Below are 122,495 nucleotides of genomic sequence, written 5' to 3' on the forward strand. Positions count from 1 at the left end.
TTCTTTGTAGTGGGTTTTTCTTACATTACACCAATTCTTACATTAGACTCAAACTGTGCACCGCGACACCCTGGTGCGCCAACAATCTTCGCCAGAGGCACCATGGAGCTGCGGTCGGCAACGCCTATATAACGCAACAAGTGTCTGACATAGTTGTTAGATCGGTTACTGCTGCTACAATCGCAGGTTATCGAGATTTAAGTGAGTTTGAACGTGGTGTTATAGTCGGCGTACGAGAGATGGGACATAGCATCGCCGAGGTAGCGATGAAATTTGGATTTTCATGTACGACCATTTCACGAGTGTACCGTGAATATCGGGATTCCGGTAAAAAATTAAATCTACGACATCGCTGCGGCCGGAAAAAGATCATACAAGAACGGGACCAACGACGACTGACGAGAATCATTAAACGTGACAGACGTGCAACCCTTCCGGAAATTGCTGCAGATTTCAATGCTGGGCCATCAACAAGTGTCAGCGTGCGAACCATTCAACCAAACATCATCGATATGGGCTTTCGGAGCCGAAGGCCCACTCGTGTACCCTTGATGACTGCACGACGCAAAGCTTTACGCCTCGCCTAGGCCCGACAACACCGATATCGGACTGTTGAGGACTGGAAACACGTTGCCTGGTCTGACGAGTCTCGGTTTCAATTGCTTCGAGCTGATGGACGTGTACGGGTATGGAGACAACCTCATGAATCCATGGACCCTACATGTCAATAGGGGACTGTTCAAGTTGGTGGAGGCTCTGTTATGGTATGGGGCGTGTGCAGTTGGCGTGATATGGGACCCCTGATACGTCTAGATACGACTCTGACAGGTACGTAAGCATCCTGTCTGATCACCTGCACCCATTCATGTCCATTGTGCATTCCGACGGACTTGGACAATTTCAGCAGGACAATGCGACACCCCACACGTCCAGAATTGCTACAAAGTGGCTCCAGGAACACTCTTCTGACTTTAGATACTTCCGCTGGCCACCTAAATCCCCAGACATGAACATTATTGAACATATCTGGGATGCCTTGCAACGTGCTGTTCAGATGAGATCTCCAACCCCTTTTACGCCTACGAATTTATGAACAGCCCTGCAGGATTCATGGTGTCAATTACCTCCAGCACTACTTCAGACATTAGTCGAGTCCATGCCACGTCGTGTTGCGGCACTTCTGCGTGCTCGCGGGGGCCCTACACGATATTAGGCATGTGTACAAGTTTTTTTGGCTCTTCAGTGTATATACGGGGTGGTAAAACTATCGACTGGCCGATAATTACACACATGATTCCTTGTGAAAAACTAATGTCAAAAGTGTTTTCCGTTTTAGGATCGTCAGAATATTAAATGTATTATAACATTTTAAACTTTTGTGACGTATCATTTTTATAACGGACTGTCTTCTTTCATGATTGGCACTTTTCCTCTTCGTGAGGATTAATGTTATAACCTTGTTATTACGTAATTACGTAATAAATTCGATCACTATATAGGCAAATTGATCACCAGATTTGTAAAGTGTTTTGCGAAATGACTTTTTTTGACCCACCACATTACATTATAAAGTATGCAGAACAAAAATTATGCACAATCGTCCCAAGCACCAGGGCTGGTACCCTTGTAGGAGCCATGATGGCTCCAAATACTCGAGGTCGTACGCATTGCCCTAGCAAGTTTATTTGTTGAAGGAAGCCCTGACCAGGACCGTCTCAACAGCATTATACCCCCATCCCGGGACAGGGCCGCAACTAGAATTTTAGCCACCCGGAGCAAACATGATTTTGATGCCCCCCTGAACATTGAAATTCAATAATTTTGCGAGAGTGTTCATTGTTCTAACCTAAAACTGCTGCCCGTTAAATTTTTCAGCCCGGGGCAGTTGCCTCCTCCCACTTTGCCAAATCTGGCCCTGCCCCGGGCGAAAGGGGTTTCGTGGGGTATTTTTTGGCCTCCACTTGATTAGAAACACCCGATTACCAATTTACATTCTGAATGCCGAAAATTTTGACCAAATCTCTCACGAGCCCCTTCCGTATATTTTTTTTCATTACAAAATTGGTGAATTACTAATAAATGATGAAAATTCTCTCATTTTCATGATGATTTACGTACCGAAAAAAATCATTTCAAAATTGGCTTAAACTGAAAAAAAGAAATAATTTCAAACTAATAAAATGTTTTCAATTATTTTGGCCCTCTGATTAACCGGGTTCCCGTTGGCCCATTGTACGCCGAATTAAGCCGTTGTTAATTACCGGAGTTGTTCGCCCGTGGGCTTCGTAGAGAGTTCTGGTTTTTCTCACAATGTTTGATAGGTTGAATACCCCTGGGTTTAAACAGTTGAAATTTCTTTTCACATATAAAACGGTAAAATTAATTTTTACAGTTCAGTTCGAGGATTGAGTCTTCAATGGAATCGCAAGGAACCGAGATTTTTTCCCGTTGAGCACAGGTTTCCGCTTAATAAAAGTTCAATTGATATAACGTGTGAAATTATGTGACAATCTCTGAGGCAATTGAAATAACATATAAAAATAAATTGATTGAAAATAAATAATTTAAAAATAGATGATAAAATTAATTATATTTAAAATAATTGAATGTAAATGAATAATCAGTCTACAATTACTAAATAATGTATTTCAGTTCTGGCAGCACCTCTATAAAGTTCCGACCTACACTGTGTTCTAAAATAACGACATTTGCGTTCTTTTTAACTTGCTCAAAAATTTTCGATCAGGTGTCATTGTCTGTCGTGTCAGGTTCAGGTTGTACATTATCGTCAATGTTTATGTAATCTTCAGCATCAGAATCTTAACTAGGAATTTTGTAAGGGAAAGAGCAACATGGTCTCTTGCTGCCCCTACCACTGTAACATTTGGGGGGAACACCTACATTTTGGGGGGAAAGACCAAATTTCTTTCCTTTTTGTTGTGCTGTAAAAAATAAAAGTAATGGAGAAATCGCCCTCGGACACCAAATTTTTCTACTAACGAGAGCAAAGGTGTTTTCCTGTGTTGCGGGTAGTATTATAGGAATTGAAGGTGTCTTCTGATGAGGGTAAGATTTTGAGCCAGAGGCTTTTCATGCCCCTTTTTTCCCGACTTGTATTAAAAACGCAGAATCGAATCGCCAATAGTCCGCCAATACAGTATTTCGAGAAAAAAAACAAAAAACATTTAAGTAAAAAAATGAATAAATTAAAAACTATGATTAGCTGACCATTTTAAATAGGGAACCTGCACTTGGGCCTCGTTCCTACTTGTCACACGAGGAAAAACAAAAATGTTCTCATTCGAGAAAACCTATGCACTTTAGCGCCCCCGATTTATAGGCCAGTCTCCCGACTCGCCAGACTTTCCTATTAGTTCAAACAGGGGCAGCTCGGTGGCACTGGATATGCTCTAAAAGGACGTCAAATCTTTAGGACCACCTGGGGACCTACGACGCCTACTATAACATTGCTCGGGTAATACTACACCTCACAATTCGCCTACGCCTGGAAATGGGCACACAAGCAAAGCGTTGGTGCTTCACTCTGAACAACCCCTATGCACAGAACCACCCGGGGGTTTGGCTTGACGATTGCGAGAGTTTCATGTGCCAGGTAGAGCAAGATGAGTCCGGTACCTTTCATTATCAAGGATATGCTATTTTCAATAGAAAAAAAGACTAAGCCAGCTTAAAACTATGCATACCGGGTGTCTCTAGAAAGTGATGCGTCGAACATTGAAAGATAACGTTTCTTACTGCTCCAAGGAAGAAACTAGCGTATCACCAGTTTACACACTGGGTGTTCCTGAAAAGTATAACACTATGATCGGAATACAGCAACGTATGCACTCCGGGTACACTCTCAACGATATATATGATAAACTCTTTAGCGTAAGCGCTAGATTTCATACTTTCTTTCAAAGATATCCAATGCTATATGAAATCCCCACAGACTTCCAGACCGCCTGTCTGGTATTCTGGGAACCCCCAGTTGGGAAATCAGCACAAGCAGCACTCAACTATCCTGACGCCCATCATGAGATGAGAGATGACTGGAAAAAACACTCAGAAAAACTACTTGGCCCGGGGGCCTATGATGCTCTTAAGACGGCCCTTCCCCAGGGCCATAGCGTACTTTCTCGGGGGCAGTCTTTTCTTGGTTTCTCCTTGAAATGGTTATGCTCAGAAAAAGGAGGAGTTACAAGTCCCTCCCCCCCCCATTCGGCTCGTTGCACCGCCCAAGTTGCCTCAGATTAGTTACGGGCCTCCCAACTTGGGAGTCCCAAGTTGCAGGGCCTGGTGCTTTAGCTGGTGTTTGCCTGTCCCTTCTGTTTCTTAGTACTGGGTCTGAAAGGGATAATTTCGAATGAAGTTCATGAGTTTTATAAATATGAAAGAAATCATACAGAAATATCCCTTTAATTTAACCACTTTTATTATCATCTTAGCCCGTGCGTACACTACACGAATTTTACCATAAAACTCAATTATAAAATAAGCATGAAGAAGATAGATCCTTTGTGATGAGTACCCTGCATAAATGTGTGACGTTTTCCTTTTTTAATGTTTTTAAATACATCTCTTGATTAAATCAAACTCGTTGGGTTTTTATGCTTGTTTACAAGTTAAATAGCAGTAATCCCATTCTAGGAAGAAAGCTTCTCCGACTTCTTTGCCACTTAATATCCAACCCAATCACCACACCAAGAGTCTGATTATATGGTAGAATGAATCTGTCCGTATTTTACAGGACAGTGATGACTATAGTTCGTTTCAGGTTAACTTTGCAGTGAAGAGGAAGCTACGAGGGAACCGCATCACTCGTTGCTATGACAACGAAAGCCTGTTAACCTATGTATCGATGCGCGGCCTCGGTAAGGTATGGCTGATTCTCGCCAATCTCGCAGAAAAAAATATTTTTTACGTATAAAGTAATGCTTGTAGAAAAAGTTGCAGTCAGTTAGTAACAATTAGCTAATGAAAAAAAAACCCCATCATCGATACTTTCAGAAATTAAAGTGCAGTTTTTGAAAAAAAAAAAATCTTTTTTTTTTTTTAATTGAAAAGTATCTTAGTAACTCCTATTAACCCGGTTTTCACGTTTGAATTTGGGAATAGCCCCAAATAATAATAATAAAAATGATAAGGAAAAATTTAGAATTCTTTTACTCACTTTTCTTGCCGAAATTTCCGTCGCTCACCCACCCGAACGCATATACGTCGATGCCACTTGTTACCACTACAGTTTTAGTCATTTTTTACGGATTCCCATTCTATGGAATCCTCACTTGAAGTTGTAGAACTATCGGATTCTCTATTAATTATTAATTGTTGCTCCAACATGTGTTCTATCAGGCCATCTGCAATCCGAAATTCTTTCCTTTTCAATAACGTGCTTTATGCATTATTGCCAAAAAGAACGGAGAACGTTTTAGCGTGTTGCTATCTCTGGTGAAAAGAAAGATACAACTGTCACAGAAGGGAAAAATACACTGCAAGCCTAAACCATTGTGGGTCTCTCTTTCTCTTGCTTATTTATATTTATCTGGAGAGACACCGAAGGGGCATCTGGAAGAACAGCCTCTGCTGTGGGGGAGAAGATGGCGTGTTGGTGTGGGTGCAAAAGAGACATTACTTATGTCAACACCCTCCAGCTATCGGCTATTGGAATTCAGAAACCACCCCTATCCTACGAACACGGCAAGAAATAGATAATTTTAAAAAAGGGGGAGGGGCGCCTGGAACCGTAACCTACACCCATAAAGAGAGCCTCTCACAACGGTATCGGCGCTGTCGTGAAAGAGGGACACTTCCTGTAATCTATGAGTGAATATCTGAATTCGTTGGAGGCTATTTTTGAGAGAAAAAAAACTGAATATTCGTCTGGGTGTGTAGGCCTATAACTACATCAAAACTGAATGAAAAATTGTATCTATTGGTAAATTCAACAAAATGACGATATAATATATATATAATTGTGCAACCAAAAAAAAAAAGCACGACAGTGATATTGGCGGGGAAAATTTCTTGGAAATCGCGCCAAAGTGTTCTTGAGCTCGCCATGGATTTTTGATAATGGTAACCAATATTTTTTCTAATTTAAAAATTTTAAACGAATATACATTGGTTCAAAACGGTATTTTTTCAGTATCTTTTTCGAAAGCATAAAAAAAATTGAAATATTCTATATAAATGATCGTCAGAAACCTCCGATGTATGGGAACTATATTTTGCGACGAAGGAATACACTCTCTACCTTTCTCTTCACTGCAAAGTTCACCTGAAACAAACTATAGCAAAAAATGCCTCCTCTGACACATCACTCTGGATTCGCGCCTGGGGGGCGCTGCCTACTGTTTTTGCACCGGGCGCCACCAAGTCTAAGAACGACCCTGTGCTGAGCTAATGCGCCACGCTAGGAAAATACAAATGCGTAGCGTGATTACGTAACACATTTCCGAACGCGAAATGATCCAGTTCGGTTCTCGCGGAGCAAAATGCCTACTCCTAGAAAAGCCTGCCTTTTTAGGGATGAATGCTCGTTACGGTATCCCGGAAGCGTCTCTCATGGAATCTCTCGTATGTGGACAGCCTGTCCCTCCCCATTTTTTGCTTTGTTAATTACCACAACTGATTTGAGAAACAAATTCGCTTTTCCCCACTGGACTTCAGTTTTTAGTACATTGACTAAGGCGCGACAGCGAAAAGATACGCTTGTCGTCGTCCCCTACTCCAGTGGAACTGAAAATGTTCTCTTTTGACTTGAATAGACTTGAAAGTCTAATCTTGAAAGTCCTTGGGGGGGGGGGGAAGATGATAATTCATTTATACATATATGCATTAGATCAGTCGACTTCACCTTTGACGCCCCCCCCCCCGTATCTCCGCCCATGGTTGTCATGGGAATAAAACGCGTCAAAAAGGGACGGAGTGAGAAAGCAGCGGCATTTTGCGGTTTCTCGGAATTTTCGTAGTGAGATAATGAGGCTTTTTGGATCACGTGATATTTTCCTTTTTCTTGAGAGACATGCAAAGTTACCAATATGGCGACTTCCTGTGCGACTCATTAAAAAAACATAGAAATGAATCGTTTCTTTCCTTTTTAATAGGAGCTAGATATTTCGAAATTTTTTTTTTAACTTCAGGTTAAAAAACGATCTGCCCGTTTTTCCTTCAAAAAAAGCTTGATTAAAGCTGCGGAATTTTTTCAATGTAATTTACATGGGCCCATGATTAATTTCAAAACATCCTAAACTATATGGATTGATGCAATTGGATAATATAAGACAAAACGGAGACATTCTCATTTTCGCGCTTGAGAAGATAGGACCCCTGACAGGACCCCCCCCCCCCCCGTGTCGTACGACGGTGTAAATAAATTGTAAATTATGTATATACTTAATGGTGATGGGAATCTAAATTTTGTAATTAAGCTTTGTAGATACCCTATACGAATATTTATATTTTGAATTATTAGAACCATATATTAAATGCATTGTATAACAAGCAATACAAGAAATGTATTGCTTGTCTTCACCTGTCTGGTGAATGAATATGCCAGCTGGCATATTCATTCACCAGACAGGTGCTCAAAAAACCTGGGCCCTTAGAAGAACCCGTTTTTGAAAATAAGAATCACAACTTGGGCAAGTTAACCCCCCTCCCCTCGCAACGGAGGCAATTAAAGCAAAAGAATGATCACGCACATACAGCCAAAGGTCTATACTATCCACGCAGTTCGATGAATTAAACAATCTGAACCCTGGTATCCCCCGCAAGGGGGCGCTAGTTTTCACCAGGAAAACAATCATATATATAATTAATCTGCATAACAGTTATGGCTACTCGCATTACTCGCTGCGCAGATGGCGACGAAATGATGAAGGGGGTATGGACCACTACCACAGTGGCTTCCGGTACCCCAATTGAAATGTCATCTCAATGTCAATTAAAAAGTTGAAATCAATGTTATTGCATGGATATCTACCTCAAAAGTGCGTCTGGCTCATTATTTTATATTTAATTTTTTTGGCTTCGTATCTCTAAGTGAACTCAATATTTCGAAAATGAAAAATTAAATTAACTTTTTAAAATTATTGATGTGGCGGAAACCCCCACTGAATTTCCGCATTTCTGCGCTAAAATCGGCAATTTTAACATTGATCTCTATGGGGATCTCCACAAATAATCAGTCTTTCGATGAATCTTGTATTGACAAGTGGAGAGGACGTTTCTATATGCAACATCTAGTGTTGTTCCTCAGAGTGATGTTGCGGATGATTACGACGTCTATTCGAAAAGCCTCAATGGATGAACTCCTTAATACATATGAAGGCGTCTTAATTGGAAGTAAACAAAAGGGAGGGATAAAATAGGAATAGGAGAGAATAGGGGTAAAAAAGGACGATTGCGGCGAAAGTAGGAAAATAGGAAATTTTAAAAAAAAAAGTAGGAAAAACAGGAGCGATGGGAGGTCTATACCCTGTATGAAGTACCAAAAATTTATCACATGGCCAAAACTAATATTGCTTTAGATTCTTGCTTAAAACCAGTGTGATAGACTATTATTTTTCTGAGAATCCTTTCAATTAACACAGCATACATTAAAAACTTGCGGCTGAATCCTGGACACAGCCGACCCCAATTTTTCAAATGGAAAAAATAAGGAAGAGAAAAACTTACTAGAAAATAGCGTAATTTGATAACTAGTTTTACACACAACCACATGTAATATGTGAGCCCTCTTTTTTTTATTAGACTTTTATAATACCATTCTTTGTTCGAAAGAATTGTAGACCAAATTTAAAAATAGAAAAACTCAAGTTTGTATAATAGATACAACAAACTTTTATATAAAACTTCAATATACATATGATCCAAAGTTTAACTGATATTTCAAACAGCAATAACAAAATAAAGAACAAAAAGAAAAAAAAAACATTATCTCAGTTCAAATGAAATTTCTTTCACAAAATTGTTGACTTGTCACACATGGACTTGTACCAACAATTACACGCACCTCTTCACAACTGGGTACAAAGCAAAGGCACGTTCAAGGCACCTATTGAGCTGGCTTGGCAACTTGATCAGCTGCTATATCATGGAATAGAAGAACAATCCTGAAGGGGTAAAAAGGGCCAAATAATTTTAAAAAATATGAATTTCTGTGAAAATGTGAACAAGAAAAGTATTGAAGAAGCACATTATATTGTGCTACTTTTCTGAGTGAATTAAACAAAAAGATTACAAATACACAAAAATAAGGTTTAACAATGCAAAAAACACAAATGTTTGAATTTCCTCAACACGAAATGATATCCTCACAAATGGGAAATTGACAATAACTAAATTGTTGTTCTTGTTACAATAACTTTGGGTTGTCGAGTGGAACAGAAGTTTGCAATATTCTTTTCCATGGTTTTAATTTTTTTTTCTTTCCTACCTTAACAAAAAAAAAACATAGGCTATGGACATGCACACACACATAAAAGAGAGAGATTAAAACAAAATGTAAGATATTTAATTCAAAAAATTTAAATATGGAAGGAAGGCATTTCATATTTATAAAAATAACCACAGAAATTTAGCATTGTGAGGAAAACATGGATTGAAAATTTCACTCAACTTTTTGCTCACTCTTAGTACCAAGCATCTTCACTCCGAAGATGATTACACAGCCCAACACGTATTTTGGTGCCAGAGTTTTTTCATCTGATTTTATACAAATACAATGCTTCAACAGGCAAAATGCCCAACAAGCTGAGAAAAAGATGCCCATAACAAATATGGATGTCATATATTTCAAAAATACAGCAACCCAATTAAAAACACAATCACAAAAATAATAAACAATATAAACACATGATAAAATATTATACAATGCCCATAAAATGTATTTATGGTTGTCTTATTCTAAGTATGGATAGCTTCTCGATTTATCCCATCATGTCTATTGTATTTCTTTTTAAATGTGTCAATTTTGACAAACAATGAAGTGGCGGCCAAAGGAAGAGCGTTAGCGTTACCTGTCAAGAGTGTTAGTGCTACCTGTTGGCAACTGCGTGAAACGTGAGATTTCCCTCTTTCCACCTATACATTATTCGGTCAAAACAGATTAAAAGCTAAAGTTATGATTTGTTTAAATTGGATGATTCTTTTTGAAACACCCTGTACAGTGAAAAAAAAATTCAGTTGAAAAATTCAAGGCACAAAACAAACTTTTTTTTTTTGTAAGGCTGTATTATGAATGATGACTCCCAATAATTGTTTATAATCTTATAATGATTCATCTTCCAAAATGATTACCCATGACTGCCTAACATGTAAAAGGCTAAGCATCTCTAAGCCTGAAAAGCTAAATCTTTTCCTTCTGAAACAAACAAGGCTCAAGCTCTATCGCCTATAGTCAATTTCAGCCATTGCTCCAAAGAGGGGAGGGGCCATGACATATTTTTTATATTAAAACTAAGATAAAATTCACATATATAATAAATCACATGCATGAAATCTCAAATTTGATGCAAAATATATACAATGTCCCTACTGGAGCAAGGTTCAGTCTATTAAGAGGAAATTCAATAAAACTAGGAAATAAGACTTGACTAGATGAGGTAATGCCCCTGGGTTCTGAACTTTGGGGAGCTAATTAGATGTAAAGCTAAAAACAGCTAATTATATGTAAAAAGATTGCTGTTTTAACACTCCCTTCAGCTCAATGGTGTGTCTTATGAAGAAGGTTGAAATTTGTGCAAAATTAATTGCATATGAATGGTATATTGAATATTGTGAAAGGTACTTTCCATCAGTAAGAATACGCGGGATCGACTGTTGGAGGGGCACAAAAGGTTGAGGGGGGCACTACTTACACTAATGTGATTTAAGAATTAGACAAATAAATTATAAGAAAATAGTGTTTCATAAAGCCAATAGAGACTGTGTTTTTGTTAATACACACTAAGCTATAAAAACATAAAAATGTCATTAACACTAGAGCCCCATGGCACTTTCAGTATACCTAGAACCGCGGACTGGGTCAAATTGACTCACACTGTGAAAAAATGGTATTTCATAGCGAAAACAGGAATTTATTTTTGATTCCTGGAGTTTTTCCCTACTCTTATTCAATGTTGTTTAATTGCATATTCATCATGGAAAATATTTGTTTATGAATATAAAATGAGCATCAAAATTAGCTAAAAAATGATGTAATTCAGTAAATATAAGATTTAGTATACATTATTTACTCTACTCAGTCCAAAAACATTTTTCAGTTATCCTATAATATGACAAAGATGTAAAATAAGCACGTCTAATTAAGTATGAGAAAGTATATAATATGATACTGTCAAATAAGTATTCATTTCTTACAGATAAGTAGAATTTATGATGAGCAGTTGGGCAATTTTTTTTTCCCTTATTCTTGCACATTCATCGTATGTTGAAGTTGCACAGCCCATGCAAAAATTAAGTTTTGCTTCCACATTTTTATGTTACCTAACATCAGACTTGTTTATTTTTATTTATTACTCTTATTATTATTTTGATCGCTCATGAACAGTTACATGATCAAGAGCGCACGAACATTTCCTTTTGCGCAAGGGCAACACCTATGATGAACGCAGCTTTTCAATAAGATTTTAGAGGAACTGCTTTCGAAAAATAGTTCTGGCCTTCTGTACTGCTTTACACAAAATAAAGGAATTTTTTTATAGTGAGATTCAGGATGTTGTAGAAAACGTCTGCGATGCCACCTTCACCGAATATTTTATGGGCATTTGATTGCTAAAACTACGATCGTTACACTTTTGAATTGTAGTGTGAAATAGTAGTTTCTGTGTGTATGTGGAAGCTTTTTGGGGCTACTACTGCCAGTATCGACTGCCAGATGAAGCGTGCTGAATAATGAAAAGCTTATATCGTTCTTTCCTTGATAAATAGTCATTGTGGCATTATTAATCCATACAACTGTTGTTTCACTATATTTATTGCTCTTTGATTTCGTCTCACCGTCTCTACTAAGCTCATATTTTTTTGGCTTATAGCATTTGAGCCAGCTTCAGCGTAGTGAAAAAAAGTGTCGGTTGAGGCATTTCTGTCCTTGCTCTCTAATGGCTTGATCAATTACATCACTGTGTGCTCTGAAAGAGAGAGATTCGTTGGACGCTGATACTTCCCAAAATTTGGAAATCCATTCAAAACGTATTTGGTGCAAACGTGTGACATCGTTTGCCTACAGAAATTTCAACTACATGTTTTTTCTAGAGTTAAACTTTTACACTCCCAAAATCTCCATTGAGTCCGTCAGAATTCCAGGTATTCAAGTTTACAAAGGAAAAAAATATTTAGATCTGCTTGCCCTTCCTCCATTGAAAAAGAAATAATCTGCTCTACAATGAATTGGCTTTGACCTTGAAAGACCTTTATTCTCCATAATCCTCCTTTAGAAATACTTTTTAGAAAGGGTAAAGGGTCCACTGCCAAGAAAATCCTACACCCCCTTTTTCCTATAGAATACTAGTACGTTGGGTCAAAATGATCCGAACCGCAGTTCTAGGTATAAGTGCTTATAACTCCAAAACACGAAATGCCTGTAAGTTTTTGAGATAAATGAAAATGAAGTTTGATTTGGATCAAATTGACTCACTCAGCGGTTCTAGTGTTAATAACATCAAGTAAAGAACACGATTTTTTAAAGCTGATTTAGGACAAAATATAAGACCGGAAAAAGAGCCAGATAAGAGGTTAATTTTTATTTTTTTGTAATAAAAAATAGAGTGTGTGTGAGGCTCTCACCTATCTTCCGGAATTCCTAATGATTCAGATATAAATGGATAGAGTTTGGAAGCATAGAGAGGATTTTTCTCTGGCGAGAAAACAGCAATAGACCAAATCTGGAAAAAACAGGTTGGGTCTGTAGTTCCTCCTCGAGCCATCTTTTTCCCAGGCTCGACCACGACTGTGATACGCTGTAATACGATTGACCATAGAATACATATTATATTAAAATGAGTTAATTTCAGAGGAACATAAAAAATGAAAAAAAAAATCAATTACCACCATGTAAAATATAAACCAAGATTATGAAAATTACAAAAAAAAAAAAAATTCATTTCACAGTAAAACTAAAAAGAAGCACAATCACAAAACAGTTGCTGTAGCTACAACAAAACTTGTATATACAATAATACCCCAAAGTTAAACGATACATGACGCTGACAAAAATCATGCACGTCAAATCTATCAAGTTGGGGGATATGCAAATAGTCATGGAAGGAGTTGTGATCTCCTCCCTGTCTTCCATATTTTGAAGTGAAAATAGCAAAGGCTGAAATTTATGGTTACGTATCGTGTTGAAGGTATGCCTGATCTCAGCAAAAGAGAGTTTTTCAAATGGGTGACAGGCTCTCGAATTTGTGCCTGAAAATTAGAAAACAACAAAAAAAAAACTTCAGACCTCTCCTTCCAGCACTGAAAGTTCATCTCCACCCATGAGAATACCATCGAACTTGGTTAATTTAAGCACTGATATTATATTTCAATAAACAATGTTTTCTGAAGTTTACTCAACAAATTAAGTGATAAATTATTTTGATAAGATGTTCTGTCATCAAGGATGGCATAGAGTAGCCATCTTCAACATGTCGCTTACAAGCACTGTTGCACTCCTTGAAGCAGCAAGAATGCTTAATGTTTGCATCCGATTTTATACTCGGGCATGCCTGAAAAATTGTAATTTTGATTGCAATTCATACAGAGTGTTTAATTGTCATGTCCGATTTTGTGCTCGCAAGCACTTGAGCAATGCTTCAATTAAGCACCCTGTAAAAATTGCATTCAAAAATTACAATCATGCAGATTTTAGGAAAGCACATTTCAATGTTGCTGTAAGGATGCTCTTCAATTGATGATAGACAAAGCTTGAGACTCAAGAAATTTGAAGGCTCTTGACATAGACAGGGCTTGACAAATCACTAAAGAATCAAGGCATCAGAAGAAATTTTCAGGAACCAAAATTTTTTCAAAGAAAAAACAAGTTCAAAATAATATTTCTTTAGACTTTTCCAGCATATAGCTTCCATGTTAGAAATAGAAGGCTTTTTCTCAGCCCCCATATATCAAGGAAACTGATATTTTCTGTATTTTATGCCAAGGAGAACTACGAAAGAAAAGTCATCTGGTCTTCATCAGGACTCGAACCTACGCCCTCTTGCACACCGGGCAAGCATGCTACTATCTACAACACTGGAGACAAGCCCTGCCTTCATTATTTCATGCACTTTGGAATGAGAAAAAGCCATATATCTCGTGCCCCACCTGGGCCGTACTGAAGTTAAGAGAGGCTACTAATGCCTTTATTTCAGCACCTCATGCCCAGCAAGTGAAATAAGGAAGCTAGGGTCGTGTCTCCAGTGGTGTAGATGGTAGCACGTTTCCCGGTATGCAAGATGGCCTGAGTTCAAGTTCCGACGGAGACTATATATGACTTTTCTTTTCGAGTTCACCTCGACGTAAAATCCAGAAAATATCTGTTCCCCTTCCATGTTGATAAATATGCTGATATGAATTCCAAAAATTTTGTGTTGTTCTGACTCCAATTTAGTAACTCCATATAGGAAATTGCCAATCTCAATTTCCTAGTCACCATGGCAACCAATCACCTTGGATTTTTTCAGCCCTGGAAATAGAGAAGGGCCTGACAAATCGAAAAAATTTTAGGTGCCGGCCAAGTTTCTCACGTGCCAAAAATGATTTAATCTCAAGAAAAATGCTCAATCATGCTTTTCATCTTTTTCAAGACTTCATATCCTTCCTAAATGTTAAAAGAGACACTGTCACGAAACCAAATTTTGTGCTGTTCATACTCCAATTTAACAGTCACATTCAGAAAATTTTAGGCGCCAAAACCGATTTTATAATGACCATGGTGCCTGCGATTTATCCAGCAATGACACAGAGTATTAAACACTGCCTTTAATTTTTGTCTGAAGGCACAATAAGAGTATAGTGTTTCAAAATATACAGCAGGTGCAATAACTTCAAGAGAGCAATAGGTCATAAAAACTACCTCAATTGGCTTTGACAAAATTCCAGCCAGAAGTTCGGACAGTTTTATTTCAAATTTATCAGGAATAGCACTGCTGGGAACATTAGTATGAAAAACACACAAAGGCATCTTGATGCAAGTTACCCTCTGTAACATGAAAAAAAACTAAATTAGTTACAATGCATGAAAATAGCAACCAAATCTTGCTGTCAACTAGCAAGCCTCAAGAGCAGGGCCGTCATTTCAACTTTTTTCTGGGGGAAGGGGGGGCAAAGAACATGTACTCAATGTATGTGTGTATGTATATACACATACCATTTCTAGTGTATTTTTTACAGTCGGGGGCATGGGGTTTATAAATTTAGATGGGCTCTGTAACAGCAGGGTATCAAGGTATGACTAACTGCATTATGCAGTTGGGGAATCTATGCTGGGGAAAAACTTACCTTTGGATAATTACTTATTGATAAAATAATAGAGACCTCTCTCTCTCTCTCTTTGTTTATATAACTTATTTCTTACAAAGAAAATCACGAGAGTTGAGATTCATATCAATAACTTAACCCAGCAGAATATGAAACCAAATTTTTCAAAAACCATGATGTATGCTGCATATCACAGAGCATTTTCCATCAGCTGAGGGCTCATTGCAGAACAATGTAAAACATTGTTTTGTGAGCGAGCACATGCAACTGTCATCTCAACATACTCATGCAAACTTCATTTCTTCAGTAGATACATTAAATTATTAATTATTATATCTTCATGGTGCTCATGGCATTATCTTTATGGTGCTGTTGAAAAACACATTTTGATTGATAATTATCTATTCAATGAAGAAAATAAATCGGGGTATTGTAAGCATCTCCATGCTTGTTTCTGAGTGATTTTAAAAATATCTCAAAAGTTTGCCTAAAAAGCAGCTTCTGGATCCTAAAAATATAATGCGATTGTTAAAGGCCATTTCAGCATTCCTAAAATAGTTCAAACAAAAGAATTCTTGAAAATGACGAAGGAAGTAACACAGTAATTTTCAGTGATCCACAAAGCTGAATGTTTTGCATTGTTCTGCAATGAGCCCTCAGCTGACTAAAAATATTCATAATAGTGTTTCCTACACTTTTCTCAGAATTCTTCCAGATTGTCTGCAACTTACATTGCAGTTTTTGGCATATTCTGCTTTGGGGCAGTGACAGAAAGTGATGGAGTCAGAGAAAAGAGATGAAAGCAATTTAAATGAAGAAAATTTTAAATAGATGCCTTATCAATCTGAAAATATAGAAATCATTTCTGTATAGGCCTACTAATAATATCACGGAAACAAACATTATTCGACAAGTGTCTCAGAGTCCGAGATTTTACTGAGTTTACGATGCTGAGTAAAGTAGAAAATCTGTTTTTAAAATGATACATTTCTCAAAACATTAGAAGTTGACAAAAATTTTAGTTAACAAATTTACATCACAGCATTTTCAAAAAATTAAATACAGTAAAAGTCCATTATAACGACAGTTAACAATCATGAGGAAAAACTGTTATAACAGAGTACTAATTATAAGCGAATTTATATATTTTTTGCTGTCTCAGAGGTAGAAAGTTGTAGAAAGTTGCTGTTCATCTGCATCAAATGTCTTTTAGATCATTTCGCTCTAATACTAATGAATAGAACTGTAGTGAAAATGATTTTTTTGGTGTGGGAGGGTTTCACAACTGTTAATTCTCTAAGACATTTTTGCATTGAACTTTGTATTACTAAAAATTAAGTTTACCAACTGAGCAATTAAAAGTCTCAACTATTATATCACTGTTCACTATTGGCTGTAGCAACTCGCCAACATTCCCTCACTAATCCGAAAGTTTTTCTAGCATGATTTTTCAGTCTTTGGAAAAAAACTTTAAACTGCAAGTTCTAGTCCTGTGGTATCTTAGTCACTAGGAAAGACAAAAAAAAAAATAAATAAAATCATCACATATCCCATGTATATACTGGGAAGCCCAAAAACAAGCAAAGGGAGGGGGGGGGGGGGGAGGTTGAATAAATTTGTCTTTTCAGTGTCCATTCTTTGTTGGAAGTCCCGAGAGTAATTTTCATGAGGATCATGTGCCATGAAAAAAGTGATTGTTAAATTCTTGACAAAAGAGAAGGAAAAATAACATTTTAGGGAATTCATGAGACGCTTACTTATTTTCAATATTACTATTAGACAAACACTAGCAAATACCTCGTTATAACGAGATTCTCATTTATAAGCTGAAACTGTTACAATGCACTTTCACTATAATCTTCCATATCTATAGGTATTTGCTACTTGTATCATTTGTTTCGTATTTTTTTTTCACTTGCTTACTGTTAAATGTAGGCGTTCCGTGTTTTTCTTGATAGGGTGGTGTCCCCGTCCTGTGGTGGGTTCTCTCTCGTGTCCGCGGTGGAGGTTCATAGGGGTGGTCGGGCGTCTCCCTTCGTGGGACATGTTGGGACGCTGTAGACCATGCCGGTGGGGACTTGTCGCGGGTGTCGGGCTGAGGGGGTCATGCTGTCCTGGCTTTGTCGAGCGGTGATGTGCCCTGGGATTGGGGGTTCGGGTGTGGTTGTGCTGCTTGGAGTGTTGGCGGGATGTTGGTTCGAACCGGGTATGCTTTCCCGGCTGGCTTGCCAGTTTGAGTTTTTCCGCCACGCCCAGGATCTCACGATCAATGAGCTCATATCGCAAAAGCGACAGAGCCTGGGCGTGCTCGGTTCTATACTATACTGTTAAATGACATCACCCCCCCCCTTCCCCATAGAGAGGGTGCTGGTCCTTATATGCTTTTGTATTACTGCAGCGCTTCAATGATTTTAAATGTTGTTTCATTTCCAATCTCGATATCATATCTAGTCTTAGGATGTTTTATTTTTAATTTCGATCACTTATGTTTTGTTTGTTATTGTTTTTATCATATTTTTTTCAATTCAGCTGCTGTAGTATAATCCCTTTTCGGCGACGATGTGTTGGCGATTTTTTTTTGTTTGGCAAGAAAGACGTTAAAAAGCATGACTACGTTTCACTCTTGGAAACTTCTAATCATGCTTTCTGACGTTTCTCTCGCCAAAGGAAAAAAAATTGCAAAAGGGGTTAGTATTTAGCTTTTCCAAAAAAAATTCAAGATAATTTACAGCAGGTACGCACATGCAAAAAATTATTTATCATCGCCAAATTCTCATAAGATCCCTGTTTGAGTTGGGCGGCCTACATTTATACATAAAATTAAAAAATATATATATCAATCATATACACATCAATCAATTAAGGCTGTAAAAATTGATGAATTGAGATTTTATTTCACGCAATGAATTATCGCAAATATATAAATTTTGATGAGAATAAATGAAACAATGAATAGAAGAAATATTATCAATTCATCTCTGCATATCTTTTGTGTGTGGGATAACTCTTATTTAACTTCAAATAAAATCTCATTGAGGACATTGTTAAAATTGAAAATGAATAAATAAATAATGAAATCGCATTAACTTTGGAGCTAAAAAACAATTTTTTCAAAGAAACTATTAAAACTCTTACTCAACAAATATTTGTGGGATTTGATTGACGGAATTCGTCCGCTTCTAAGGTTAAAGGAAGAACGAAATTAAGTTAGATAGATTCCCTTTATTGCTTCCATACTACAGAAATAAATCAAAATTAAATAGTAGCAAAATAAAACATTGAAATTTTTTATTATTAAAACTAAAAATATCAATCAAAGAATTTTTTATAATTATAATATTTGAATTTTATTGAATTAAATGGAGAATGGTTGAATTAGGATATATAAAAAAAACCTTTCTGATTCCGGTAGTTCAGGCCGTACTGATGTACGAATGACAACGTGCTCCTCGTGTTTTTGCTCCAGCGCATTTTTTTTCCCCCGCAGTGTTTTGGAGCGTTTGTTTTTAACATTTAAAACATGGGAAAACACGTTAAGAAAGGAAAACAGCGGAAAGATAAATTTTACAAACTTGCCAAAGAAACAGGTAAACAATTCTCTCATCATTTACTCCCTACACCGGGGGCTCAAACTTTTACCACTCGCGGTGCCCCACACTCTAATCAGCGCCCGACCGCGGCTCCCCAGAACAGTTTAACAAAAAATCTCTTCAAAAAAAAAACAAAAAAACCTTTGTTGGGCCGCAGGGTGCCCCTGACAAAGGGGCATGTAATTGTTGACATTGTGAAGATCTGGCAAGGTGCGTTATTTGATTTTCAGCAGATTTGTTTCAGTCACGTCACTAGCCCATATATTTTGAAAAGAATGAAACAAATTATTCTCATCTGTATTACAATTGGCAAGATGTGATTTCGCTTTTACATATTTTGTCAATGCGGCTCACAGATGGCTGATGGGTACGCTTTACTTGCTGATCCACCACCCTACACAGTAAACAGATGACTCTTCACCCCTGAATATAAGTATAGTAATTAAAAATGAATCAATTGCCGTGAAGGCTTCGCCATGGCGGAGATAGATTTGAAGTCTGGGGGGCACAATGATGATGATGATGCCAATTCATATATACATTAGATCAGTCAACTCCATGCCCCCTCTCCATATCTCCGTTCGGGCCCTCCGGAAATGACTGAACACTTAATAAAAACCTTTGCATACAAGTGGAAAACAAAATAAATCGAAGATGTAAGAGGAGAAAAATAAATTGAAGATGAAAGAAGAAAAATAAATTGAAGATGAAAGAAGAAAAATAAATTGAAGATGAAAGAAGAAAAATAAATTGAAGATGAAAGAAGAAAAATAAATTGAAGATGAAAGAAGAAGAAAATACTATAGTTATGACTGGGATTTGAACCATTAACATTCGTATTGCCAGTTTTGAACTTTACTGACTAGGTTAACAGTGGATTCTAATTTAATTTACCTATTCTTTTTCTTTTGTTACTAATGCGCATGCAGTCTCAGAAAGGACGTCACCTTCCGTTCTGTCATACACTGAATAAACGCCCAGCTCCCTGCATGTATCTACAGTGAATGAACAAAACATTTTTTGGCTAGATAAGGGATCAAGGTTAAAAATATAACATTCTAACCGTTTATTATAAAATAAATGAAAATGTGATTTCTTGGAATATAAAACCATAACTCTCGTCTAAATAATACAAATTCCCTCCTGATATATAAGTGAATATTCTCCAGAATAAAAATGAAACCCAGCCTTTCTTTTAAATAATACAGGGCAAAATACAATCTCTGGATTAAAAAAAAAATTGTGGGACCAAAGCTATAGTGGCTTGTACGCAAAAAATTCATAGAAATGTGAATGTATAACCTGAGAGGGAACAGCTGTCGTATTTTCTGCCACTTGGCAATTTTTGGAGACTTTTTTTTGGCACCATACGTGTCAGACAGCCTGACTAAAAGTGGCCAAGATGGTCAGAACGGGCACCAAAAAAAATCGCAGCATGAAAAAAAAAACAAAAAAAAAAAACTAACAATAATAACAAATAACAACTGTAAAAAATAAATGCTGATTTCTGGGTTAAAACTAAATACTCTCCGATTTTTGGGTTATAAAAATACTCTCAAATCTGTTCCTTTCAGGGGGGAATTACCCTCATATATACAAACATCTATGTAAAGCCTATAGTCATCTAAACAGATAATTGAACTACAGATATTTTGTAATTTTCCCATTTTATATCCCTAATTATTTCCAAAAAGGCATTGAAAATATCAATGTCTTTCCCTTCGCATGACAGCCGGAACAAAAAAAAATCCAAATGAAATTTGAAGTTTCCCTGTGCCGATTATCTTCCGGCAGGGAGGCCTTGACGTGTCGCCAGGCACTCTCAACAGTGTTTGTATGACATCCTGTGATGGAGTCAACAAACACAATGCTGTGGTTCACTTTCAGATGGTTGTAACCTTTATCTCCTTGATGATGATAAGCTTTCCAACAATCTCAATAAATCGTTGTACGCGTCTCTATCCATGTCTCGATGACCCCTATGAGAGTATCATGAACAGCTACTAGAAACATCTTTGCTGAGCCCCTCTCTATGCCACCAAAAACTCATTGCCCCTCCACTGTGACCTTTATTGTATTTCCTCTTCTTAAACTTTGATTCATCTATCTGTACTATCTTTTCTGTGCCGCATATCTTTTCCGACTTGAGCTCAATATGATTCAGAATCATTTCATGAATGAATTGCCGCCAGTCGGCCAAAGTGTGAGATGAAAAAAAGTACTTCTCTGCTATCCTATTGGAGCTTTCACCTCGCACAATGGAATAGGTTAGCAGCCTAATCTCATGAAGATTCAACTTGCTGCAAGTAAACCACGACCCATACCTAACTGACTTCTGTGTTCTACAACTCCTAACTGCGCATTCTTAAACGAAACCATCGGAAAGTTTTTTTCTGGACAACCCTCATGGCACAGTTGCATTTACTGCAAAGCATTTCGAACTTAATGAGCCATGATTCTCTCTTAAGAAAGAAAAGGGGCTTATTTCAGCACAGGTAAAACAAATAAAAAACGATGTTGCCCACTCCCTCTTTCCCCAAGGTTGCCCTGCTATTAGGAAGTGTAAGATCGAGGTCCTTCGAAATTTTTGGGCCTTTTTCTGAATAACCCAATATGTGTAATATTACCTTTGTGATATGAACTATTTTTATTTTGTTACTCTTTATTGGGGGGAATAATTAAAAATGTTTTCCCTGTCAAAACTGACATTTACGTCATACAGCTCGTGGGCCGAAAAAAAGAAAGCAAAAAGTTTGTATTTATTTTATATTGTCTCACTAAAATACTCATTTATATTCATAATTATTTTTTTACTTCAAAATATAGGATTCCGTTCCAGAGCTTCATTCAAGCTCCTTCAGCTGAATAGAAAATTTGAGTTTTTACAAAAGTCTCGTGTCTTGGTTGATCTTTGTGCTGCACCAGGAGGATGGCTACAAGTTGCACAACAGTCTATGCCAGTTTCAGCAATCATTATTGGTAAGGTTTTGCTTACATTTCTTCAAGTCATTGCATTAACATAAGCTTAGCTGCTGGTGAGCTACTGATTTATTCTTTATGTGTAGTCGTTTTATGTAACTGAATTTAATAAGATCATCTGACGTGTTATGGCATAGCCAATAATTCTTGCGGTTGGAGGAGTATACTCCTAGTTAATCAGAGTTCCACTGTAATAGGAATCAAAGAAGAACAAATAAGTAAATTGTTTGCATTGATATAAAACAATGCAAGATCTGAAATCATATATTATGATTCTGGAATCTCATATTACAATTCTGGATTCATAATTCCAGGCTCAAGAAGATAGTCATTTGGTTCAAAATATATGGATAAGGGGATTTTGGTGGTTAAATGAATTTTTATTGGATATTGGTTATAACAAATATTTTTTGCAGCATGACTGTTATTTTTGCCTGTCTTGGTTATGTTTGGAATTTATTATGGGCAAAACATCGTTGAAAGTCTTTACAGTTTTTTGAGCATGTATAAAGTGAATTTGTGGTTTTTAACCCTCCAGCCACTGATGGTTTTTGAATTTTTCTGTACAAAATCATGGGGTAGTTTTATCCACCATATGAATATAGAAAAATATAATGACATACTCTGCAAATTTTATAGAATATATGAAACGTGCCTGTGGCCAGAGGGTTAAAATATGATTTATCTGTCTTTTGTATTTACGTGTACTTATATATATCATATCTCCAGTTATTTATAATTGCAGTCCTTCCAGGAAATATTCTCGAATATTCTTCTAAAGATTATTCTCAAGAATTTTACATCTAATCATATATAAATTCATTCGTCATCTTATGAAGGCTATTAATTTTAAACAAAATAAAAATAAAGCAAAAGCTGATTCATATCTTTCTATTTTAGGTGTGGATTTGGTTTCCATCAAGCCTATACCGAATGTAATCACTTTTCAAGAAGATATCACAACTGACAAATGCAGACTGGTAAATTACTTTAGAGACACCACAATTTATAGGATTAAATCATTTCTGCAAGTTACTCATGAAAATCTTTATCGTGAATCACTGTCAAATTTTCCCATTGAAAATAATTACCTTTTTTTTTTTTCTCCCCTTCAGCTTGTCTGAAGTGCCTGAGCTTTTTGCTTTGTAGTTTATCATGATTCCTTAAAATTATTTCTAGTGTACAGTGTAAAGTTATTTCTAATGTTTACATGTCATTAAATATTAACTTTACATGCACCTTATAAACATTCCTTTGCTAAATTTTCAATGAATCAGTGCATGTTAAAATGTGTTTTCTGTGTTGCATGCGTGGCCCAACATAGTTATGTTATCACAGTTGTGCGTGTTTTGTGTTCGCTGGTGCTGCTGTTTGTCTTCCATGTCTTGAAGTGGACATGGTAAATGCTTTAATTTTCATGCTATGTGAGTATCATGTTGAAAGCCTGTCTGCTCTGGAAATCAGTGTTGCTGTAGTCTTGGGAATAATTTCCATAAAAGAATGGAGAAAAAGAACTCTTCTGTATAGAAAACATAAAAATCTGAATTCTTACCTCTCAGCATTTTCAGTCAACTGAAGGCTTGTTGCATGACGATGCAAAATATTCTGCTTTAAGGCAATGGACCCTGAATTATCTGATACTTCCTGGACTAAAAGTATGGTGGGATAAACTTTTTAAGTATGTAATTATATGAAACTAAGTTTTGATATCAAAAATAAATGGCTACATTAGCATCAGTAATATATTAGTAAGATTAATACACGTTTTTAAGGGAAAAAAATCAGTTATTGCATTATTCGTGTGTCAGATAATTGAGATTTTTTTTGTACAACAGGGCTTGGTGAATTAGAGGTTGCCTTGTCACCTGAAAGTTTCTATGTGTGATTACCAAATTTGAGTCTGAAGACAAAGCAAAGTTTTTGGAATGTATGCAATATATAACCACGGAAAGATGGCTTATGACCTTCATCACTAAAAGGGAGGGTTCTTCAGTAGGGATAAAGGGGGAGGGGGATACACTATCCGGCAGAAACCCTGGAAGATATGTTTTTTCCTTTCTCCATTCTTCCCTACAGAAGAACGAACCCTCTTTTCTTGATGAAGGTCATAAGCCATCTTTCCATGGTCCAGAAGACAATGAATGAATGTGAGATGCACGAGTGATCCCTAATTATATATATTCCCCCCCCCCCCCGCACAATATTTCAATTTTGTATATTTTCATCAAATCCACCCAGGAACGAGTGAACTCAACCCAATAAAACTGATGCTGGCTTCTAGTTCACAAGTTATCAAACCCATTTGCTTACCAATAAGGTGTTGAGCGAGATGACTCGCTCCAATGGATACAGTCGAATTCCGTTATAACGAACTCCAAGAGATCAGAGAAATCATTTCGTTATAAAGGAATTCCGGGTTTTTGCATTTTGTTACAATGTTAACTTAATTGGGGAATCAGAAAAGCTTTTGCTAAAACAAGATTTTTGCTATAACAGTATTCGTTAAAACGGGATTCTCAATTCTCATTTTTTTTTGTATCCTGTGTATATAATATGACAAGTGTAAAATAACAGATGAGATGATATGGGCGTCCCCCCCCCCCCAATTGCTTTTAAAATATACCTCCATCCTAATATGTATACATTCCAGGGGTCTGTCCAGCCGGAATTTGGGTCCGGAAAACGGACCCTTCACAAAATTCCGGGGCTAAAAAACGGACCCTTCACAAAATTCTGGGGCTAAAAAACGGACCCTTCACAAAATTCCGGGGCTAAAAAAAAGGATGTTTCACAAAATTTGGAGGATAATAAACGGATCCATCACAAAATTCCAGAAAACGAACCCTTCATGAAAATTACGTCGTAAAAAACGAACTTTTGCGACTGCTGTGCGACAAAATTCTTATCAGTTATGACCCTAGTTGTAATAGAAAGCCATTGATCTTTTTTTTTAAGCATGTATTGTTGGCCCAACACCACCACCCCTTCCCCCATAGATGAGTAATCTTATCTATAGAAGTTGTTGGTTGGATACCGGAAAACATGACCTTGAAAAGGCGATCGGAGAAAGAGCGTGACCTTGAGAGGGCTTTCCTTGTTTCTAGTCTTCTGGTTAGGACATCCCGCTGGTTGACCACGGATTGACCGCGTCCGATATTTTATCGCGCAACCTATGCCATTATACAAACGCTTTAGCCCCGCACTTCTCCTCAAATGGTCTTTGAATCACAACAACAATCATCAACAATTGTAGAATTGGATTTTTTGTGCACGTTTTTTTTCCTGTATTGCGCTTTCATTTTTGAAAATTTAATATGAAGCGTGGTCGACCACCAACAGGTGGAAATTCAAGGAATAGTGATTACTACATTAAAAAAATACGGCCAACTGACGTTAGGGGATGCAGCTCCATAACATCGTTTTTTAAACGAGGATCTGAAAACGTCACCAAAAAGACGTCAGATACAGATAATTCCAATTGTGCTAACCCGGAAAAAATTACTGAAACATTGCTTCCTTCATCGGTTTCGAACCACGCTGTCGAAACCTTGGAAACGGCGCGATACATTACCGATTTATCGGAGGCGCCTAAAGACATTACCGATTTATCAGAAGCGCTGAAAGACATTTCGGATTCTTCGAAAGACATTGCCGATTCGTCGGAAGACAATTCCGTTTCTTCGAAAGACATTACCGATTCGTCGAAAGCGGTGGAAGACATTGCTGATTTATCGGAAGCGCTGAAAGATGCTACGAATTCGTCGGTAGAGCCGGATTTTAAGAAAATTTCATCTACAGAAGCTAGAAAAATGGGTCTAAAAGTACCGAATTTGTTGAACATCGCACGTTTTGAGAAGCTTCACAGTTGGCTATGTTACAGCATTTCTGCATCTGGCTTTCTTTGCAAAATATGTTCTACATTTTTTGATAAGGGACCCTGGATTGACCAAGGGGGTGCAATTTGATGATCACCCAACACGATGTGTCAACAAGCATATATATAGCCAGAAACACAAACAAGCTGTGAGTGCATCAAAAACTAGGAAAATGATAATAAAAATGAAATAAAATAGGAAAATGAGGTTGCTGTTTAATTAGTATTACTTTCACTGCTATTTTGAACGTTTTCACAAAAATAAGGTACATTTTCACAAAAATAAGGTACATTTTCACAAAAACAGGACCCTGTGCAAAAAGTCTGGACAGACCCCTGCATTCATCCATCTTAACTAAACCCAGAAACTTTTCATCTATTCCCAACCCCATCTCATCTGTAATCACCACTAACTTTGTTAATTGCAACAGTATCCGATTGTCCGGGAAAATATGCTGTAAAAATCGTGAATGCTATGTTTTTTTTTTCTTGTTTTTTTTTTACACAAAATATAGTGTTCCGGATTCTGCCACGAAGCTGGGCTAGAAGAGATCTCGGCAACAGGATAAGTGTAGTGGCAAAGTTCTAGCGTTCATTCCCTCGTTAGACAATAAGCTTGTTCTAAAAAACTTGGGGCCATGCTGTAATTTCCATCTGAGAAATATATTTTCCATCACTGGAAGTTTTCTATAACTTGAATTGTTAAACTGTACATATGTACCTCATATGAAAAACCCTCCTGTGTAAAACCTTAGGCCTCCCTCGCAAGGAGAAACTTCTATCTCAAGTAGCCTGGAGTTTAGAACTCTGGGCGACTAAACGACTTGAATTGCCTATTCCCCCTCACACAGCACTATTAAAAAACATCTCAAAGCCTGGAAAACTGAGTAAAAACGACAATTTTAGTTCACCTTATCAGGGTTTAAGCTATGGTCTCATTTTTTGCAAAATGTGAAAGAAAATCATAGAATGCGAAAGAAGTAGTAGCCACTTTCGCAAAAATGCGTACAGGAGGTACAAAATGAGTAGACATCCAATCATCAATCATTACATTAGCATTATAGCATTTTGCTAAAGCTCCCCCCCCCCCCATTTTCGCTTTCTTGAAAAAGAAATTTTTTATCCCACTTATCGTTCTTCTATCTCTTTCTTCAACTTCTTATCTTTCTGTACTTTATGAAGCAAAATAGAAAAAAATCAAATTTTTAGCGATTCTAGCAGCAATGAAGGTGATATTATTACTCGCGTAGGTTTTCTTGTTAAAATAAACCAATATCCTGAACCAACATCCTCCTCTGAGGGGTGCACATGGTTGAATCGGCTGGATACTGAGTCTTCTGGTATAAATGCGACTTCAGTACCCCCACCCCCAGGAACAGAGCCTTATTCCTCATTAGCATTCCTGTATGAAGTTTCTAATAAATTGGCTCATGGCGTAGGGTATTGTATGTATATGTTTGGCCCTAAATCCGAGACTACACCAGCAGCTGCTACTCATACAAAACTGATTTTGTGGTGTGGCTAGACAAAATCAAACCTTTACTGTGCTACCCACACCTCAAAATCGGTTTTTGCGTGGATGCGGCTTAATATATTTCTATGATGACAGATTTCTTGTTCAAGAAGTATTTTAGAACCGACCGGGAAATATTTGATTTGAATTAATTTCAGCATATTCTTTCAATTTATTATTTATAGACAATAAAGAGGCACTTAAAAACATGGAAAGCAGATGTAGTGCTCCATGATGGTGCTCCAAATGTTGGTAGAAGCTGGACTCATGATGCTTTCGCTCAAGGCAAGTAACATTAAATATAAATGCATGTGATACATATGATTTAGTACTATGATAGATATTTGTAATATTGCAAACATAGTATTTATTTGAGGGTTTTTAACAGTTGGTTGATGTGAAGATGTATTTAGGAAAAAGAAAATTCAACTGCCCTTGCGAGGAATAGAACCCACGTCCTCTCACTTGGCAGGTGAGCGCCCTAGACCAGTGTTTCTCAACCTGAGGACAAGTAAAATGTGTGAAACAATTCGACGGACCAGAAACTTACAACATGATGGTGTCCTGCTATTTATGGGACACTCAGAATGGTCAGATTTTTGACTGTTCCGACTATTTTATACACTTGTACTGTTTTTTTTTTCAGCAAAGCCTATTTCAATTTATGATGCTTATTAAACTCATGATTGATAATTTCATAGCTTATAAATCATATTATGATAGTTATGGCTACATTTAAATTAACAGTGATTTCTAGTAGTCTTTCATTTAAAAAGCATTTGTAATTTTTTGCAACTATTGCTGATTTTGAGACTTATGGCAACATTTTTGGTGACAATCGACGATGCCCTGTATTATACCGTATTTAAGATCCTAGCTTCCGATATTTTACTTTATTAAGTATGGCCAACAATTCATGACAGATGTTTTTTAAAAAACATATCTTTTTGTTTACTCTGATTTGCAGCAGCCTTTTATTTCTGCAAATTTTGCAATATTTAGCAAATTTGTCGTAAATTGCATTGTTTGACTGTATCAATATATATATTGTACTGTATCATGTGTATATATTGTTTGCATGTGTATATATTGTTTGTAATTTGTGTTAATTGCATTTTTAATGGGGTTGCTGTATTTTTGAAACATATGACAACCATATTTTTATGGGCATCTTTTTATAAGCCACCTCGTTGGGCATTTTGCCTGTTGTGGCGTTGTATTTGAATTCTAGGCCAGTGATCTGGAGGCCAATTTTCTTCGCAAAATTTTCATTTAGTATAAATTCAATTAAAAAAATCAATTCAATACGTATAAAGGATCTTGCTCGTAGATGAGGGTCGAAAACTCTGGGTAAGACAGGGGAGCCACGAGAAAAAAATATGGTTCAAAGGGGGCCACGGGCAAAAAAAGGTTAAGAAACACTGCACTAGACTACAAAGGTGAACTTTGGCCTGAGTTAGGTCCGCTGTCCATGTACGATTCTATTCAGTGCACACGAGTTCCAAGGAAAGATCGAGATATTCGTTGCCTTTGTAGCCTAGTGGTCTATGGTGCACACTCAGGAAATGAAAGGACACAGGTTCGATTCCCAGCAAGGGCATTTGAATTTCCTCTTTCCTAAATACATCTTCACATCAGCCAGCTGTTAGAAGCCTTCGTATGGATAGTGGAGAGTGACATCATCCTCAGATAGTATTTATTAGCTTTAAAATTATGAATGATGCAAAATCGAGACTATAATAAAAAATCTCTCACGGGGAAATGATCAGCATACATAGTCTTTTTTTCTTGACAATCTGTAATGGTAATAAATACCAGCAGTTACAGTCAGATCCCGATATATAACAAACATTTAATAATTTTTTTTAAAGTTCCTGTGCATATATTTACATTATACTCAATCCGGATATGATGATTTTCTTCATTCAAAAAATAAAATGTTTGTTTTTTATCCGATTTTTTAAATTGTGGGTTTGACAGTATTTTGAATGTTATAAGTGTTAAACCATCTTCATGGTAAAAATTTTTTTCCTTAAAACATCATTGATGTAAAATTGTGTTTAATTTTAATTCTGTATGTGTGCATGCAAGTTCACAAAGAATAACAACATTGTTGACAAGTCAACACTAATGGAGGGCTGTTAAGACATTGAAATACCATTAAAACAGTTGAGGTTTTGTCCTTGTTAGTTTTTTTCTCTCTTAGAAAAAATATTGTTGAATGAAGAGCTCACAAGATGGCAAAATACTGGTCTTTATGTATCTCATTCTATTACTAGGGATTTTTATTGAATTCAAGTTTTTTTGAATTAAGTATGCCCACATTTTTATGGAGATAATATTTATTTGTAACCATGCAATTTGAGCAGCTATGCAAGAATAATTTATGATTTTGAGGTTTTTTCCTAACTTTTTGTTTTCTTAGTGCTTTGTATATCACAGTTTTGTAATTAAAAACATTGTGTGCTGTATAATTCCATTATTCTTAGTCCTTAAAATTTTTATTCCTTTGAATTTATGTGTTTTTTGTTTTCCAGCTCATCTTACTTTAAGTGCATTGAAGTTGGCTACAGAAATACTTATGCCAAATGGATGGTTTATCACCAAAGTTTTCAGGTCAAAAGATTACAATGCTCTACTTTGGGTTTTCGGAAAACTTTTTAAAAAAGTATGATTTTTTTAATTGAAAAAGCATGATTATATTGATTTGTCTTGAATTTTGATTTGTGTAAAATTCTATAACTTTATTTCTGATCAATATCAAGTATAAATAAAAATATGCTATATAGCAGACCCTTAATTTAACTGATAACCCTTCGTTCTTATTAGTCGGAAAATATTATTTTTTTTAGCACAAGAACATGCTGCAACTTTTAGAGCTATTAGTGGTAAAAACAAAATAAACTACATTAGTGGAATCACAGCTAGTGTTATCATTTGGCTATTGTTATCACTTTCTCAATGTACTGATCAGATGTATATTATAACATAAGAAAAAGTTTGTTTATCATATTTATATAATTAAGATTTTTGTTTATATCATTTTTTTTGTCACCCAAAGTTTTTCAGTCACATTTCAAAGCTAAAGGTGAATCAGACATATCTGAGCCCATAATGTTTTAACCAGACAAAAGTAGCCACTATAATCCATGTAAATGTAACGCTTATTTTGCAATGATCTTCCTGTAGTGTAGGCGAATGTAAAGTAAAAAAATATCCCATTTCCTCCAGTGCTATGTCTTTTCCTTTCAGTTGATCAGATTCACAGTTCCCCAGTGGAAAGACTTTCTTCAGGAATACACAGAATGTATCATGCATAAAAAAAATCTTTATCCACCTTTAACAGTTCTTCTTTCAAATCTTCACTAAAAAAATGATTCAGCGGCACACTTGAACATTTTTGAGAGCCGGTTTTGTGTAAAAAAATTAGAGCTGACATTTTTTTAAACAAATGAAATGTAACATATGGTCATCTTATTTGCTTCTCAGTTTGTTTCCAATTATCATCAATCTGTTATTGTTATCAGAAACCCTGAAGCCTGAATTAGTCACATAAGTGGCAGGCACTATATTTACACCATTTTTTTGATGTATTAAACTTTTTTTATTGTCAGTTTTCTTTTTATTGATGTCTTACTTAGTAGGTAGGTCTTGGTAATCATGTTTATTACAGTTATCACAACCAGACAGTCAGAAATGGAAAAGCTTATTCATTTTGAGTTCTCCAGATACAAAGTAAAGTCACAATTACAAAACATTTGTGTAACCAAGAAATTACATAAGTTTCTACATTCACTGCACCATCGAAAGTGATAAAATTTTAAATACTTACCTTGCAATACTTGCAATACCCTTAATCCTGAGCATCCAAATGTATCATGACACACTAGTTGGGCGTCTCACAGCCCTATTACTGTGTTCAATTAAGTTTGGTGTCAAAATATCTCTCGAACCCATAGGATGCTATATCACACCATTTGGGTGCTACTGATCTGTACCCATGGTCCAATGCCAATTTCCCCAAAATATTTTCCTGCTCTCTTTATGAGCGCTTGGAAATCTGGTCTCAAAATCTCTTTGAAATTGTTTTTCCTGATGTACAGTCGGACACCATTATAGTACCCCCCTGTCGCACCAAACCTGCTAAGCTCCAGAAATTTTCAATGAAAAATCCTCTATTTCTAGGCCTTACATGTATTAAACTGTGATTCGGTATAACACCAAACTATAGAACCAGAATTATGCATAATAAGTTGTAGCGTTAAATCAGGGTTTGACTGTATATCTTGTAAAAAATTTTTATCAACTGATTTCATGGTTTTCATCTCCATCCATCAGACCCATTACTCACAATCTTGGAGCTTGTTTTTTCTTGCTGTTGATATTCTTTTTTGATATTCCTCTCCTGACTTCAATGATAAAACACCCATAAACCTTAAAGAATCCTCCTCAGGAATGACTGAAATGACTAAATTTATAAAAGGAATGTCTAAAGTGAGTAAAAGCAATCCTCATGTTTGCCCATACAGGATCTGAAAAGGGTTACAGCTGCAAAATGGTGTGTGGTGGGCTATTAATACCATATAAATTCTGAAGTTCTCAGACTACTTTTGTTTTTTCTTAGTGATGTTAGGTGAGAATATTTTCGTAGAACAAGAATTATGAAATTTTTTTTTTACCAATTTTGTTTATATCATGAAGTACAATTCAGATTTCCTTGCCTGAAACATTTCAAACAAAACAATTTTTGGCATAATCATAATGACAAGATTTAGTTAGAGAATATTCTCTTTCATAGTAAGAGGTTTCAAGTTTCAAAAAAAAATTTGATTGACAAAGGAAGCTATTAAAAAGAAAATCACCTTCATTCTAAGAAGATACAGAACTGTTCTTTTCTTCAATGTGATTAAAATTTCTTAATCACATTCTTTCTTAAATTTTGTATCACTTGTATTTCTTTGCGAGTTGTGCAATTCAGAGCCATGTTGGTCTCTTTTTTTTTTTTGCATTTGAAGTTTAATATTATGGGCTACAAACTTCACTTATCCCCATCTTCTCGACCAAGAATAGTTTCGAGCATTTTCTCTGGAAGGATCACTAGGGGTATTACAAATTACTGGAGAATATTCTTATTGAAAATAGTTAGGATTATTCTTGTTATTTATAATAGTAGTCAAAAAAATATCCTTGAATATTCTCCTCAATGAGAATATTCTCAAGTTATTTATAAAGGTTATTTATTATAATATGCAGGGTGATTCGAAACTTAATGTACAAACTTTTAGGGGAGGTAGGAAACGCAAAAACAAAACAGAATCACATAGGAATGTATGACTGGAAACCCCAACCTGATCAGCTGAAGGATAAACAAAGTCAATAATGGGTGGAAAAACTCTTTATTTAGCAATACTTTAAATGAGGACAATACGTGTACATGTTAAGTTTCACAAGTGCTAAAAGTTCTTACCATCCACAGTTATGAATTTTTTTTTTTGTGATACTGTTTTGTTTTTGTGTTTTCTACCTCCCTTAAAAGTTTGTATGTTGAGTTTTGAATCACTCTGTATATTATTATGAATATTCTTGAGAATATTTTCTGAAAGGACTGTTATAAATAACTGGGAACTATTCGCATCAACAGAGGTGCAAGAGCTGCACCAAACTGCGTCGAAACTGTTCTCTTGCTACATGGTGCACCAAGGCGCCGAATCCCTGCTCATTTGCGGTTCACGGAAGTACCTCTAATGCACTTAGTTCATTAGCAGTACTAATACCCGGAATTTAGGAAAAAGAAGCATGAAAATTTTGTTCACGGGGCGCGTTCTTTCAAGGAAAGAGAGTAAGAGGTTGAGAAAGGTTGAGGTTGAGAGAGTAAGAGGTTGAAAGAGAGAGAGAGGTAATATGGAAGGGGTTATAAGGAAAAAGATATGGAAGGGGTTATAAGGAAAAAGATATGGAAGGGAAAACTTCTTTTTCACTTCCCACCATCTACTACAATCGCATCATCTCGTGACCCTGGAAAGTAGTTGTAATACTTTGAAATAGTCCAATAACGGTCATGTACCATTATTGTGGTATAACCCGCGGTCTATCAAGTCCCTGAATGAATATGCCGAATTTTCCGATTTTTGGAGAGCGTTTTTTCTCCTGCTGGTTATATACTGAAAATAACTAATTTTTCCGCTACCAACCTGCGTTCAAAGATAGTGTATCTGCGCCGTAAATTTGCTTTATTTCCCATAAGATTGCACACGTGCCTTTGCGAAGAATCGAAAAGGGGGATTGGTTTACTCGTTTAAATTACCGAAATTTTTCGGAGATCGTTGGGAAAAAACGGGATCTGTAAAAACTCCAGCTAAAATATCCATAGGTTTGTCATATAGCCACTATGCGGTCGTGTGGTTATCGTTTGCGGTTGCCGATCATGACAATTTCACATCGCGAAAATCCAGATTTGGCGAACAGGGGCGGTTCGAGGAAAAAATCTTTACCCATGCAGAACCTATTTTTTTGGTCGACAAAGCTTTTCCCACCCTTTCAACTCCATTTTGGCACCCCTCCTAGAGCGGCACCCAATATGGCTGCACGGTCTGCCCCTGCATTGGTGGGGGAGGAGCATGCTCTTAACAATAGTCAAAAGAAGGAGTTTGCACTAGGAGCATGTGCTTATTTTGCATAACTTCTGTGAGATACCTTTTTTATATTAATGTCCTACCTTTCCAAAACATGTTGGAGAGAATGAAATGTTCGCACCCTCTTCTTGCTTTTCGCACTCCCTCTCGTGCATTACTGGGATGGTACATTACTCCCTCACGTATTGCTTGGATGTTGTTTAACATTGTATCACCAACAGAACTATTAATTATGTGCAATGAATGGATTGCACTGCAATGCAATGCAAAGAATTACAAGAAGTGAAATCAGTTCAGAGAATAGATAGATATTGGGTGGACATATTCAAACTTTGTAACCTTGAAAGAAGCTCAAAGTTCAAAATTTTGACAGTTTCAGTGAAGGCTTTTTTTATCTTTAGCACATGGTAACGCAGACAGTGAAAGAGAGTTCATTGTTAACAAAAGTCTGAACAGTGAAAAAATCTGTCCATCCAATGCTTTAAAAGAATAAGACACATAGAATCTTATGTTCAAGGGCATGAAAAATTCGAAAAAAATTGCTATTAAGATACTGAACTTTTGAAAACGACTCTTGATTCATATAGAAAATATTGTAACAGGCTTCAGGCTGAGAAAACATTTTTAATTTATTAACATGCTATTATGTTGAGAAATTGTTTAAGTAAATAAGGTATTTATATTTTTCATGTTTTTTTCCCATTTCGCTTTTAAATTTAATCATTTTAAATTCTGTGAGAAGCTAACTTTTTTTCACGGAAACCCTTATTATATTCTGCATGGACTTTTTTTTGCTATATCATAATGAATAAGATTTTGGTGTTCAAGCAGCAGAAATTCTTGCTGCCTAGATTTTCAGTATACTTTTTATTCATCATTTCAGTAATTCATGTTTTAGTAGTGACAGATAAGATACTTCAGAAAAAATTTAAATGGACTTTAATTTGTGAAGGAAATTTATTTAGAATTATTTATTTCAACCATTTTTGGCAAAACTATGGGCATTTCACAGAAAATGCAGATACAGTTAGTTTTTAGTTCTGCTCCATTTTCAAAATTTCTGCTCCAAAATGGATGAGGGGCACTTGCACCCCTGCATCAAGAATAATAAGAATATTTGCAAGTATTTATAGAAATTATTTATATTTTAATATAATATTGATAATACACTGAAGAGCCAAAAAAACTGGTACAGGCATGCGTATGCAAATAAAGAGACATGGAACCAATCAGAGTACAGGGCTGTGGTCGGCAACGCCTATATAACACAACAAGTGTCTGGCATAGTTATTAGATCGGTTACTGCTGCTACAATGGCAGGTTATCAAGATTTAAGTGAACGTAGTGTTATAGTCGGTGCACGAGAGATGGGATATAGCATCTCCGAGGTAGCGATGAAATTTGGATTTTCACGTACGCCCATTTCACGAGTGTACCGTGAATATCGGGAATCCTGTAAAAAATTAAATCTACGACATCGCTGCGGCCGGAAAAAGATCATGCAAGAACGGGACCAACGACGACTGACGAGAATCATTAAACGTGACAGACGTGCAACCCTTCCGGAAATTGCTGCAGATTTCAATGCTGGGCCATCAACAAGTGTCAGCGTGCGAACCATTCAACCAAACATCATCGATATGGGCTTTCGGAGCCGAAGGCCCACTCGTGTACCCTTGATGACTGCACGACGCAAAGCTTTACGCCTCGCCTAGGCCCGACAACACCGATATCGGACTGTTGAGGACTGGAAACACGTTGCCTGGTCTGACGAGTCTCGGTTTCAATTGCTTCGAGCTGATGGACGTGTACGGGTATGGAGACAACCTCATGAATCCATGGACCCTACATGTCAATAGGGGACTGTTCAAGTTGGTGGAGGCTCTGTTATGGTATGGGGCGTGTGCAGTTGGCGTGATATGGGACCCCTGATACGTCTAGATACGACTCTGACAGGTACGTAAGCATCCTGTCTGATCACCTGCACCCATTCATGTCCATTGTGCATTCCGACGGACTTGGACAATTTCAGCAGGACAATGCGACACCCCACACGTCCAGCATTGCTACAAAGTGGCTCCAGGAACACTCTTCTGACTTTAGACACTTCCGCTAGCCACCTAAATCCCCAGACATGAACATTATTGAACATATCTGGGATGCCTTGCAACGTGCTGTTCAGAATTGATCTCCACCCCCTCTTACTCCTACGGATTTATGGACAGCCCTGCAGGATTCATGGTGTCAATTACCTCCAGCACTACTTCAGACATTAGTCGAGTCCATGCCACGTCGTGTTGCTGCACTTCTGCGTGCTCGTGGGGGCCCTACACGATATTAGGCAGGTGTACCAGTTTTTTTGGCTCTTCAGTTTATTCTCTGGAAGGACTACTATTATAAATTACTAAAGAATATTCATATCGAAAATAATAAAAATTATTCTCAAGTTATTTATAATAGTCCTTCCAGAGAATATTCTCTTTGGTAAGAATATTCTCAGGTTATTTATAGAGATTATTTATTGTAATATATATTATAAATATTGAGACTATTCTCTGAAAGAGTAATACTATTATAAATAACTGGGGAACATTCTCATCAGGAATAATATGAATATTCTCAAGTTATTTATAATGGTAGTCGTTCCAAAGAATATTTTTGAATATTCCCCTAAAGATTATGCTCAAGAATTTTACATCTGTATTTTTCCTATAGAATTCGCTTGTTCATATAAAATCTTTGCAACTTCGAGAAAATATTTTTTATATCTAATTTTATACCTGTTGTCTTTCAGATTTGTATAATAGGTGTATAGTACTTCATGCACCTCATAAACCTTCCTCTGATAAATGATAAAAGTCTAAAAACAACATTATTTCTTGTTTTTATAGGTGCATGTGACCAAACCTCAAGCATCAAGAAACGAATCTGCTGAGATTTTTGTAATCTGTGAAGGCTATATAGCACCAGACAAAATTGACCCAAAATTTCTAGACTCAGCTCATCTATTTCAAGACGTTGAAGCTAAAGCAGATAGTAAGAAACTGCTCTTACAGAACCCCCTTAAGAAGAAGAAAGCAGAGGGTTATGAGGCTGGAGATAAATCTGTTTACTCAAAGTTGAAAGCATCAGAGTTTATCTTCAGTGAAAACTATGTGGAACTTCTAGCTAATTGTACAGAGGTGAAAAATTAGTCATTTTTCATTCCTTAATAACAGCCACCTCGTTGGGCATTTTGCCTGTTGTGGCGTTGTATTTGTATTTGTTAAAGCATCAAAAGAAACAGTTTAAAATATTTTGCACATTAAAAAGTCAAAAGTGCCCAAATAATTCCTTCCCGAAATTTTTTTACTCTTTATTTTTAACAGTAAAACTGCTCTTATCACAATGAGTTTAATATGCTCTGTTTCTATTTTTTTTTTTTTTTTATATTGCAAGTTATCAGATAGCATTTCAGCAATGATTGGGTGCCATTCAAGTATTATATCAGTAGATTTTTAGCTGTTTTTGCCTCCTTCCTTTTCCAGCAAAGCTCTTCATGATCCCCCCCCCCCCTGCCCTCACACACAGATGATCAAATATTTATTTTTGATGCAAAATATATTTTTAGAAAAATTAAATATCATACAAAAATACCTTTATATGTTATTATAATCAATTTCTTTTAATTTCAATGCTGTTCGAAGGCTAAGAACTCAAAATTTCTTTTTAAAAAATTCATTGAGGCCCACCCCCCCATAAGTCTTTTGTGCCTTCTTGATCCTGCGTACGTCTTTGATTGGGATTGCCCTTCGAGAATATACATGGGGTGGCATAACAAAAATAGACAATGCCCCTTCCCATCACCATGCACACCACCAGCGAACCACACTCCACCTGTTTGAAGAGTATGTAACGCACTGAGTGGACACAAAACCGTTTGCCCAATCTCTCTCCTCCCCCCATGAGTGAGACAGAACATGGTGGGGAGCATCTGTTTAGATCGTGAGGTCTTCTGAGGACTTATCAATAGTTTAGGTGCCCATAAACTAGGGAAAGGTTTTTCACATTCCTAGTAAAGATGCCATCAAGAATATTTCTTATTTTTATAAAGGGTGATTGATGATGTGAACATCAGTCAAACCCCCCCCCCCTTCCCATTGAAAGTCAGTAAATCTGCTCCCTCCCCACATTGGGCCCCTTATTCAAGGCTCATCATCTATTTTAAATGGGAGCTGTTTAATGATTAAATGTTGGAAAGAATGGCTTTTGTGTATGTTTGCTCATGGTGATTCGAAGTTATTGTAGTTTGGCCTTTTAATGGCCAATATTTCCGATTGGTAACATAAGTTTGATTTAAAAAAAAACAAACTTTTTTTTTTGAAAGCACTTGAATTTTTCTTTTCCCTGAAGATGAGATTCATAAAATAAAATTATCATTCATTTCAGCACTTATGCCATAAATTCATTTATTTTCTTAAAATCACTCATTTTCAAAGAGAAAAAAATATTTTGTTTTTTATTTGATGGACAGAAGAAAGTTTTGAATATGTGTAGGTAATTTTTTCTCAAGAATTTCTAACATTTGTTACAATATTTATTCTCACTTTTTTCCCTTAGATAATTTTTGATGATGACGATATCAGAGATCATAGAACTACTAATGCTGATATTAAAGAGTATTGTATGGATATTAAAGTTCTTGGAAAACGTGAAATAAAGTGAGTAGTAGTTATTAATTTTCTTTAGAGCTTAATGTAAAAATGTTTCTAATTAAAGTGCATGCCACTTGAAGTCATTACTTTAGAACCCGAGGTTTTTGGTAGCAATAACCAATTGATAACTATATCCAAAAAATGCAGATGCTAATAAGATGATCATCTTTCCTATTTGTGTGAAAACCGGTCAGCTCTGGTTCTTTTTAACTCACAACACAATAAAAACGTATATCTTTTCCTGAACTTCTAATTAATTTATACTGCTATGAGGCTTTCAGAGACTGAGCAAATTGCATTATTAGTGATTCCACTAAGCATTGTTTACTGTGATATAAATTTATTTTATTCATCACATCATTAGTACTGTTAAGGAATCAGGTTAGGCAGGTAAAATTCTCAGGTAACCAGGTTCAAATCCTGGCAAGCTGAAATTACTTCCAACTCCACGTTATTTATGGGCAGAATTTTTCAGCCAGCTCGTTGAAATTTTGCCTGTTGTGTCGCCTTTGTATTTTTATTAATTTATGTATTCAGTTGAAATTCTATAATGATATATAATGATATTATACTTTGGTTTGAGAGTTGTCTGCCAGCTTTTGAAATTCTTGGAGTTGTGACTAGAAACAAATTTTTGAATTTATTATTTTTCAGTACTTATTTCCTTATATTTTTATTCATTTTCATATTATAGGGCGCTTCTGAAATGGAGAGCAAAATTACATGATTCAATCAAGAAAGTAGAGGAAATGGAAAATACTACTCAGTAATTAGATGATACTTTCATTAGTCATTTTTTTTATGGATGAAATACAATTATATACAGTTTTGTGTACAAATACAATTATATATATATATATATATATATATATATATATATATATGTTTATTATTTTTTTCGGTAAAAGCAGGCTGGTTTTTGGTAATGGGTAAGTTGGTAAAAGTGCAAAAAAAACTCTTGCAAATGTTTTCATTTTGGGACTTTCACCAAGTCAAAACCTGTTTTTAATAAACACAGACCTGCCAACTCTCCGGATTTTGGCAGAAAATTAGATTTTATGCGAGCTTTCACGTTGTCATGATGTCAATGACTGCCTCGTCGTTAGGGAAAACACCCATAGAGGACAGCCGTGGTCATTTCCATCGAGCAGCCGTAAAAAAAAGTCTTTGTGATCACATTTAAGCAACTGGCAAAGACGTGACTTTGTTTACATAGCATTTATCGGCATTCATTTATCATGGGGAAGCCCTTGGTTGCCGAAATTCCTATATAATTGTTATTGTATTCCATTAACAGCCGCGCGGTAAACACAAATTTTTTTGTTAGCAGCTTTGTATTTTGAAGTTTCTTAATTGTTTTCTCCAATTAAATATGTCTTCAGAAATAAAATATAAAACTTTAAGCTGTATAAAGCTCTTAAGAGTTCATATATCCAAGATTATCAATCACTGATAGCATCCACGGAAGGAAACACTTATGTTTTATGAACAGTATGTAGATGTGATTTCTCTATTCTGCATGGAAAGACTGACGTGGAATTATATTCTGCTCGGGGGGGGGGGGGGGGAGGCAGTGCAGAACCTGCCTTGGGGGGGGGAAGAAGGGAACTTTTTCTTAACTGATTAAAAAAAAAATTTTTGTGAATTTTTTTTTTTGATCGAGTCTATGAGTACTGCGTAGGAGGGGGGTATCCCCCTTCGGGAGAATTTCTGGATTCTAAAAGTTGGCACGTCTGTAAACCAATCAACCATCATAACTTAAGTTCCTGTTGTTTATTAATTATAACTATTTCATAATTGAAGTTACTTAATAATTATAATTATTAATTAAATTAACCACCAGGAACTTATTAATGTTCTTGACCCCAAATCAAAATATGCCAAAATCGGTGATATACATCATAGAACAATCAGTGCTACTGCAAAACAATCTGGAAGAATTTTAAGAAAAGTGTGGAAAACACTATTATGGTGATTTTCGCTGCAGAACATTTCCAGTCAGCCAAGGACTTGTTGCAGAACAATGCAAAACATTCTGCTTTAGGGGTTGCTGGAACAGAGTATTCAGTAATTATCATTAATTAATTAATTTCAGGATTTTCAGCAACCTGAGAATCAGGGAAAATGTAAAATATTTTACGCAAAAGTCAGGGAAATATAGAAATATTTGAAAGTCAGTGAAAAGTTCTGTGAAGGAACTCGGAAAACAAAAATTTCGGAAGGTTAAGATTTTGAAATATAACTTTATATTTATTTCTATGGGGGTTTTGGTCAGGGAAATTATGAAGCAGTTTTTGCTGGGAATCCAGAATTTACTTCAAACAGTATGAACTTTTAATTTATCATAATTATTAATTACTGCCAGGAACTAACAAGTTCATTAGGTTAATTGTTCATAAATTATAATTACCAAATATTTATAGTTGGTGATTAATAAGCATCAGGAACTAAGTTCATGATGGTGAATTAATTCATTTAATTGTGGCATTTATTGTTTGGAGTAAATTATATCATTAGTTAATTATAATTATTAATTACTTAATTAGCATCAGGTTCAGGTCTCTTAGAGACCTATGGGTATCCATAGGAACCCTCAGGTTTTTTTTTTAAAATTCAAACAAATTTCTATTCATTTGAACTATCTTTTGCCTTTTTTCTTATAAGTATGTTTGTGATACTGTTTGTGAAATTTGTAATGTATAGATTTTAGATGTGCTTTTTCCAATATATGTGTAGGTTTAGAGTACATGTTATGGTAAATGTGATAAATCTGGAGAGAGAGACTATGTGAAATTCTTTTTCTCTAATAGGGTTGTTAATAAATGGAATAGCTTTACCTCAGGGGTAGTAAATTGTAACACAATTGACACGTTCAAAAAGAAATACGATAAACATGTTGGGGTGAATCGAGAAGCTATCCATACTTTGAATAAGACAAACATAAATATTTTTTATGGGCATTTTATAATATTTTATCATCTATATATAGTATATATGTGTATATATAGTTTTCATAATTACATTTTTAATTGGGTTGCTGTATTTTAAAAATATATGACATCCATATTTGTTATATGCATTTTTTTCTAAGCCACCTCATTGGGCATTTTGCCTGTTGTGGTCTTGTATTTGTATTAAATCACTGGCCTGCTCATGTATTGTGAATATATCATATTTTTTATACAGAAAACTAGCTGAGTGAAGAGATAGTCAACCCTTGGTGTATGAACATAATTCTTTCCTGAAATCTGTTCTTAAACTGAATTGTTCACAAACTGAAAGAATTTTTCCCCATAGGAATTGGTGTCAAATGAATTAATCCGTTCTTGAAACTCAAAGATTTCTAGCGTGAACTTTTACAACAGCCCTTGTGCAACTCAACCAATCATTATCATCAAACCAATACTGAAAAAATTACCATAATTCGAAAGAGATGAAATGCAAGCTGAATAAAAACAATGCAAACAGTAGGGCAAAGTCTAGTTTCGTGAATATGTATCATCTAATCTCAGTGACAAAGCCCTCAAAATCCTAGTTTGCAATGCTACCTGGCCATAAAATATACTCCAAGCCAAATTGATGATTCTCTGTATGACACTCGCTGCTAAGCTTTGTAAATAAGAATTATGCAATGTAGGATGATAAAATAATGTGTCCAGAAGTTACTGACTATTAATTCTGTGTCAGATATCATTGTAAAACATATTCGAGAAGGTTTTTTTCTCCCGAGCTTTGCAAAGTTTGAAACAATGCAGGAGCCATATTTGATGATGAGAATTTTATTCTGATGAAATATGATTCTTCAACCAAATTCGGTTGAAAATTATAATCTCTCACTTCTGAAATAAGTTTCCTTCAGGATTCTTGCCATTTTGCATGTCTGTAAACCAAGATTAGTTCATAAACTGAATTGCTCACAAACCGAGGGTTAACTGTATTGATGTTTAGGAAAGGATCCTAAACATCTCTGCCCTCACGGGGACTCGAACCCAGGTCTCTTGTTTTTTCACATTTACTAGTGAATATGTATCATTTCCCCAGTCTGTTTTGATAAATTTGACAAGTCATCAATAATTACTTAAATGTGCTTATTATTGTTATTATGCATAAACTTAGGTCTAGGACAGGGGTTCTCAAATTTTTTCACCCATGGCACCCCTTTCCCTAACCAACACTAATCCATAGCTCCCCAGAGCAGTTTAATAAAGAGTTTCTTCGAGAAACCTTTGAATCCTTGAGAAACCTGATAAAGAGGTTGGCAGCACATACACAGTTAAGAACCTGTGGTCTAGGGTGATCAATTCAATCAGTAATGCTGGTTATGTTATACATTAGAATCTCAACTATCCAGCCTCCATACTATCTGGCCTAGTCAAAAATTAATGCATAATAATTCTCCATGATAAGTTATGATGTACAAAGTCCTTATTTTTCCTCAACTGCAACCCGCTCTTTTCTTCATTAAGCAGGGTCCTCAACCACCACATTACCTGATTCCAAGCTGCACAAAAATTGGTTTTGAGGCATAGTCACCCAAAATCGACCATAAAAATCTCCTGCGCTGTGATAGCCACACCTCAAAACTAGTTTGCATATGTCAGAGCAGCTTGGGAAGGGCGGGTTCACACTGGACTTATATGACAAGCAATGTAATGAAATCATCATGGATTGAATAAGAAAAAGAACCCAGTATTGATTTCTTGTTCAAAAACCCTAAAATTTTTAAGAAACTGAAAAATCAGGAATCATTACCTCTACGTTATACATGTGAAAAGAAAACATAGATGAATTCAGAAATATTTAAAACCTGTTTCCGAAATGAATTTGTACCAACTATAGAAAAATATTTGAAAGACCACAATTTGACGAGAAATGCTGTGCTGCTACTTGACAATGCACCTTTCCATCCTGTGACTGACAAACTCAAAGCCGGAGACATTAAAGCTTTATTTTTATTTCCCAATATGATGGCTGTTAATCAGCTGATGGATCAGGGTGGCCTTCAAATGCTAAAGAAAAAGTATCGTCTCTGATAAAGGTTAAATTAAAGTGATATTTCAATATATTTACTAAACTTACCAACATCATTCTAGGAGATATATATCATCACTTGCAAAAGTGATGAGTGTAATGAAATTTAATTTAATGAATGTAATGAAATGCAAAGCAGCAAATTTCTATATTTCACCAGAATGTTGCAAATCCTGGTAAACAATATAGGGATTCTGTGATTGCGCATGTAACAGAAGTAGATGATAATTTTGTTGCAATTATCAGCTAATAAAAATCTAGAATGTCTTGACACGTGTGTCACTATTCATGTTTAATTTCAGAGTCCCTTCTGAAAATGCAAGTGGAGATGCGGAGGAAATTGAGATAGAAAATGCGATAGCTGAAGCTAAAGAGCTAGAGTTTACGAAATACAAAGAGCTGAAAAAGAAGAAAAAGAAATTATTGAAAGAAAGAAGAAAAATCAGAGAAAGAATGGATTTGAAAATGATCATCCAAGATGATGAACCCATCATTGATGAGGATAGAGAGCTGTTCTCTATCAAAAAGGTCATCAACAAACAGGTGAGTGTTAATTATTTGAATGAATTAGTAACAGTCTCTTTTCTCTCCAGTACACAATGTCAAAATTGTAAAAGTGCAAAAATGGTTTGAACTTGATAAGTTCATTGTAAATGAAGCATTTTTTAAGGGAAAAATGATGAAATTATTAGTTGTGATATTTCGTATAATGATAAAGAAATTTTTAAAAGTTATACTGAACACATTGTTTTCAAACAAATAAAAAAAAAATCCCTTAAATGATTGTGCAGTCTAGTTTATAGGGATGTTCAGTGTATACGATTTGTGCATTCCAGAGACATACAAGACATGTTGCATCCTTTATTCATGAATTTTGGGGGTTAAATCCTGCCTTTCCTGCAAAGTTGATTCAAAGAGCGGCTTCAAACAATCCTGAACCAATGTTTTATTTTGATTTACTAACCAACCAGGTCCTGGTACCTATCAATTTTTCAGTGAGGTGTACCAGAGCCTCTTCGTCAACTGAAGAATGATCAGTGAACTGAACCATCTGAATTCCTCTTTCATTTTTCTACTTTGGCCACACCACTAAGCATAGATGTTTTCTGTGGGGATCTAGTGGTTCAAAACTTGCTTTGCAATCATTGGCCTTAAATTGAAACACTTTTTATAAGCCTTCTAACACATTTGTGGTTTTCAGCTTTTTCAAATTCTCATAACTGGTTGAAAAATACATTCACGTAGCTGCCAAGTCTCCCAGATTTTCCGGGAGGCTTTCGAATTTCTACTCAATCTTCTGGACTCCCAAAAAATTCTTATAGCTCCCAAATTTTGCCTGTGATTGTACAAAATCCCTACATTTGGGGAAAAATATTCCCCAAGAATTTACCCGAAAAAAGAACTGCTGCTTCCTGAGCATTGTATCGCCATTTCGTCAAATCAAAAAAGAAATTTCATTTGTGGGGAGAAAAAATAATTAGCCAATCAGCAAGCATCAATCCGGCCTTTCGAAATCCAAAATTGGTATGATCGTGTGTTCTGCTTTATACATGTGTCTCATTTCTGGCCCAACGGAGATTTTTTGGTTAGCGAGATATGATTTTTGAGATGTAATTTAATCCAAGGACTTTAACCTACTGGTTGGCCATGATTGGCGATGGTTTGCACTGTGTCATGGTTTTTGCGAAAATATCCCTAAATTTTCCCTTTCACTAATGAAAAATCCATAAAATATTTTATAAGATCCCTTTTATATTTATTTTTGTACGGAATTTGGATCCACGCAAAAGCCTCTCGAATTCCCCAAAGTTGGCAGCTATGCATTCAAATAGAACATTTTGAAACCTTAAGTCTTAACATCTTGTAAAAGAAAAATTATTGAACTCCACCACAATTATGACTGAATCAAACACAGCACTTCGCATGACATGATAGTCTTGAGTTACACTTTACCTACACTACACTGTGATTTTTTGCTTAAAAATGGTAGCTCTGTTTCATCACCCAATGATGTGATACCAAGGCCTGGGTTATTGTTGTTTTAAGTAAATTAAATTCATCCTTTTTATCTTTACAATGGAGATATTGAATAGCCTAAATAAAATGAAATTGTTCGTATTTTGAAGTATTTGTGTTTTTGTAACACTTGCTGAATGAAGACTGAACTGATATGTGTGATAAACCTTTAAGCTTAAGTATCTAAGCCTGAGTAATTTGTTAAATGTGTTTCTATTTCTTCATAATCATCACTAGAGTCTATGCACAGAAATACTGAGTCATTCATCTGAAACTTTATGAGATCAAACTTTTTCTTTTCTGATGACCATCATTTTTTGTTTGCCGAGAGCACAAACTTGAAGTGACTAACTCCATTTCTCTACTGAAATCTAAAACATGATTACAACACAATGTTTTATGGTACTGGTCAATGAAACCCTTCCCATGACACCGTTTTTACTTTTTATTGCTTCCTTCATTCAAAAAGGAATAGGTTCTTGTCCCCCCTCACTTTTTTGTTTGTCTCTGAAGAAGAGCTTAAGGTCAAATCTTAGAAAATAAAATATCCCAATTTTTTATTTCAGGCAATGATAGACAATAAGAATAAGTTGAGGATAGTGTGAAAACTATTTGTCTTATCAAGGTTTATTATTTATTTAACAGGAGTTTGACTTTCCGTCAGATTTTTCATCAATAATAGTAGTTAAATCAAGGAATTTTTTTGGTTTCAGTTTGAGACTGTATTTGCTTGTTAATGTTAAAAATCATGGTTGGGGGGTGTTCCTACTGATACAGGAATGTATATTTCCTACCATTTAGACAGTTTTAGGATGAAAAGTATACAAATATAAATTCTGAGTGATGAAAACAATTTTGTGAATTTTGAAAACTTATTTATGACTTTTTCTTTTGCTTATAGCAATTAATGAAATTGGAAGATAGCAATACAGTGTTGAAAGAAGACGATGAAAACAATATGGATGCAGAGGAATTCCCACAATTCCGTGGAAGCTATGTGACTTATAACAGGGAGGAAGAGAATGAGCGTTTGGTGCATGCGAAAGATGTAGAGCTACCAAAAGAATCATCAGACAGTGAAGACGAAGATATGGAATTCGAAACTGTCCAAAAGTGAGTCAGATTATCTAACAGTAAAAATATTTATAAAAATAATAATAAGCATTCTGTATGGTAACAGCTAATATAGATATTGATTTTTGTCATTTCAAATTATGGGTAACTTGGTTTGCGAGTGTTTTGAAGGACGAGCAAAAATTTTGAATAAAATTTGACTCAAACTAGCAGTTTCTCTTAATATGAATAATTATTTATTAATATGAATCATTTGTATACCAAAAACTTCTTATGAAAGAGGGCTCATCTATATTAGTGTGGTCTTATGCGTCACATGAACATGACTGTCTTAACAAGTTCAGGGGACGAGTCCAAGCATTATTCTAGACCGCTTTTATTGTTTTCATGAAAAACCAAATGAACAAAAACATTTTATGTAACTTTCATACTCATAAAACTTTCAATAATTGTGGCCCCTGTTTGACTAAGGACTTCTTCTTGGGTCCATTTGTTAAGGCATTACTGACTATGGGAATGCCATTCTTATCACAAGTCCATGAAAGACTGTCTCATCCTCTTGTTGGGTGTTAATACAAGTGAAAATTCCTAAATGAAGCACAGCTTTTTTTTGTACCATTTGAAAAAAAAATCCATGTGCCTTCAATACAAAATGTAAAGTAACATACGAAATTTTAATTTGTCTGCACTCTCTATCTTTGTAAAGAATCGTGGTTGGTGTGATTGATTCATTCAATGAATCCTTTCAGTTTCCATTATTTCCTATAGGTAAGTTCATATATGAGTGTTTCTGATTACGAGCATGTTCATTGGACAAATTATGCTCATAAACCGGAGTTTCACTGTATGCAGTTTTCTTTTTTTTACAGACGTGTTATAATTTTTATTGTAATTTGATGAACAGCAGCTCTCAATTATTTTTTAAATTCATTTTCTGTTAACAGGTTTAAGCATGAAAAACAGATTAGATAAACTCAGATAAACAGTAGATAACTTAGTAGATAAACTTAGATAAACAGTAGATAACTTAGTAGATAAACTTAGATAAACAGTAGATAACTTAGTAGATAAACTTAGATAAACAGTAGGTAACTTAGTAGATAAACTTAGATAAACAGTAGATAACTTAGTAGATAAACAGTAGATAACTTAGTAGATAAACTTAGATAAACAGTAGATAACTTGATAGATAAACTGTAGCACAGGACTTTGCTTAGGCAACACCTTAGAGCTTGAATTGTAAAGAAATGTTTTCTTTCCTGAATACTCCCGAAGTTTGATGTGGGAGATTGAGTTTTTTTTTCCCCCAGTGATGTGTAACCCAAAGATTTAACTTTTCTTTCTTCATAATTGTTACATCTATTTATGATCATCTCTATCCTGATTTAACTAATGAAACTGATGGTCTTATCTGATTTGTTTAATCAAGGTTCAACTGTACTCATAACAAACGTCTGTTAAAAAGAAGCTTAATTTGGAACAGTCAATTGAATTTGTTTCTCTTTTTATGCATATTAATTATACAAAACTTCGTACATTAAAAATATTTAATATTTGTATTGAAAATCTATAAACTTGCTACTGTTTTTGTGTTCAGTTGAAGTAACTACTACTGAAAGTAACAAGATATTTTTCAGATATGTTAATTTGAATTAATTACAAATTTTTATATTACGTATTTGACGTGTAATTTTTTCTCCTATTTGTTCAGTCGTGGCAGTGATGAAGACGAGCTCTCTGACCTCAGTGAAGAAGACAATGAACCAAAAAATCCATTGCTGTTGGGCTTAGCCAGCAGCGATGAAATCGTGAATGATGCTGTGTCAAGATGGTTTGACAAGAAGGATTTGAAAGATATAGATGATGAAGATGACTTGGATCTGGAGCTCTTAACTGAAAAAATGGAGCAAAAAACAACAGGTAAAATATTTTCTGAAATTAAATAAGACGATCCAAAAGAACTATTTTTATTTTTGATAGTTTGTTTCAGTTTTTTTGTAATGAAGCTTCTTCAGCTGTGGTAGAGTAATTTGCTTCTGTAAAAAGAAAACAGTGTCACGAAAAAGTGAAGTGTTTTCCTTCCCCCCCCCCCCCCCCAACTGATTCTGTAGATGGAATTACATACCGGTTGTGGGCTGTTGCTAGAGCTTTTATGATTCAGTTTTTTGGTTTAAAGGAAAAGAAAGTTGCTGTTGGAGGCAAAATTTTATAGAATATTGCAAAATAGAAATCACACTACTCAGAACTCGCCAATTTCCATTCTAAAAAAAAATATTTTAATTTATATGAAAGATAAACATTTGTCATTAAAGCGCAGTCTGTATTTTTATGCCATATTTATTTTTTTCAATTTGAAATATTGATGATTGTAGATTTAACTAAGCTATTAGAAGGATGTAAAAAATTTAAAACATTTAAATATTGAATTCAGTTATGTTAAATAATAATTAAAAACTAGAACCAGCTTTTCTGTTGAGTAGAATCATGTGAAACTCCATTTCTATCTCTAGAAAGGTATAATTTGTATAAAAGTTGACAAAAAATGTATTTTACATGTAAAAAGTATATATTTTTCATTTCATATTGTTTTGTATTTGGTACTTAGCAACACAATTTACATCAGTTGAACCTGAATCTGTAAAATTGAAGAGCATATTGAAAACTACTGAAAAAAAGGAAGAGTCTGCATCAGAAAAGGAATCGGGTGAGCACACGTTTTATTCAGTGTTTAATTTTTCACTTAAGGATTGTGCCTGATGATCCATTTCAAAACTACGAGGGAACTATAATACTCTTCGATTTTTTTGAATGAATTTAAGACTTATTTGGTGTATTAATAAGTTCATGTTATTGGAATTGAACATCATGTAATATAATTTCAATTGTGTGTATTTAAATGGATTGGATCATAGAGTAGGTTCTTAGTTTTGTTAGCATCTATCAAAATTTCAGAATGAGAACGTCAAAAATTTTGAATTCTTTTATTTATTATATATAGTCAAACTCTGATATGATGAATTGTGATTTAACAAATTCCTCGATTTAAAAATTGTTTTTTCTGAAATTTTGACTAATAAAGGTTGAACTCCCATTTAATGAATAAAAACCTTGATTAACAAATTTTTTCGAACTATCCTCAATTTTTTTTTATTTCCCGTCATCTGAAGATTTGACTTCCCATAATTTGACATTAAGCTCTTCTCTAGAGATAAACAAAAAAAAGGGAGGTGATAGGAATCTGCTTCTTTTTTGAGTAAAGAAGACAAAGTCATTTAAAATGTGCTTGAAGAAAGTTTCAGCGGCCAATCGGTGTACACCAATAAAACATTGTGCTGTCCACATGTTTAGATTTTACCAAAAAAATAGTACTTGAAATTTGCTGTGACTTGACAAGAAAAGAATGATGGGTCATTCGAAGAGAAAGTGTTTTTTGGTTAGCAAAAAAATTATAATTTCTATAAAATTTGATAAAAAAATTTTAAACTTACCAAACAAACTTCTATCAAGTATTTTTTCATACATCCTGACTATTCCGTAGTTTATATGCTACTACTACTAAACGAAACATGCACCTCATCCATATTCCTCTGTGGAACTTCTAATGAATTGGTAGGTATGTTGGAATGTGTGTGTGCATGTAGTGAACCTTCTGTGAAGTTTGTTTCTGTGTAATGTTTGTAATCTGTAGTGCTGCCATCTGCCATTAATTTGTCTAACTATGCATGAAGTATAATGGTATATCGTTCCAGGGGTGGGATCACTGCTCCAAAATTAACATGTTGTGCCATCCTGCTGCAATAATGTATTTTCGTAATTTTCTGGCTAAATAGCAAATTTTGCTTCAGTATGCCCGTAATTTTGGAAAGGACAGGAAATTTTTTTTTTCCTGCTTGCCATGGAAAGGATTCTGAAAAGAGCATGTTTTATTCCACTGATGGGCCAGATATAGGCCAGAGTTCTACCCATATCACCTTCCCCCAAATCCCGCTCCCATTTATGTTTTCTGACCTCTAAGTAAAAGTGAGTACTCAATGAATGTTTATTATATGCTGATCTGTGCATTTTAAAAATTTCTTACAGAATTGGTAATTCAAGAATAAAAATATTAGACACATTTTAAGTTTTTTAGGATAAATTTTATAGTGTCTATCTTGATTGCGGGAAACAAAATTATATACGCTGTACAGTATGAACACATACCGTACGCTTTTAAAATGAACAGAACTTTAACATGAAACGTAAGTTGAATTCTTCACAACTATTTAAACTTATTTCACTCTTCATTGATAAATGATAACACAAATGTCTCAAAGGGTATGCCTAAAATGAAAGAATAAAAACACACAGTTTTTAGATTTTTAAAAGTCCTTGTTGTAGAGGATTGAGGACTTTTCTCCCTCTTAACTCTCTTTGGCGACGTAATGGCCCTGCCACTTATGCTCTAACCGTCTCAAAAATCGGTCCAGTTTTGTGGTGTCTTAGTAATGGGAGATTTTAATGATAGATTTTGCATAGCCACATCCCAAAACCGGTTTTTGTGCAGCTTGGAATCACTGAGAATTATTATGTATTACTTTTAACTAGGCCGGATAGTCGAGAATCTACTGTACTTTTCTCTGATTCGTTGAGCATCATTATACGAGTTTCACTGTATTTTTTAGAATGAAATTTATTAATTTAGCCAAAGCCATCTCAGTATTTTTTCCCTAAAGCCAATTAGAAATACAAGTATTAATTAACAGATAGTAATTAATTATTGAATTGTATTAAAGAAAAAATTTATAATCATGGTTTCGATATTTAGAATCAGTGAATTCATTTATCGGAACCATTTTTGTAATTTTTTGAATTGACCACTGTTTTTTTCACCAAATGATTCACTGGGGTTTTTTTTCAGATGACCAAGGTGAAGACGCTGTTCCAAAAGAATTGCAGAGTATGTTTCTTCCATTCTTTCGATATTACTGATTATATTGAACTAAATTGCATATATTTATTCATCTGTTGTTAGGGGTTATTAATTACGCAATGATTTTAGCAATGTTTAAATTTGTTTTATTTTATTTGCAGAAAAAAAGAAAAAGAGAGTCAAGCTGGACCCAGAAGGTTTATCTCTCGGTACTATGATGATAAAGTCAAAAAAGTGTAAACGTGACATAATGGATGATGCATATAACAGGTTACTATAATTTTCTTCCACACCCGATGTTTATCAATATGTTCGGCCATCCTGCCAATTCTTCATGCCAATTCTTGATGTTGATTTTTTTTTTCAGGTATGCTAACAATGATGAAAATCTTCCTCGTTGGTTTGTTGAAGACGAGCAAAAACATAATAAGAAGCAGCTTCCTGTTACTGCTGTATGTCAAAACTTTTTTTCTTTATTTGAAAATAACAGTTATAGAGAGGTTTCACCAAAAGTGTCTGAAAGGACTAAAATTTCTACAGCAGTTTCTTTTAAAATATGAAAAATTATCAGCAAAAGAGAATTATGCTATATTGTTGAGCTGCCCAAAAAAATGTATTAGGCTCAATATGAATGTTTGAATATTCATAAGGTACCCAATCAAGAAGTCCTTGCACCAATAAAACAAAAATCCAATCCAGAAATCCCAATTAAAAAAATTATTGAAATTTAAACCTCTGTTTATTAAAGCAAAAAAAAAAAACTTGCCCCTATGAAAATTGAGTAAGCTTCACTGACTCTTCACACACATTTGAAGCCTTGATGTGTTTTTTTTTAAATTTTGACTTACTGTTTTACCATGTAAGGAATGGCAAAAATCTGGGATTTCAATCACAGTTACTTTGGCAAACTTCAGATAAATTTTTATCCATAATATTCTGTTTGTGTATTTTCCTAACGTTCATTTTTGGAGGACAGGTTCAACCATCACAAAACATTTCTGCTTTCTTCACTGATGATTTTTTATATTTTACTTGAATTTCAACACGAACCGTAGAATTTATTTATCATTTCAGATATTTTTTGGTGAATACCCTTTTTTATTTATTCGCCAATATTCATTCTTTATTTGTATAATATGATTCTTTGATTTCTTCAACTTCAGGAAATGATAAGAGAATACAGACAACAGCTTAAAGAGATTAATGCCAGGCCAGTAAGAAAAGTTATAGAAGCAAAAGCAAGGAAAAAAAGAAGGGTAATAATCCTTTGTAAAGTATTCAAATATTAACGGTTTTACATTGCAGATCAAGAGCATCCAAATTGAAATTTTTATGAACAAGTAATAATGATGGTAATTCACTATTCTAACACTTTTTTTTTTCTCTCTAGGCTCTGAGAAGAATGGAGAAAGCTAGAAAACGTGCTGAAGCAGTCACTGAAAATTTGGATATGAGTGAGAAAGAAAAAGTAGCACAGTTGAAAAGGTGTGGTTGTTTTTTTTTTAAATTTGTTTGTGCATGTTATTTTATTTATGTAAATTTTTCCCATGATATGGTATCATATCTGTCATTTATTAATAACTTCCTTTTTAAAAAATTACCTTCATAATTATTCCATTTATTAGTGTAACATTTAACAAATCTGATAGAAAATGCCAATTGTTTCATGAAGTATAACATACTACTCACTGTTTTCTATCAGAAAATTTGGTTTTCAACTGTTTTAAAGTTTACAGACTCTCAATCTTTCAATCATTATATTTTTGTGCTGTTATTATTAGTTATACAGTCCAGCCCACTAACAATGAAATTGGATATCACAAAGTATCCATTACAATGAATTATTTTCTGTTCCAAATCACTTGCAATACCAAAATAATGTTTAAAATATTGCTTATAATGAATTTTCATATTCATAATTATCGAATGTAACGTTTTCAGCAAGAATGTCTTTTTCATAAGATTTAGTTCCATAAAATTTTCTTTTAAGAAACAATAAATGTGAAGCACTACCCTATTGTTCTGAGAAAAGCTTTGTGTACGTTAATAGTCTGATAAAGAATCACTTCATTCTGTTAGACCTATCTATAACTAAATAGCAATTTCCCAGCTATAATGTTGCTTCCATTCACTACCAGAATCGTTCAGATGAAGAAGGGATCAGAATAACCACAATTTTGTGAACCCTGAGACTCCCCAGAGTAGTCTGATAAAGAATCACTTCGAAGCACTGAGCTGGCACACATAAGTTGGTAATGTCCCTACCCTAGGAGCAGCAACACACATTTTGAAAACCACTGACTTGAGTAAACGAGTCAAACAATTTTTTATTCAAACCTGTTTGAATGTTGTTAATATTTGTGATTAAGATTAATAATTTCCCCCCCCCCCCAGCAAAATTTCGTCAGCTCTGTTCCCCCATCTCCTGCTGCATATTGGGATCAGACACATTGCATATGCAAGAGGAGGCATAGGGGACTGACCCCCTCCCCCAAGACTATCAAAAATTTATTTTTCATGCAAAAAAAATATTTCCCAAAAAATAAAATGTTGAAAGAAACACCTTTATATTCAATTTCAATGCTGTTTGTAGGCTAATAACTCAAAATTGCTCTAAGAAATTCATTGTGCCCCCTCCAAAGATTGATCCTGCATACTCCCATGATTGGAGGGATTGCCCTTTGAGAATATACATAGCGAATCTGACCACCACTTTCTAACACTCTGTAGTGAACTTTGCTATGACTGCACAGAGATCATTTTTCACATAACTAATTGAACAGTGAACACAATGTATTTTTAGTTTGTGTTTCAAGCGTTGGGCATTAATTAATGGATGTGGTAAAAATTAAAGAGCTCTCGTCTCAATCATGGTTTCACTAAATTCCAAGAGGTATTAATCAATGTCAAGATGGTTGTTTGAAAACAACCATTTCAGTAATTCCATCCTATATAGCTATCGGTGCAATTTGATGGAATCATTGTGCGGATGTGTCTGGTCTTAGGAATAGTAAAAAAATACACAAGTTAAAGATGTGATTAAGAATATTTGATATTTTCATAAGGGGTAATTGATAATGTCATCATAAAACTTCCCCCACCCATCAAAAAAAGTGAGCAGAGAGCTCTGCTGTCGTAATACTTGAATGCCCCCCCCCCCATATGAGCTTGTATGCCTGGAATAAAATATTGTGAAACATTATTTTTCTATCATTTAAAATACTTGAAACTTTTTTTTTCTGCAGCATATATAAGAAAGCTTTGCCTAAGAAAGACACAAAGGTGACATATGTAGTTGCTAAGAAAGGTACAGCAAGGAGACCAAAACATCGGCCAGAAGGACGTTACAAGATTGTAGATAAACGCATGAAGAAAGACAACCGCAGGAAGAAGGAGGAGATGAAAACGCAAAAGAGACCAAATAAGCATGCAAAAGTGAATAAGAAAAAGAAATGATTGAAGAAACGATCACAGTCTTCTTTTGCAATAAAGAGTTCTTGTAAATACTATGAATAAAATCAGTTTTTCATCCAGTTGCCACGCTTGATATTAATTTCCATTAAGTAATTTTTTTTCCAGTTTATGACTTGGAAAAAATATACAGTATATACTCATGTATAAGGCAAGTTTTTTTTGTTCCAAAATTAGGGGAGGTGTCTGCGTTTGTATGGGTCAGTCAAGGCTGTAGCATGTCTTCTTTGGGCCCCGGGGCAGACATTTCCTTGGGAGAGACCCCCTTAAAAGGGAAAAAAATTATGCAAGATTGTACATTATTTGTGAGCCCCCTCCCCATTTGGCTCAGGCCCTGAGGTCAGATATGAAGATAAAACGACCTGTACATTGTAGTTGGTTTATATATGAGTATGTGGCACTGCTTGTCTTGTGTAATTTTTCATGTCGCCCACTAGCTCGGCATTATCTAGTGTCGTCTTGTATTGAGTTCAGTTTCGCTCAAACTGTTGACCGAACATGTACTAAAAATCTCTTTTGTCTATTAAATAACTTGAAAAGGAGTCATGGCTTAGTATGTTTCCAAAATTATGAGACATCCACAAGCACTCGCATCACCATAATTACATTCGATATGTGTCAGGGCTGAAGCCTCCAAATTTGAGACAGTTTATGAAATGGCACACTAGGTGGAGTGTTATCTGATATAATCATCAATCACTCATTTCTCTCATACACAAGAAAGATTCCCAGGGCTCCTACTTATTTTACCAAATTGTATCAACAAAATTTTATTTTAATTGAGAAGGGAATCAATATATTGCCAAATAACACATAGTTTTTATTGCAATTAAGAATTCTGTTAAAGCAGAAATTATATTTTGCAGATTATTTAGGGGGGTGGGATGTATGTGGAGCATTTGATTTATTAATTTTTCATTTGCTTAGTTTGAGGGATCAACAAGCACAGTAGTCGTTAAAAACTTCTGTCTGGATGGAAAAAATAATTTGCATTCACTACTGCATGGTCTTGGACAGTAACTAACATTAATCATTCGACCAGAATAGAATTTATAGCCGATTCCCATCCTTTTGGGGACGACTGTCAGCATATGAACTGGCCAAGAAGGCCTGGGAAGAGTGGAAAATGAAGAAATTATTTGAATTTTTTCATCAGGCTAGTACAAATTTGAGCCAAGGTGAGCCACAGCCAAAACTTTCCACATCCGGAAGCAGGTGCACATTTACAACAGTTCAACAGTCACCAATCAGTTTTTCATAACTAATTTCCGCAGGTGGTAAAAAACACTGCATAGGGGGAGTCGCAGGGAAAAAACCTCAATCGAATTGTACAGTTCAACAATCATTAGATGGTGAAATCAGCAATAAAAATGCAGAGAGATATTTTACATCAATACAAAACAGTTCTGTTCAGTAAGTGCTCATACAAAAGTTGAAATGAAAATAGGTTATAGTAATATTATCTATTACCAATATGAAAAATAAGTAAGAGGATTGAATAAAAGCCAAAATTCAAGTGAAATTCTATTCACAATATGTACATCAGAATTTGATTTTAGAGCAGGTTCCAATCCAGGTGGGAAATTTGTATGGCCTGAATATCATATTCAACAATGTCTCGTAAATGCTGATATTCTATCAAACTGTTCACCATTGATTTTTTTGATGTAGTCAAAAATGTTAATTTCTCTAATATACAATGGTGCTTTGGTAAACCTTCTGAGGATTTTGTTCTGCACACAGTCTGAAGATTTCTTATATTCATTTTACATGAATGTGACCACGCAGGAGACGCATATAACATAGTTGGTATAAGAATGGTTTTGAATAAAATTTTGTTTTTGAGGGAAAGTTTAGCCTGGAGAAATGTGATCTTGTTTAGCATTCCAGAGACTGTGTTTGTTTTATTTTTGACGTATGTGATGTGAATGAAAGGTTTTTGTTTAAAATGCACCCCGAGTATTTAACCTGTCCGACAGGTCTTTAGGTGTTATTACCAAACAGAAGTGGTTGTCTTGGTAATTTTCGTCATTTTGTGAACCAGACAAAATTACATTTGTTGTAATTTAGTTCTACAGCTGATTCATCACACCATGCTTTGATATAGTCAATAGTTTCTTGCAGGTTCTCCAACGCTTGTGTGGCTTTTCTACTACTACACAGTACTGCACAATCATCAGCGAATAATGCAATGGTTCCATTTTGTGGACTAGGGATATCATTTATATACAGTAAGAACAATTGTGCCCCCAAGACACTGCCCTGAGGGACTGAGGCTTGTATGGGTTTAATAGCTGAAAAATTGTCCTGTATTCTAACTTGGAAGGTTCTTCCCAAGAGATAATTGTAGAAGAAGATGATGAAGTGAGGTGGAAAATTTATATCAATTAATTTTGACAACAGTGTGGCGATCAAAAACTTTGGAAATATTTAAGAAAGCTGATGCCACTAAGTCAAAATGATTGAATGCCTCAGTGATGAATTCTGTAACCCTAACAAGCTGAGTTACACATGAGTGTTCAGACCTAAAGCCGTGCTGTTCAGGTCTGATAATGTTGTTTTCATACATATATTGTGTTAATCTAGGAGCAATAACTCGCTCAAAGACCTTACTGAGAACGCTAATTGGCCTGAAATTTTGAGCAATTAAGGGATCAGTGTCAGCTTTATGAATTGCTTTGATGATTGATCTTTTCCAAGGTGTAGGGAAATGATTGTTTTGAATTGCTGCATTAAAAATGTTGTTGACAGAGTTCAAAATATTAACTGGGAGACATTTTAGTGCTCTATTGCTCATGCCGTCGATCCCAGCTGCTTTTTTGATATCCAGTTTGTTTATAATGTCACGAATTTCATTTGTGGATGTGAGATCCATATGAGTATTTGTTATGCTGGCATGATGATGTAAATAATATGCAACCTTTCGTCTGATTCTTCGTGAGGAAGTTATAGGTTGATTTGTATTATGAGAGATATGTCTTTCATGTCCTTCGGCAAAGGAATCAGCTATTTCCTGATCTGTAAAGACCAGGTCACCTGAATGGTTTTCTGTTTTGTTCATTCTGGTGTCTTTTGGTTTGCATATTCTCCATGCATGCCATAGATGTCCATTTTCAGCTGCTACGTTACTTATGAAGTCTGAAAATCTTTCATTAACATGAGCAGCTACTTCCTTTTTTATTTCCCTCTGAAGTCTGTTTATAATATAATTTTATTATTATTATATATTAATATATATTTTATTATATTATTTTAATATATTTTATTATATTATTTTAATATATTTTATTATATTATTTTAATATATTTTATTATATTATTTTAATATATTTTATTATATTATTTTAATATATTTTATATGTTACCTCTAAAAGTTTGCCACCGTTTTCTCACCCTATTTTTATAACGAATCTTATCAAGGATATCTTTTGGGAGACCAAAATTTTTGTTTATTGCTTTTTCAGTAGTTACCTCATTAATTGTATTTTTAATGAGTGTAGTAATATGTTCAACTGCTTGATCTATATCGTTTGCACTAGGATCATTTAGTTCTAATGTAGGTAGGTTTTCCAGTATATTTGTGTATTTAACCCAGTCGACTTGTTTCAAAATTTGTTTTTTCCTGGGTATTAAGAAGTCTATGGTAACAAAAAGTGGGTTGTGTGGTAAGTAAAGTATAGGTTTTACATGCATTTGAATGTCATGTAAAAAATTTTTTGCAATGCCAAAATCTATGACATCCGGTAGACCAATATTTTGTGGTGGATGGTGTGTTGGTACAGGACTAACATTAATCATTCAAAATTATGGTCCACATTTTTTTGTAAAGGTGGAACTACAGTTTACATTACAAAGCAGTTGGATACATAGGCCTATTTTAGGTTTGGTGATACCCAATAGCATTTGATTGTCTTCTGCATTTTTAAGGCATGAAGAGGCATAAACAGTATTTACAATGCTCAGCAAAGAGCTAAAAATGAAAGTGCTTCATTTGTCAAAAACGATTACACTAGCATTGAACAGTAAAAAAACTCTCTTTAAAGAAATGATGGACAACGCAGTAAAACCATTCAGTTCACCTTGACTTATTTACGTCAGACCTTGTAATTTACACATTTTTCACTGTTTTTCAAGTGGTCTCGAAAGAGCATCATTCCTAAAAAAACTTACGTCTTCATAATTTGCTGTGCATTGTCAAAGAGAGTTGACAGACTCTGCACTTTAGAAGTCTCCAAAAAGAATGTAGTATATATTGTGAGAAGAGAGAGAGAAAAGAATTATCTGTTTTGGCCAAAAATTGTTTTTGTTACCAAGTCATTTCTGTCATTTTTCTTTGGCTTTAATCAATCTTATAGGATACTGAAATAGTGCTACGGGGGAAAAATCAAAAAATTCTTAAATAAATTTTTTTTATGATATGATTATGGTGTCTGGTGGGGGCTACCCATCCTACTTTATATTCTAACCTTTTCTAATTTTTTGAGTGGGAGCCCTGGATTCCATCTGCATGTGTATGAGAGGTTAAGTTCCTAGAAAGTCAGTGAAAGACTTTTCAGTTTCGTATTAAAAATCTTACTGTATGCACACATTGAATCAGTCAAGTCTAAGGCTTTTATTTTTAAATGCACTTTCTATCAGCTTAAGCATTCATTTAACGTGAAATGACGCAAAATCTTTTTGAAAAACAAAGAGGTGTGTTTAAAAAGTTATTCAGAGGTGGGAATAAATTAATCTGGCTTGAGTGTCAATTGCCCCATGGGATTAATTTTGATTGAAAAAAAAATTAAGCTTGTGATGCGAAAATATAGCTCAATCAATATCAATTAAAATGCTTGTTTGTCTAACTGTATCCATGAGCAGACGCAGGAAAACTTCGAAAAAAAATCTTCATTATCTGAAAAATTCGTAAGCTGAGGTATCCCTGTATTAAACAGCAAGGTGATTACTCAAGTCCCTTGGCTGCAAAATACTGGCGAACCGTTGATCCTAGAAACATATTTCCAATTAGAAAAAAGCACCCAAATAATTTGTAAACCTCAGATATGACATTCATATTACAATGGGTTGTATAGTTATCAAAATAAAAGAAAATTAACTTTCTATTTGGTAGTCCTGTTCTAAAAAACCGATTAGGAAGTTGTTGCTTTGTCTCTCAGGAGCCCAATAAAAAAAATTCCATGTTTCCAAGTGGAATATTCACCGAGATAATCAAATTCAATAAATCACTGGAAAGAACAGCCTAATGAGCTTGTCTATTGGTTTATGTAGTTCTTTCCTTCATTTTCAGCAATTTTTGAATTGAAATATCTCAGTGAGTATACGATGCAATTAGAAACGAGATTTTTTTGGGCTCAGGAGCCACGACAACAACTTTCAAATTGGTTTTTAAGACAGGGCGACCAAATAAAATATTACTTTTTTTTTTAATTTTAATAACTAAAGCACGGCTTGTATGCATTTACGTATTTTGACATTTTTTTAAACAAAATCAAAGAATTTTTAGAATAAGTGCATATTTTTGTAAGGTTTATTTAAGCTCACTTTCTTATAATTTTGCAAATAAGTATTGTTCATATTTTTATAACGTATCGGTTTCTTTTCCCACAAGTGGGATTTAGTGAGTTACTAGGGATGTTTGTAATACTGTATTTTTCAATTATCAACAGTTTTATTGTGACGCTATTTCTAGAAATATATCAAAAGTGTTGACATTTTTTTTAGAAATCTGTGCTCAGATGACAAATTATGTCACTTTTTCAAAATTTCACTATGGCAAGTTTGTGAACAAAATATTTTGTCAAAATACGATACTGTTGCTTTTCGATTTATTACAATTTGTCTCCATTGTTTTCTCATAAACTAAGAGAAAGACAAAATTTTGCCACGTTCCAAAACTTTGGTGAATGAGACTCCGGAATGCAAACAACTTAATTTTTTGGGAAAAGTGACATGACATTTTGCCATCTGAGCACAGAAATAGTGTTGAAATTTTTTTTCATTATTCAGCAGATACAATAAACTAGAAATTAAAAATGTCTAAACAAAAAATATGTGTTATTTGCATATGCAGTTTATTCATATGTGGGGATATATACATATTTGTTATTTTTTATAAATGAATATGCACTCAGAAATAGAAAATACGCATTTTAAAAAAATATCTGCTTTTTTTTATCCATGGTGATTTTTTTTAATGCATATTTTCTTTTTTGATACATATTTTGGAATTTTTAACTTTTTCAGAATTTTTAGTGCAGATTTTGGGTTTTTTAAGTGCATATTAAGCAATTTTTTTAGTGTAGATAATCTAGGCTCTATTAATAACTATACAAACCATTGCAAATATAAATGATGTATCTGAGGTCTGCACATTGTTTTGATACTTTCTAATTGGAAGTATGCCTCTAGCATAAACCAGTAATTTGAAGCCGAGGAAAGCACCAGATTGGCTCAGCCACCAGTGGAGCATGGGGTGTGAATATTACAATTATATAATAGGATAAGAGCAGAAGCCCAGGGGAATCGCTTCAAATTGTTTTATTGCTGTCTCAGGCTCCTTTTGAAAGCCACAAAAAGTAACAAGATGTTATGGGGCTAATAAACACTCCATACAAAGAACACTTGCAGCAAAACAAATTCAAAAGTAAACGCAAGAAGCTGATTTTAAAACAACAGGAACATTAACGAGCGGAAAAATAAAAAGGCAATCGCGGTCGTTCTTCTAGTTCAGAAGAATTTGAAGCTGATGGTTAATCTTCAAGAGATAAAAATTGCTTCAGAATGAAAGACTTGATTAGAGAAAATTAAAAGTAAATGACTATATCCTGGTTGCCTTGAAAGATGGAAAAAGAAAAAATATTTTCCATGTAGGATAAGGGTTTGGGAGGCAATATAGAATTTTCCTATACGAGAAAATTGAATAAAGTGATGAACTCATTCATTTTCCCTGCTGTGCCTGACTCTATCTTTGAGCAAAAAAAATGTTCCAAGTGATGACTGAAAAATCATTGAAAAGTAAAGCAGAATAGGGAACAGTGATTGGGTACATCAGTAATACTGATGTCACACTTTTGCTCGAAGATGGTGATGAGTCGATCTGGTAGTTTAAGGTAAGGCTAGACAAATCCCATGGCGACTAAAAAATTGGTATTTGCACCTAAAAATTTTTCTTGCGTAGTTACAAAATTGCAGACTGAAACAGCACAAAATGTTAGCAGCATATCTGTCAACATGAAAGATATGGTCACTATGTCCTGAAAGGTCAAAATATGCATTATTTTAGCTGTTTCTCCAAGTAAAAATTTTTGTGCGCCTAAAAAATTGTTCTCGCTCCTAGATTTTTTTTGCGATTTGTCCAGCCCTGGTATAACCCTCAAACGTGGTGGGGTCATTTTGAACCCATGTGTTGCTCAACATGCCAAGCCCTTGAGAAAGAAATGCATCCTGTTATCAGTACCTTTCAAGCAGGTTGTTTACACGTTCTTGGCAAATTTATGAGGTTGTTCTATTTTTTCTTTCCATTATTTCATCTATCAAAGTTTGTGTGGGGTCAAAATGACCGCACCTCACTGTTTGCATAAGGCATTTTTTGCCTGGCAGCCAGAGCGTTGAGATAGAAATGTTGTCTTGGAAGAGCGGCAGTTTTCTTGATAACAGTTTTAAATTCATGGTGAAACATCAGATATCAGAGGTGAGCATGAGGATAGTGTTGTTTACAAGTACTGTGTTCCCGACTTTGAATAAGACTAATATTGGTGCTTGTGAAAATATACTAGACATTATTTTAATTTGTAAATTTCATTTTCAGAGTAAATTTTTTCAATCATATCTGTTCAGTTTTTTTATCATGAAAATAGAAAAATATCACAAAAATTTAATATGTAATTTAAAAAAACTTCAAAAGTCATATATCCCTCCATTTTTTTCGAATGTGTGTCTCAATAAAAGAAAATTCTTGGGAAAATAATTAAAAAATTTTGAAAAATTATTTAGTGAACTAATTGACGGATGAATGAAGGCATGTAAAAAAGTCATTGCTTTTTTATGAAGACTTTTTGTTGATTTTTAAAATGCATTAATACTTCCTGCCCACGACGCCAGTTACGAACAGAATTTTCACTACCTGGGTTAAGGAGCTCTACCTTGAGTTGCTTCTAAAAAACTTTTTTACTGCTGTGATAGTCACTCGACAAAAATTCAGGAGAGAGGAGTCAAAACATTTCCCTCCCCTCCGATTTTTTTTATAGTTTTTCTTAAGAACTATTAATAAATTTTAGTTTTAAACATTGAAAATGATAATGTGAAGCATCGAGTGCAAGCCAAATTAAAAGATTTTATTTGGTAACCTGGATCAATGATGTCAAGGGATATTTCTCCCTTTGTCCCGAATGTTTGGCAATCAATTGAAAAAAAGTTGTTGTCATCCTGCACCCCAATGCTCCACATTAACCTATAAAAGAATAAACTCAAGAAAAAAAATGAATTGAGAGATTTGTGTATGTGTGGTTTTTCTTCCTATACACCAAATGAAAAAGCTGCCGATTATACATTACATTTTGAAAAATAGCCTCAACAAAGTAATCACTAGCAGGCAACACACAAAAAAAACTAACTAATGTGTCGAAGCACATCTACCGTGAAAGTAGTAGTTATAGTTCACCAGTACCATAAAACTTTCAACATGAGTCAAATTCCTTTCGTAAAATAATTGCCTACTGACTTTATACAATATTTTCGAAACGTTCATGAACTGGTAATATTCTTCTACCATTTTATTGAATGCCGCATGTTCCATCTCACCACTTTCCGCATTCTGATGCCATTCACTTTCCATCAGTAGGTCGCAGAAATTACAAACGTATCTCAGAATAGCTGTTACAACAGGAGGAGTGGTAACACTTCTCCTGTTGAGCATGCATATTTCCGCACTTTTCCGAACGTATTTCTTGTGGGTCAGGCAGAGCTCTTCCAAATTCTGGATTTTTTCTTTCACATCGTTCTGTAGCCTCTTCCATAATATTTCGTTGATCTCATGATTTACATGTGTTTGTAGGCAGTATATGAAATGGTGCATAACGTGCCGACACAGCTGCAGTTTCCTATAGTGGGGGCATTCGCTAACGAGTGAGTATTCGTTATTATCGTCATACTTTTTCATATATAACCAAGCATCAGATAACCGTAAAAATGAGTATTCAAGTTGAAGCAAAAACGTGAACACCGTGTTGTAGGTCGAGATGCTCCTTTCATTTATAACGATGTTACACGGCCAATTGACTTCGTAATCTAACCTGACATACTTCAGAATATCGAATTTGTGTTGCACAGCACTTTCGGATATGTGAATGGGACACAGTTTCAACAACTCATCATATGTTGAATATGTTTTTATTGAATCGCCCAGGGCGAGATGCAGAATAACATATAACTGAACATGGTTCAGTAGATTGTTAGCGTTTCCATATTTCTGTATGTTGTCCAGCAATCTTCTACTTAATCCGCCACCAAACTCACCATCACGAAGGAAATAAAAGTTTGTCAGAGCTTCGAAATGTTTACATATACCCAGATCTACAAAGAAATATCGAAGAGTACACTTATTGACCAATTTTATGTGAGTTACAAGCAGTGGGAATATGCAGTCATTCACTATACTGGACATGGGTTTCCCTTGCAAGAAGTTGATAACTGATTTTATTTTCTCGTCCTTCATATTGGCGGAAGATTTAACCAATTTTCTGATCACTGCCGTTATGAGGCTGTCAACAGCCATTCCATTCAACTGTTCATCTAGATTTGTTGTGGCAAGTATAGGTGGTAATGGACCAACATTTACATTTCTACAACTCATGAATTCGGAATGTATTTTCTCATTCTCTATTAGCTTTCCATTTGATTCCTCGACATCTTCTGATGAAATTTCCAAGTTTCTCAACAGTGTTTGCTGCTGAAGTAACAATGTTTGTAAATTGCTGAAAGATTCAATTCGAGCCTCTGGATTCACGTCCTCTTCATCAGATGTCATCAAAGGGCTATCCATCATATTCTTTATCCATTCAATCAAGCCATCACAATTTCTTCTATGAATTATGTGGATGTCTTCTTCACAAAATCCAAGTTCGAAATGAGGAATTTCACTCAGAACATTAAATAATGGATGTTGCGGACAGCATCGCTTTAAAAGATTGAACGATTTCCCACAAATAAATATATCTGAAGACATTGATTGTAGAAACACTGGGAATATGTCATCAACACGACCAGTATTGGATTTGTAACACTTTGTCCAATACATATCGCTTTTGTCGTTAATGAAACTCTCGTCAATTTGTAAATGAAACTCTTCTGAATTATGATCAACTTTGCCCTCGTAAACCCAATTTTCTAGAAAAGTAAAATAAGGCTTGAATGCGTACTTGATCAAAAGGCAAACACTGAATATTAAACCAATACTATAATCACCATAAAAACATTCTTCCGCAACATTATACAGATGAGAGATCAGATGTGGTCCAAAAGGAAGTTGCTTGTGATAAATACCACTTATAGAGAATCCACAGATTAATCCCATGGATTTTATATTCTCTGCAACATGCATGAACACATTATCGATACAATGAATCGCCTGAATATCAGATATATTTATCTCTTCGATGCAATATTCAAAACAAAGCAGATAATCAGAAATTCCCTTTCTCAGCATGTCTCCAATGCATTCCCTACATTCATTCCGTCCTGGTGAGCGTTCAGTGAAACCACGCAGCCTACCATATAGATTAGCTACCTCCGAAATCTGGGAAATAGCCTGCTCAAAACTTTTCTTGGTTATCCCAAAAACATTTTTCTTCAATTTGAATTTGGAGCATTCACTATGCTTGATGATATCAAACGTTTCACTGGGGATGCATCTCATCAAACATCTTGCATCATGAGCAGATATCATGAGACTATTGATGGATTTGTTAGCGTCTTCGTGAGAAAGCCGGCAGTCTTTATTGAAAGCGAAATTGAATACCTCACCACCACTTTCAGTAAAGTAATGATAATTTTCTTTGATCGGCACACTTCCTCTGTTTTCCCAAGAGCGAGGTCCAAATTTGGTCTCCATCGGAGAGAGTGCTTCGCTGTAACCTGAAGCCGAAAATAAAAAATCCTCAGAGGTAACGTAAGACATAGACAATTGATTTACCGTGCTTCTGTCAAAACTAGACTTTGAATAATAAGATTCACTGAATCTCGAAGGAGGAGAAACTGAACTCTGTACGCTCATCGTCAGTCCCGAGGGGATCTTCGGCAAAGGTACCAAGGACCCAGTTGCTTGAGACAGATCATGTCTCTTGAGAATCTCTGAGCTCAACCTCTCAGTCCTGGACACTTCAAAGTCTAACGAGACACCATACGGAGATATACCGATGCCACCACTCGGATCAATCTCGAAAAGATTCTGAATGTTTTCGAATGCCGGGTCGGACAAAAAGAAGACTTTTTGGAAATCGTTGTTTGAGTAATAGGAGAACTGGTCGCAAGTCGCATCTGGGAGGAGGCTACTCAAATTACTCTCGCGCTCCGCATCTCTACCGGTTTTGAAACAACTAGAGACATGTTCGGGGAACTTCAGAGACGATAAAGCTATCAAAAATTTAACGCAGGATTCGAACTGTTCGTAGACGGATTCGTCGCAATGCGGCATCTCGTTCATGCAGCTCTCCAAATCGGCGGAACCATCCTTCGACAGATCCCTCAAGAAGCTTTCGATGGACACGTTGGGACGTAAGACGTTGACGTCTCGGACATCGCCACCAGGTGGCTGCATGTAAGTCACCATGAAGATGACGGTGAGCTTCTTCTTCAGAACCATCCTGGTGTCGTCGGGGAACTCGCTGGCGGTGATGGCCGAGTCGCATTTCGACAGGAAGAGCTCGATCAAGGCGTCGTGCAACTGGTAGATGTTGTTGGGCGGCGACGACGATGATGATCGCTGCTGCTTATTCTTCTTCGTTCTGTTCCTCTTCACTTGATCATCTTGAAGCAACGGCGCTTCCATCGCGCTCAGCCACGAGGCATTAGTTGTGCGGAAAATACCGACACGCGAGTGCTTTTAACGCTTCTCAGCCGTTTCAAATAACACCGCTGGAAGTCAATAAATTTGCAGATTGTAAACATGAACGGCTGTGACCGAAGCTTTTTTAGTTTGAATAATCCATTGCCATTTTCAGTGTCATCTATCGACAAACTGGAAAATATCAGAAAAAGTTAAACCAATTATGGAACAGCTGCTGCCATCTAATATTTATGAGGGAAAAAATAAAACCAAAGTTCATGTCTAGTGACCAGACCAGAATGAAATTTATTTTCCCGGGCCTGGCTCTTTCAAGCCAACTGCGGGCTTACAAACTGTAGCCACGGAGACTACGTATGAAGAGAAAGACAAGGGAGTATGTGTAAGTTAAAAGTGCATGTGTATTCGGAAAGGTTTTTTTTTCGTCAAAGTCGGGTAAGATTAAAGGTCCTGGTCCTTGTTTAAATTTAAACTTAATTTTCGCAGGTGAAATGCCGGCACAACCCCAATTTTTTAGTACGATTATTATTTTAGTGCTTTCTGCTGTGAAGAAAGCTAGAAAAGGCGATGTTTCTTCAGCTACGCCACTGCTTCGCATCTGATTGGCTGCGGAGTCCTCTGGGGGTCTATTACGCTCACGTAGAACTCCTTAATACACAGGCTGGCGCATGCGGCATTCTGGTCCTTTTTGTAGCACTGCTTACTATCATCGCATTGTAGGGTCCTTTCAACGCTTCTATATATTAGTTAAATTTATTGTGTTTTTAGTTGTTTTTATCGATTTTTTTCGTGAAATAACTTCAGAAATGCCTTGTTGTTCGGCTCCAAAGTGTTCCAATTCCGACAAAAAAGGTTTTAGAATGTGTAGATTTCCGGCGGAAAAAGAACGACGCGAGAAGTGGATCGTGAACTCCAGGAGAGACGATTTCATATCAGGAAACGGAGCTCGCCTGTGTGAAGTGAGTTGAATTTAATTATTCTGTGTGAATTTTATTTTTTCAAAATCGTATTTGTGATAATGATTTTAAATGAGAACTATATGAAAAAATAAATCGTTTGGAGGTAGCAGACGATATTTGGCGCCATTGCTCACGTGTTGTGTTTAGATATAAAAGTTATGGTGATTTTCAATCATTTTCCCGGTTTTTTGTTCCGTTTGATTTAAGAGAAAGGATGCATAGGTACATAATTTTGACCAAGAGAACTAATTTAAATTCAAATTATTTATGAATTTATCGTGGAATGCTAATTTTCTCGGCTCTCAGTTTGGCGATTTATCGCTACTACGACGAATTACTGTTATAGTGAATTTTAACTTATTTTGTTATGTTTTGAGGCAAAATTTCATGTGATATTTCTGTGGAAAATAGAAATGTTTTAATTTTGGCATTTTCAACTAAGAGAACAAGGTGATTTCAAATCAGTTGGAAATCGGTTCTTCAATCATCCTTGCTTGCTGTAGTGAGCTCTGCTGGTTTGGCGACTTATCGCTTGCAGATTGGGAGTAATTAGCTAAAATTGTATCTTCACTGAAAATCAAATTTAATGGGATTAAAAATTAATGTGATAGACGTCGTATTTCTATTGATTTCATTTTCTGTCCCCCATAATTCTTTTAACAGACTACAAAATTGTGATTGGTATCATTAGTTTGTGTTACTGGACTGGTGAGCACTCTCTCTTTCCTGCAAGGCACATGCAGTGACTACTTTGCAAATTAATTACAAAGAATTAATTTAATCTTACTATTTTAAAATTTTTTCACTCGCACTACATGCATGAGTTTTGAAACAAATACCTCATGGATTAAATTTTGCCCATGCAAAAACTGGTTTTTTCTTCTTTCTCAAGAATAATACATTCCAATTTCTTTGGGGTTTCAAGAAAGTATGATGGAAAGTAATTTTTTCAAATTCGGAATTTAAAATCTCTATTTTTTTTAATTTTAGACATTTTTTTAATTTTTCTTAAATTTAGACATTTTTTTAATTTTTCTTAAATTTAAACATTTTTAAAATTTTCAATGAATCTCAAAAATTCTATCTATATCCCTATAATAGCTTAGTAAGTGTGAAAAATTGCATAACAATGTCAAATCATTCGCCAGTAATCAATTTGAGAAAAACGCATTTAAGTATTGTGAAGCAGAAATGTTGAAATTTTTTTCTCAGACCCAACACCATACAGACACATGAAAATAACTTCAATGTTCAATAACGTACTGTTTTTTTATATTGCTATCTTACTTTTATTTATCCCTTTAATGCTTTGAAAAGCCTGTCGCTTCAAACACTTGATGCTCAGCAAATTAAAAAAAGCCATACATTAAAAAACTGATGAGGTAAAAATTCAATTGAATTTATTTTGCAGTCTGTTATCTATTTAATATGTTCTGAGAGTAATATTTGAGGCAAATTAGCAATTACTATGAGAAAGATAAAAAAAATAGAAATTGACATTATAACCGTCAAAACGCATTATAAATGTTAATATTTTTTTACATTGGCATTGGCATGAACAGATTTTCTGGTAAGTGTGATACAAAATACGCGTAACAATTACTTTTTTAAATGAGCATTAAGCTCAACAATGTGTGCATAATTTTCAGTAGACGAAGTTTCGTCAACTGTCACCACCATATCTCATTGCATAGATATGCAATTGCGAAACACGTTATAATGATAGCAAGAAAAACCTTTTTGAAAATCAGTTTTTTTTTTCATTCACTACCTATACACTTATTTCTGATGTCCGTTATCACAATACACAAATTCACAACAAATCACACAAAACACTGCACGTCAATATAAATTTTGTGCTGCCACCATTGTTTTAAGTGGTATTATTATAATTATTTATTCATCTGTGGAATTTTCCCCATTTCATGAAAATGGTTTTAAGTTCATTGACCAGATTGTAAGCACACTGATAATATATACTAAAGATAAAGATATGAACTGTTGCATCCTATCTTTCTAGTATGTGGAATACATCTCCATTGATATTTTTCCTTTATCATCACACAACCTTGGTTATGTTCCAAAAACTCTGTTCATACCATTTAGATGTACTGCTAATTTGATTAATAAAAGGATCATTTCGTTGAACAAGAAACAAATAACCATGCATGAAAAAAATTATGGAAGTAATAATAAACTGGTAATGTGTAAAACAAAAGTACACAATAGATTCAATGATATACGAAATATAAAATGTAAACAAACAAAAAAAATGTAAGTCAGGGTTTGACAAATCAAGAGGGAAAAAAAATTAATGCCAGTCAAACTTCTTAGGAGCCAAGGGTGATCTTAATCTCAAATAAAATGGTAATGTTTTTTTTTTCAACTTTCTATATCTTTTTCCTACTTTAAGAGACACATGCTGCCTTGAAATTAAAAGACTCAAATTTACTTATCACATGATTTACTTTATAAAATCTGTAATGGCATTTCATCGCCATGGCGCCCTGGTGGGATTTGTCAAGTCCTGCTACAAGTAACTGTTTTTTCCTTTAACTAAATGAAGAAAAAGACTCATGAGCAAGTATTGTGAATGGCAGGGATTAGTAGGGAGTGTTTTATAGGGATTGCAGATTTCAGTCAGATCGTCCATCTCAAGCTCTTTTTCACAAATTCATAGAAAATCTCTATATTACACAGCTCACTCAATACACATCTAGGCAATTTCGTAAGCGGAAGGTTCAAATCTACACTGTTTTGTTAGTGAGTGAGCACCAGAAATTTGCCACTGGACTTATCCTTTTTGCTTGTCCAAATTAGAAATTAAATACCAAAGTACATATATGGGACATGTTACGAGTGTGAAGCATAAATAGCAAGTTAATTGCTGAAACAGGTAAAATGCCTTGTTGGATTTCCCTGTCCCTCAACATGGTTAAATTAAATTTTTTTCCATCATGAATTTTTAACAAACCTCATTGCTGACTATATTTCATTTATTAGCCAAGAAGGAGGTGTTCCTTAGAATTCGTTTTTGGATTGTTTGGTAGACTTATATATGGATAACTTTTATTTTTTTATTTTTGTCATATTCTGCTGATATGACCAATATATAATGAAAGACAGATTCTTAATTATTGGGTCTAGTGAACTATCTTAAGAAATATAATACCTGCTATATAGTAACTAAGCTATATATATATATATATATATACTCAATCTAGGTACTGAAGTTATAAAATAGGCTCCCCCACTTTAGTGAGTGCGCAGGTGTAACTATTTATCACTCTGCCAACATCATTTCACACATTCATTCCTCTGAATACGAGAAATTTGAAAGATTCTAAAACTAAGTGAAATTTATCTGAATATCTTTACATAAATATGTCTTTCTCGTTTTTTTTTTGGTATCTTAAATATTTGTCTTTTTCATCTTTTAGTCACCTGCAATTTCTATATTATTCTTTTAAATTATTGGATGAGTAATGGTAAAATTCTGAAAATAGTTTGCTATACGTATCGGCATCTATCTATTGTACACAATGAATTACTGTGTGGTGTCAGAAAAAATTACATTATGCACTTACACTAATAATGTTATAGAGCCTCAGTGTCTTTTATATTTTTAAGAAAAGTTTGTGTTTCATTTTTACTCGTCATTGCTTATTTGTTTACTTTTTAGATGAGGAGAGAAAACTTGGTTCGGAGGATACTAGCTACAGACAAATATATTTATTAAAAGGAATCAATGTGTGTATTTTATTGGTGATTATCTATCCTAATGTGATGTTTTTATACATTTATTAGGATTTTAAGATTAGCTTATTATTGGCCCATGGCTGCAACCGGGGGGGGGGCATGTGGGTCTGGTGCCCCAGGCGCTGGACCAGAAGGGGTGCAGAATTCATCCTTTAACTGTTTCTACATGCAAGGGGGTACCAAAATTCTGGCTTGCCCGGGGGACAAATTATTTTGTGGCGCCCCTGTATTGACCTATTACTAGGGTCACAGATAACGAAATATGGGTATTTACCATGTACGCGTAGACTATTTTTTGCCATAATTGTAATTTTCAATTTTCAGTAGAGTTTTTATCTTGGCTCTCTTAAAGTATTGCTTTTGAATATATATATATATTTTTTCCAGATTAATTGCTGTTGGGTCACGCAGTTTCAAGAAAAGAACCATATTTCTATTATTTAAGCATATTTTTTTTGTAATTCCCAAAGTTTACTGGTACTCTAAAGCAGCGTAGTAATTAATTACTTAGTGTAGAAAAATATGTGAAATTGTGAATGATATTTGTAAAATCTTGCTTTCATCAGTTATGTACATTATGTTTGAATATTTTTTTAATAAATAAATTTATTCACTCATTGAGCTCGTCAATTTACATTATTGAACCTGTGTGAGCTATTCAGAATTTGTAATTTACTGAAGAAAATTCTGATAAAATAAATGCTCCTAAAATCTTTAAGAATTTTTTTACTAAATTTCCAATATCTAGAGGCAGTAGTTTATCAAATCCTTAACTTCACACAATCATTCAATATCCAGAAGAAATTTTCTTAATGTAATCTAAATTGACTATAAATATTTTTGTATGCCACTTTTATCCTGAAATTAAGGATCGGGGTAAGGGATATATAGGAATATTTTATTTTCACTAAAAACCTGAAAAAATAGTGAAGATTTTTTTTTTTTTTGCTATATACTTTTGTGTTTAAGATTAATTACTTGATCGTCATCACACGAACTGTTACGAATTCAACCTGTTGTTTACCAATAATTTCGTGATTAATCATAATTTCGTGAAACGTGGTTTATTTCCCATAGTAAATCCGTTCCTTGAAATTCCTCGTTTCTCCCACAAATTGAATTTTCCATACTCATTTGCCAAGCATTTTTAGCGCGCGGGGAATTCTGTTAGGTTGCTATGCCAGATTTACCGACGCGATTTTTTTCCCCTCTGTTTGGCGGTCATTTCCGAAGCGACGATTTCGTGCAGCAACCCTTCGGCGAGGACCAGAATGCCTGATGGTTCCGCTCGTATATGAAGGCGTCTTACGCTCACGTCGTTATACAACGAGGTCGTTAGTGACGTCACGCCCTTAACGCAAATTCTCAACGAGCCTTATAACGCAAATCTCAGCGACCATCGTCAAAAACTTGATTTTTCTCAGCAACCCGCGGTATGTCGTTATCTATTATACGAAAAACTCCCTGGTCCGAGAGTTGCGTTAGCTCCGAAAGGGATGGACCAATCGGATAATTTTCCCCGCTGCTGATAATCATCATCACTATCAACGAGTGCTGCAGCACGTGCGTTATTATTATTTTATTTATTTGTGTGTGTTGGTTGTTCCTAATTTTCTAAGCTGCATTTTTTTTAAATTCATCCGGATTCTTTTTATTTTCATCAAATATTTGAGAAAAAGGTAGGCTATGCACGCACATGATACTGGCACGGGGAAATTTTCTAAATTATTACGTTTAAAAAAGGATTTTCTATTGAAGTTCAATGATGTTATGAATTTCCAAAACGACTATCAAAAATATCATCATCATATCTTACCATGTTTTTAACACATTTATCTACCGTCTTGATATTAAGTCAAAATCAAGAACAAGTAACCTTTTATTTACATCATTAATTAGAAAATTGGTTTCCTTGTTTCACACATGAAAATGAAGTACCACCACTCTACACTCAAAACTCTCTCCAAATCTACACTATTGTTGACATCTTTTTTATACTCCGATCAGAAAATGCACTCAAGGATTAGAAAAAATTTATTTGTTGATTAATGAAATTTACTTCGATTTTTTTATAGTGTACTTAGAGTGCACGTAGAGTATAGTGTGTGTGTGTAATGGTGTTTACTGCATTACACTTCTGTGTACTGCACAGAAAGTAGCAATACTTAATTGATATTACAAAATATCAATGTTATTAAACGAATTAAGAAGGGAAAATCTGGAGACGTTTAAATATATATTGATGTCGATTTTGAACGAGATGTAAAAAAAATATTGAGCAAATTTCAAAATGTCTTGAAAACATCGCGATAGAGAGATTTACCAGTTAAATAATATTCTTATATTAAGATGAGTTTAAGATTAGAATAAAGACATTTCCATACAAGATTAAAAAAAATAATAACGTTGTGTAGAGTGATTTATCTTTGTACCGAGTATAATAATTTATAACGATTTACCACTATGAATAATTTTTTCCAATCAGTATGTGCACAGATAACATTTTAAACGATAATGCTGTCTCTGAATCATGTTAGTAAATTAAGGAACGTAATTCAGAGAATTATTATTCATTATAATGAACAACTTGATAAATTAATACTGAATGAATAATTTCCAATTCTAACTAATTTGTCTCCGTTGCTCTCACCATCGAAAAATGTACGCGCGAGCGGCCATGTTTATTTCCGCTTTTTTATGCTATAATGAGATTTATTATGCTTTTTTAACGGCAGGACACAAATTATATGATTAAAGGGATTTTAAGGATATGAAATAGATAAAAAAATGATATTTTTGTATTATGGCTATTGATAGAATTGCGATTAAAAAACATAGCATGGATTTGTTCGTGATATCTCATTATCATATATATGACATTTGAATTGCAGTAACATGTTGAAATAGGTGACACTTTTTGGAAGTGTAAGAAAGCAGGGGCTCGACCATCTACTTGTCCCCGGTAACGATTTTATCGTTCACTCAGCGATTTCTCGTTATGAGCGATAAAAGGGAAGTTTTTGCGACCATATTCTTCGTGAACGATAAATGCGGATCGCTGGGAGGGACAATTGTGAACGAGAGCCGGGAACCTCTCGTTCAGCTGAAGGACAATTATTTCAGTAGGCTTAACAATGGCGATGCCGTCGACTTACGTGTTGTTAAATGATTTTTACGATTTTCAAATGCCTGCACGCGCTCCATTTCGAAACAGATATGTCTCCGATGCATTTGAGCTGTCGGATAAAGAATTCGTGAACCTTTTTAGGTTGACGAAAAATGCTACAAGAAAAGTGTGCGAGGAATTGCGTCCGATGTTGGATCATAGGTCGGAACTGAAGACACCCCTGACAGTTGAGAGAAAGGTAAGCAATAATTAACGTTTAAATTAAAATAATGATATTTAGAATATCAACGAACAAATATTCGTTGTCGGTGTTTCAAGTCATTTTGAATGAATATTTTTTTATTAAGAATGGGAAACGAATCAACGTGCTTAACGTAACTTAAGCCTATTTGGGCCTATATATTTGTATGTTCAGGATGTTTTCAATTTTGATTTTACATTAAAAAAACACTAGTCTTTCGAAATAAAATTATTTTAAAAAACTCATGCACAAAATATGTAGTCCGTGCAGTGCCGTCTTAATGCATGTGGGGGCTCCCATCCGGGCACGGCCCATGGGCGGAGATAGGAGGGGCATTGCCCCCCAGCGTCAAAGGTGGAGTCGACAATCTAATGTATATATGAATTGACATCGTGCCCACACCCTGACTTCCAAGTCTTATCTCCGCGCCTATGGCACGGTCAGAGGGTCTCGTGCATAAGTGGCTTCCTAAGAGTGAGATTTGGTGTTATAAATTTCTATGTTTCCCTCAAGCATAGGCGGAGATTGATTTGCCCATGCCCTCAAGATAATCATTAGCGCGTGCTGCAGGTTCTTTCAGTGAATTAGGGGTTCAAGAATATAACTGCCTGTCGGCCCATGCGTGGTGCCCACAAGGGTGGGGCTGAAGGGCCCACAGCACGATTTCTACCATTTTTCATTCTTTTACAGTCTAAATTCACCTTTTTCGGAGGGGCTCGACAAAGATACAAGCCTAGGGGTCCTACTGCAGAATGGGGAGCAGATGGGCCCATCTTGTTCTCGAGACAACCACAGACCTATGATTCCCAAATTTTGCAGGGCAGCTAAGAAATCACCAATTTTTTTTCCATACTCTTTTATGTATTATTTTTCCTTGTACTTTTGCGCTATGGGGATGAGTGAGAAAACTGTATATAGTTGATGCTCATTATAATGCCCCCATTCAATAGCAACCATTCCATTACAACCACCAGCAGGAGGACACTGTATAAACAAAGATTTAAGGGAAGTGAATGTTATTTGGGTGTTATTGAAGGCACAATAAAAGTGCATATTTCTTTCTCGGAGAGGGGGGGGGGGGTCAAAAGATATAGAAAGATAGCAACACTCCATGTCATTGTTTCTCAAGTTTTTAGGGGGGTTGCTGTTGCTCGTTCGAATAAGCAACAGTTTTAAATTTTACATGTGCGCGTTAGCTATTGTTTCTAACAGAAGTTTCTCACAGCATTTTATCATAGCATAAGTTTTTACAAATATAATAGTTTTACAATATATCTTTAACGACTATCTCATGTTTGTGTTACCTTTTGCACAGGTTTTGTGTGCACTACGCTTTTATGCTACTGGTGCCTACCAAAGAAGTCTGAGCCAAGACGTTTGTTTGGGGATGTGCCAACAGTCTGTGAGTAACTCTATCCATGCAGTTACTGAGGCCATCAATACGTTGATGCTACATAAGTATGTGTCCTTTCCCGAGATGTCCCAATATGTCGACCTGCAAGAGAATTTTTTGGCAAAACTTAAATTCCCAGGCGTCATTGGTGCCATCGATTGTACACACATTCCTATTGTGGCACCATCAAAGTTTGACAAGAAGTATCCAGAGCCTTCCTATGTCAACAGGAAGCAGTTTCATTCCATCAACGCTCAACTGGTGAGAAATATATCATTTCAACTTCTTGCCAATAATCATCCTTCTTTGATTTTGAATATTTGTGATTCAAAGAATCTTTGACATCACATGTTTTTTGTTTTCCAATGTTTTCATAGATCTGTGATGCAGACATGAGGATACTCAACATTGACACTCGATATTCTGGTTCAACGCATGACTCTTTCGTGTGGAGAAACAGCGGTGTGAGGACACTACTCGAAAATGAGTATAGAGGGGGAGACCCATCTTGTTACCTCATAGGTAGGCGATTACTCTCTGCTTTTCTCAGACTTCTGAAATTTTCAAATGAAAAATTCTATATTTTTCAGTTTTCATTAAAATTTCATTTGGCAGTATTCATTAACTGCTTCACTTTCATTAGGTGATAGCGGGTACCCACTTGAACCTTGGCTGATGGTACCTGTAGGAACTCCAACTACCGCAGCGCATTTCAGATACAACAAGAGGCTCTCCAAAGCAAGAGTTGTCATAGAAAGATGTAACGGAGTCCTGAAGTCAAGATTCAGATGTTTGTGTAAGCACCGCACCATGAAGTACAAACCAACCATGGCCTCAAAAATTGCAAATGCCTGTGCAGTGCTGCACAACATCTGTATCGACGAACGAATTCAAATACCTACTGCGACACTGGATGCTGCTGATGACCTACACCCTCCCTGTTCAGGAACTGTCTACTCTTCTCTACGTCCAAGACCAAATGCTGAGAGGTTGAGGCAAAGACTCATCGATTTGAAGTTCACCAGACAGAACCCACCGTGAATGTAACTATATATTTTTCAGCCATTAACATTTGTTGATTGTTAGATGTATGTCACATATATGAATAATTTATGGCTTAAAACTGTTGTTTTTTTTGCAGGAAATTCTAGCAGAGGTTAGCCGATTGCGACAGTTTCCAGTTGACCTCACAGGATGTCGAAACTTCCAGAAAAAGCTAAGTTACATTTTTTTCCCTTCAAAACTTATACATGTACTCATTTATGATAAGCCCCACCATTACCACAGTAGTGGTCGGCTAGAGTTGGTTTCTGTGGTTCCCAACTTTGAGGGGTGAATGCGAGCCAATCTCCCTATTCTCTGATCCCACCTAAAATTGCTGCCTCTTAAATTTTGCTGCCTGGGGCAGTTGCCCTCTCAATTTCAGCCCTGCTGATAGCAAACATGTACACTACCAGTTCTTTAAGAAAAAAAATCTTTCAACAATGGAACTCAATACATCTACTTTTTGCTTAGATATAGAAATCAAAACAAACAAGTATAGGATGTTTTACACATAAGGTTTAAATAACACTTTTTTTTCTGTTAAATCTTGAAATTAATACCATAAGATTGGTTGAGACTATAGTAACAGTAATGTATAATATTTCTTCTCAAGAATAATTTTGAATCAAAACAATAGATTTTTTAAAAAAAACGTATGAAAAAGGGAGGGGGGTTAATTTTCGAAAAAGTGCCAGTTACACGGTTTTTGTATTTATATGACGCTTCATTATTTGAGCCTGAACCCCTCCCCCAACATTTTCAATAAGTTTACACTTATGGGTGCCACACATGTTAACACTCTAATAATAAGTATAATAAGCATTAGACAGAAACAAGCTTCACATTAGATTCACAAAACGGAACACCCACATTCAAACATGTACCAATTCGCTAGAAGTTCTGCAGAGCAATATGAATAAGGCACATGTGTGGCTTAAGTCATTAACAATGTGTTCCACTATTAATGTTCATTGGGTCACTATGCAATGACATAAGTCAGAAAAAGTGATATCTTTATACAAACTATCACAATTTGTTCTAGTACTATACACCTATGTTGTGAAGAAATTTTTATTTTTAGAAGTTTTTACTTTACTGAATTTCAGGATATTTTTAACGATTTCTGTCAGACAGAATGTCAGGTTTTAGTAACTTGCATGCTTTTATGCAAAAAGTCTTTTTAACTATCATTACATAATGTTTTTTAATTATTTCAGATAGAACTTCTGAATCTCAACATGGAGAAAATGGATGTTCAGCAGTAACGATGACAACTATTGCCAGTGAACTGTGGGTGTGTTTTTCCAATCTCTGTGAATACAGTCAAAAATGGGAAGGGGGGGGGGTTGTTGTTGTTGATTAGAAGGGCGTGTACAAATGTTACGTGTGCCTTCCAAGTTTATCTTTGTGAATTTTTTATTGCGATGTTTTCCGTTTTTGAATGTAGTATTGCTGTGTGTCAAATAATATATAACATAATATTGTGTGTTAAATGTTTTATGCTGCAATGTCTTGTCTTGGCAGTTAAATTCTTGCAATACCTCATTTTTTAAGAAAAGAAACTGAATAATAAATACATAATGAAACTAATTTGCTCATTATAATGATTTTGGTTTTAAAAAAATCAGAAAGAGTAGAGTTTTTATTAAAATATTTTTAGTGATTTTTATCCTTCCCTATGTCAGATAATTTCAAAACTCTCCAATCTGTTATACCATTTCCTGATATCTATTGGCCGATGCATACGTTTTATGAATTTGTAAATGGTTGAATTTAACTAAACAGGACCATATTATCCTCCAGTCTCCTGTGGGAGATTAATCAGCATTTTAAAAAGTGACCTATCTAAATGAAATACAGCAATACAAATTCAATCAATAAAAAGGAGAAAAAAAATCACAATTTTAATTTTTCTTATAAACTTCAATAAACTCCTTAAACACATTGCATAATTGCGATGAAAGATTGTTAATAGAAGTGGCCACATCTCTGAAAGCTATTGCAGTTTCCTTCTGTGCATTTATGAGCTCCTCCATCGCATCTTTTTTTCTTTGTGGAGTCCTGTTCAATGCAGCTGAGGCTGTTTCCTCTTGATGGGTAGGAACAGCTAAGGATACATCAACAGGATCTGAAATGTGTATTTAAGTGAAGGAGATTTAACAAATAATACCTCATAATCATATCCACTATGCATAAAACTTTCAGACAGTTATATACAATAATGATGATACAACCCAATGCCATCAGTTTCTGAAAATGCAAGGCAGTCTCAAACCTGGTGGGGGGCCAAAACTCAATTGGAAATGCGTGCAACATTTCTGTATGCCAAGAGGTAATAGGCACCATGTCCCAAAAGTGAAATTACATGAGAGCACAATGTAAAGAAGCTCTTCGGCTATGAGAAAATGTGACACAACATGAAGTGAATACCTCTGCCATTTATTTGAGATCTACTATAACCAAGATTTATGCGTCCTCTGTATCTAACGTTATTAAAGTAAGCAAATTAATATCATTATTCCGACATTGATAGAAATGGATATAGTGTTCTTTTCCTCTGGCATACAAAAAAAAACATTGCTTGCTCAATTGAAGCTTCACCGGAAATTCTTTATTTTTCACTGACAAATATTTGTCCTTTTTTAACCTAGTTCTGCCTTGATTTATTTAAATTACTATAAAATTACATTCTTTTTCCATGCAGTGGTAGCCACCGTTAACTCAGAATTTCATTCCTTTGAGTGAAGGATTATATCTTCTTACCCGACTCAATGGCTGCAGACATGTCTTCGGAAAGGTGGGAGCAATCAGAATCTTGAAATTCTTCAGCAGGAGCTGAGATTAAAACCTCAACAGGCTCCTGCTCAACAATCGAAGATCCCGACACTGTGGCGGATGCTCCAGCAGTAAACTACAAAATAACAAGTGGTGCCACTAATAAACATAACAAAAATATGAAATTATTTCATTACAGACACAGAAACAAGAGAAATGCTGTACTAGGAGTTTGATCCTCTCCCGAAATAAAAGAAAATGGCTGATTCTTATAAATTAGCATAGTTAAATTCTGTCACTTGATCACCATCCCAAAGAAATTTCTGGCTATGGTCCCCCATATGAATAACCTACCCACAATCAGGTCAACATCAGAACTGTACAAATTCATATTGAAACAGCGAACCCCTCTTGAGTCACCAGTCAGTCCTGATGACCAGAAAGTAAAAAAGTATACTTTGTACTTTAAAATTAAATACTCACCGCAGAAGAAGATCGCAATGGGGGATTTATTTCTGCATCCCCATATATCACAGTGTCGCCCATCATAGCGACCACTCTCTCTTCCAAATGCGACAGTCGCATTGATGGGGATGGCCCACCACCTGTCCTCAAGGACTCCTTCCGGATATCTGCAGCTTTTTTTTTCACACTGCTCTTGTAGTGAGTCCATGTCTACACAAAAAAAATAAATGTTTAAATAATCATCCTATACGTAAAAGCCACACTTGATCAATTCAACCTTCCCAAAACCAGATTCAAAAAGGCTTATTTTGACCGCTGTTAACTTATGTTTCATTCTACCATTGTTTATATAAAATATACCACATAACAAATAATTACATCAGATTTTTTTTCCCTCCGAGAGATGTTGATAAAAAAATTTAGTTTGTGATTAAAAATACAATATTTTCGTTTTTTCAATTTTTCTATCAGAAGGAAACAAAACTTTTGGTTTTATAAACGAAACATATTTAATAAATTAACTATATTTCATAAATTAAAAAAATTATTAAACCTATCAAGGTTAAATTCAACAAACTTAGAAGTACTCACCTTTTTCCAATCCTTCCCATCTTTACTAGGACCATAGGGAATTGCATTTAATTTCGTAGCCAGCCGTGACCAAGTTGCATTTTTGTCATGACTTGTCAGGTCAGAGGACAGCTTCCCGTCGATTAAACCATGGTGCTTCTCTAAAAAAATTACCATCGCCTCATACTGAGCGGCGATAGTTTTAGAGCATCGCTTTGTTTGAGCACCATTCATGTCGATAGGAAAAGAAAAAAGCACATGAAAGGGACAGAAAGTAAATAAACAGAATGTTTCTGTTGCCACCGGCAGGAAGAACAATTAAAATAAAAAACATAGTAGTTGTTGTATTTCCTTAACATAGCGCTGATTGGTCAGAAGATGAATTACTCTCGAAGAAGCATTTTCGCGTACTTATCGTATCACGTGGTCTGAACGACAATCTTCAACGAGTGGAAAATGGTCGCTCAGAATTATCGCTGAGACTTTTGTCCTTCAGCTTGTCTTTCAGAATTGTCCTTCAGCGAGGGACAGGTTGTTATGAACGACAAGTAGATGGTCGAGCCCCAGGTGTGGTGAGATGAAGAGAACAAAGTTGAATAGAGCAGTGTTTCTCAGCCGCAGGGCCCGGATATCATTCATACCGGGCCGCGAGTGATTTACCGTTTCATTTTCCGTTGGTCGCGTGTTTGAGCGGGTCTTCAACTCACAAAAATGAATGAAACCGGACCGTGGGCTTGAAAAGGTTTAGAACCACTGGAATAGAGCATTTCAACACTGAAAAGTGTTTCATTTACCTGCTCTTATTTATCCACACACTCATGCTTTTCCTTCAAAATCATTTCGATGTGTAAAAATTTCCGAAAGTGAAAAAACATCGTCATAATAAATCTGTCATGAAAAATGCTGCCCTTGTAATCATGCCGCCGGCCCTGCACACATATATCAACGGCCCAGTTCAAAAAGGCAACTCAAAATTATTCGTTTTGAGATATGTGAGTGGGAATCTCAACTCATATTTAATTACAGTAGGGATCGATAAGTAAAGTTTGAAGTCGTTGCTGTTTCACATCATGTAGAATCATGTAGAGGCATTTACCACCATTCTCATGAAGCGTGCGTAACTCAAAAATACCATTTCTGAATTGTTTCAGTGATTTTTCACTTATTTATTTATTTATTTATTTATTTATACAATATTGTTGGCCCTTGGGCCTATACAAGAGGACGCGATTGAGAATGACAAAGATATTGTTTGATGTTGGATAAAAAACTAGTGTTAGAGGGAGATTCAACAATAGAGCTTGGGAGTTTGTTCCATTCACCAATGGTATGAGGAAAGAAGCTGTATTTAAAGCAGTCAGTGGAAGCAAAAATAGGTTTTATTTTAAGGGAATGGTCGAGTCTTCTAGAGATGTAGGATGGTTTGGCTAAGATACCAGAAGTATCCATGTTGAACTGACCATGGAAAATTTTATAAAGCAATGTTAATCGAGAAATGAGACGAAGAGTAGAGAGGAGATGAAGTTCATTTTTAAGTTCGGACACAGAAATGAAAGATGACCAGCAGTCGTGAACAAATCGGGCGGATTTATTTTGAATTGATTCAAGTTTGTCTGTATTACTGGAGGTGTAAGGGTCCCAGATTTCAGCGGCGTAGGAGAGGACGGGGGATATATAAGTTTGGTAACAGAGAAGTCTGATATCCCGAGTAGAGTGTTTAAGATTGCGGCGGAGGAAGAAAAGTTTGTTAAGACACTTCTGATAAATGTAGTCGATGTGTTTGTTCCAACGTAGGTCGGCTGAAATAATGACACCAAGGTATTTGATATGTGAAACTTGGGATAACGGTAAATGATTGATAGAGTAGGAGTATTCAAGAGGAAGAAGTTTACGAGTAGCTTTCATGTGAACCGTTTTTGAGATATTCATTGGCATTTGCCATAGGGAACACCAGTCGGCGATGGAAGCCAGGTTATGTTGGAGAAGTTCTTGATCAGATTGATGGTGAATGATACGGTAAATTACACAGTCATCAGCAAAAAGTCTAGTGGTGCAGTTGAGGGATTGAGGAAGGTCATTGATATAAATTAGGAAAAGTAACGGGGAGAGGACCGATCCTTGAGGGGTCCCAGACTTTACGGAGGCGGATGATGAGTTATGATCATTAAAATGAACAAACTGTTTACGGTGCTCCTAATTAAGTAATTGAACGTTAAGGCCAAGGCGGGAGAGTTTGAGGAGAAGTTTATCGTGGGGAACTTTATCAAAGGCTTTAGAGAAATCTAGGAATCTTATGAATCTTAGAATCTTATCGCTTCACACACACTTCATTTCTCTCAGTTATAACACGATTTTCTGCACTCCCGGTCAGACATATACAACATTCTACATGAGGTGTATTGAGAAATCAATACTATTTACTTATACACCTTTTTCGCTTATGCACAGGGACGCCGGAACATATTTGCTGATGTTGCTAAAGTAATACCAATCATTTTTATGATGCCCGGAAGTTCAGGCAAAATGCCCATTTTTGATTATTTTCAAACTTTCTGGTAAAAATGCCTTTTTGAAATTTTCGTGCCGTAAATGCCTATTTCAACATAGTTTCAAGTTAATTAGTGAATTTCAGAGGCTATAATCTGTAAAACTTGGGTATTTTGGGCATTAAAAACTTCAAAAAAATCGTAATTTTTAAAATTTTCCAACTTTCAGTATTAATTATTATTAGAAAGTTCTCGCCCCCTTCCAGTATATTTCACGCAAATAAGTGATCTGACAGACTGGTGTTAGTAGTATGGGCAGCGCTTTGGCGTAATTTTTCGGCACGCTCACTAGTGATGGACCTTCGTCTGACCTCCAGGTCTTATCACTCTCCGCCCCCCCCCCTTCTCTTCGTGGGGGAATTTTCTTAGTGATGATAATGTTGCTTTTCTTTTACTTCTGTTGATGGGGCTTTCCATTAGTGTACAAATTATGCAGCTTCCCTCTGGGGCTCAGATTAGAACCTTTTATGAACAAATATTTACAAGTTATTTATTAAATGATCCGAAAAACGCTCAATTCCCACAGTCTCGGTGCGATGACGTTAATTTTTCCCTCTTTCCCATTTTTTGTAGGAGATTAACTACCAAAAATAGAGACAAATACACACAAAAACACACGTACACAAGTTTTCAATGTCAACGTTTTTACTGTTTCAGATAACAATATACATATTAGTAGCCGTAGGGTAGCGTCGAGAAATCAGGCAGAAGAACCCTCTTGTCGTAAACTAGACCGTACTTTTTCTCCTCCGCTCTGGTCAGTATCCGCCTTCTTTTCACCTCCCTTGTTATTTTGTACTTGTCTCGAATGATGACCTTTGTGGTGAAATCCATGGACTGGACTAGAGCTTTCATTGAATCATAGTTTAACTCTAGCGAGTTTTTGAAGTTTAGGGTGAAACCCCGAATTTTACAGAACGTCTTTCCATCCGACCTCCTATAGGCGTAGTTTTTGGCTCCACCTGATGCAATAAAATTAATGACACTTCATTTCAATGTAAAAAAAAGAGATTGTTGAATGAAAAAACAATATTTTTGGTGATAAAAAATAATTATAAACGGCTATTGCATTGTAATACCTGATACAAATTCGGTAATCGTTCGACCATCAAGTTCGTCCGTAAATTGGCCCAAGAAATCGCCCAATGGTGAATCGTTGGTCCCGTTGCTAGTATAGATGATTCTGAAAATTTAAAAAAAAAACCATAAAAAACGATACCTAAAAATTAAAAAAAATATGTGTGTATCATCATATTTTTATATAGAAACTTACGAATCTGTGTCAAAGTATAGAAGGTTATCGCCTAGTTTTTCCATCTCGGAATACAGCTTCAAACGGGCCCACGTTGTCGTGAAGGCAGCCAGGAAAACGTTGGTCTGGTCAGTCTGGGGTATAAAATCCGATTTGTACCGCCATTCTATTGCAGCTATGTTGTCACTGGGGAGATACAAATCCTTGACCTGAAAAAAATAAATAATTTGGTCTCAGGTATCATTTTAAATATTAGTTTGACAAAATCAAGTATTAAATGAAATAACATTTTATGAATAATAGAGTAGTATGTAACAGTAGCATGCATAATAATTACCTCAATAGAAGGATCGTTCATCATCTTGTAGAAATCGGAGGATTTTGTCACGTATGATAGCTGAGTCTTGTTCTCCTGCATGCCCCAGCGACCCCAGAAACTGGAAAAAAAAAGAAATGATTATTTCATCATAAAAAAGCATGGTTTACAAAAATTTTCAATCGTTAAAAATGATAATTACCTATTCAGACATAGTTTCGCCACCTGACGTCGACCTGGATTGATTTGTATGTTTCCAGATTCCAACTGTATGCCTTCAACCTGTTCATACTGCTTCACGTACGAGTATTTCTCCTCTTTTGTTACGCAGTTTGACGGCCATCCTGAGGACTCTTGTTTGATCTTGAGGAAGGCGATGTACGGAGCAAAAAGACCCTCCTGAGATTCGTCGAAATGATAGATCTAGAAAAAACAATCCTAATTAAAAAAACAAAAACAATCGTAGAAAGCATTAAAAAATAATTATGGGTTAGAAAAAAATACCTCGTATATCTTTTTCACCACATAGCCCTTTTCGATAGCCTTCTTGAGCTCCTCAGTCACTCAGGTGCATGTAATACATCTTTCCTCGTCGTTGTGTTGGCATTGTCTCGAGCGTGTTTCAACACATGAATGACACAGGGGAAAAGTCAATTTTCCGCCGGATCTATAAAGAAAATGAAATATATGATGATAAAAAAAATTGATGAAAAAAATTGTTAGATTGGGAATCTAAAAAATTGTTAGATTGGAAATATAAAAAATTGTTAGATTGGAAGGGGGGGGGGGGAGAGTGATAAGACCTGGAGGTCAGACGGAAAGTCCATCACTAGTGAGCGTGGCAGTAGTGGGAAAAGGGGGGTTCTGGAACAAAGGACTTGGTACAGTCAAGGCTAGGACCGGAAAAAGGCGCAAAAGGCGTTCGATATACGCATGCGCTTCAGGTGCTTCTTGGGGGGGGGATTATTCATAGGGTCCTTGAACTTCGGGAATATATTCTACAGGGTTTTTTTTCATACGAAAATTATAATTGATCCGTTAAAAAGAATAGCCAATATGATGTTCTCAAAAAAATCGCACCTGTTCCCTACTTTCACTTTCGGAGAAGATCGTTATGCACCTGTTAACCCGCGGGACGTTCTCAAGAAGGTGCACCTTGCTCGACCTACTTTTACTTTCGATATTGAATACCTGTTAACCTGTGCTAATATAGGATATACTTTTTTCCCAAGGGGGACGTTCTCAGAAGATGCACCTTGCTCGACCTACTTTTGCTGACCTTTCCTTTGGATATAGAACACCTGTTAACCTGTAGGAATATAGCATATACTTTTTTTCCAAGAAAACTTTCACCACTGACAAAAAGCCACTTTTACTTTCGGTCCGAACACCTGCTAACGCACTAGTATTCTCATATTATTAAATCACCGCATTTTCTTCCGCAAGCGGATAACGTCAACTACCTATTTATACAGGTCCTACCCTCACTTTCAGTTGCTTCATCTGCTGCTCCTGAAGTAATTCCACGTCTTCACGAACTCTCGTGTAAGTAAAAATTTAATATTTCTTATATTCTATTTTCTTTTCGTTTTAAATAATTATAGATAGACGATAAAATATTTTTCATTATATTTTTAGTTATCTGCCATGTAAACAACATCCAGCAAGGATACTATGAACGCCGTAAAACGTGTTCAGAAGGAAGATGAGACCAACTCGATCAAACGTCCGAAAATAGCACCCAACGAAGTGAGCATGTTTCCCGTATGTGATGGCGTACACCTATCGGTGGTCATCTTCAAAAGTACTTTAAAAGTTTACTTACGAATGTTTGAATCTGGTGGAGATGGATCCCTTATCCCTACAAAGAAAGGGGTATCGATGACGCCTACGTATTTGACCTTACGGGAGATGATGTCGAATGAACCCCGAAAAGTATTCTTTTTTGTGGTATGCTAAGATCTGTTGGTGAAGTCAGACGGAAAAAAGGTGTTGTTTCAACCGATTTACAAAAAAGAAGACGGTACATTCAATACGGCTAAGAACTTTATAACAATCTACCGCGATTGTTTCATGAAGTTAGCTTATCTGGCAGCAAAGTGCTCGTCGTATTTAAGACGTGTGAAGTGCATCGACTTCATGCATAATTGCATCAAGAAAAACGGATCATTTTCAGAGACCGCGGATCCTGAAATTGCATATGCCGAAAAACTCAGTGACATGCTCGAGGAATGTATCAACGACATCTTCCAGTTTGATGGATGTGATCTTGATGCCCCGGGTCAGAGTTCTCATGATTGTTTAAGGCAATATTTTGACATACGACTCGTGCGATATTTCAACCGGGCGTTCGCTAAAATTAACAGGAAGAGTATTGCTAGGGACTTGAATGTTCATCCGAACTTTTTAAACAAGTTAGATTTTGAAAACTTTATTTTACGCGTGAAGGACCTCTATTCACGTAAAGATCCCCTATCCTGTTGGATACTATGAGGGAAACAGCCCCACCAACTTTCTTCTCTCCCCCCCCCCCCCCGTAGGTGAATAAAAACCCCATCCGCTTGATGAACTCTCCTCACTTGAAAGATGTCGGATCTTAACGAAGATTTTCTGGACTTTGGCATACCTCTTGACGAACTGAACGCGTTGTGCGACTTCTACGAAATCGAAGAACATTTTAGCGAAGTGCAACCAGACTTCTTCGATACACCGTCTTCTCCGAAAAAGCAGAAAGTTACTGTAAGTACTTTTGATATTATTACTTCAAATTTATTTTACGATTAATTCTAATTAGTATTACTTATTAGTATATATTATGTTTGGGTTTGAAGAAAGACTTAATTTTGAAATGTTTAAATTTTTCGGTTCAACTACAGGGATTTTTCTCTAATACTGGATTACACGTTACCAATATGGAAGACTGGTTGAACTCTAAACATTAGATCCAAGCCAGTAACATTTTAACTTTCACAAATCAGAGTTCAAATAATAGGAAGAAAAACATTTTTCGTAGAATTTATGAAATTCTGTCATTGTGCATTTAAATCAAAATATTTTAATCGACAATGAATTCCCAAGTTTCTAGAACATTGCAAAGCATGGACGGTCACTATATTATGTATCCAACTGAGTATAAATTCTCTTATATTTTATTGGATAATAAATATTTATCAACACCGTAAAAAGGGTTTTATAATGGGGAGGGGACTAGTTTGATTCAAAATAATCATACTTTGGTCACATGAGATCTGAAGTATTTGGGGGATATCATTATATATAAAATTGATTTTGTGTGTGTATATTCTCTATGCAAATCTACAATTTTAGATCGATCATCGCCAAATTTTGCATATGTACCAAACGGGACCCGACTTAAACAATAGGCTACTTTTGTCAGACCTGGGCAAATGGGTGAAAAACTGTCGGGCAACAAAATGGTTTTTGGGTCTCAACAATCACTTTCAGAAAGTTTACTTTAGTTACCGTGGTTCCGTAACAATACGTTTCAGATATGCCTTTATTAATGGTATGTCACTTCTTCAGCGCTGTCAGTGTATGTGTAATAGTTTATGCCTTATAATGGTTTGCTACATTTTCAATACTCCCAGTAATGAGGCTTTTTGAATAGACGTTATAATCATCATCAGCATCGCTTTGAGGGTCAGGAAAAAGGTGATCCTCATAGAAATCAGTGTTAAAATTGCCGATTTTACTGTAGAAATGCAGAAATTTAGTGGGGTTTTCCATCACATCAATAATTTAAAAAATTGTATTGAATTCTCAAGTTTTTAAATATTGAGTTCGTTTAGAGATACGAAGCCCAGAAAAAAAAATTAAATACGAAGTAATTAGTCGGGACTATTTTTTGAGTTGGATATTCATGCAATAGCATTGCTTTCAACTTTTCATTTATATCTTCTCAAGCATGAAAATTGATGTCTCCGTTAATATTCAAGTGCATAAATTCATAGTTGAAGTTGTTTTAACTCTTTAACACCCAGATAGAAAACCTGGGAGGGTCGTGAAAATACCAAGTTTTTTGTGTTCGAAGTGGACTCGTCCAAATTTCGGCCACTTTCCCTCTCCTCACTCTTTCTCCATGAGTTTCTATTCATGCATGCCATCTTTTGCATTGACGTTCACCCTTTCTTTTCAATGGATTTTCGGGAGATAATTTGTCTATATACTGAAAACACCCCTTTCCTCACAGTACTATCTCTTTGTAAAATGTATTGAGTACCCTTAGTCCATTCTCAAGGAACATTCTAGTACATCAGTTTTTAAAATCCCATTGATAGAGCGTTGCAGTTGTCTTTTCCGTTCCCGTCTCTGACAAGAGCTTTCATCTTCTTCCCCGTTGGTGACAAAAGCCCACCAAAACATACCCATACCCCCTAGCTGGGCCGACTTGAGGCGGTTATGGGCATTAACCTACTCGGCCGACTTCGGGCGATCTGGACATTATAGAGTTAAAATTAATTATGGACCCATAAACTGCATCGAAGAAATTCCACAGCTTTAAATAAGCATTTGTGGAAGCTGAAATAGGCAGATGGATAACTTGAAGTTCAAAAAGGGGAATCGAAATACCTAGCGCCCTTTAAAAAAGGAAAAAAAATATACATTTCTACGTTTCTTTAAATCTAGATTTGTTTATTTCATGAGACGTCATATTGGTTAACTCTTTACCTACCAGAGGGGTGCAAATCTATGGACCCTAGAATTTCGGAGAGCTTCTTCGAGACAAATTTCTTTCCCCCCATATTTATTTCGTCTATTCTTCTGCTGCACATTGTAGAACCTTTCGCAACAATGACTGGATTACTCGTAGAAAGCAAAGTATTTCAACGCTCTCTTCTCCGACCAAACAAAGCGAACGGGTATGAAAAGAAGATTCGTCTTTCTTCACACAGTAAATTTCCCGTGATGCAAAGTTTTGGCTACTTATGCTATTTGACATAACCAACTTCGCCAATTGTCCTCATCAACGGCATTTTGTGACAGCAGAAATCGGATTAAACTTATTAATCGATAAAGATTTAAGAGGCTGAGTGAAAAAATATTTTACGACCTACTGTTTTAAACAGAATATGTATCAAGACAAGATGACGAAAACTAGAGAAATGTAAAGCTTAAAAATAATCCCTAAACTAATCACATTACAGAATTGTGTGGACCATTGGCGTACGCAGGGGGGGGGGGGGAGTGAGCCAAGATTATAGTGCAGGATATTTTGCAGGAAAAAAAGTAAGAACCCCTCCCCAGAAGGGAAAAAAATCTGAAAACCCCCTCGAGAAAATTCTGCGTACGCCTATGTTGTGGACATTATCTATTCAAGAAGATTGCTTATAACTAGTAGCATGTCTGTTAGTAGAAGACAGAGTTTAGACTATATAAACATCCCACAAACTTTTAATCCTTATTTATCACACAATGGAACCCAATACCAGACGCATTGGTGGTCAAAAAAAGGTGCCCTGGGAAATACACGAGAATAAAGGTAGATTTTCTCTAATACAACACCTTTGCATTTCCCAACAAAATACTTATAGAGATCTCTGAATTACACGCCACTTGGGGTCAGCTAGCTTTTCAGTCCAAGGAGCCTCAAAGCTGTCTTTCACAATAACTCAAAACTTATTCACGAGACAAAAAGTTTTTCTTTTTTTTTGCTAGTAAACTACACTGTATTATGCTTTTCTTAGTTTTACTGAAGAGCCACGTGTACGTACCCACAGAGCCGTAGTTCTCCACTCCCAATCTATGAATCGATAAAAGAAATCCTCTTTTTTGAAAAGAATTTTAAATACCGTGTTTTCAGATAAGTAAGGACCTCCCAAACTCCAATCGCAGTAGGAAATCATTCAAATCATTTAAAGCCCCGAATCTTTTCACCATAACCCCAGTAGCACATCAATATAGAACGACGTAGAGATTTCGATACCGTTCGACGTCGTTTACCGATGTCGTTCTACGTAAAAATGGCATATATTTGTCTGTATAGTTCGACCTGGCGAAATCCAACGTCGAACTATATCTGACCCCGACACCGTTCGACGTCGTTTACCGATGTCGTTCTACGTAAAAATGGCATATATTTGTCTGTATAGTTCGATGTAGCGAATCCGACGTCGAACTATATCTCTCCCGAGACCGTTCGACGTCGTTTACCGATGTCGTTCTACGTAAAAATGGCATATATTTGTCTGTATAGTTCGATGTAGCGAATCCGACGTCGAACTATATCTCTCCCGAGACCGTTCGACGTCGTTTACCGATGTCGTTCTACGTAAAAATGGCATATATTTGTCTGTATAGTTCGATGTAGCGAATCCGACGTCGAACTATATCTGACCCGATACCGATATAAAAAGGCCATACATTTGTCGACGTAGTTTGACGTTTACGATTACGTTAGCTATGATTTGTTATTACAATATAAAACATGTCGCCACATTTCTATTTCGAGAAGTCGGCCCTTTCTTCATCCTGTGATCTGTCAATCTTAAAGTGTCTGCCACACTTAAATTCAAATAAAATAGAAAAATAATTTTTTGTTATGGTTGTCACAAAATATGTTTTAAATAACTATTTACTATAATCGGTCACAAAAAATAAATTCAAATTCAAAAACTCATTCTGCTGTTAATTTAATGTTAAATCCAAGTTAATACAGTTTACAATGTCTGCTTTTTCTAGGTTGAATTTTGAGCAGGGATAGGTTTAAATATCTTCTTGCAAGACTTATTATTTGTAATAGATTTCTGCGTTCCATAGTATCAAATGAAATGCAAAAAAGATTGCTTTCCGTAAATATGATAACGAGAACAGAGGTATTTCTATATGCCTTTTTTTTGTGCAATTCTTGAAAATTCTTCCATTAAGTAATAACAGAAATGAACCATGGCCAATATTTAAAAAAAAAAAACTATTGCTTTTTTTTCTCTCAAAATTGCTCAGTTTCCCGTCTTACACATACATCTAATTTGAAAAAAAGAATTAAATTCCTCGCACTTAAGTACTCAGATACTTTAACCTTTGAAGACAGGACACACCCCGCTTTCCATCTCATAGAGATATCGAAGCGTTCCCGGAGGATGGGTATATAGTACTCAGATATTGTATAATCAATATCTGCGGCTTCAGACTTCTTTTAAAAATTAATCTGATAATTTCCTTAAAAATTTTTTATGGCATAACTACAATTCTCACGTAGCACACTAGTTGAAAAACTCTGATGCATAAGTTCTAGTTACATTCAGAATTCAGTTTCTATACTACTATACGAAACACTTGTGTGTTCTGAACGTAAAAAATAGAACTTACTGCTACAAAAAGTAAGTGTAACAATAGTGAGCCAGTTCAAAATATTTAATGTTATTTTTAATATTTGAAATAATTATTTGTATAATAATTTATTATAATTCAAACTCATCTGTTATTGTTATTAGATCAAATTTTGACTGCTAAGAATTATATGAATAAAATATTTACAGTCCATATAGCAGTAAATGGCCACCCAGATATTGAATGAAAACAATGAAAAATATGAAATAGGCTTGACAAAATTGTAAAAAGAAACATCACTGAAAAATATTATAAGTGGAATAGGTCTCTGGTATAATTTAAAATGAAAATTTGACTTTCTTGTATTCTTTCACAGGCGATATTTTTTATCCACAGAATAAACAAGGTGCTGCTCTTTCGATTTCAACTGTGGGAAATAATGCAATAATATCTGGACGTATTATGTAGACACATAATTTTGTACATGAACAAAACGCCTATTATTTCCTGTCAAACTCAAAAACCTTGAGCAATTATTTTTCTTTTATTTCTTGAAACAGGCATATAGTTATATGTATTTTTGAGAGAGCTTTTATTTTTTTAATTTTTATTATTTATTTCATTTTTATTTTGAGTTTTATTTTTTTATTTATTCTTTTCTTTTCCAATTCTTGCTTTTTCTGTTTTCTCTAAGCTTCATTTTTTTTATATTTAAGCATTCGAGAAGTTGCTTCTGCAGGAATTTAGTCTCATTATTTTTTTTTTGTCTTAATATCTGTATGTAGATAGAAAAGAATTCTCTTAAAAGATATAGTATGTTTGAAAGCAAAATGTATTTAAGATTGTTCACAGAGGAGGGTATCACTTCAGCAAGATTGGTAGGCCTAATTACAATGTCACATGTCATACAATTTGAATAATGTGAAAATGATTGACCCTAGAGTAGGCCACCCTTTCAACTTCATGTGCAATTTGTTTAACGTCTTTAAAGCACAATCAATTTTTTATTTAGAATATGAAATTATTACTCTTAGTGCAAAATGAAATGTCTTGCTTTGACTGATTATTGGCATCCTTTTTCCACCTAGTTTTTTTTTTTCAAAACCAGCTTGGACACCGAACGGCAACTGAAAGAATATAGCTTGGTATATGGTAAAAAAAGCTACAGAGTTTTCTCATAACTTTTGATATATATTTTTTAAAACTTGAAAAAGGAAGCCTATTACTGGCGTACTTACCTCACACTATATACGTACAGGATTCTAGAAATTCAGGCCATTTGAACACACCACCAATAATTTTAAATGCATTTTATATGACCTGTTCAAATAAAACTGGTTCCAGTTTTCTGGGGATTAAATGAAGAGAGCAAAGATAAAGCGAGCACAAATAGAATTATTAGACATGATTTAATATTGCTCCATATACAAGTTCTTAAAGAGATATTTTCAAATATTGATACATTTTTTTAACACAGCTGCAAACTTTTTATTGCACATGGAACAGGGTGCTTCATGCCAGCAAAACATTTCAGCAGTCTTATGTTTCAGACAAAACCTATAAAACATTGAAAATGCATTTCTTTTAATTTATTGAATATTGAGAATATTTTGATAGTAGCCTACATTAGAGAAATATATTTTATGAGTATGATTTGCAGGTGCAACTTTTCACTGGCTCAAGCCCCCCCCCCCCCCCAACAATATTTCATGAAATCATGATAATTTTAAATAGGTATATATTGAAATGTTGAGCTGGTGTCCCACCAATATCTTTGATAACTTTATGGTGTGAAAAAATCATATTCTCTAACATCAAAATAATCTCTCAGACCAATCACACGAATACCACAAAAAATAATAGCTACTGATACATTTGCACTGGATGTTGGAAATGTTTTGCATCAGCGGGTGTTCATCTTGAGCTTCACGTTAAAAAAATCTGATTTCTGGATTGATTTGGATTTTCTAAACAGTGACTGAAATTTACTGGATGACTCTTAGCCGAACAAATTCAGTTTTATAGAATGAAAATAAGACAAAATGTAGTAAAAAAATGACAAACTATGTGTGTGTGCATATACAAGAATATACTCAGATCTTGCTTTAAATCTTGATCTTTTGTAGAGGTCAAGATTTAAAGCAATGTTTTGTTCATTTGATTTTTCAGGTTGTATGAATTGTCTATACTAAAACTATTGATAATTAATTTTCACTCTAAATTGTTCAAAACATGGTTTTTGAAATGAAAATTAATGCAGAAGCTCCACTAATTTTTGCTCAAGTCTCCACAATCACATTTTCAAAAACCTAAGCACAGTTGCAGCAGGAAAAACTGTAATTTTAAAAAAAAAACCACATTTATACTGTACTTATGAATATTCTTTACATTGTATCCTGAAATTTGATTTTACTCCTTATTTTATTGCAAGTTATATAAATAGTCTGCAATTGTACACATAAACTACAAACAAATGCACCACTTTGAAACCATTTTGTGTAGAATTCAAATTAGTTTTATTTCTTTTAGTTGTGTATGGAGACCTATGCTTGGACTTTTCATGTCAAGGTTTTATGAACTGTAAAAACAGATTATTTCAACGTAGCAAGGCCATATATATATGATATGAGGGATATTCCAACTCAGCAATATTTCCTTCATGACAACCCTGTATAGCAATCAGCTGCACAATCACACTCAGAGAATAATCGTTCAATGCATTAACTTCATATATACTGTACATCTTAAATTATATTACAAATTATACAAAATTACCATCATTATTGTAGGAATTGTCTATACTAAAAATATTTGATAATTTTCACTAACTTTTTCAAGGTTGTATTATACAAGTTTACCATTTTAACCACATTTGCCCCCATGGCAGTTGAACATCAGTTTCCAACAGATTAGAACGCATGTTGATTCCTTTTTTTCTGATACAACTTTTATTTAAAATAATAAAATATCATAAAAGGTAAAATTCCAATTTAATGGTATTTAAAGAAAAAGAAAAATATTTACCTTTGCACATGATTTATTGGTGGAATAGTGCGAGACGACAGCATGGTATCATTATATAGGGAATTATCATTGTATCGCAGTTTCATTGTGTCATGTTTAACTCCTAGAAAAATTCCAAATAGGTACATGTGGTATAAAAATTTCAAAGTATACATTTGCTTATTAATATTTCACGAACATACTTTGAACAATTTTAATCATAGCCCCTTGCATATAGAGTGGAAAGGGGAGCTGAAAAAGAATGTAATCACTGTTCACTTACATTAGAAATATACTACACAGAACCACATAAAAAATCCTGCTCTGAGCGATTATGGGTCCAGATTAGTATATCAGAGGCCCCATGATCTATATATAAGTTAATGGGCTAATAAATATTTTCAACATCACCAAGTAGGCATGCCCCCCTCTTTACATCTTGAAGATGGCCCCCAGACAGGAATCTGGTAAGGTACCCCCAAATGGCGTGTTCACAAAGAGGCTAAGTGGGCTATAGCTCAAGGCGAAAATTTCAAAGGGGCTGCAAATTTAAGGAATGACTGGTCAAGTAGTCAACTGGTCATGTCATTCAACCTTCCCACTCTACCAAGAGATCATGGAACTAAGTCACTATGCAGCAAAAAGAATGTGCAAGTACATGAGTAACAGTGTGTGCACGCATAGGAGTAACAAAAAGTGATTTAGAGGGTGTGAATATGGGAGTGACCTGGAGAGAGCAAGAAATCGGGTGAATGTGTGACAAAATGATCAGGGTTGTAGTGATTTAAATCAGCAGTTTAAACCATGATTTAAATCAATTTTTTTCAGATGTGAAAAATTATCTGTTGTAATTGAATAAAATTATTTATGCAGCTCTAAAGTGATTTAAATTGTTATTAGATTATTTTAAATATCAATTAATTTAAATATATTTTCAAATATTTTTATATTATAATGTATATTATAAGTTGACTTAGAAAATCAAAAATTGCATGGCGATGAATGGATGGATAATGAATAAATTCTGTGTGTTATCAAATGGTGTGGTAAAGCCATCTATGTTGATACTATTGACACATCTGACTTATCACATGCTGGAAATTATTTAGCAAATGTGGTTTTTAGTTCAGTGAAGTCAACAGAAGAAAACTTCATATGTAACATATCAAATTTTGTTACTGCAAATATGGTTTCATCCAGAAAGACCCTGGATGAAAAGCTTGGCTTTTCGGGACTTACATATTGCTACAGTGCCCACATTTTAAACTTGTTAGTCGAAGATTTGGTTAAAACTGATGTAACAAAGCATGTTACAAGTATATTTAGATACTTCCGCAATCATCTCTCAAAAGCATGGTATCATGTGTAAGGTGGAAGTGCATTGGTCTTCCTGCAGAGGTATGATGGAATACTTATTGTGATTCTCTTGAATCTTATGTTAAAAATTCGTCAGTTGTTACCAAAGTTTGTGAAGACCACAGATCTCAGATAGTAACATCTCTAGTGAAATCTTAAATATTTATTAAAAAAGAAATGTCAAGGACATAATTGCAATTCTGAAACCAATAGCCAATTAAATAACTATTTTGTACAAAGGAACACACACACAACTGCTCCATAGCTGAATGTGTATTGGCATGGAAAAAGCTGCAATTGAAGATAAAAGAAGCATCAACATCAAACAATACAAAAGGTTTTGTCATCAGAATATAAAAATATATATGAAAAATAATTAACAGATGCACACTTTTATGCATTTATTATAAGCTCGTCAGTGTTAACTTCTAATAGGGAATTAATGTCACAAAAGAAGAGAGAAATAAGGATCTTGAATTTATCGAACAAAAATGTGGCTCTGGCTTCTTTGCAATTACATTAGTTTTTGGGAAAGTTGGAACCATTTCATGATAAAAAAGATTTTTTAACCCCAAGGTTGTTGATACAATGTCTGATTTTGAGTGATGGAATAGTTTTTATAATGTTTTGGGTAAAGATACAATTACAGAGAGCGATATGTGATTTGTAAACATGCTAACTACAGCCAAATCATTGGCTGGGGGTCAGGTTTGTTAGTGTGTATAAGCATGGGATTGGCTTAAAGAGCAATGAACTAGGCTGTGAGGCAAAAAAAAAGAACTTAGAGTGTGCAAGCATGAGAGTGACCTAGAGAGTAAGGAATGTGGCCAGAGACAAAAGGAGTTACATTGTTATTGATGAAATATTTTAACACTGTATAGAATAGTGTGCCAAGACCAAAGAGTGCTATTTTTATATAGCCAATTATCACATTGAAGTTTCAGTCAAGTTTAACTCATAGCATGTAAAATTTCAAATAAGTATATACTATAGATTTCAAATAAATTTACATGTTCATATTTGATTTATTACGTACATACTTTAAACAATTTTAAGCATGGCCCCCTTGCATTCAGGGAAAAGGGGGGCATGATGATTGAATTCTGTCATGACAAAATTCAATAACTTTAATTTCTACATAAAAATATAATTCATATAAAATACACATAATATTATACAAAAATTTACTTCAGAGAACATAAAAACCCCTGCCCTGATAGCCCACGGCTTAGGATACAAAATGGCGAAAAATCTGGCCTGTAAATAGGCTGGGGCATCGAGCCAAATGGAGCCTCACAAAAAATATGTTTACTTATTTTGCAACCTTTTAACAGGGACCCCAAGACGGAACGCTACGACCTTGCCTTGCCCATGATCATTCAGTTTGACATGAAAATTATTGACAAGAAAAAAATATTGAGGGGGCTGAAAATCCCTAATCATCCCGTAGGCAGGAGGAATGGTGTGTGGTATTGTGTATATTCGTGAATATGGGTTGGGGGCTCAGCACAAAATTTATAGGGAGCGCTCAACATGGCTCATCACAAGGGTGGGGCTGACAGGGCCCCCCCCCCCTGGGGAAAATACCATCATTTTTGATTTTACCATGCTATGAATACAGAAGGGCCCCAGATCTTAGTCTAAGCGCCCTACCCCTGGATATGGGCCAAGGGCGTAGGGGGGGGGGGACTTGGGGGTCTGGTTTCCCCCCCCCGAAATGTGAGAAAATGATCGAATATAAGGGAAAAAGATGGCCAAATCTATTATTCTATCACTTTGGTTCCCTCCCCCCGAACGAAATTTATGGCTACGCCCCTGATGTGGGCCATAGGAGCTCAAATAGCCTCAGCTCCAAGGTTATGGCACGTACGGCTCAAGAGAGAGTGCCGTGACAACCCTTATTTATTTTTTTACATTGTAAATTCACTACAGGGGGCCCATGTTAACATGATCTAAGGGCTCGCCAAAGATCACAGCCCAGCAGGAGGGAACGGATTCATCAAAAACGGCGGTAAAAAAAAATAAATAAACATTGACAATATCTAATACTTGGAAAATTTATCATATAGTTCGATAGGAATAGTGAAATAATGCTTACCTTTTCTCTAAACGCTGTCTTCGGCGTCAACTGTTTCGTTAATAAACAATAAAATCGCCGGCCTTCGCAGCTTGTAACTAACGCCGTGCTTTCAAAATGGCCGGCTTTGTTGATGCTTACTGACAGGGAAGAGGGGAGAAACGCGTAGTGTCCTATACCGTTCTTTGTCGTTGTCGGTCGTTATAAATGGCAAGTGCGACGTTATGATGGGCGAAAAATTTAGATTATTTCAAAAGAAACAAATGATCGTTTAAGATATTCTCCTTCGAAACGAAATGCTGTAAAAGTGAGAGTAAAACTATTTTAGAGAAAAAAATGAAGGTATTTTGGCGTTTACCGACTGAATACATTATTACTATACCGTTCGGTATCGGACACGTAGAAATTTCCGACCTCTTTCGACGCTCGGTATCCACTCGACGAACCGGCGTCGCATCGACGTCGATCCGACGCATGCCGATACCGTTGTGCTACTGGGGTAAGTCTTTCTGTTTTCAAGAAGTCTTTCTTTTGCAGTGCCCTGCACATGGGCGAATATTTTCCTTAATCCAGCCGTTGTTTTGATACAAACAAAACGGGAGCTAAAAATGAAAAGAGATGTCCAAACACGAAAAAGCAGCAGGATAACAAACAGCACAACAAACCGATGGTGAGAGCCACAACCCAAATTCTGCTATTGTTACAAGCATATATGTATTGAGTATAGGCCAGGCCAATTTTTCTTGGAACTCGCCTGTATAACAGCCCTCACTTATCTTCTCATACATGTATTGTCCACTTTGCGATAGTGAATTCTTCAAGCATCTCAACCTTCTGTCAAGTGGATTAGAAGCTGAAAATGTTGGAGACAAGGAGTGGTGCTTATCAAAATCTATTCTAGTTTTGTTATCACCAATTTTAAGCCGACAGGGCAGTGTTTCTCAAAGTGTGCGTTGTGGCTCCTAGGGGGTGTTCCCACTTTTTTGTGAGGGGCGTCACGACGAGCTGGAAATACTGATGTGTATGTGTGTGCCTATTTATGCTTTGAAGTGGTTCTTTTATGGATGTACAATATCTATATTAAATTATTTTGCGAGCCACAGATGAACTATGAACAGGGGAAGGGAGGCACGAGCATGACCAACACCCACTAGAAAACATAATAAACCCACTAGAAAATATTAATTTAAAAAAAACTTCCACTTTCTGTTGATTTTTTTTTCTCTGTAGGTGTGTGATATGAAACTTGATTGAGAAAAATTTCATTTCAGTTATAAATTTATTTTCCTAAAACCATTTTCAAGGTGGAAAAGGATAATTTTTTTCTGTGGCTCATATTTTCAATAGTTCTGTGAACCTAGACAAGTACAGGGAATTTTTTGTATTTTTGTCTGAACTGAAAAATGAGGGGGGGGGGGTGAGTAAAATAAAAAAAATATAAATATATATAATCTAAATTCATCTAGTAAAACGTTAAGGCAGAAATATTTCATAGCACCAATTTTACTCGCGGAATAATTGAGTACGGTACATATATCAAGTCGATTGCACAGTGCGTAGCGCAAGCAGTCGCCTAAGTTTAGTGACGTCACGAGCTCGTGTTGCGGCCTTGAAAATTCTCTAGTAGATGTTGGCATGACCCCCACAAGGGTAGAGCTGACAGGGCACCAGCCCCGGGGTCCGGGATGATTCTTAATTCCCCCCTCCCGCATAAGAAGGCCCGTGATGCAGGAGATCCGAGCCAATCTGATTCAATATGTGGGGAAGGGGGGGCATGGCCACGAGTGACGAAAGGTTGAGAACCACTGCAGTTGGATGTGGAAGATGGAATTTGCACTAAATCCAAAACAAATAAAAAATAAAAATTTCCCTTTCAGTTTTACCGATATTTAATTACTTTTTTGACGGAAACATCTTATTTTCTTGATGTGCGTATGTTTTGCTAGAAAAACACAAACAGCTAGAAAAAATAGGGAAAGATCGAACTTCGGTAATCTTAATTCTAGAAATCATTTGAAATTGTACGTAAGTTAATTAACAATAACGACAGTGATGTGCAAATACAATAATATTTAGTTGTCTTTTTCGACATTGATTCCTTCAAAATTTAATGGGTCCGATGTACAGTGCATCTGAACTTTTTGAGTGTTTCATAAAAAATGTCAAAAATAAAATTTTCGTAAGTTTTTAATCGTAATTTTCGTAAGTTTTAAAAGAAATTAAGATATTCTGATGTATTTAAATTAATGTTCTTTTTTTTCTATTGTATTACGGAAAAAATTCTTCGACTACTAATTAAACCTATAGCTAGCTGGCGGATCTTTTACTAGTTTCAAAGTGTTGTGAAAACTACAACAACTACGAACTAAAAACTGTGGTCAATGCCGTCCTTCTTCTGTTGTTTACCTTTTTCCCTTTTCTGCTTCCCGGGCCACGATGTTTTTGCCGCTCCGTATAACCACATTTAATCATGTTATCTAATAGTTATTTTTGTCACATTAAAGTTAGCTAATTTCCTACAATATGCTGATCAATACAATTCCGTTTTCGGCTCCACCATTTCTTAAAAATACAACAGATATGGCGACGAGGAAAGTTTGAATGGTGGTATCTTTTTCCGAACGATGGCGAAAACTAATCCCAGTGCCGCGGATATTCATCAGGTGCTACTTCAACAGCAGCAATGGATGGAAAATCGTAGGATACAACTGTCTCCCCAAATGGGTGATTTGGTTCAAATCCCTCCGGTTTTTAAACAGGAAAATATAATGCGCGTTTAACGTTATTTCCCGCAGTTTCTTATGAAAGAAATTCTGAGTTACAAAGATAACCGATAAATTTCGATGGTGGCTATACTTAGTAAATAGCTTAACCATTTTCTCTTCTCCCGATAACTCTGACATAAAATCATCGAAAATCAGTAAGGCATTGGAGAATTCCTCTAAATTACCATCGTCTCGGAATTCAACATCTCTAATTTCCTCGTGCAGTGGCTGAGATTCTCCGTAAAACCATATCACGCGTTTCGGTAAAGGTTTGATAAGCCTTTCACGATGTTCGAGCAGACCCTTTAAAAAATATGTTTTCCCGCTACCGCTTGCACCTGCACAGACGGCAGTGAATGGATGGTGTAACGTTAACGGTTCCGTCGTGAAAAATGATGAGACATGAGTTATGCAAATCAATTTTATTAAAAAGAAAAGTATTTTCTTACAAAGTTAAACACACGTAAATCGTTGTTCACATTGAAGCGAGATACAATAGAATTCATACTTTCCCCCATACATTTACAGTATACGTAATAAATAACATAATACCCTCAAACTTGGGTATCAGCTGACTGCAGCGCCACGTCATTGTAGGTGAGTCGTTGATATCTTCTCAGGAATTTTGTGATATTACCTTTCTGAAAGTTTGAAGGATGTCTTCCGAATGAGTCAAAAAACTCCGCGGTCAAATTGTCATGAAGATATATAGCCAACCAATGTGTTCCCGACTCTGCACTGGTATCTGTGTTAACGATCAGAGCTGTAGGATAATTTCGTATTCTCGAAGGCAACGCGTCACTAGCGTAAACGTTCCTGAAAACTTTTTTCGTTTTCGGGTCTCTACGGAGTGCTCGACGAATCTGTTCGGAATCCATCTGCCAGAGAAATCGCACAATACACTTCTCGATTTTGTTATCTCTATAAGGTTCTGAAACTCACCATATATGATTACCGAGATGGTTTTAGGTAGTGCTTTCGCAAAATTTAGTTCCACACGTAGGTTACTATGTTTCACCAAGTGTAAGTGTCCGCAGTCGCTCTGGTCGGGGAGTAGGGAGAAACAAAATAGAGTGTAACCACTATTAAATTCTTCTCTGGTTATGTCTATGCCGCGATCTTCCTCGACTCGAAACAGGTTATTGTAGGCTCTTACGGTGTTTACGGTCTCAAAGTTAGGCTCTAGGGGTTTGTGGGGGACTGGTCGACCATCAACATATATGGAGACGAAGTTGAGATCGTAATGCTTGAAATCGAACGGGTTGCTTCTAAATGTACCGTTGAAAGATTCATTGTCAACTAGGCCGATGATAACTCGTTGAGGCATTGCACCCAGATACACATTGTCTTGGACTAATGACATGCTTCCCTGTGCCACAGAGTAAACCTTACAAAGTACTCTATTGATAGGGTATTTCGCAGTGGTCTTCTCCAATGCTTTAGCATGTCCGATGGCAACAGCTGGGTTAACTCTCACCTTCCTTACAAAAAGGCTAGCATGATCTATGTGCACGTTATAATCAGCTGTCAAGGATATTAGAAAAAACGATGGTTTCGAACGCACTAATCTAAGTTTAACATCTACCAAGTTGAGTAACAGTCTTTGTTGAAAAAAAAGTGAACAGTGTACTCTTCCCAATAGGTCGTAAGATCTGCTGTTTGCAATGTGTTTTGACCGCTCTTTCATACCTTCGTTATTTTCGTGGTCGGCCATGGAACCTGCAGTGTCCTTGTGGAAACCTTCCATAGTGAGGGGGCCCATCTTCGCATCTCGACCATAGTTCAGCTAAGTTTCGATATAGGCTCTGTAAGGGTAGGTGTGAGACGAATTCGTGATATTCCTGCCACTGAGACAGACGTCCACTTGGGAGAAGAGGGAATGTAGCGGTAGATTCGCAGGAGAAACTAGGTCGGTATCAAGAAGTGATTTACCGTCCTTCTTTGTGACCCTCAACTTGACGTGTAGTTGCGTGGAAGATAGGTCTATGTAATCTTCGGTGCTGCCTGTAATATTGAACTCAATCGGACCGTCTTTAATACTAGAAAGTGGGAGAAATTCAATCCATTCTCCACCTTCTATGGCGGTTTGAGTAGGGGGTAAAGCGAACAAATCTACTTCGCTCTTCAGACACTCGGGCGAGTTTGTCATGATGAGAGCCATCTTCTCAATCGAAAATATCGGGTGCTGCCGTCTTCCTAGCTTTCTTACGAATGACGTTTTTTCTCGCTAAGCGTTTCCTTTTATGTCCTCCGAGCATTGTTTTAACTTTCGTGGAAGCTTTGTCACTCAGCAAGCGACCAGCCTCTTTTTTGCTCTTTCCACCGCAGCTGTTTTCAAATCTCTACTTTGTACGACGTCATAAGTAAAATCTACACCTGACCTGAGAACCTGATGGCCAACAGCCTTCGCTCCTTTTTTGAACAAAGGCATAGCCGATCGGAAAAGGGAGCTGAATATTGAACCGAAACCGTAACCCCGTTGCAGTGGTATACCCTGATAATATCCAAGACCTTGACCCGCTTGGTTGACGTAATAATCAGTTACGCTGTCTATACAACAGCGATACGGGTGGTAAGACATCATAAATGTTTCAGTCGGAAGTGGAATTTAACTATCACCTTCCCACGTTCAAATGACACGAGATGACCTGTGTGAGTCCTTATATGAATGTGAACTATTTCAAAACTCCTTCGGGCTAGAGGGATGTAGTGACCCCTCTCGAATGCTGCGTTGACGATGTCGCCATCGTGTCCTTCGGTTTTTACGATTCTTCATAACGGGGCAAAGGTGTTGCCGACAATCTGCGGTTCGACTATCTTATATATAAATGGGAAAGTATGTATGTACGTATGTTCTTTATACAAATCTACAGTTTTAGACCGATCGTCGCTAGATTTTGCATATATACCAAACAGGTCCGGGATTGAACCGTAGGCTACTTTAAAAGTTCGTCAGAGCTGGGCATATGCCCGAAATGGGCGAAAAACTGTCGGGCAACGATAGTTTTGGGGCCTCAACAATTACTTTCGGAGCGTTTACTTTGGTTACCGTGGTTTCCAACAATGTGTTTCAGACGTGAATATATGCCTTTACAATGGTTTGTCACACCTTTAATTCTGTTATTATAACAGTTTATTCCTTTATAACGGTTTGTCACTTTTCCAATCCTCCCATTAATTGCAGAAAACCCGGGAAGCGCCGGGTATTTCTGTTAGCCTATATACAGGGTGTCCTGTAAGAGATAATGCGGCCTTTATCTCATCAACCGCCCATCGCATAGGTATAGTTTCAATTTAAAAAATGCGTAAAAGGCGTTTGAATAATATTCGCTGCACAAGCTGGACGTATGACGTCGCTAACAACAGAGAACAACAACTACGCTGACAAAACTGGGAATAAAAATGTTCAACGCCAACTGATGAACTCAATGCTTGCCTCAAATCATCAACACTCTGGCACGAAGTTAAAAAATTATCATTATCCACCAACATGCGAGTTCAACTGCAAAATGACTCAGCACTGCTATCATTTTCACATCAGTTGACCAACCAGTAGACCCAAGAACTGGACCGATTACGTACCCAAATGGATTTTGCCAGTTGTTAAACTCAGTTCAAGAACTTGCAGACAAAGTCTTCCCAAACATTCAACAAAATGACCAAAACCATGAGTGGCTTTGTGAGAGAGCGATTCTGGCACCGAAAAATAACAGTGTGAACAAGATCAACGAAAAAATCCTAAAAGTTATTCCAGGAGACCACATCTTACAAATCGGTTGACACTGTCACAGACACGGCACAGACATTTAGTTCTGTATCCTGCAGAATTTCTGAACTCCTTTGGATATTCCGGGTGTGCCACCACACAATTTGACCCTCAAAGTCGGAGCACCTATAATGCTTTTAAGAAATTTGGACACACCGAGACTCTGCAATGGCACCAGACTCTGCGTGAAGAAATTGCACAATTGCATCATTGAAGCAACGATTCTAACTGGATGTGCCAAAGGAGAAGACATCTTTATTCCACGTATCCCAATTATTACCGAAGAAATGCCATTCACTTTCAAGCGATTACAGTTCCCGATTGGTTTAACTTTTGCCATGACAATCAACAAAGTGCAAGGCCAGTCGTTAGCAGTGGCAGGTATCAACTTACTTGAGCCCTGTTTTTCACACGGACACCTTTTCGTCACCTGTTCGCGTGTTGGTAATAGCAAAAATTTGTACATCTACACACCAGATGGAAAAAGAAAAAATATTGTGTATCCACAAGCGATTGCCTGAAGATTTTAATTAAAATATTTAAAAATAAAAGTAATTTTTTCTTACTTGATGCAGAAATTTTTTTGATTAAGAAATAATTAATAAGCTATACATATATAAATTTTTTACGGGGCGGGCAACGTCGCCGGGTATCAGCTAGTATCACAATAAACGTATAACAGATGAAAGTCTAGTTTCGGATCAGCCGTGAAAGGCCCCTCTGTCATCATTCCCTTTATCTCACCGGGTTCAAAACCTTGACTCTCTGCTATTCCTGTATGTAGAATTAACTTAGCACCTTTCCTCGCAACCACCTTTACTTTTTTCGTGGTTTTGTTGAAAATCCTCCTTTCTAAAATTTCTCGTTATCACCTTAATGAGGTCTGTGGTACTCTCGTAGAAACCACAAGGGATGACACCTTTTTTTATCTCTCCATCTCCAGAATTAAATTCAAAGCTGTTAGACCGTTCCGTTATGTTGTGGAAAGAATGGGAAAATATCAGCTCTGGTAGAGCTACTTCCATATCCGAATCAAACTCTAACGAGCTGGGGAGTTTTGTGACGAAGTTGGAAAGGGTGTTATCAGGAAAGAAATTCATGCTCGAATCGCTTGGGAGCGTTAAGTAGAACGAAGCCATCTTGTTGAAATGAGTAAAGATGGATTGAGTCGCTGTATTTATATCCATGATATAAACTTTTCTGGATAATGCATCCACTTTACGAGTAACTCTGTTTTACCTTTCCTCTTCCTTTTTCTTAGAATTTTTTCTATAGGAAAGGTGTCTTCTAGTGTGGTCTTCGTCATTTCATGTTCGTAAAATGTCCCTTTAATTTTTTCACCCATCAAATCTTTTAGTCTGTAGACGGGTATCTCCCTCGGTATGTATTCATCCACCACGAAAACTTCGTAACTGTGTAAAATTAGATTCGTATCCCTTTTCAAAAGGGTGTTTCGTACGAGAAATACGAACGTGGTCGCCGATAAAAAAAACTTTTGTTTTACTTTTTTAACCTTTTTCTTCCCATAGAGGTTGTCCCACACCCTCTTTTCGTTTTCTTTATTAACTTCGGTAGGACTCATCATTATACTCCTGTGAAACTTATTATTATACCCAAAAACCAGATCTTGTAACACGTCTATGTATCTATACGTGTTATTTTCTGTGAAGTATCGCCACATCCTCGATTTCAGCGTTTTATTGAACCTTTCTGCTATCGCAGCCTTTGTGACGTCATCCTCTGTCGTAAAGAACTTGACCCCTTTTTCCTTCAGAAACTTTTGGAAGACCTTATTCTTGAATTCGGTGCCTTTATCCGTTTGCAGAACATGTGGTTGCCTTTCGACAAATATTTGATCAAACGCTTTCATCACGCTCCGCCCCGTTTTGTCTTTGAGCGGGATGGCCCAAGCATATTTAGACAACACATCAATACACGTTAAGATATACTGATAACCGTCGTTGTATTTTACCAGGTTCCTCATGTCAACTAAATCAGTTTGGAATTGTTGATTCATTGCACCAACTATAATACGGTTCCTGGGGAACTTTTTTCTTCTTTCACGATGGAGTGTGTAAGATTTTTCCCCTTCTAACCACTTTCTTATTTTTGTTCGAGAAAACTCCCCTTTTAGAGCTCGATATAATGGTTCGACACCACCATAACTACCCTCACTCTTCGGATTTCGATATACATGTTCCATTTTTTTTTAATCGGAGTGAAAGTGGAACACGGGTTCATTCCTCTTTTATAATGGGGGGGGGGGGATAAAACCGGGATCCTCCTGACGCGCATGCGTACATCGAACGCCTTTTGCGCCTTTTTCCGGTCCTAGCTTTGACTGTACTAAGTCCTTTGTTTCAGAACCCCCCTTCTCCCACTACTCATGGCTATTTATTAAACATACACATGTTGGAGAGGTTGATTCGCCGGTACCACTCTATGTTAAAGAGGTACGCCGGACGCGGCCGGAGATTTAAACGAACTATAGTTTCGTAGCACGACATATTATATATTACTAGGAAATCGTGAACAGGACATTGCGAAAATGATAATAATAACCTTTCCAATTAGCGAATTACAACTTAATTTTATTCATTCATTGAAATTACTTCGACACTGTGAATTACACTAAACTCGATACAATTTATATTCAACATGGACACTCTCACTTCACCAAATTAAACACACAATAATTATATATATAATTTGAATCACTCACCGTCATCTCGGGGCAAGGTTTCTTGCGTCCCCTACATTGAGGGATCTCGACCCGGGGTTAGGATAAATTCACGACTCTTCAAGCGCGACATGTTGGTCGTCCAACCTCCAGCAATACTCTCTGTCTCTGGCTAAAGCCTCGTGTGTTCCCAAACCAAGTTGGTGAAGACCACTGCTATTGGTCAAAGTCAATCTGTGTTGCATCCCATGTATGTATGTATGATGTGTGGTTTGTGGTTTCTCTATGAGAAGACGAGAGGGTGAGAGAGTGTGTGTAAGATGCAATCGTAACACACACAACATTTGATATTCGATTAAATTGACCAGAGTGGCCCTCAGGGGCGTTTGGCAGATACGACCACACAGGGCCCCGCGTTTTAAGGGCCCTGTATTCATTGGCGTACACAAAGGGGGGTTTTGGGGTTCTCACCCCCCTGAGCCAAGATTATAGTGTAGCAGGAAAAAACTAACCCCCCCAGAAGGAAAAAAAATCTGAATCCCCCCTCCTCGAAAAATACTGCGTGCGCCTATGCCTGTATTTACCTTCATATGTGGTAATATTTAAAAAAGTTGTTCTATTTTTGTAAAAAAAATGAGATAGCACCGTTTTTCAACTATAAAAAATGATAATGATTATTCCAAATAATACAGCAAATAAATGAGAATTATTCGCAACTCGAAGGAGCCCCACAGATTATTTTCTCTACCGGATCCGCGTCTGGTAATGGCGGGTCCCGGAATTACCCTAATCCTGATGATCTACTAACATTTTATTTTGGGCTTGAAATCAATTTAACTTAGATAATAATGCAGTTATTACAAACTGCAATTAAAACAATGGACGGATTAAGTGCAACCAATTTTTCAGCTAGTTTTTGGACCCTTAATAGCTTTGTTTTTAATTATTTTTCTTCCTTCCAAAACTTATAAATACCTTTTTAGTGCCTATTTTAGGCATTTTTAGTGCCTTTTTGCCTGCCTATTACAATTTTTAGTGCCTAAATTTCCGCGCTCTACCACGTCATTTAAAAATAGCTCACATAGTACACTGAAAGCGCTTTTCTATATTTGCGTGAGAAAAAAAGAAATTTTAAATTGTTATTAATTTTAGTGATTTTTTTTCGCCTCTTTTACGCACTACCAACATCTACCAATCTCCTCCTCCTTCCCGGGAACCTATCAATTGACGAAAACCTTGCATATCCAAAAATGTCTAGCACTAGCTCATTAGCCCTGGGGATGACAAAACAGTATTTGGCTAAAAAGGCATCCGTAAACGAATGCCATTGTCATCTACTTCCCGATATTTCTTGTATTCATCCTTACTCCCCAGAGATTTGCGTCCTGTTGTTGAAATTTTAGGAAAAGAAAAACCGCGGTGTCCAGTGTGAAGCCCGCGCCGGCACCAGACACTCCAGATGGTTTTGCAGGCTGTTTACCCTGAGCTCATGCAATTAAAAATAATTGAATCCGTCGGTCTTTTTTACTCAGTGAAAAGAGCTGCTGATAAGCATACAATGAAGGATGCCGGTTGTCAATGGTCCCTGGTTGTTGTTGTTTTTTTTTTGAAATGATATACAGTATATTATTATTATTTTTTTTTATTAATAATTCAAAACAGCACACATAAATACATGGACACAGATATACAAAATAAAATAAAGACAACAGAACAAAAAACAAAACATACACTATGCAGCTCTTAGGGACCCATTTGGTCCGTCCTAGAGCTTAATAAATATTATATATAATAAACGGCACGCTCGATTTATATTTAAATATAAATCGATTTTTATATATTTTTTTTCCACATGAAGAAAAAACTCGTTTCTACAGTACAGCAACACCAATAATCCTGCTCCCCCCCCCCCCCACAAGCATAGGGCTGACAGTGATCCAGCCCTGGGGCCCAAGATAACTAACATTGTTTTTGTTTCCATGCTATAAATTCCCTATGGGGGCCCGCCAGATTCCAGTTTAAGAGGGCCCTTGCTTCAGGATGTGGGGACCATATAAATACTTTCCAAAAAGTTAGACTAGAAGCTATGGTGTGGCAAATTTTTCAACTCGTCCTTGATTGTAACCCAGCTGCATATAGCATGGACCTTTTATTGCCGTTCCTTTTTGTCTCATAGATAGATAAATTATTAAATTAATGAATTATGAAATAATCACAAATTTGCACTGTTGGAATAAGGAAACCATGGCCTCCACGAGGGTCGGATTGAGAGGCTCCAGCCTGGCGACAGTCAATTTTTAATTATTTTTTTGTTTAATTTAAATGCTTTTTGAAAGTTGGTAACTCGGAATTTTTCTGGAAGAAATTCCTTGCGCTCCTTTTCTGCCTCTTCCAAAGGTCAATTCGAGTGTGGGGGGGGGGGGGGGGGGGTTAATCCCCCACTCTTTAGCAGACATTATTTTTGCAAGTTATTTTTGGAATTAAAAAAACAATTTTGGGAATTTAAAAAAATGAGACGAACCTAACAAAATAATTACACAAATAATAAGTTAAATTGAAAAGTTTTTGAGAGTTCAACTTTACAAAATGTCTGGTCTTGTAAACGCTAAAATTAGAGGCGAGAGATTGACGAGATATTTTGTTAGTTCCGCTTAAAGGGGTGAATATACGGCGTGTATTTCATTAATTTAATAATTTATCTATTAAATACTATTAATTGTATTCAAAATTTATTGATTACGGTCATAGGCATACGCAGAATTGTCTCGAGGGGGTTTCAGATTTTTCCCTCCTGAGGGGGGTTACTTTTTTTCCCTGAAAAATAACACTATAGTCTTGGCTCAAGGGGGGTTAGAACCCCCCCCCCCCCTTGCGTACGCCAATGATTACAGTTTATAAAATGCATGCTTCTATAGTGATAAAAATTTCTTAGACATGTCAAATTCAGTACAGAAATGTGATGTCCTTCAACCTTATTCTACTTCCGGGATCCCGAGAAATGAGTTCAGAATCCAGGGAAATTCCCGGTTGAATTCTAGGTGCGGGATCGCGGGAAAAATGTATCACAGGAGAAAAAACCTAGTGGGGACTTGGGATCCACCTTTCCCTGCCATATAAGAAAATTACCGATATGTACGGGCAGGGCCGCAACTAGGGGGGGGGGGTGCAGGTGGGTCTGGTGCCCTGGGCGCTGTACTAGAGGGGGGCGCAAATTTCATTCTTTAATCTCTCCTTCAACATTATGAGGAAACGCCAAAATGCTTGGTGGCTTCGGCTGACCAAGCATCTAGTTGCGGCCCTGTGCACGGGATGACAGTTGATTCTATTCTGTCGCTTTGGTCGTCCCCTCACGAAAGGAATTTCTGGCTACGGCACCTGATAGTATGTGGCATAAGTGTGATATATATTTTTTTTCTTGTCAGTTTCTAAATCCTTAATTTTAGGTTTTCATTTTTTTCCTTTATTTATTTATTTTTTTTTTCTTGGTGCCCATTTTTAAATTTTTTCTTGCCTATTTTACTTTAATCATAAAATTTTATAGGTTTGAAAAATTGCTATACTTTTGAAGCCTTACATTTTAATTTCTTAAACGAATGAACAAATTTTCTGAACAATTCGAAGGAACTTATCAGAGCCGGTTTGAAGTGACAGAGGAATAGATTTTTTTTTTCTTTGCCTTTTTCTAATATGTTGGGGGCGAAACCGGACCGGGCGAAACCGGCTGCTGTCCGTGATTGTCTTTTGCCGATGGCTATCCATGCACATAAAAGCATGCACCCAAACCCCAATTGGTGACAAATATCTTTCTTGCACAACAGGTGACACACCCGCCCCTAGGTCGGCGTCTGAATTCAGTAATTGTATTGCAATGCCTTTTTTACAAAGTAAAAAGAGTGCCGCTGATCATATATCCTGCCTATTTCTTGGTGACTGTATAGTGAAAAAAAACCTACATTGCTGCTGTTGTTGATGTTCCTTTACTTTGTTTGGACTTTCCCTGCCCAGTAACATGAAAGCACAGAGCTGAAAGAAAAATTTGCAATTTTTTTCCTTAAAGAAATTTCATATCGGCATTTATCAAGAAGCGGGTCGCACCTCATGTAAGCTCACTTTTATGTAAACAAGTTTTATCAGAACTTTCCTTTTTTTTATGACTAACTTCGTGTTAGCTATCGTCTGCAAACTGACCATATTTTCTTTTTAGCTATGCATAATCAAATTTGTGCAATACCAGAGGTAACCAGATTGTACATTACATTGCGCTGGGGCAGATGCATACGAAGGAATTGGGTTGGTGAAGGGGCTTCCCCGCAAGCTGATAAAAAAATTTGGAAAAATTGAAATATCATCGTAATTAAAATATCGAAAGAAATACTTTTTATATGCTATTTCACAGAGTTCATATTTCTTTTTTTAGAGGGTTTTTGGCGCCGTAATCCTCCACGCTGGCCAGATATTCAAATATGCTATTTAAACCACGTTAATTTAAATGTTTTTTGAGGAATGGAAAATCAAAATTTCTCTGAAAAAAATTCCTTATGCCCCCTTTGAAAGTCGGTTCTGCCGCAGGGCCGCAACTAGACGTTTGGTCATCCGGGGCAAGTGCGCATTTTGGCGCCCCCTTGTAATGTTGAAGGAGAGCTTCGAGGGCCAAATCTGGTCATGCGTTGAAGACCCCTGGCTCAAGCCTTCCATATTACGTATAGCCAAGACCCCCTGTAAGCCTCGGATCTTCAACGCATGGCCAGATTTGGTCCTCGAAGCTTTTCGTCGTGGCCCGCCGTTATGTTTCCTCATGTTATTTCTCAAAATGTTATCAAATCTGTTATTTATTATTATTACCTATTATTTTTTTATTATTTCTTATTCTATTATTATGCATTTTTGTATCTTTTTATCAGTACTAAATTCAGTCAATTTAAATTTTATTTCTAAGCGACGGAAAAGACGTCGTTAAGCTTTTTTGGAGAGAAAAAAAAAACCCACGCTTTTTTTAATTTCAGAGAGCGTCTTCTTGCATATAATAGTAATTTATAAAATTAGATTCCAAAATTCTTTGTCAAAAAATTTCTGTTCAAAATAATCTGATGGAAAAATACAGGGCTTGACAAATCCCAGGTACTAGATCATCATGGCGACTAAGAAATTGTCTTTGACGCCTAATATTTTTATGTATGATAACTGATAACTATATTGAAGTCTGAGGACAGTACAGAATTATCGGAAATTACGTCGACTTGTCTGCCAGCATGAAAGGCGTCCTGAACAAGTCAGAATACACATTTTTGGACGGATTTAACGGGGGAAAAAATCTTGGCGCCTATAATATTTTGTTGGCACGTACATTTTTTTTTTTTGGATTTGTCAAGCCCTGCTCATGTATATGTATACACTCATGTTTTGAGCGTATTGTTAGCTTGTTCGGGTTTGAGGCCGTTCTCGTAAGTACGTAAGCGAATGCCGTTCAATGATTTCAAATTGCGTTGTGTATATATAAAGTATAATAACCCAGGCAAAGTTTACACAAAGTAGTCATACACGAGATGCTGGAAGTTAATTAGTTTATTTACACTCTAGTTAACTGAATTAATGCAAATTGTATTGTCATATTACCATCATTATTAAAAATATTAATACAACTTCATTCAAAAATACTTAACAAAATCTTCGGTTGGCCCCCAAAACAATTAAGCTCTTGGCCCTGAACATTATATGACCCGTGATTTTCCATTGCATCTCAGTTCGCCCCTAAAACAATTAATTACAAGTACCTATACTATATGTCACATATGGGAGAGAGAATATAATCCATGCATCACTCACCAGGTGAGACCCTTCTCCAGTCTTTAGCTTTAGTAGTAGTGTTTTGTGCGTTTCTGGAGTGGTCGTAGTGTTTTGTGCGTTTCTGGAGTGGTGTCGTGCTATCTTCCTTCTCGGTTTATAACCTTAGGGTAATGTACTTTTTAGCTTCCTTACCTTACATCAAGTCTTACCTGGTTGTTTTGTGCTTTTATCACAATATCAATATCCTGGTAAGCTTTTTTCTTTTGGAGTTCAAATGCCTACCAGGAGTTTGAAGTTGTGATGCTCTGCTGAACTGATGCTAATCGCCACACGGGCATAATCGGCTGAACAGAAATGGTTCGAGAACCATAAGTCCCGCGCGAGTGAAAGACGAGCATCTTACCACTGCGCCACTCGGTTGAGCTGTTGAATAGTTCGAGAACCATAAGCCCCCCGCGAACTAGGCGTTGTTTTAAAACATTCAATGCCCATGTCCGCGGGGGGCTAACGAGTTTTCGATTTTTCAGGTTTATCCGTTGTAACCGGCTTGACCTGTAAAAAACTGGTTTTTTTTTTCATTTTAGCTCGTCTCCACCTCCCCATAAAACGAGCTTTTTTTTTTCCACAGCCACCAAGGAACACCGAAACAATTTTGTGTTCGGTTGTTCAAAAATTTAGAAGAAGAGGTATATCGTAAGTCCAGATTGGATAAAAAACCTCAAATATTAAATTACGTACCAGCCAACAATTTTTTTCAAATTTTGAAGAAAATGGTTGACTATTTAGTAGTAGTGTATTTGTTTATATTTGCCAAAGAAAAATGTTTCAAAAGGATACACTACACATGTATTACATTAAATAATATATTGTATAATCAAACAAATATATGTGTGGGTTTTTGATTGATTATACAAATTGAAAATTACAGTTTTATAGCAAAAAAGGTTAGAGCAACATTTCTTAGCTTCATAGTTCATTTCATTCATAGTTAAAGCAACATTTTTTTCAACAGTCTTTTCCTACATAAAATATGTTTTTTCAGTTCTTTTATTTTTTATTTATTTTTTTTTAAATTTTTAATTTTTTTTCAAAATTTTTTTTTTAATTTTTAAAATTTTTTTTCAAAATTTTTTAACGGCAAAAGTAAAATACATACAACATTTTTTCAGAGTAAATATGCAATCTTAAAGAAATAAAATAAAATATAAAAGCATAAAATATTTTCAATTTTTTTAATATTTTTTGTCGAGTTCATGTTAGATTTTAGAATTATTTATTTGCTATAAATAATTCTATATAATTATTGTTTAAATTCTATATTCTAAAAAAAAAACTATACTTATGGTTGACATGCAATATTTTTACAGCATTTTTGTACAAACACATACATCATTTTTAGAGTTCATATGAATCAATATTTTGGCTTCAATAAACAAAATTGAGCGCTAACGCATTCATTCTGTATCATCGTGATTAATCTCATGATGTCCATATGATAAGACATTCACAGGGTCAAGTAAATAATTTTTATCTGTGAAAGAATTCAAAGTTATTTTTTCATTTTCGGTAGTGTAGACTTGGTGTTTTCTGGAAGTTATATTTCTTTGTAAATTTCTTAGCATTTTTTCTTGATAGAGACATTCTTTGTACATGTCTAAAGTTAGATCTTTTAAAATATTTTTTTTTACACCCTTCCCAGTTTTTTTTATTTCGTTGCCGAAAGTGTACGCATACATTTTCGGTTTTAAAGAGCAAAACTCTCTTATCGGGGTACCTTTTGTTTCATCTTTTAATAGACCTAGTTTATTTTGGTTTTCCCTATCATACAACGGGTGATTACAAGGGTAGTTACTAAAATCTATTATATCTTTAAATTTTTCTGCTAAAGTTTCATACAAGTTACAAGTGTTTATTTTCAACACCATGTTATCGGTATCAGTGTATAAAAGTTTACATTTTTCTGAACCGAAAAACTTTTGAAAATGTTTGTAATACAATTTATATAATTTTTCTTTAGCAAGTTCTAATATTGAAAATCCTATGAAAATAGGTTTATCTAATATAACTTTATTTTTCGTGCTTTTGAATAAAACACAATTTGTGTCTAAAACTTCAAAATACTCAATATTTGGTAATGACAAGTATTTTCGAGCTTGTTTTTTGTTGAGGGCACACTTTATGTCCATTTTATTCCTAACATTTTGACATGTCTTCCCATAAAAAGCATTGTTCATTAACTTGAAGAATCCTTTATCAAAATCGTTGAGCGATTGCTTCCTTAGATGATTATTTAAATCAACATATGGTTTCAAAAATGGAGTCTGATGAAAAGATAAGACTTTATGAATTTTTTTAAGTTTCAGCCCCATCTTAAGGTAATATTTCAGTAACCTGTAGTGACAGATATAGTTTTCTTTATCATGTAAAGTGTTCAATAACTTTTTGTTTTTACTTGGATATCTTAATTTCAATTTTTGAACAAGAGATTTTTGATATGGAGATAGCATATCAGCAGTTATTATTCTATGCTCTGGTGCCAAGGGGAAAGTATTATGTTTATCATGTAAATAGTAAGGGTATGACAAATCTACTTGAAATATGTAACCAATGTTATCGTCTTTTTTAAGTTTTAAAATATCTATTTCTTGAATTTCACTTTCATTTAACCACCGAAAGTTTGAAATGGGTAAATATTGCGTTTGACAAAAGCCATATAAGTTATTGACATCAAGAGAAATAATATAAATTTCTTCTAAATTAGGGTTATAGTTATCTAATTTAGGATTATTTGCAATGGTGTGGCGTGTATTATTAAAACAAATTCCTCCTCGCATACCTTCTTCTATGTATGTGTACATATCTATTTCAGGAAGAAGATGTATTTTTGCTTTCGTGAATTTTAATCCTGATTGAAAAGTCAAATGAGGCGTGGAAAAGAAATAAACAGGATCGAGGTTGTAATTTTTGAGAATGAGCATGCGAAAGTTCTCAAATACGTCCGCTAGTAATAATGTATCTGTTATCTGGTATATTTTCAAATAATCTGCGAATGTTTTGCAATCGAACGTCTTCCACACAAGCTGAGCATGATTGTATTCTTCTTCAGATATATTACTATTTGTTAAAGTATTGAAAAAATATTTTTTGGCTGGTAAGGATGTATCTTGGAGCTTTTTAATATCGTCAAAATATTCATACGGGAAAATACCTTTACTTTTCAAGAGGTATCTGTTTTTAGATTGGAAAAATTTATTAAAAAGCGGGAAATTGTAGTTCGATTTTATTAAATTGATTGCTAGATTTGCAAGAGAAGATTGTAAAAATTTGAAGGAGTCAAGCATAATTACATTGTCTATTTTTATGCACATTATTCGCTCGCTGTTGTGCGGCACAATTTTTAATTTTTTCACATGATGATTTCTAATACCATTCATGATGAAATGCCCATCATATCCCTCTAGATTATGAATATAAAGTGGAATGAAATATTTTTTTTTATAATTTAAGTTGCATGAGTTATGAGCATATCCTCGAAAATTTCCTGTAACATGACAGTGATCTATGACAATATGGTCATCTATTGTAAAATTAATATCACATATGTGGCATTTAACATTCTTACTGAAATCAATCGTGTTCGCTTTTAAGGGTACAATATTTTTCAAATCCTGAATGAGACTTTCACTGAGCGATTTTACTGTATTTAAGAACACGTTAATGGCATCTTCACCGCAATAATATACTGTTAGAAACAATTCTTCATTTTTAACTACAACGATAGAAAAACTTATTGGTTTATGTAACTCAGTTCTAACGGTGTTACAAGTTTTTTGTTCCGATATTTTACACGTCAGGGCTTCAAAATCCGCGTACATGGAAATTGGATGCTTAAGGGTTTTTTCTATGGCTTTAAATTCTAAAGTTAATTTTTTGGGTAAACATACTGGGTAGTTATTAGTACATAAATTTCTGTGTTTTTCAAAAGTTATTTTCCGTTTAAAACCAATGAAACAAGATGGGCAAACGTGGTGGATTCCTTGTTTTGCACTACCTAATAATCTATTAATTTTAGTTATTACAAAATAATGATTATTGTGTAACAACAAATTGATGTGTTTCTTGTTTTTTTTCATCTTAGAAATATAACAAGGGTGAATGCTTTTCCGTTCGTAAATGTAAACATTTATACCGATACTGTTCTTTTCTTCGAATTGTCTTATATCATCTAAATTGACTGGAAAAGTGAGATGGTTAAAATTCAAATATTTTTTAAACTTGGTGTACGAGTACCCAAAGCATTTGTTATGTTTTACTGGAAAAAGAGCAGCTAACACCGCAAGTAAAAAACAATCTTTTTGATTAGTTTTTATGTTTAGGAGACATTTTTTTTTTTTAAATCACTTGGTAACTTGGCGTCACTGCAAGCACCTGATAGAGGCTTATATCTCCCAATGGTTACGTCAATAAAATTTAGGGATTCTATAACCCACCCGGATCCATTCCTTATGAAACTTTCAACATTATCAATGATCTTTTCGAAGGCTCTCGAAAGAGCGTCTTCATAGTTATTCGCAGTTAATATTTTTTCTACCTTTGAACAACTATAGAATTTTTGACGACATATTTCGTCATCCTGTTTTTTTGTGAAAGTAAGTTCTACACAGAGTATAAATTTGATAAAGTTGAAAATGGTAAATAACTTACGTATTTCGTTTTTTAATCTCGTAAATAAATTATATGGATCTTTTTCCTGCAAATACTTTCGATATGTTTTAATGAAACCCCCGAAACTTTTTTTTCTCTGTATGAACATTGTTTTATAAGATTCGATCAACTAGTTCACCCTCTAGAAATAGTTTTTTTCCGTATACATTCAATGATACGGGATAAGTTCAGGTACATAATTTTACGGAATCACCTATTTTCAAGCTGAAAACCGTCTCCTATATGTTTCTATTTTCTGATGAGGAGGTTGATCACTAAGGTCTAAGACATATGTAAAGGTTTTTTTTTTTTTTTTTTTTTTTGGTCGGGTTTTTATTAGTAGAGGATGGCTTTTTTTTTTTCTTTTATCGGAATCATGATAACCTCCTCTTCATCATTGAAAACTGAAATCAAAATCAGTCTTTTTTTTTATCAGACCAAACCTATCCATCATCTAGATGTTTATGTTTAACATCTGGAGGAGGCACCTGATTTATGAGTCGTTGATCAGAGAAAACCTATCCATCGTCTAGATGTGTTTTTGCCACACCTAGAAGGAGGCTCCTTTGTCTCTAAATTGTGAGGATAACTTTTTTAATTAAGAGGTTACGATGCCAATAGAGATAATGTATGATGATACAGAAAGAATTAGCATTCTAAGTCTACAATACCTATAGCTTTCTATTATAGCTTTTCTATATAGCTTTCTGCATCAGCGCTCAGTCTACAAGAAAATCTATGTCTTATGTACATTGTATTTACAAAAATCATAGTTCCACAATCTTTATTGTTTTAGGTATTGCTGCATGCACTCAATAGCCTTTTTTAGCGTATCGAGCAAAGTTATGGGTAAGTTGAAGCGATTTTTAACATCTCCGTCAATAATACGGGATAAGTTTAGGTACATAATTTTACGGAATTCCCTATTTTCAAGCTGAAAGCCTTCACCTATGTGAATTTTGTAGCTTTCTATTTTGTGATGAGGAGGCTGATCACTAAGGTCTAAGTCATATGTAGAGCTTTTTTTCGTCGGATCTTCATCAGTGTTGGATGGTTTTTTTTGGTTTTTGGTTTTCTTTCTTTTATCAGGTATCACGATAACCTCCTCTTCTTCATCAGAGGAAACAGAAATGGGTCTTTTTTTATCTAAAAAATTATCAGACAAATCCTAACCTTACAAATAAATAAAATAGGTGTCTGGAACAGTAAATAAAAAAATATTGGAACGAGACTTACCGTTGTTGGTAGCCATCCTAACTTTGATGAAGATGATGAACAACTGATAGATTCGATTGTGGACTATGAAATTGTGGGTCGATGAGCTCCAGTATTTATACGGTTTTTCAAGACTACTATTGCGCGTACACTTAATGTTTCGTATTATACGAGTAAGTAGCTGTTATTGATTGTTTTCATGCTGTGGTTATTTCTTTCTACTAGTAATTAAGGATGTGGTTATTTTTTGAACTCGTAGAAGTGAACTCTTGATATTTTTAAACTCGAAGACGTGAACTCTTGACTTTTCTTTGAACAAAGACTCATTTGAATATAATCCTTGAGGTAAAGTTAGTTTCTAAACATAGTTTCTCTTGTCTGAAAAAAAAAAACTACCCGGATCTATATCCGCCGTTGCATATCCGGCATAAAAATGAAAGGAAGTCTCTAACAGTTTCGTCGTTCGAGACTTATTTGGATAATTCACCTCATTTATGAGTACGTTTAATCTCTCATGGGAAGTTATTAGTGTATTGTCATGACCAAAAACGATTCAATGACGTTTTTAGCATGATAATTCAGATTCTACTTGAGTCTGATTTTAAAAACACTCCACAATGAACACAAAAGATCGTGTCAATCTAAAAATAATATATTTATTCATAAGTAGCATAAATTAAGATCACAGAAGTGGACAAAAACAATGACGGGGTTACACATTGTCAGATACAATATCTAGATGTGTGTACATTGAACGGCTTTTTATTCCAAGATTCGATCCAACAAACAGTTCTTGTATAATATGGTCACTATTCATAATTTTGAAGAAAAACACTTGTGATGACACAGTTTCTGCTAAATCAAAACTGTTTTCAATAGCGTCTGTGAGACGATGCTTCATGTTGTCGTAGAGCTTTTCACAAAGTATGTACGGAACAAAGTTTCCACATTCCGTATTTTCAACCATGAACCCAAAACCATAATGCGAACAATTCGATGCAACAAGTTTATGAACTTCCTCCAATATTTCCTCGTTAGTTATGACTTTGTAATATTTAGGGTCGAGGGAACCAAACGAATCTGGATAGTCAAAATTGAAACTTGTTGCAGCAGTAATACAATCCATCATTTTTCGATAAAGTTTGCAATCGAAAGTATAGGTCTTCAAAATTCCATCTTCTCCATGAACATAAACGAATCCGTAGCGGTCCATTTTAGTAAATACGGTGATTGTAACTCGGTTCCCGATTTTTATAGATAACAAAAGTTGGCTTTATTATAGTAAACTGTTGCAATCTTGTATGGCTCCGATATGTAAGATATTTGGATAAATTACTTGTTTGGCGACATAAGAGCAAACTATTTTTTCATTCACATCTTTATTTGATGTTAATTCATGCAGTTTTTTTCTTCTAACAATGTGTGATAAGAAATAGAAACAGTACAGAGCACACGATCTTGAGAAGGGAGATTGATAAACGACGTCATTCCACTCGATAGAAGTAGAATTTTTTTTGATAAATTTTAATATGTGTCTGCTTCTACATTTCATTCCATAACTATCGAAATAGTAACATTTTTTATTATCGAAATACATCGCCACCCAATGGGACCCCCGTTTATCACTCGTATCAAGGTTAGAAATGAAACCTTTGTGCTTTTTGTTTATTTTCATTGGAAGTTGATCTGCTGCAAAAACTCCTGCAAACACTCGCGATAAAATGTCGTCACTCATTGCGAGCTGATACAACTCGAATGTATTCATTGTTAAAAGTGAGTAAAAATGCTTCTACTTTTATCTATTTGAATCGTGACGGGAATTTGATAATAAACGATGAGTGTCATCGTTTCTTGCAACGCTTCACTGAATTTCATTTCGATAGATAGATTCGAGTTTTCTGGTGGGCTGGTATGTGTCATGTCCCCCGAAAAATCACTGGTAAGATCGTAACAGTAAAACGTGAAGCCTTTACTGTATGAATCATACGTTATATCGATATTTGATGAGCCATTGGAAAATTTATTCAGATCAGTGAATAAAGAGAAATAATTCCTCGCATAAATAGATTTATCAAAAATAGGACTGTATGGTTTGGTAGGAA

General features: G+C 35.6%; 6 protein-coding genes across 6 annotated transcripts; 1 reads left to right on the forward strand and 5 right to left on the reverse strand.

The window, feature by feature from the left end:
- Nucleotides 1-8,823: 8,823 nt before the first annotated feature.
- LOC149075217 (MIF-like protein mif-2) lies at nt 8,824-18,690 on the reverse strand. Its single transcript, XM_089242504.1, has 4 exons — nt 18,604-18,690; nt 15,065-15,190; nt 12,793-12,965; nt 8,824-9,119 (listed from the first exon to the last, which is right to left on the reverse strand). Exons 2-4 carry the CDS (start codon nt 15,170-15,172, stop codon nt 9,062-9,064), a joined length of 339 nt encoding a protein of 112 aa, XP_089098630.1. The 5' UTR covers nt 15,173-15,190; nt 18,604-18,690; the 3' UTR covers nt 8,824-9,061.
- Nucleotides 18,691-18,878: 188 nt separating this feature from the next.
- LOC149075218 (pre-rRNA 2'-O-ribose RNA methyltransferase FTSJ3) lies at nt 18,879-55,313 on the forward strand. Its single transcript, XM_089242505.1, has 18 exons — nt 18,879-19,055; nt 21,885-22,037; nt 22,938-23,017; nt 27,610-27,709; nt 29,962-30,092; nt 36,948-37,238; nt 38,656-38,756; nt 39,445-39,516; nt 44,084-44,324; nt 46,699-46,910; nt 48,583-48,791; nt 49,477-49,575; nt 51,769-51,807; nt 51,942-52,050; nt 52,148-52,232; nt 52,944-53,036; nt 53,171-53,265; nt 55,026-55,313. Exons 1-18 carry the CDS (start codon nt 18,989-18,991, stop codon nt 55,234-55,236), a joined length of 2,388 nt encoding a protein of 795 aa, XP_089098631.1. The 5' UTR covers nt 18,879-18,988; the 3' UTR covers nt 55,237-55,313.
- Nucleotides 55,314-63,577: 8,264 nt separating this feature from the next.
- LOC149075219 (uncharacterized) lies at nt 63,578-67,496 on the reverse strand. Its single transcript, XM_089242506.1, has one exon. The coding sequence runs from the start codon at nt 67,292-67,294 to the stop codon at nt 63,863-63,865; it is 3,432 nt and encodes a 1,143-aa protein (XP_089098632.1). The 5' UTR covers nt 67,295-67,496; the 3' UTR covers nt 63,578-63,862.
- Nucleotides 67,497-79,717: 12,221 nt separating this feature from the next.
- Nucleotides 79,718-82,199, reverse strand: LOC149075220 (uncharacterized). The gene is made up of 4 exons (XM_089242507.1): nt 81,664-82,199; nt 81,091-81,282; nt 80,596-80,743; nt 79,718-79,960 (listed from the first exon to the last, which is right to left on the reverse strand). The coding sequence occupies exons 1-4, from the start codon at nt 81,874-81,876 to the stop codon at nt 79,737-79,739; spliced, it is 777 nt and encodes a 258-aa protein (XP_089098633.1). The 5' UTR covers nt 81,877-82,199; the 3' UTR covers nt 79,718-79,736.
- Nucleotides 82,200-104,030: 21,831 nt separating this feature from the next.
- On the reverse strand, nt 104,031-104,405 carry LOC149075221 (uncharacterized protein F54H12.2-like). The gene has a single exon (XM_089245378.1). It carries the CDS (start codon nt 104,403-104,405, stop codon nt 104,031-104,033), a length of 375 nt encoding a protein of 124 aa, XP_089101504.1.
- A 15,080-nt stretch (nt 104,406-119,485) lies between these two features.
- Nucleotides 119,486-120,601, reverse strand: LOC149075222 (uncharacterized). Its single transcript, XM_089242508.1, has 2 exons — nt 120,415-120,601; nt 119,486-120,324 (listed from the first exon to the last, which is right to left on the reverse strand). Exons 1-2 carry the CDS (start codon nt 120,428-120,430, stop codon nt 119,963-119,965), a joined length of 378 nt encoding a protein of 125 aa, XP_089098634.1. The 5' UTR covers nt 120,431-120,601; the 3' UTR covers nt 119,486-119,962.
- Between the last annotated feature and the right edge of the window lie 1,894 nt (nt 120,602-122,495).

The sequence above is a fragment of the Pholcus phalangioides genome, unplaced genomic scaffold (genome assembly GCF_987345545.1).
Source record: "Pholcus phalangioides strain wild (caught in Gottingen) unplaced genomic scaffold, Ppha-v1.0 ptg000015l_1, whole genome shotgun sequence".
Taxonomy (NCBI): domain Eukaryota; kingdom Metazoa; phylum Arthropoda; class Arachnida; order Araneae; family Pholcidae; genus Pholcus; species Pholcus phalangioides.

Excerpts from the sequence above, each read along its gene's own strand:
- LOC149075219 (XM_089242506.1), bottom strand. The coding sequence starts at position 67,294 with ATGGAAGCGCCGTTGCTTCAAGATGATCAAGTGAAGAGGAACAGAACG.
- LOC149075217 (XM_089242504.1), bottom strand. The coding sequence starts at position 15,172 with ATGCCTTTGTGTGTTTTTCATACTAATGTTCCCAGCAGTGCTATTCCT. Across the intron at positions 12,966-15,064 it reads TTTTGTCAAAGCCAATTGAG|CGTATCACAGTCGTGGTCGA; the intron begins GTAGTTTTTATG and ends ATCGTATTACAG. Across the intron at positions 9,120-12,792 it reads TTAGGAATTCCGGAAGATAG|GATTGTTCTTCTATTCCATG; the intron begins GTGAGAGCCTCA and ends TTACCCCTTCAG.
- LOC149075220 (XM_089242507.1), bottom strand. The coding sequence starts at position 81,876 with ATGAATGGTGCTCAAACAAAGCGATGCTCTAAAACTATCGCCGCTCAG. Across the intron at positions 81,283-81,663 it reads ATGGGAAGGATTGGAAAAAG|ACATGGACTCACTACAAGAG; the intron begins GTGAGTACTTCT and ends TTTTTTGTGTAG. Across the intron at positions 79,961-80,595 it reads GTCTGCAGCCATTGAGTCGG|ATCCTGTTGATGTATCCTTA; the intron begins GTAAGAAGATAT and ends TACACATTTCAG.
- LOC149075218 (XM_089242505.1), top strand. The coding sequence starts at position 18,989 with ATGGGAAAACACGTTAAGAAAGGAAAACAGCGGAAAGATAAATTTTAC. Across the intron at positions 44,325-46,698 it reads AAAAGGTCATCAACAAACAG|CAATTAATGAAATTGGAAGA; the intron begins GTGAGTGTTAAT and ends TTTTGCTTATAG. Across the intron at positions 53,037-53,170 it reads AAGCAAGGAAAAAAAGAAGG|GCTCTGAGAAGAATGGAGAA; the intron begins GTAATAATCCTT and ends TTTTCTCTCTAG.
- LOC149075221 (XM_089245378.1), bottom strand. The coding sequence starts at position 104,405 with ATGGCTCTCATCATGACAAACTCGCCCGAGTGTCTGAAGAGCGAAGTA.